General features: G+C 40.5%; 3 protein-coding genes across 5 annotated transcripts; 2 read left to right on the top strand and 1 right to left on the bottom strand.

Annotated features, from left to right (window-relative positions):
* The first annotated feature begins 13,559 nt into the window (after positions 1-13,559).
* On the top strand, positions 13,560-42,032 carry LOC134502192 (broad substrate specificity ATP-binding cassette transporter ABCG2-like). Of its 2 annotated transcripts, none has more exons than XM_063310401.1 (16): positions 13,560-13,732; positions 18,048-18,265; positions 21,927-21,986; positions 24,003-24,117; positions 24,347-24,499; positions 25,696-25,853; positions 26,333-26,484; positions 27,931-28,035; positions 29,899-30,128; positions 33,899-33,981; positions 37,399-37,488; positions 38,800-38,924; positions 39,107-39,261; positions 39,769-39,858; positions 40,264-40,364; positions 41,507-42,032. In XM_063310401.1, exons 2-16 carry the CDS (start codon positions 18,069-18,071, stop codon positions 41,652-41,654), a joined length of 1,962 nt encoding a protein of 653 aa, XP_063166471.1. In that variant the 5' UTR covers positions 13,560-13,732; positions 18,048-18,068; the 3' UTR covers positions 41,655-42,032. The 2 variants fall into 2 exon arrangements, with proteins under 2 accessions (XP_063166471.1, XP_063166472.1); XM_063310402.1 differs by lacking the exon at positions 13,560-13,732 and adding an exon at positions 15,100-15,118.
* Positions 42,033-51,060: 9,028 nt separating this feature from the next.
* On the top strand, positions 51,061-78,863 carry LOC134501791 (broad substrate specificity ATP-binding cassette transporter ABCG2-like). Its single transcript, XM_063309750.1, has 15 exons — positions 51,061-51,314; positions 54,308-54,367; positions 54,750-54,864; positions 55,358-55,510; positions 56,900-57,057; positions 58,980-59,131; positions 61,209-61,313; positions 62,656-62,897; positions 66,056-66,138; positions 67,019-67,108; positions 69,338-69,462; positions 71,566-71,720; positions 73,817-73,906; positions 77,360-77,454; positions 78,542-78,863. The coding sequence occupies exons 1-15, from the start codon at positions 51,199-51,201 to the stop codon at positions 78,687-78,689; spliced, it is 1,887 nt and encodes a 628-aa protein (XP_063165820.1). The 5' UTR covers positions 51,061-51,198; the 3' UTR covers positions 78,690-78,863.
* Positions 78,864-81,647: 2,784 nt separating this feature from the next.
* PKD2 (polycystin 2, transient receptor potential cation channel) lies at positions 81,648-108,155 on the bottom strand. Of its 2 annotated transcripts, none has more exons than XM_063309598.1 (15): positions 107,576-108,155; positions 102,657-102,767; positions 99,939-100,072; positions 99,421-99,671; positions 97,529-97,753; positions 96,107-96,335; positions 93,757-93,927; positions 91,078-91,259; positions 89,656-89,776; positions 88,171-88,269; positions 86,476-86,597; positions 85,264-85,381; positions 84,649-84,809; positions 84,167-84,314; positions 81,648-83,785 (listed from the first exon to the last, which is right to left on the bottom strand). In XM_063309598.1, exons 1-15 carry the CDS (start codon positions 108,087-108,089, stop codon positions 83,519-83,521), a joined length of 2,853 nt encoding a protein of 950 aa, XP_063165668.1. In that variant the 5' UTR covers positions 108,090-108,155; the 3' UTR covers positions 81,648-83,518. The 2 variants fall into 2 exon arrangements, with proteins under 2 accessions (XP_063165668.1, XP_063165666.1); XM_063309596.1 differs by having other exon boundaries at positions 84,649-84,812; positions 107,576-108,153.
* Positions 108,156-120,593: the final 12,438 nt, after the last annotated feature.

A 120,593-nucleotide genomic window follows, 5' to 3' on the forward strand; every position in this document is an offset into this window, starting at 1 on the left:
AGCTTCCAGATTTTTATGGTCAGTCCAGACTTCAAAAGGGTTTGAAGTGCCTTCCAATAGGTGTCGCCACGTCTCTAACGCTGTTTTTACAGCAAAAGCCTCCTTTTCCCAAACATGCCATCTTCTCTCTGTTTCCGTGAATTTGCGAGAGAGGTAGGCACAGGGTTTTAAAGCGCCAGATTGGTCAGCTTGTAATAGAATTGCTCCTATGGAAAAATCAGAAGCATCGACTTGTACCACGAAGGGTTTAGAGGGGTTTGGATGCTGTAAAATCGGTTCTGTGGTAAAGATTTGTTTCAGCGCTTCAAACGCTTGCTGACAGGCGGGAGTCCATTTAAGGAGCGCGCCTGGGTTCTTTGAACGTCGCGTATCCCCCTGTCCTTTAGTTTTTAACAGTTCAGTAAGGGGGAGGGCGATTTCCGCAAAATTTTGGGCGAATGTTCGATAGAAATTAGAGAATCCAAGGAAACTCTGTAATTGTCTCCTGGTACGGGGAGGTTCCCATGCCACGATGGCTTCTACTTTTGCAGGGTCCATTTCAATGCCCTGAGCTGAAATCCGGTACCCTAGGTAATCAATTTGCGACTGATGAAAGGCACATTTTGACAGTTTTGCATACAGCTGTGCTTTTTGCAATTTAGCTAGTACCTGACGCACCAGGTGGATATGTTCTGACATGGTTTCAGTATAAATCAATACATCATCCAAATATACCAGTACCCCTTTAAATAGGTGGTCATGCAAGACCTCATTGATTAGTTGCATAAAAACCCCAGGTGCCCCAGATAACCCGAATGGTAAGACTTTATATTGGAAAGCCCCAAGAGGACAGTTGAACGCTGTCTTCCACTCATCCCCTTCCCTTATGCGAATGCGAAAGTAGGCTTCTCTCAAATCCAGTTTTGAAAAGATTTTGCCTCTGGCCAGATGTGATAACATATCTTTGATCAGGGGCAAAGGATATTTATTTAATATTGAGACCGCATTGAGCCCGCGGAAATCGGTACAAAGCCTTAATGACCCATCCTTTTTTGGCCTGAATAGGACAGGCGCTCCTACCGGGGAATTTGCCGGCTCAATGAAACCTCTAGCTAGATTTTTGTCAATGAACTCCCTTAGCGTGGTAAGCTCTTTGGGAGACATGGGGTATATTTTTGGGTGAGGCAATTTTACATTTGGTAAAAACTCAATGGCACAGTCCGTTTTTCGGTGGGGTGGCAAGCGATCTGCTTCCTTTTCCCCAAATACTTCAGCAAAATCTTGGTACTGATTGGGTAGCCCCTCAAGAGGTTGAAGCGTTTGCACAGTGGTATACGCTACCCCACCACCCTCCATGTCCTCCAGTAGGTCCTTTTCGGGTACTTTGTAAAATCCATCTGCAAACGTCACAGTTCTATGCAGCCAGTTGATAAAAGGGTTTTGCTTCACAAACCAAGGCATCCCCAAGATTACCAGAGGACCCCCCACTGGAGCTACCACAAATGGCAGCTTTTCCTGATGGGAGCCCATCTGCAAGGCGACCAGTCCCGTGGAAAGATTGACTGCCTTCCCTCCCGCCATAGTTCCATCCAATTGGGTGAAAATCATGGGTCTTGGCAAAGGGAACGTGGGCAGTTCCAGAGCCGCTACGACATCAGGGTGCATCAGGGAACGGGAGCAACCCGAGTCTAGCATGGCCCACACTTCCACCGTTTTGGTTTTTGAGCTTAGTTTAACTTTAACAGTCAGTGTGGGGAAGTTTCCACTCACCGAATCATGGTTACGCCCGGTTTCTTCCACCTGCCCTAGGGCGCCCTTCAGGGCAGGTGGTAGGCTTTTCCCGCCGGCTGCTCGAATTGCAACTCTTCCTCCTCTTCACCGAAGGGAAGGTCTGGGGGGTCCAGTTCCACGAGGGCTGCCTTCAGTTTTCGCGGTGGAGCAGGAGCAGGCGTCTTTACCGTGGGTTTCGTCTGTCGTTCCTCTGGACGGCGTCTTGGGCACGAAGTGGCTCGATGTCCTTCTTTCCCACATCTGAGGCACTGACCCTTGGAGAACCGTTGCTCCCTCTCTTCTTCCCAGGTTTTTGGTTTGGGGCGGCTGGCAAGTCCAGATGTGCGCGCCCCTCTAGCGAGACGTGTTTGTCGAAGCTCCTTGGTATGGGCATAGGTTCGTAGGGCATTTTCTGCGCTTCCCGCCAACTGAATCCACCCATATAGCGTTTTGGGATCGTCTCTGCCTAGCGCCCATCGAAGGATTTCGGGTTCTAGCCCCTGCTTGAACAATTCGATGATTGTTGGCTCAGACCAGTCTTCCACTTTTCCTGCTAAAGCTTTAAACTCCAACGCATATTTAGCAACTGAGAGGGACCCTTGGTAGAGTTTGCGCAGGTCATTTTTGGCCGTTTCTTGAGCTAGGGGGTCTTCGAAATGCTCCTTGAGTGCCCACAAAAATTCATCAAAGTCCTCTAACTCAGTTGCCTCAGCTTGGCATAGTTGCACATACCAATCTGCTGCCCTTCCTCTCAGCTTGTTGGCAATGAAATTGACCTTGCCGTGTTCAGACTGAAAGTTCCGACCCCAATCTTCTATATAATGCTTGGCATTCGTAATAAAGAAGGAGAGCGTTGCGGGATCCCCATCAAACTTCACTCCAAATGGTGGGAAGGTTCTTGCCGGCTCAGCTGGCTGTGGCGGTGCCGCGAATGACAGCGTACGCCGAGCCCCCACAGGTAGTCGATCCCTAGGGGGTCTTGCCTCTCGCTCTCCCCTTTGATGGGCTGATCGAGTCTTACTTCTCCCCCGGGTCGACAGGGTGCTGTGCCTGGGGTACTGTGACGGCTCTTCCTCCCAATCCTCCGGGGTGGGCTCTGCCCCTCTGGGCTGATCCTCTCTGGGTAGATCCTTGAGGATCGTCACTATTAAATCCATTTTATCTTCCAATGCCCTCATACGGGCCGGAGTGACCGGCTCCTCCTGGGGTTGGTTGGTTATCACCACCTTTGGTGACAAGGGGACTTCGTGCTCCCAGGCCAATTGGGGAGACCCCCTCCCCGTGGTTCTTTCCATAACAGATCTCTGTTCACTCCTAAGACTCTCCTGTATGGATGTTAGCAGCTCGTCCAATTGGGTATCTCGCAACTCCCGACGTGCTGCTCTTTGCGCTCTCGAGGTTAGCGCTGGCCGGCTTTTGGCTACCTCCCGCTCTTCTTCGCCTCCCTCACTTACGCGAAATTGAGGTTCTGTCATCGCTGGCGTTCCCTCTTATCCAAGGATTGGATGGGGCCAGCGGAAAATGGAAAAAAAAAATGATTCTCAGCTTTATGTAATGATTGCCTAAACCCAAATACTCAGTCTCACAAGCTCGGGCTTAAAGATAACTGATTTATTAAAGGAATAGTATGCAAATACAGAGAAAGCTGAGAATGAGCAAAAGCGCGCCAAATACAAACTTAAAAGCCTTGCTTGTGAGCAGGTCCCGCCCCGTCGCCCGTCAGGACGCTCCCCCTCCCAGGTGCTGGAAGCCGTTAGACGCGCCTGGGAAAGTAACCTTGAACAGGAGCGCAAACCCAAACATGCATTCCAAGCCCTCAAAACAAGAGAGGGCGAAAGAATGGAAAAACCCCGGGTGAAAGAACACGGAACAGAGAATGACATGTGAAACGTTACAATGTTAACCATACATTAGAATGAGAACATGACAGGATATAGGTACCAGGCTCACAGTAAAAAAACTGATGGAAGTCAGGTCTGTTAACAGGATTTGGCTGTCAGAGCTGAATGTTTCTCCTCCCAACAACCCCATGACTATAGGCTGAAAAGGATGAAGGAAAGAGAAGAAAAGGATGACCAGCAGCAAGGTGGATGGACATGATTACAGCAGTGAAGGATGCACTGTTGGAAGTCCTGAAGAGCTAGGTTGGGAATAGATCATGAGGAAAGGCCTCAGTGTGGTGCTAAGAGCTGACACCCACTTGATGGCCCATCCTCAATCAATCAGAGCGATGTTTTCCAACTCCTTGCAGCCATTCTCTGTCTTTGACTTTGTACCTCATTCTACCTGATGCTGAGTGTTAAATCAATAGTTAGAGGTGGGGAATGAAGAAAGTCAAGTCAATAATCCTTTCCCTACTGCTGGGTTAACGTACTATCCACGCATGCCTGAGTTGGCAGAAAACTACATTGGCACGACACATGCTTTCCCATCCTTCTTTTATTACCCATGTCTTACAACACTGCAGGCTTCTGTGTCCCTCCAGGTCAATGACTGACAAAGCCAAACAGATTTTATATGCTTGGAGGCTGCCCTTGGAGGGTGTCAGAAGAAGGGTGTGACAGGGCTCATGGATTCAATCTGAAGAAGGAACACAACACTGAGAAGAAGTGTGTTTACTGCACAATCATTGGGTGCCTGTTTTCAAAAAAGAGGAACCCCGTACAACGGAACAGCAAAGATTTTTATAAAAGTTGAGGGCTACAAGGTGGGAAATCCTAGGGATCTGATTGGCCAGCCAGTTTGGGCAAGCTAGGCAGGTCCTAGGAGGGCAGCAGAACTGGGGAAGTCCATTGTGAAGGAGATGGAATGTTGAGGTCATCAGCTGATGGAGGGTGGAACCTTGGGGTTTCTATAGGCTGCAATTTCCTTGTAAAGGTTGCCTTGGGCTGTATTGTGTGCTGGTGGGGAGGCTTCTGTTCTTTGGCTTAGATGGGATGCAGGGGACTTTGTCTGGGGCCTCCAAGGTCAGTTTGGGTCTGACGGGATTAGGCAAGGAGATTGACTGGGTTTGACCGTGGTCATATCTAAAAGACGGGGTGGGAGGTGCAGTCTCCATTTTGTTTGTTAGGCTTATTTTCTCCACTACACAGGAATGGGCATGTTGTCTTGTGTGCAAGTCTACAGTGCTCATACGAAGCTTCCAGCCCAACAGCACTTGCCCTTTCTGGCCAACAGAAGATTGCAGAGATGTCTCAGCCACCATCTGCTGGTTAGCAAAGCGTGCTTCATCCTGCCCCCTCATTTTCCTGCTGAAGCACAAATGCCCTCCCCACTTTAAGAAAAGCCAGAAAAGGTCACAGGACTGGTGTTTCTGTGATGATCTTATTGGCAAGTTGCTAAGCTCTTTTGGCCATCATGCATTTAGGTCCCTTTCCCAGGTATGACATCTGGATAGATTCCAGGAGCTGTGAGACAGGATGAGCTCTTCAATGCAGAGCAAAATATTGATGTTTCAGCAGTACAAACACTGTTTAAAAGTGGGATTTCCTACAAAGCAAGAATTGGAGGAAGTTAGCACCAATTTGCTCTGATAAGCACCTTGCAATGGTGTCATATGATGGGGTGGGGGGGAGAATGAACTGAGTTGAGACTCTGATTTGCATTACTGTATGGAAGACTTCCATATGTTTTTTTAATAGCATGTTAAATAGTTCCACTTGTCTCTAATTTGCTTTATAAGCTCCTAGTCTCCTTGAAGGTAGACATTACTTTTTGTAAGAATTTTATTAAGTTTCAAGCAGAGATAAAAGCTACAGAAAAACAAAAAAACTACAAAGAAAAAAGGGAAAAACTAAAAAAGTGTAGAAACACAAGAGAAATTTTTTTTGAAGTTACAAAAAGAGGTGACTTCCGACTTCTAACACCAAGGATATACAACAATTTTCCATAATCAATCCCTTACTCTATATTAAACCAAAATCACATTATTTCTATAAATCATTCCATTGGCACATTATAAAAATCACTAAATACAGTTGCTCCCTCCCCTTATATTAAAAGAAAAAAATATATAAACCTCCTAATCAACTTCCCCTGCCAAAGATAACATTAATTTAATTATTTCCTTCCTACTACTATTCTATACATTCCTGTCTACTATAATAAAGATCAAACTAAAAAACATATAAATTGTCTGCCATTGTACCTGATAATACAACAATTTTAATAATCTTAATCATATTAAATCTGGAACCAGACATTTATTATTTTTTATTATACCTTAAGGATCTTAATCCAAATCGTTAAAGATAAATGAAATCATCCAAACCCTAAAAGCAATCCAGATAAATATTCTTAAACCCTTATCCCACTTCCAAATAAACCAGAGCATTTACATATCCCCACAATGTGCACAGAGCTTTTTTCTTTAAAAAATCGGACAGCCCAACTGTCCCCCCTCAAAAACTCTGACTTCTCTTCAGGAGACCTCCCATATATAATAGCCCCTTCTTTTCCATGGCATTCCACCAGAAGATTAATTTCACTTGTGGCTTGCAACTCGATCTCTCCCTTAAATTTCTCCAACTTGACTATCCGATCTTCATCCAGCATTTCAACAGAAATCCTGATCTCACTCTTAGAAGAGACATTTCTGTCGCTGTTAAATTCCTCAGTTTCATCCACAACATCCACAACCAGATGACACATTTGAGACCTCATATTTTCCACAACGTCCTTAATGCCTTGCATAAAAACTTGGTCAGAATCAGGAAGAATCTGTTTAAAATCTTGGTGGAAGTCAGAGAAAATCTGTTTAAAATACTCCATATCTCACACAGTAGATTATGGCGCCCCCTAGGAGCTTAACCAGCGAAAGTCAAAGATATGAAAGAATTCAGGAATGTGTTTACACAAGTGAAAGTGAGATATGCAGACAGTTCCCCAGGGAAAATGGAAGCAGAAAACTGAAAGTTCAAAACAGCCGATTCAACGTGTAGGAAAATGTTAAAATCTTCAAATTTAGTACAAAAATAATAACAGGGAGATGATTACATAGTCTCAATCCTCCATTCTACTTGGATGGAAAGCAAAATCCAAAGCTTACAAAGATTTTTTTAAAAAAATTGATCCCCAAAATAATGATAAGTACCAAGAGAACACACTTCTCCTTGCTTAGAAAGCCTCTCTTAGGGTACCCGTACTTAAAATAAATATAAATTGGGTAATTTAGAAATGGGGTGGCTGGTCTTGGCGTCCCTTTAATGCTACAGTGCGGCTTGGTAATGGTGACATCCCAGCCTCCTGGCTAGCTCTTACCAGTTGAATGCAAACGCTGTTTGTGATCTTCTGGCTGCAAGCAGTCATCTGGAAGACAGATGGGGTGATTCCAGGTGTTTTCCTTTTTCTGGAGAAACACTCCTGGGCTTCAGGAAAAACTTGCCTGAGCCTGAAAAAACTGCCACATTGTCAGTTCTGCCCACTGAGCCATGTCCCCACCTGAAGTCCCAAAGTAGACATTATTAAACAAAGTCTATAAAATTTGGGATCTAATGTGTTGATTTTGAGACTTTGTGCAACAGAATGAGGTGAGAATGTGTCACAGCTGTTGTCAGGGGGCAGGAAGAGGGGGCAAATAGGGACAGATGCCGTCATGCAAATTACATAAACTATATATTTGCATCAAACAGCATGATGCAAGCTATGCATGTTACTTGCTTGATGATGTCATGATGCAGATGCAGCAGAGTTTGTAACAGATATTTATGAATAAGGTTGCAGAATGCATTATGCCACTTTATAGTAGAAAGAAGAATCCTTAGGAACATACCATTATCTACCCCACAGGGGGCATATATAGCACTAATGGTAGATCTCTGTGATAGACAACAATGTCTGTTTCCAGGTAGAAACTACAGAAATATAAGAACTCCCTGCAATATCTCAGTTATGGTGATGAAATGAAAAAAAGCTTGGAGTCATCTGAACCACTGATTTTTATTTATTTTTTATTATATTTTCAAGATAAAAAGAAAAGGAATAAAACTGACATAAATATACATTTAAAAGAAAATAGAGAATATTGTAAGGAAGGAAAAAAGGGGAAAAAAAATAAGCAATAGAATACAGGTGCCAACAAATCATGAATGACCAGCAGATTAAAAATTTCATATGGCAAATATATTCTAATACACCATAACAGCAACAATGATTAACACAACTAAAAGCAGTAAGAAGAAAAAGAAAAGCTATAAGTAATGCAAATACATTTAAAAAATACTGTAAATGTGTAAACTATATGTCCAATTAAAATATAAACTCTAGAACCCAGATTTTGGGTGTGGCACAATTCCATGTATAGAATTATAATCCAGAAAAGATTTCCAAATAAGATTAAACTGTATGTCAGATTTACTTTTTAGATATGAAGTTATTCTAGACTTCAAAGCATATTCCTGCAATTAGCCACTCTTCCATAGAGGGGATTAGAGATCTTTTCCAATGAAAAATGTACTGTTCCAAAAACAGTTTCCTTGTAGCTGTTGTCACATACGACTGCTTTCAAGTCCTTCCATGGATTAATATCTTAGGTTTTTTTCCTCTCAAATAATACTTCAAATAAATATCTCATGTACTGTTAACTAGGCCGAACTCAAATAATTTTCTTATCTAAATCACATCTTGGAAAGGAGAGCTCTGTTAACATAATCTAAACGCCTTCAGATATCCTTGATGTAAAAGTTCCAATACTTTCATGCAATCTGCTATAAAGTTTTTATTGCCTATCTGTTTTTTAAGGCCATATGAATGGTTGTCACATACTCCTACCAGGAATATAATTATTTACTTACGAGAGTGAGTGTCCTTACTCAGCGCACAAACAGCCAAACCCAGTTTGCCACTTCTTACAAAATAGCAAATGATTCTCCATACCTCATAGCACCCAAGACTACCAAAGTTACTTTGAGAGAAAAATCCTACAAATATTTTGCCCTGTAACATAATTACAAGAAGTGAAATTATTAACCAATTGTTGCCATCCAAATCAACAGCTCAAGCTTGATGTGCCTCAGTCTGCCTGAAGGTAGAGCCGGCTCTGATGCTTTATTAATAAAATTACTCATTCTCCATGTGATTATAACCTGGGAAAGAAGTTGGCCAGGGCATCTAACAGTATAATTGTATGTTTTTTCATTCAAAACTAAATCCCATTGAGTTATTTACTTATTTATTAATCCATTCAATCATATCCGATCTTCAGCGACTGCCTGGACAGTTTTCTTGGCAAGGTTCTTCAGAAATGGTTTGCCATCACCTTCCTAGGGCTGAGAGAGAGTGACTGGCCCAAGGTCACCCAGCTGGCTTTGTGCGTAAGGTAGGACTAGAAGTCATGGTCTCCCATTTTCTAGCCTGATGCCTTAAGCACTACACCAAACTGGCTCATTGAGTTAAATAGTCTATACCGATTCGTGTATAGACTACAACCCTGCATACTTCAAGACTGATGGAAAAGCAGCCTTTTTAAAAAGAAGGATGGAACTGAATGTAATATAATAGGGACATTTTTACTCTGGAGAATATGCTCATTTATTTTGCTCAATCTTGGTTTTAGTTGAACAGGCTTGTACATTTCGGGTAGAGATGAGAATGACATGAGTATACAGTACAGAACAAGCAATCATGTCTTTAAGAGAGCAGTTTGTGCCAATCCCTCACACAATGAAACTGAAACTGGGGTGGATTAAATGCTGAACATACCTAACTTTTCTGTTTCAGTTGTATTCCCATTGGCCTTAGTTTTACCAGCTTGCAGCTATGTCAAGACCACAAACAGATGTACAGATGCATACATATAGGCCTCTATGTATATGGCTGAATGCAAGGAACTGAAACTGAAGAAAGGTTGATGATTTCAGCAAGAAAGCAATCCAAGCATACTTTCAAATCAACCATGAAGTACTTGTGAATGATAAGTTTTCGAAGGGCCTTCAGAGTCCTCAGACATGAATCCTACTGAAAATGTCGGTTGAGGAGATCTCAGACATTCCACATATGCAAAGAAACCTTAGAATATTACTGAGCTAGAAGGGTTCTTCAAGGAAGAGTAGGGAAAAACTCCAAAAGCAAGAATAGAAATACCATTTCCGGCTACAGGAAATGTTTGTAAGCTGTTATTTCTGCAAAGTACTAACTGAAAGATGGCCCCCAAATTTCTACCCTTGGCATATTCCCTATTTCCTTAATTTGAATCTGTGAACAGTTGCATATAAACAGTAAGTACACATCCACATCTGTAGAAAGGTGTGTGTTTAAATTTGTGCCATGCAGAGATGGTGTCAGCTTTTGCTTAGGTATAGATTCACTGAAACGTAAAAATTGACCAGGGATGTCTAAACTTTTGCATACAACTGTTCTAGCAGGGGAGCACAGCTATTGTATACCCTTGAAGATTGGTACACTTCTTCTATATGGGATGGTCATCTCCTTCCGACCGAGTACGGAGCTTCCAGATTGGCACAGTGAGGGAGGGACGCATGGTGAGGGAGAAAGGGGACACTCATCTCACCAGCCAGATCAACCAAATCAACCCTGGTGATCAATTGTCGCAGCCAGTTCACCCTCCGGTGTCTTCACATGTCTATGGACATGCAGTAGTATGAGAGCTGAACTACACAGACATTCTTTCTTGTTTGAGGGACTTCAAGTGAAGCTTACTAAACCATGAGCTGCTTTTAAGACTCTGTGAATCTCACTGAGCATATTTACATGATACTCTTACTATGTCAGGGATTTGTGAGTCGCCTTTACTTTGTTGCTTTCCCCTTGCATGAATCATCCCACATACTCCAATCACTCTCCTAAAATCATGGAGTGGTCTGGTGCTGAAGTGAGTTTTGACATATGGTGACAGTTGCCCTTGTCTGTGGCAAATATTTTGTATGGGCCCTTTCAAAGGAGCCTGACTATCTCCTTACGGACATATACTTAGAACAATAAAATATATCTTAACATACAACTTAACACTGGTTTAGCATATTCCAGAACAGTACTAAATCTGTATGTAAAAACAGCTTAAAACAACAGCTGACAGGAATAGGAAGGGTTGTGCTGTGAAACAGCAGAGAAAACACCAATTTCCTCTCCTGCTTCACCATCCTGTCCTCCCTGTTGCTACCGCTAATCAGCTGCTGTTCACACTGAACCATGTCTCTTAGTCTGGAATCAGCCCGGAGACCTGGCAGATATACAGTAGTTTGAAAGAAATGGACTGTCCCATTGTGCAAAGCAGAATGGCCCTGGAAGTAGGCAGGGACTGGAAGAGAGAGGGCATGTCTTCAGCATCTTAAAATAGGTAAAAGGTACTGAGTTGATCCTGTCCCCTTAGGGTCACCTGACCAAAAGTTCAGTGAAATTCATCAGACTGTGCCCACTGCAAAATGCATTGTCTCCTTAAAGGGAAAACACTACTTTAGCACTGGAACAATTTCGGGCAATTTTAAGCTGCCTCAAGTATGGGTTGGGGACATTATGAAGACAATGTTTGAGACACCGTAGAAAAGAAAGGATGTTAAGGAATCTTCATACCACCATTAGGTGAAATAAGGAAAAGCTCTAATACTGACAATGGGTGTGTGTGTATGTGCAGAATGTGGCCTCTCTCCTAATGCCTGGATTTGGGGGATTAGATAACATGCTGGAGTTACACTGACCCAGGTAGTATAGTAAATGATTAAACAGATATCTCAAGGTCCAGGTTATACACTGTGGAACTGCTGTCCTGTGAGAAAATAGCAGCCATGTACTAACCTGTCAATTGCTACCAAGCTTTTTTTTTTTGGTAGACCTTATTATCAAAGACTCTCCAGATTATCAGGTAGAAATCTTCCCTAATCTTGTTTCAGTTCAATACCTTTCAGAACATACCCAAAGCAAAGCAACCATCTATCTATCTATCTATCTATCTATCTATCTATCTATCTATCTATCTATCTATCTATTGTCCCGCGTTTATTATTTTTACAAATAACTCAAGACGGGGAACATACCTAGTACTCCGTGCTCCTATTTTCCCCACAGCAATAACCCTGTGAGGTGAGTTGGGCTGAGGGTGACTGGCCCAAAGTCTTTAATGCACTATCCATGCAGTACAGCAAAAATGACTTAAGAGTTGGTGGTAGTGATGAGGTCACCACCCTTTCCACACAGTTGGTAGTCACCATGTCTCCTTTCCAGCCCTGTTTGCCCTAACAATAGGACAGAGAGATCCCAAAGCTATTAAACTTGAATTGATCAAGACTGTTATACTTTCGCCTTCCCATACCACGGTCTAGGTTACATTTCATGTCCTTCTTCACTGCCACCACTTCTCACAGTTTAGATAGGTAAATGATGGTAATTGCTTGGCTTTTTTTTTCCATGGAGAGTTAACAGATTCTAACCCAATTTAGTGATTGCAACAGCAGAAACACAAGGGATAGCAGAGAAGAATATTCTATATTTGATCTATACAGTTGCCTTATATTGCATCAGACTATGGGTTGATTTATCAAACTCTGGTGCATTCTGAATGTTCCTGTTTTTTTAGGAATTTAAGCATATGCTTCCTACTCAAGATCCTTTAAGTGGAAATACTGGGTATTAAAACTGGGGTCTTATGGATGCCAGACTTTGCCCTAATGCTGAGCTACAGCCCTCCCAGAAATTTGGAATATGGCTTGGGCCAGTGCCTAAACTTTGCTTCTCAGGGATCAATACAAATATGCAACAGAGGCCCCCCTCCCTGCATAATCCTTAGTCTCATTTGGAAAATTGATAATAAATATCCCATGTGTTTGAAAAAAAGACGACTGATATTCTTTAGTTTATTTAATTCCCTCTGTTTAAGCTGGTTAGTTTCTAGCAGCTTGATTGCAGCCGTACATGTAAGTATGTATGTAATTATGACAAATGCCCCTTAGATCCTGCTTTATTTCTAATGTAGCCTTTTGTAATCTAGCTATAGCAGCCAAGAGTTGGAGCCCCATACATTGGGAGGGCATAACGTTGGAAAAACTGCTCCAGTGACTAAGTACTGCTCTTCAATACGCTATACAATTTAGAAGCCTGTCTCTTTTACATCCCTATGTTCTTAGCTCAGTATATCCTACTGGCAGCAGAGGTTCCTCTGATCATAATGTCCCTGGTTATTCTGTATTTGTCTCTCTTTCCTTCTACAATTTATTGCATAGGGATTCCTACCTGTGTAATAAGAACTGAGGACTTGCCATTCTTGAAAGAGCAGGTTATAAAGGGAGGTGTTCTGCTTCCCAGACAAGCTCTACATGTTTGTTGTTCTTTTCCCAGAAATAAATCCCATTCCTTTTCAGCCTGGACTGGCAGCCCTCCCTTCAGGATGTGTGCCCTGCTCCGTTCTGCTTCTTTTGTGCTACGGTATAGACATATGGGTGAGGACTGGACCTACTCCGTGTTCACTCCCTTTACAGGAGAATTCCTAATGTCTGAACGGAGCTGGAGACGGTGGGAAAATTCATTTGCCTAAGCTTTATCCTTAATTTTTCTCACATGGTCGCGAACTTGTGGGCAGCCTGGATGACTCTGGAGCTTTTCTCTTAACATGTTTAGAGTGGGAATCTGGGTGTATTGTCAAATGTCACTGAGTTTCTGCACTCCTTCTGCATTGTTCTTGAAGCATTATCAGCCACCGAAATAAACTCAAGCAAAAGTGTTCTTCTGTACTAGTCTTTCCCTAACACAGACCTTTCACCCCTCCCGTCGTTGCAGCTGGAAGGGGGAGGGATAAACTGTGATATTTATAGAGCTGTGCAAAAGGAATTACTTCAATTGGAAGAGAGAAGAAACTAACTGGTCCTCTTTGTTGTACAAAGTGGTGTCTTGGATGCCCCAGCAAGGCCCCAGATGGTGCTTTTTTGCAAGCCATACAAAGGTCTAGAAGTGACACTCCATAATTCAGCCCCAGATGTGCTCTGAACATGTTATTGTATTTTGCTGCTGCTGTTTCTGTTGCCTCTTACATTCATTGAAGGTAAGTCCAAAATGGACATTGGGAATCTTTTTCTTTCTTTTGTGGTAGATGATTTTTATTTTGGTTCCAACCTCTCATCTCAGTTGCTTGCATGAGTGAAGAAAGAAATGAAAGATCAGAAAGAAATGGTCCTTGTTAGCAACAGCATTCTTTACAGTTGCCAGTTCCTTGTTTGTGTGATTGAAGCTTTCTGCTTTTTTACAAATACCAACTATTCTAACTAGAATAAGAATGTTCATAGTAGATTCATAGAGCAAAGGAGCAAATGTACTAAAGATTTGCAACAGCTAGCCTCAAAAGACATGACAGGAGGAACCTGTCATATAACTGAAAATTACAGCAATGTATAAAAGACAGAGAGTGGAATAAAAATGAGCAAGAGGCAGAATCTATAACTGCTCAGAGTCACTGGGAGTTGGGCAGCAAGAAGAATCATCATCTAACCAAAACCAATCTTACTGAATAGTATCCCTGACTGATTTTTCAATACATTAAATATTAAAATAATCAAGCTGAGTTTTTCTTTTTTCAGGACTAATTCTGATTCCTTTAAAATTGGAAGGAATTCAACAACTTCCTTAGGATCTGATTAAGACTTAGCTTTAAAAAAATAAAGAATGGGAGGACAGTTAACTAGAATAAAAACATGGGTTTTTCCCCCAGAATATTTTGAAAAGCCTCCCACCGTTACAGCTGCTAACACAGTAAGCTTGGCATATTGTGGATTGTGAATATTAAAGGGTAACATTTTAACCAGTTATCACAAAGGCCAGTTTAACAGACCCGCTTCCCCACATGTCAATAACTCAGATCTATTCCTGCTGATTTATAAACAAGATCATCTGTGTTCACTAGACTTGCAAGAAGATATTTATAGTGTAGCCTAAAAGCTGTCCCTAACATAACTTGTACAAGCTCTGTACTGATCCTGAGAACACGAGAATCATAACCAGAATATGTACTCACCCTATCTGGAAAGGTATAGAAATCACTTTTAGTCCATTTAAAATAAATTTAGGGCATTTTAGGGCATTGAACATGAAATATGTTCAAATCTCATGCGCAGTGTGCTTTTAAAAATTCAAAAGCAATGAAAGACGCACACTGGGCTGTTCAGACGTACAGTTTAGGCTCATACGGTATCAGCCATTTCCAGAAAGGCAGCTTGATTCATCTCTGGCATCAAAAACACCCAAAGAGTCTTATAGCACTTTAAAGACTCAGGCAGCCTTTACAGCAGAAGCTTTCATGGACCTACATCTGGTGCAAGGGATTTAGTCCATGCTGGTTATGGCAGGCAGAAATCATTTATTTGCTTAAAACCAAAGGTCATTACGGAGCAGGTAACGCCATCCAAGAAATCAAACCAGATGAATTCCAGAACAGGTAAGTATATGGTTCTGTCTAATGTGCAGTGCAGTTCTTTGTGTATTCTTTTTTTTTTTTTGGCTTCTCCTGTGTGTGCATCTGGGCTCAGATATTGACTCCTTATGTTGAGAATCAAAGGCTTTTGTTGGCGGCATCCTGTCTGTACAATTCTATGCTCGGAAGGGCTAATGGGGGCAGCTCAGCACATTTGCTTGGAACGCCGGCTCAACCTTTCCAAACAGAAAAATAGCTGTTTGAGAACACAGTTTTGTGTATCAGCCTAGAAATAAGTACTGCTGATGCACAAGTGATCTGCATTGGTTCTCTGGGAATGATGTCACGATTTGCTTTTGTTTTAGTTTCCACCTCTGCTGTTAATGTTTTATTTGTTATGTTTTACCTTGTGGTCTGGCAAGATTACATTTTTAGGATAAAAGATAATTCAGCTTTTGGAAGCAAAAGGGAAACCGAACCATGTTCATCCACACACAATTCTCATATTTCTTTGCCTTATGGTCTTGCCAACTCTCTTTTCTTCAGTACTGTTATTCTGCCTCTTCCTATTTTCCCAAGATTTACTTTTGGTATATGGCATGTTGGTCATACTTTAATTTAATTCAATTTGGTTTTCCCAGCAAGGTGTTTCCAGATGAACACTTTGTCCTAGGAATTCTGGGTGATCCCAGCATATCTGGAAGGAATCAAATGAGAGAAGACTCTACTTCGCAATAAGAAACTTTAGAAATCAATACAAGGACAAAAATTATACATATATGTTTTTCTCATACATGTGTATATGGCTATTTTTTTTAACAAAATTTCTTTACTCCCCCTTTTCCCTTTTCTTTTTTCCTTTTTGATATTGCCCTCCCCCCAATTTGTTTTGTGTTATTAAATAAGTAAAAGCAAAAGAACAGTGAGGGATATTAGAAATGAAAATTCTGGGGGAAATGGAAATATCTTCAGTCCTTAACTATTAAAGCTAGTTCTAGTCCCGCCTTAGGCACGAAAGCCTGCTGGGCGACCTTGGGCCAGTCGCTCTCTCTCAGCCCAACCCACCTCACAGGGTAGTTGTTCTGGGGAAAATGGGAGGAGGAAGGAGTATCAGGTATGTTTGCTGCCTTGAGTTATTTATAAAGAATAATAAAGGCGGGATAAAAATTAAATAAATAAATAAATAAAACTAAAGTTGTTTACATCATACTGGCTCAGAAATAAGTAAAATTGACTTTCATTACAATTACAATTACAATTACAATTACAATTACAATTACAATTACAATTACAATTACAATTACAATTACAATTACAATTGAGAGACTCATGTTTTCAGGCTTGCAACTGTAAAAGAAAGGTTCCTATTTGAATTACAGTAATGATAGTAAATCATTTATGAAATGCTTTTTTCTTAATGTCCATGCTTCCTTGCCAATACAAGAAAGAGGCAGAGAAAGAGATTTCCCTGAATATCTCAAAATTTTCATCTCAAGCTTTCAGGTCAACACCATTCTCTGCTCTTTCACACCTCTCTTTATTTTGCTGCCTGTCTTCTATTCACTAAGCCTAAGATTTATCTTTTTTATCTTTCATTCCTGCCTTTCATATTCTCTTACTTAATCCCTGTAGTATATCCTAGCTACCAACTGACCAACATCTCTATCTGCTTCTAAATTTATACAGCAAATTAGGACTTCCATTTTTTTTGCTGGCAATGTGAGAAGAATAAATGCCAAGAGGACTTTAAGCCATTGTCATATCAGCCAGGAGGTTACCAATAAAAAGTCTCATCCTGACCAGCCACCTGCCATGTGCTGAGGCACCTGGAGCAGAGTGTCTGTTGATTATGTCAAGCCATAAGTACGAATGTATGGCAGAGGGCATTTTTCAGATACTGTGGTCACAATCCAACTCACATAGCTAACATCTGCTGGACTGTGCTCAAGTACATAGAGTTGTTTGTTAGTGCCAAGAATCATTAACTTTTACCAAATCATGAAACTATTGTCTCTTGCTGTGAAAAGGGACAACAAATTTAAAGCTGGAATGTAGAAGGTAGTTCCCCAGTTCCTTCCTTCCTTCCTCCCTCCCTCCCTTCCAAAATACAACCAACTACAGTACCACCATATCTCTAACTCTCTATCTATACACATGCACGTACACAAAGAATAGCAGTTATACAATTTAAAAACTACATATATTATATAGTGATCAAAATAAACTGAACATAACAGAAAGAAAAAACAATAATTAAAATCCATATAAAATCCATTTAGCATTGATATGGGATTAATTAAATCCTTAATCTTGATGTTAAATCTAGACCTATGGAAACATATTGCTTCTTCTTCTCATTTTTAGCATATAAAAACTTTTAAAAAATAGATAACAGAGTCCAGTACCCCGTTTCTGATGAGCTCTTTTTAAGATGGTTGGCTTGGAGATATGCTTGAAAAGCAAAGTTCCAGCATATAATGATTATTTTTTTCCCATAAAGTTTAGATTCATTATTATTGTTGCATTCTGTTGATCCTACTCTGAGTCAATCAATGAATGTTAAGGTGCATATGGATGTATCCTTGTTATTTGGGAGATATCAGGATACAAAGAATTATGGGTTTGGGGGCCACTGGATTTTTTACATCATGGAAAGCAGAAATCTACAACTGATTTGCAGTATTGGATTGTTCATAATTGTACATTGTTAACATTTGAATTAGCCTTTTTCAAGAAAGGAGTAAGGACTTTTGAACAATATGGTCCACATTTTTAGACTTGTTCAGTTTATAAAATAATTTTCAGGGCTGATTAATTTTCAGCTTGTGTGTTGATTGTTTAATACTGTTTTATGCATTTATACATTTTTTAATTTGCATGATAAAATAAAACATTAAATAAAAAAGGAAAGATGGTGTGTGTCTGAAAAATATTACATGTCTGTATTTCCTAGGAGCAAATATAATCCAGAAAGATGTCTCAGAACCCAGAAGTCATTGTCCCAATGGCAGATTGCAATACAAATGGTGTCCAGAATCAGAAGTCGCTGTCTTGGGGCTCAACAAAAGCCAGTACTGTCACCTTTCGCAATATCTGCTACAGAGTGAAGACAAAGAGTGGATTTATAGGTTTTCGAAAAATAGCTGAAAAAGAAATTTTGAGAGATATCAGGTAGGTATATCTAATCCATTTGTGTACTCAGTTTATTTTCTTAGTGGTTATCCTTAGCATTTGCACAGGGTTTTTAGAATTGGTCACTTACAATATCTTGGAAACTTTTTGGACAAGATGGTGTCACTGTGGATGATAGCCCTGGAATCTGGAGGTTGTCTATTTGTTGAGGTTGCATTCCCTTGAAGCATCAGGTGTATAATTTGGACTTTCTGTGTGTGTGTGTGTGTGTGTGTGTGTGTGTGTGTGTGTGTGTATGGGGTGCTTTCAAGTCAGCTTTGTGGCTCCTGGCGACTGCCTGGACTAGTCCCTGCAGTTTTCTTGGCAAGATTTTGGAAGTGGTTTGCCATTGCCTCCTTCCCAGGGCTGAGAGAGAGTGATTGGCTGAAGGTCACCCAGCTGGCTTTGTGTGTCAGGTGGGACGAGTACCCACACTCTCCCAGTTTATAGTCTGCTGCCTTAACCACTACACCAAACTGGTGCTCATAATTTGGACTTGCTTAGAGTCATTATCAGCTTAAGCACCAGTGGCTTCCATGGTAAGGAGTGCCTTTCTCAGCCTCAGCTGGTCCACTAGTTGAGTCCATTCCTGAACATTCAGTATTTGAACTCTGTCTTTACATGCATGTGATATTTTTTTCACATCATTAGAAAGTCCCAATCAAGCAGGGTTCACAATCATGAGAAAGAATATATTGTGACTTTTTTCTCTCAAGATGAACTTTTGACTATGACAAGGCAAGGCCAGCTGATGTTCTAGGACATAGCTAATCAAATGTTTATTGACTGGGGGCATGTGTAATGGCTGCCTATTCTAAAACACCATCAGACTCATGAGCAGGAATTCAAAGATATCTGATTTATTAAAGAATAGTATGCAGGATCACAGAGAAAGCTGAGAATGATGAAAGCGTGCCAAATTCAAACTAAAAACCCTTGGTGCAAATGAAATCCCTCCCCCTATAGAATCTTCTCATGTCCACAATCCCAGGTGCTCCTAATGGTTCCTGATGGTCTGCGGGAAAAGTCCTTGAACAGATAACATAACCCAAACACACTCCATTGTCCTGATTTCACATACAGAGTTTGGTACAAGGTCCCACAGCAGCTCCCTCCCAAACAGAAACGTGCGTCAGCGCCATGGCATGTGAAACGTTACGATGTATGAACTACATTGAATCAGTGAACATGACAGCATGTATGGGTCACCTGAAATCTTATAATGAGTTCCATCCCACAAAGATATTGTTTGATATAGAATTCCTTGCAGTACAGACGTGACTAATCCTTCTATTACAAATAATTAATATGGTGGCCATTTGTAAAATTCTATCGATTGAATCCAGTGGCACCTATGCAGCAATAAAAAAAATGCTATCCTGGCATGAAATGAGATGCACACTTTCTACTATAGTCTTCCATGTCATATCCTATACTTTTCAAAAAAGCCATCTTTTTCTCAGAATCAGCTGGAGGAGAACAGAACGGGAGATGAATCTACAGAATCCTGTGGGTATAAAGTGTAACCACTAGATAACAAATGAATAGACATGAGAAAGAAGGCATTGCCTAGATCTAAGAGAGGGATTCTTTTGAACAGTTTGGAGAGGTAGAAAAGAAACATAGAGCATAGTAAGCCAAGTTCAGACATTAGGATCAGCTCTCTCCTGCCCTTGCGTGTTTCTTCTTTGGGTCTCCCTCTTAAATGCTTACTTTCCACAATGTTTTGGCCTATGAAGACTCAGAAGTTCAGTGTGGCATGGCACCAGTGTGTTATGCTATAAATAATTAACTGAATTATGTTACTCTCTGTGTGAAAAGTAAAAGGGTTACTCAGCAAAATACACTTAGATAGCTAGAAACAGTGTTTCATGAAAGCAGAAGTTATCAAACTTAATTACACCATAAAAAGGCCAACGTTTCAGAGAATATCTCTGAGTTCATGGCTGTATTTTTAAGTTCATATTATTATTTTTCACGCAAAACCTCCTGAAGATAGATATAAACCTCTGCATATTTAGATCAACGAATTTCAATTTATTACTATCTAGAAGCACTTTCAATTAATTTTCTTATACGGTTTTTAAAGTGTGTTTGAAGAGATGCACAAGAACAACAATGAAAAGGCTGGAGCCAATTTTTACAAGGAAAGTGTCATGTTCGCCGTTTCAATGTCTTTGATTCATCGTAACGTTTCGCATGTCATTAGCTGGATGCGTGTTTCATCTTTCATGGGAGGATGAGAGGGGTTTATCTCTTGGCTGTGCTTTTGGAATGTATTTGGGTTATCTCTTGTGTTCAAGATTACTTTCCCAGGCTAGCAGTTCTGACGGTTGCCAGCACCTGGGACGGGCGGGGCTGCTGGTAGGGAGGCGGGGTACGTTTGCACCGAGGGGTTTAAGTTTGTATTTGGCGCGCTTTTGTTCATTCTCAGCTTTCTCTGTATTTGTCCTAAGTTCCCTAATAAATCAGATTTCATTTAGCAACCTCTTGTGAGTCTGAGTATTTGGGCTGGGCAATCATTACAGAAAGGCTCCAACATTTAGTCTTCTTTTTTAGAATAGCAAGATAAAAAGCAACTAAGGCAGAGGACACCATAGATATTTTAAAAATCAAAGATTGTATGGGAAGTGTGGGGAAGATTTTCTCTTCACGTAATACAAAATATAGAGTCTTGAAATTAAGTGATTCACAAAGGAAGTATTTGCCAAAGAAGCATTAGTGGCAACACTGGCTATTCTTTCTCTGTGTTTGTGTGCCTTCAAGTTTGTAATGATGCATGGCAACTTCCTGGATTAGTCCACACAGTTTTCTTGGCAACCTTTTTTGGGGGAAATGGTATGCCACTGCCTTCTTTCTAAGGCTGAGAGAGGCCACTGGCTTAGGCACCTTAAAAAAATAAAATCTCAGTCAAGTTGGGCTCAGATCTTGATGACTGTGTGGTCATCAAGACTTATCCATATAGTTTCTTGGCAGCAATACAGAAATAGTTTGCCACTGACTTCTTTGAAGAAGTTTTTTTTTTTTTTTTTCAATTTCCTAGTCTAGTTTTGGATTTCCTGGCACTTTCCCATTCAATTGTTATCCAGCTCTGGGCAGGCTTAGCTTCCAAGTCAGATAAGGTGAGCTAAATGCTGTCATCTGCCATGAACAACTTACAAACTTCAAATTCATGGAAGATCAGATAATTAGTAACTACTGGTCACATTATATAAATTTTTGTTCCAAGGTGATATGGGCTATTAATGGGAAGGGGGTGGTGAATGGAGAGGTGGGTTTGTTTTCTTTAAGCACTACCTGTCTGTACTCAAAGGAACCTGCTGATGTTCTAGGACATTGTACTGGCCATTCTGGAAAAAGGAGGTGGACTAGATGGATCTTTGAACTAATGCACAGAGCATTTCTTCTGCACTGGGGACCCTTGGGATTTTTTGGGAAAGTTCTCTCAAGAAGTTCAGCAATGGCAGACAAGCTTCCTTGAATGACAGCTTGCCTTTAGTGTGCAGCTGTTGGGCTGTGTTGAAAGTATCCCATAACAGTGCTTTCCAAGACACATTTCAGACCCAAGATGCTTCTTTCTGTTGGCATACAAAGTGATGAATTTTGATTAAAGCACAGTTGATTAAGGAGCTCAGCAGAACCTTGTTGGTTTGTTTTTCAGTGGAATAATGACACCAGGACTGAATGCAATTCTGGGGCCAACAGGCAGTGGCAAATCTTCGTAAGTTTTGCAGCAGTGGACAAAAGTGGTCTTCTGTAATCATTCACTAAACAGAAATTAATTCTGATGAGAATCATAATTTCATAGCTTCTCTGTCCACTCCTCAACTATTGTGTTGGAATATTTGCTTGGATCCTGGTAGGTATAATGCTATGGTCACATACCCAGCTGTGCTGTCCTATGTGGCTAAAAAACAGCTGGATGCCGATTATGCATGGTTCCCAAGGTGCTCAGCATTAAGATGCTGATGTAGCAGAGTAAGAGAGGTCTTTGCTCGTTTCTTTGTTTAGACAGTCCAGCCATAGTCTATGGGTCAAACTGTATATTTATGCCAAATGCATAGTTTGATGATACATACTTCCTTTGAAATCTATAAATACCTCCATGGAATCAGATCATAACTGTGGAGAGGATGATGTAATCCTAGCATCCTCCTAGATGCTAATCCTGATATCCCTTCTACCCCAGCACCCTTACCCTAACCCCAGGATCTTGCAGAGGAGTCAGTATTAGACATGGGACTCTCAGTTTTTCATCATCACCACCTGGAATATTATGGGAAGCTCACAAACAGGACATGAAGGCAACTGTACTTTCTTATGGATGTTCTGCTGCCTTTAATCCTGGAAGTGATATAGAGTCATAACTAGCTGGCTATTGAAAGCCTCCTTCTTCATAAATGTGTTTAGCGTTTCTTTAGATATTTAGATAATATTGCCAGATAGGGGTCCCTTCTTGTATCAAACAGCATCTTGGGGAAAGTGGGGAAAGCTTTTCTCCATATACCATGGTCCTGATCCTGTTTGCACTCTTGCACTGCTGCTTTTTAAAACACACATACATAGCCAAGCTGTATGCTAAATGTAACATGTAGCTTGGCCCTATCAGAAGTACCAGCATGCTGGTTTTCCAGGTGATTTCTTGTCCAATTGCAAAAAGGGTTGGATTCCTTTCAGAGGTGACTGGTTCTTCCTGGTTGCCTGATTCTCTAGCTAAAGTAGTTCTGTGCACAAATATATCCATTTTTTTTGGATTAAAAGACACAAACACACTGTTTCTTTGTCTTGGTAGTGCACTAAGTAAAAAACTATTACCAGGTTTCCGGTCTGAGTCTTGAGCTGTTCAGTATGATTCTTTTTTACACACTGTACACTATGTAGCGTGTATATACCTTTTGATCCGACTGCCTAAAAGCACTCTGGGAGATTTATGTAAGAGTGTTTATTTTTCCACATAAAAGCCATCTCTGACTCAGCAGGGGGAGAAAAAATCCAGAATCCATATTCATACCTTTATTAGGCCTAACTAAAAATATATGAAACATTATGCAATCTTTTGAATTCTGCAGCACTCTTTATCAGACAAGATTTTTGTTTTTGGTTCTTTGTTAAAAAGGATATGTGAGAAGCCAAAAAAAAAACAAACCCTAAAAATTAGGCCAAAATTAAACCATGAGTCTACAGCCCCGATTCACTTATGAGATGGGGATTATAAACTGATTTGATTTATTAATGCTAAGGATTATTGGTGTCAGATTTCATCTGACACTCTGAGCAAAATAAATGGTGGGTTCTCCCCCCACCCACTCCGGCCCAACCCTTAGCCATACTACATGTTCCTACCCAATGATGATCTGTTAAGACTTTTAGCTTGATGTAGAATAAAAGCAAATAAACATGAACATCATTACAGTATATCAGCAAAGCTTGAGAGTAATTTGGGATGTTCTACAGTTACGTATGTTTGAAAACTTTGAGACCAAAGTAGAAATCATATTGTGCACATGCTTCAATAGTGACTGCTGTGAAGTTAGACTGTGGCAGGTGGGATACGTGGGCTTGGATTATCTCTGCCAAACTCTCTGTCTGAAGGAATTGCCATTTCACTGATGCTCTGAGGCTTTCCCTTGGCTGCAGGTTTCAGAACCAAAGCCCTGCAAATGTGTTAATTGCATTAATGCATTTTTCAGTCTAGCAAAATGTGGCAAATGTGATGTCATCCTGAGTTCTCTTTTAGATTACTGGATATTTTAGCGGCACGGAAAGATCCTCGCGGCTTAACTGGAGATGTTTTCATCAACGGTGCCCCCCAGCCTGCCAATTTTAAATGCATCTCTGGATATGTAGTACAGGTAATTGATTGTCTCTGGTTTTTCCACCTTTCCTTACATGTAAGTTTCTTCTATCCAAAAGAAATCTGGTTATGCGTGGCGTGGATTATTCCATGTTTCTCTTTTTTCGGCACTACAAGAATCTGGAGCAAAAGTTCCATGTGTGCCTTGAAATCTGATGTGTGCACCATTATCTTTGGTTTCAGGCAAATAAATAGAAATGGCTTAAAAGTTTCCTCTGAATTTGCAGGATGATGTTGTGATGGGGACATTGACTGTGAGGGAAAACTTCCAGTTCTCAGCTGCACTCAGACTGCCAAAGACAGTGAAGACTCATGAAAAGGAGGAGAGAATCAATCAGATCCTCAAGGAGCTGGGATTGACAGATGTGGCAGATTCAAAGGTAATGACATTGAATCTCCTGAGCTAGAATTGGACTTCTCCAGTCTTCACTTACCTGATAATGGTAAGTGATGCTGTTGCTAGAGTTTCAGGAGCTGATAATACCCAGGTGAGTTCCCGAATAATAACATTGAGATGAAAATGTTCAGAACAGATCCATTAGATAGAACAGCCTTGACCAACCTCATGCCCTCTAGCTGTATAGAACTATAATTCCACCATGCCAACCAGTATGATGTAATTAAAAAAAGCCTCTGGAGGGCACCAAGTCTTGGAAAGATACTATAGTTTCAACTGAAATGTATTTTCACTGGGTGGCCTATTGTTCAAGAATATGAACAATATATCTTGATTCTCCAGGTACCCCACACTGAGGACTTCGTCTGCAGCATAAACTAATAAACATGACATACCTAGATATAGTATGTTGCTTTCTTGTGTACAAGATAGGAGCTACATATGTGCAGAAGATCTGCCTTCAAGTGTCTAGATCTGGATCTGATTCTTTCTCTGTATCTCCACCTATACTTATTCCTAAACCTATACCTTTACCTGTATCCTTATCCTCCAGGAATTAATTTCTACTCTCATTTTTTGAAGTCAACTGCAGTTTGCCTGTGCTCTTTCTGGCATTAATGGGGAGACCTAAGTTCAGTAACACTTAGGCATAGCTTGAGAACAATAACAACAACACAGTGTCAATTTTTGGGAGAAGTGAAGAACAGGGGGGCACATCTGGGGCATACCAGAATTTTTTAAAGTGTTTAAAAGAGATAAAGAAGAAGAATATAAAATTCTGGCTACCAAACTGTGAGATCAAGAGAAATTGGTCTTAATGAGATGACAGTAGCTGCTTAGTGTAGATTAGCTTTCTGATTAATAATACAAAAGTTAATGTAGATCAAGTTAAAAGTTTAGACAACATAAACTGAGGTGAAGTACAGGGTGAATACTTAAACCAGATATATGCTATGGCTTGTTCTTATCAACACTGAACTAGGGTTCAGCAGAATGGTGCCCAAAGGTGACCGTGTATTAGAATTGTATCAGTGCTGAAGTACCAGCGATGATGAATATACCTTGCAACTTCTTTATCAAATTCAATAGTGAGTCTTCTATTGTTGGGTGTCAAATAATCTCTGTCTGAAAATCTGTTTTCAAGAAGGCAATATCATAGATATTCTCATTTTCCATTAGGTTGGAACACAGTTCATTCGTGGTGTATCAGGAGGAGAGAGGAAAAGGACCAATATTGGAATGGAGCTCATTACTGACCCGGCCATCTTGTTCTTAGATGAGCCAACCACTGGCCTTGACGCCAGCACAGCCAATGCCGTATTGCTACTCTTGAAAAGGTAACTGCTGGATGAGGTGCTCCGTGCAGAAACCACACATAGAATTAAAGGAAGTGGCACCACAGACTTTATTCCGTGCACAAAGACCATGCACAGAATAAAAGGATCCCACTTTCTGCAACATTATCCCCCAGTCAGGGGATCGGGATATAATACAGAACCAATTTTGGTAACAACCCACCTCCCCCCCCCCGTAAAGAAAAAAAAAAGAATGAATGAATGAATAGAAAAGAAAAGAAAAGTAAAAGAGAGAAGAAAAATACCACAGTTACAGTATTGACATTTTGCACAGCCGAACACGATGATACATGACAGACAGACAGACAGACAGACATTTTAATTCAACTTTTTTCAAAAACAAAATAAAAACCAAACTCAGGATTTGAGTGGGTCAATATTAATTTGCAGGGTCTTTTACCGTAAAGATTTAGCTTTAGTTGTTTAACATATTTCTGATGAGCTTCCTACTTTCTATGCAGGATGTCTAAGCAAGGGAAAACAATTATCTTTTCCATCCACCAACCACGCTACTCCATCTTCAGATTGTTTGATAAGCTGACCTTGCTGGCTGCAGGAAGTCTTTTGTATCATGGACTTGCTCAGAATGCATTAGAATACTTCAAGACCCTTGGTAAGTGTTCAGAAGGCTATTTATTGAATATCTCAATATCACATTTTCTCCTTCAGAAAACAGATCTGGGGTCTGATTTAATTTGGAACCATAATGTTGATGGAGAAAGTATTTATCTCTGAGATTAATCTGCCAAAGATCCAACATGACCCTTAAGTCAAAGATCACCAGATAAAGGGCAAGATTGCTCATGGAGTATCAGTATGAATAAAATTATAATTGCCTTACTTAATTTATGCCTATGTATTAAAGCTGTGTAGTGTATTTGGAGAGGCATTGCATAAAGCAACCAAAGTGGTCTTGTTCCTCAGAGGCTCATCATACTTTGAGGCCCTCCCAAGCTGCCATAATGAGTCTTGTGGAAACATGTCCTTGGGAAGCAACTGTCCAAATGCTTTGCACAGTTCTACTACATAGTAAATATAGATGTACCAATGCTTATATGAAGTCATGTACTTGTATTTTGAAAACTTAACAATGTGCATGTGTACACCTCTGTATGTAAACACTAGTGCCAGGCAGAGAAATTCTCCTATATTTTCCTATCAATTCTAATTCAATGTTATAAAACGATTTTGGGGAAACTCTCAAGTAGCCATGGGAGATATGTATGGAAATGTCCTGTCCTTCTGTGAACAATCATCCCTCCAGTGGCTTGTGACTTCCCTGGCTTCCTTCACCAGCATTAAATTTATTATATTATATTATATTATATTATATTATATTATATTATATTATATTATATTATATTATATTATATGTATGTATTTATTTAATTTTTATCCCACCTTTATTATTTTTATAAATAACTCAAGGCGGTGAACATGCTTAATACTCCTTCCTCCTCCTATTTTCCCCACAACAGCAACCCTGTGAGGTGAGTTGGGCTAAGAGAGAGTGACTGGCCCAAGGTCACCCAGCCGGCTTTCATGCCTAAGGCGGGACTAGAACTCTCCTACCACGCCTGATTGGCTCTTGGGCTGAGAGAGAGGGACTGGCCCAAGGTCACCCAGCCAGCTTTCATGCCTAAAGTGGGACTAGAACTCTCCTACCACGCCTGATTGGCTCTTGGGCTGAGAGAGAGGGACTGGCCCAAGGTCACCCAGCCGGCTTTCATGCCTAAGGCTGGACTAGAACTCACAGACTCCTGGTTTCTAGCCCAGTACCTTAATCACATCAGTGATGGTGCTATTCTCTCTGCTAGGGGGAGTCTTGCATTTTTGAAATTGTTGGGTAATTTTTGCTTCTCCTGGAGAAATTCAGAGAAAATGTCCACCCAATTTCTTTGCCATCAATTTTACTGGAGAATCTAGAAAGCCTGTTTGGGCCTAACTCTAGCAAAGCTATAGTGTAAATATTTATTGTATTTTCAGAAGAGCTTTGCTGTGTATTTTCACCAACAGTTGAAATGATGCAGGAGCATTTTGTTTCTTTTTCTTTTTTGAGGTTATGAGTGTGAACCATACAATAACCCTGCTGACTTTTTCCTGGATATCATTAATGGAGACTCAACAGCTGTGGCTTCTCATAAGCCTGATGAAACTGAAATAGGTATGGTATGTAAAAAATAGCTCCTTGTTCAGAATCACTACCTGGTGTGCTATATGAAGAGGCAATCTGCTTTTTGCACTGTCAGCTCTGTTGTAGAGCTCACTCAGGATTTAAATACAGGTGGTCCTTGACTTACATCCACAATTGGGACTGGAACTTCTGGCACTAAGTGAGGCGGTCATTAAGTGAGTCATGCCTGATTTTATGACCTTTTTTGCCATAATTAAGTGAATCACTGAAGTCGTTAAGTGAATCACTTGGTTGTTAAGCAAATCTGGCTTCCCCCATTGACTTTGTTTGTTGGAAGCTGGCTGGGAAGGTCGCAAATGGCGATCATGTGACGCTGGGATGCTGCAACTGTTGTAAATATATGCCAGTTGCCAAGTGCCTAAATTGTGATCATGTGACTACAGGGACGCTGCGACGGTTGTAAGTGCTCGGACTGGTCACGAGTCACTTTTTTCAGCACTGTCGCAACTTTGAACAGTCACTAAACAAATGGTCGTAAGTTGAGAACTACCTATAGTGCAAATGGCACAGCAAGAAACATACCCAAGTGCAGTGTATTCTCTTGCACATCACTATGCCCAAGTGCTGCATAACTTCCACTTGTCATGAAGCAGTGGAGCCACAGAAAGTAGGGAAAGCTGCATCCATCTTTAAAGGTAAAGGTAAAGGTAAAGGTTTCCCTTGACGTAAAGTCCAGTCGTGTCCGACTCTAGGGGGCGGTGCTCATCTCCGTTTCAAAGCCGGCGTTTGTCTGTAGACACTTCCGTGGTCATGTGGCCAGCATGACTACACGGAACGCCATTACCTGCCCACCGAAGCGGTACCTATTAATCCACTCACATTTGCATGTTTTCGAACTGCTAGGTTGGCAGGAGCTGGGACTAGCAACGGGAGCTCACCCCATCACGCGGATTTGAACCGCCGACCTTCCGATCGGCAAGCTCAGCAGCTCAGCGGTTTAACCCGCAGCGCCACTGCATCCCCGCATCCATCTTTACATGGAATATATTTTAATACTGGCTGTGACAAATTGATGCCAGAAAAATTGCCCAGGAATTACTACTGCTAATTCTATTTTATTCCCCAGTGTTAACTGGACTGCCTTAACCGTAGCTATATCAAAGCTTTGGCCATACTGTGCATCTGAGGAAGTGAGCTACAGCCCACAAATCTTGTCTGTTTTAATAAAAGTTGTTAGCCAGAAAAGGCGCTACCAGAATCTGATTTTTTGCCATCATAGGCTAACATAGATCCCTTCTACAATTTCTGTCTTCCTACCAACCTTGTAATGTTGGTCTTGTGCTATTTTTATTTCTTTTAATTATTGTTATTATTTCATCTTAAATTTCAGTATGCACCACATCAAGCCACATTTAGATGTAAAAGTGTGGTAAAAGTATCAAAATAAATAAAGGGATATATACATTCCCACAGACTTGTGACAGACAAGAAAGGTGTTGAACCATGACCAGGGAGATGTAGCTCTTGGTCTGCCCTCAGCTACATGGAAATTCACTGGGTGATTTTTGAGTCAGTCACTTTGTTTCAGCTCAATTTATCTCCCAGGGTGGCTGTGGGGAAAATTAAAGGAAAGGGATATATGCACACTACCTTAAGTTGCTAAAGGAAAAGCAGATATAAATCAATCAAACAAACAAACAAGCAGTTCTGAATTGGCTTTGCATATCTCTGAAGAGATTTATAGGCCTTTACTGTTTTCTATCACGATCATTAGCATAAGTATTTTAGCAATGGGCATGTTACATTCTCACACTGGTCAAGCCAAACTGCTGTCCTATCTAGAGAATGAAAACCTTATTCAATGGAACCAATTTTCCTCTTATCTCTTTAAAGATAGTATTCATGATCAGACACTGGCAGAGAAATTGGCAGAGATATATTCCAGTTCTTCTTACAATCAAGAAACCAAAGCAGAATTGGAAAAGCTGTCTTCAGGGGGCCAAACCAAAGAGAACACTTTCCAAAAAATCACCTATTCCACTTCCTTCTTTCACCAGCTGAAGTGGGTCTCCAAACGGATGTTCAAAAATTTAATAGGTAATCCTCAAGCCTCCATAGCACAGGTAATTCTAAATACTAGTCTTACACTTACTAAAGCTGGTGAAGTATTGTTTGGGACTTAGGGTAGTATTTAATGCTACCTTATTTTCAGGTGCTTGAGAATTTCTTTCACATTTCTCTTAGGGAGATCTTTGATGTTTTTATTCTTGTTCGGCAGAGGGTTATTGCTGTTTTCTGTTAACATGCCTTTCCATCACTCCAAAGCATCTCTCACTGCTTACACCTCCCAAATTGAATAATCTCAGCTGGGAGTTCCCTCCTGAGAGTCCCTTGAGTGTGGAAGGGGTCACAGATAAGATCATCTGGAGAAAAACCTGATCTTCTCTGAGGCCTTTCCCATACTCAAAGGTAGCACAAGTTTGAGTGCTTCCCCTCTATGACTCTACAATGTTGTGGGGATTGTGTAGAGCCTGGGAAACTATCTAATCTGATTATCTATCCCAGTGTTTCTCAACCTTGGGAATTTTAAGAAGTGTGGACTTCAACTCCCAGAATTCCTCAGCCAGCATGATCTACCCCTCATCTCCTGATCCAAAGGATATAATTTCCTATGGCGCTGTAAGTCAGGCAGTTTCCTGTTAGAGGGAACTTCTGCCTCTTGGCACCTTCTAGAATTTCTTCCCTCTACAGGTATCCTGCCACCAAAATATTTCACTACCTTCCTGCAGCCAAGACACCATGTTGCCTTGCTTTCCTGCTCTTCCCACACAGTAGCTTCCTGGTACTCCCCATTTTTTCTCTTCTGATTGCAAAAACCAAACATGAAAAGGGAAGAATGAGGGTTAGCCAGCTTTAGGAGCTCAGCAGTGATGGTCACTAGATTGGCTGCTTGGAACTGCTGTGGAAGATTTGATAGGTGAGTCCAGTGGCTGAGTGGAAGTACTCTGGGCCTCAATAAACATGTACTGTATCTGGGTCCCTGATTGTTCAAAAGTTATGTCTGAGAGGGAAATCCCAGGGAGAAATAGCAGGCAGATATAATCTGCTCCCTTTTACCCTAATTTCTTAGAGGTTTGGTAGCGTTGTGAAACTAGTTGGCTTTTAGAAGAGGGGCTTATTAAAAATGATTAGATCCATTTGATTTCTTGTTAAGCCTTTGCTCTCCACGGGGCAATAATCGCCTCATCACAACAGCCTTTGATATTGTATTTTGATGTTACGAAAATCCCTTTTAATTGCATTGTAAAAGCTTGACCTTGTGACAAGAATTATGCCCTTTAAGAGCCTTACAATCTCCCTAGGGCTAAGAGTTCTAACTTCCTGCCCCTCTCAATTGTTTTGATCTTCCAAACCTCATTGGGAATGGTTTTGAAATGAAATCTGTAAATGCTCCAAGGTATTCCTTTAAACCTTTGTGTTAATCTTCTCAAACTGGTCTTGCTATGATCCTTGCTCTCTAATACAATTGGCTTAGTGGCATTATTTTTGACATTAACTCTTTTTGGCAGGTTTTTAGCACTCCAGCATGGAATCTCTTCAATTTAAGATTTAACTCTCAATGGCCTGATACCATTGCCTTGGCTGCAATTTTAATCAATGTCTGTTGGGTTCTTGAGGCTCAACTAGTCACAATACTGGCCCGAGATGTTTTGCTCCCTATGTAAAGTCTAAATGCCCCTCCTTCTGGCTTGGGCCAGTACTATTGCTCTCCACAAGTGTGGATTTCAGCTTCCAGAATTCTTGAGCTAATGTAGCCATTACTGACCCTTCTAAGAGACAAGGCCACATCTGGAGGACGGATGCTTTAAAGAGGCTTCTCAACACTGAGAAACTCATGCCATATCTGCCCTCTCCCATGGTGATGCAGCATCACTGAAGGTTTGAGATAGTTGCTTCTCTGCATTTAACTCTGATTGCTTTTAACTCTGATATCCTGTTAGAAGTTTAAAAAGTGCCCATAAAGTAGGCCAAAAATTCATTTCCCTACGCACACAACTTTTAAACCTCCCTCTTCTGCCTTTCACGATCCTTTTAATCGTGTACAAACACCTTTCCCTCAGGTATTCTTCTAGAAGGGTACCTTAAAGATTGATAGTTACAGTGTAAGTTTCTATTTCATCTTCTACAACATATCTAGACTTTGCATCCCTCTCAAATATAAGCTTCTAAATCAAACAAACAATATGTACGTATGCTACTCCATGAATCTGATGGACTGTAACAGTTGAAAGCTGGTAGAACAATAAGTGTTAGTGCACAAACCTCTTTTTTTGTTTTCCTTAAAATACATTGAACATACAGTATCCCACAATTAAAATATGGTTAAATGTTAAAATATTGCATTGGGAAGGATTCCCTGATCAGCCTTCAAGACTGTCCCAGTATGATTGATGGTCCTTTTATGGCTGGGTGTGTGTCTAACTTTAAGCTTTTAAGCCCCTGAGGCTTTCTGTTAGAGTTATATACAGGTCTAGTCACAGCAATTAGAGAAAAAACAAAACTATTTACAGCAGAGTGTCCAAACATCCCAATCTAACTTTCTCTCCCTCTCTCCCAGAACTATTTGCTAGCAACCACCCACTCAGTTGTGCAGCTACCAGCTTCCCCTGAATCTCTTTCTCCTCAACTTTTCACTAAGACAGACAGAGAAAGAGAGAGAGAGATAAGAAGGGTATTGGCTGAATTATGTTGGTGTACTCTTAAAGCCTGCCTGCCTGCCTTCCTTCCTTCCCCTCATTAGCCATCCTTCTGTGTTGACTGTAAAGCACTCCAGGCCCTTGTAAAATGTCACACTGCCCCCCTGTGGTCATGTGACCACATTTCAGGCGCTTGGGAACTGACTTACATTTACGACCAGTTGCAGCATCCTGTGGTCATGTGATTGCAATTTGCCCACAAAAAAAGTCCATTGGGGAAGCTGGATTTGCTTAATGACCACATGATTCACTTTACGACCACTGTAAAAATGGTAGTAAAATTGGGTCCAGTCATGTGGTGACTCTACTTATGACCACAGTGACTTATGATGGAAATTCCGGTCCAAATTGTGGTCGTAAGTCGAGGACTACCTGTACTTCAAGTCTTAGGAGAGCATTTGGTACTGAATATGTTTGCCTAGTATGCTGAAAACTGAATCTAGCCTATAAGCATGGATTTATACATCCAGCAGATCACACTAGAACAAGTGTTTCTCCAATATTTTTACATTAGTGTGCAGACCAGACTAATTGTTCTAATTTGTGAAACATCAGTTGTCTTAACCAGCACAATTCCAAACTTCTCCTGAAACTAACAATTATTGCTAAAACTAACCATTAGTAGGGACGCGGTGGCGCTGCGGGTTAAACCGCTGAGCTGTCGATCGGAAGGTCGGCGGTTCGAAACCGCGCGGCGGGGTGAGCTCCCGTTGCTCGTCCCAGCTTCTGCACACCAAGCAGTTCGAAAACATGCAAATGTGAGTAGATTAATTGGTACCGCTTCGGCGGGAAGGTAACGGCGTTCCGTGAGTCATGCTGGCCACATGACCCGGAAGTGTCCTATGGACAACACCGGCTCCAAGGCTTTGAAACGGAGATGAGCACCGCCCCCTGGAGTCGGACACGACTGGACTTTACGTCAAGGGAAACCTTTACCTTTACCTAACCATTAGTAGTGATGACTGGTAAATTTGTTGTTATAGCATGATGGCTTCAATTTTCAAAAGAACGATTGAAGGCCATTCTGGGGAGGAAAAAGAAGCAAAATTTGTCTTTGGACTTGATGATACTGATTTGTGTACCATGACTGTGCCTAAAATTACAACTGAACATAATACGTTATTTTTATATTTCAGTTATTGGTTACGGTTTTCCTGGGATTAGTCATAGGGGCCATATTCTTTGGTTTAACAGATGATGGTAAAGGTTTGCAGAATAGGTGAGTCCTTTGGAGATAAAGGGATGATCAAATGAATGATGTTTGTTTTGAGTGCAAATTCCAACAGTGCTAACTTGAAATAAAGAGAAACCTTATTTTAACAGACTAATGGGAGTGAGGAAGTGTCCATTATACATAAATGTATGGTGAGTTGGAGAGTAGGACATTACAAGAGATATACACTATTTTAATGATTTATTGTTATGTAGGTGTTTTGCACAATGGCATCATTACAAGTAGTCCTTGCTTTACAACCATTCATTTAGTGATGGTTCGGACTTACGACGGTGCTGAAAAAACCCGCTTACAATCAGTCCTCACACTTACAACCATCACAGCATCCCCACGGTCATGTGATCACAATTTGGGAACTCGGCAACCAGTTCGCATTTATGACCGTCGCAGTATCCTGTGGTTACGTGATCGCCATTTTTGACCTTCCCGGCTGGTTTCTGGCAAGCAAAACAATGGGGAACTGTGTGATTCACTTAATGACCACATGGTTGGCATAATGCCCACAGTGATTCACTTAACAACAGCAGCCTTTTTTGGTCATAAAATTGGGTCAGATTTGCTTAATCACCGCTTCACTTAGCAACTGAAATTCCTGTTCCAATTGTGGTCATTAAGCGAGGACTACTTGTACACAAATGTTATAAATTGAAGCAACACAGTTATTACAAAAATGACTCAAATTGCAATGGAGGTTTGGTCTGCTGCAGGCAAAATTGTTTGCATCAAGGTTTAGTAAGTTGAGACTTCAGTGCACAGCTTTGTAATTTGCAAAGTCTTTGAAAATATTGGCTAGTCTGTTTGGACTTTTGATACTCTTGTTAATTCTTAAGCACTATTTTGGAGATAGCACTTCAATTCAGCTATGGAAAAGACTTGAAATACCTGAAATATGGTGGTGCTTTTAGTAGGAGAGATGGTAACATCATGACTTCTGCCATCTTCACCGTTTAAAAGCAAGTGCTGTTGCTTGTAAAGCCAAAAAACACTATCCACACAAAATCCACATAAAATCCCAAGGTTTTCCAGAAGTAGAAAGAAAGAAACCATAAAATTTCCATTTTATAGTTTCTTTTCCTTTAGAAAGAAACTATAAAATGAACGAACTTCCATGGAACATGCTCATTGACCACAGAAAGTGGGCTGGGACAGGAATGGAAAAGAGGTGGAAGCAGGAATAGAAAGAAGTTGGCATGGAAACTTTTCAAAAAGTCCAGTAAAGAATGAGCATGCTCTATGGCCTTTGAATTATGGATGTTGGTGGTGGAAAGAAATGGAAAATCAGTGTGTATGTGGGTGATGTAATCTAGAAGACCACTATCAAACTAGCAGGAACTTTGGACAGGAAACCTGGACACTGCAACATTTCAATGCAGGTTTCACTTTATAAAAGATTTTTAGTTTTGCTTGAAGCACCAGTGATAGAAGGGGTCAGCCTTCAGAGCAGTTTCCTATACATAATTTTTATTAAGAATTTTGATTATAATAGTAAAATCTAATACAAACTAAACTTAAAATGCTGATGGTAGGGAGAGTGGAAGGCAAAAGGAAGAGGGGCCGACCAAGGGCAAGATGGATGGATGATATTCTAGAGGTGACGGACTCGTCCCTGGGGGAGCTGGGGGTGTTGACGACCGACAGGAAGCTCTGGTGTGGGCTGGTCCATGAAGTCACGAAGAGTCGGAAGCGACTAAACGAATAAACAACAACAACAAAAAAAAGTGCAAGAAAAAAAGAAAAAAGGGAAGAGTAAGAACAAAGAAAGAGAAAAGAAATATAGAAAAGAAATAACTTCCAACCTTCATCACAACAAATATAAACACATTTAGTGACTGTTCACCCCCTGTGAGGTTACAAGTTTTTTCTCTTCATCTCATCTCTTTTCTATAAACAAATCCATAAAACATAGTATTTTCAGTCCTGGTGTCAGCAAAAAGTCCATGAAGGGTTGCCAGAAGTAACAACATATCTTGTTTTAACCTTGATTAAATAAAACAACTTTATATTCCTTCCTTTTACTTCTAACAGTCTTAATCTTTAGTTCATTCAAATCCTGTCATAGGATTTGATTTCTCTTCATTCCTTCTTTGTCCCATTGTCTTCAAGGCTTTAACAAGCCTCTTTTGTAAATCCAAGAAGAAAAAATTATCCAGGACCCTCTCTTGGTTTGTCATTTGTATTTTCCTTTTACATTTTAAAACCTCAGCCAATTCCTTTTGTAGATTCAGTGAAACAATCTTTTCTAAGTCATTCTTTTGGCCTGCCAGTTGTAAATCCACTTTCAATACCATCTCTGTCTCGTCAGATAACATTTGTTCTACATCTGTGATTTCTTCAATAACATATTTTGGATATAGTCCATCCACAGAAGCAGACATCATTACTGACATTGTTGATATTGTGGCTACTATTTTGATTCCATTCTTCAAAGGTCTCCTTCAATATTTTCACTGTTAATAACATTTTGCAACATTTTACAGGCTTGTAAATCTTTCCTCTACCTAAAAACTTTAGTCCCCTGTAATGTCCAGTTTTTGAAATCATGAAATTGCTTATCTTGTTGTGTCTTGAAAAAACCAAAACAGAATCTATTTCTCTTGAGAAGCTGTTTGTTCTTTATAATTACTTCCAAAATCTTATTGTAAAAGTTTCAATATTCCAATTTTATCTGGACCTTAGTCCATTTATAACTTTTTTATAAGTTATAAGATCAAAATCTTATTTAGCTTTTTGTTATTTATTTCAGTTCTTAAGCTTATGATTAATATTTTCTTTCATTCAGGATTGAAGGCAGGCTCATCCAGCATTTTCAAACTTGTCATTCCAAAGGTCTCTAATAGTTTGGAAGTCGTTAATGAGCAATTTCTGGGAGAGATTAGAAAATGAGGTTTGCAAACTTAGTGTCCTTTAAAAGGCTCCGCCATGGTTGCAAGCAAGATGGCTAACCCTGTTGTCTCCTGGAGCTCAAACCTGTGGCAAACCGCTGCCCTGCAATCTCCTTGTGATGAGCAGCTGTCCAGAGCACAGGTGGGCAATTTCCCATCCTCTCATTTGGAGAGGTTCCAAAGGACTGGTCTACTCACGGGTACCTTGGTCTTTGCTGCTGTCATTGGATCCATTTTCACAGAGCTGTCTTCAGTTCGCCTATACCTCCCCCAGAAGTCTCAGCCTTCAGAGCAGGTTCTAAGTAGCTGCCCCACCCTTCCAAAGATTGCAGCAGTTTAACACTTGGAGAAGTTTTGTAGACCTACTATGCAGCTTCTGGTACACAAGTGACAGAACATTTATTGCTAAGGTAATAAAACCCAGGAGCGCTGGGCTGAGCTATTTTTAAAAAGCCATTTGAAAAATCCTTGTATTTTCAGAAAGCTAGTTTCTTACAATGACAACCTATGTTTTCCCTAGAATTGGTGCCATGTTCTTTATGACCACTAACCAGTGTTTCAGCAGCATCTCAGCAATTGAACTCTTTGTGGTGGAGAAGAAAATATTTATGTAAGTAAGCATTGCTGGACAAAATGTGCTAGCAGTTGATGAGCATCTAAAAGCATGCTTTATTTGATGATAAATCATGGTTTTCTTTTAATCTAATAACTCTTCACTGCAGTGTGGTCTCCTTGGAGCTGAGAAGGCTATTCTAGGAGGCACCATTAGGCATCAATGGGTGTGCAAGTTTGAACTGGTTGATTGTGTGTGTGTGTCTGTAGGGCAGTCCAAAAAGTCAAGAAGGTACTTTCTTGACTTTTTGGACTCTCACCCCACATATGCCAGTGTGAAGGGAATAGGGGCAAAAGTGAAATGGCTTAAATTGAAAGGAATCACATTTATTGCTAAACATGAGTTCTGTAAGGATGGGAGTTTTATTTATTTATTTATTTATCATATTTTTTATCACTGCCCATCTCCCTCACATGGGGGACCCTGGGCGGTTGTTACTAGGATAAATATTGTTTTTAGGATATATCAAAATGTCATTTGTACTTTGGTCACCCTCTCTATACTACAGATATTACGGGTTCTTCCTCCAGATCACAGGTACTGTAATTTACAGTAGTAGAATTCTGAGAACCTTATATTAAATCATCTTATCCCTTTTTTCCTCAAACTACAGCTTCCCATACTCTGTACCAGTTTTGTGGTATGGAAATTTATTTCTTAGGCTTAATCTTTTAAAAAATAACTTCACAGCATTCTTATAAACAACATACACATTGCACTGAGACATCATGTGGTTGGCTTGGTTTAGGTTATGATTTGTGAACACAGCCATAGTAGCTTGTAATGTTGACCCAGGTTTTATGGCTAGCATGTGGTCTGAACTCTACAGCTTGTGATTCCGCAAACAGTAGTTAAAATCATGATTGAGTATAATTTGTAAACCAATTGTAAGAAGTCAAACTAAGAGCTGTAGATCTCTTGCAAATGCAATTATTTCAGTCAAGGTAATGTCAAAGGAATGGTCATTTTGTTGCAATTCATACATGACACGAAAGCCAGTTTGGTCTAGTGTTTAAGGCATCAGGCTAGAAACCAGGAGATTGTGCGTTCTAGCCCTGCCTTAGGCACAAAGCCAGCTGGGTGACCTTGGGCCAGTCACTTTCTCTCAGCCCTAGGAAGAAGGCAATGGCAAACCACTTCTGAAAAACCTGCCCAGAAAACTGCAGGGACTAGTCCAGGCAGTCTCTGAGATTCAGACACGATTGAACGGATTAAAAAAACAAATCATGACACATCAGCATTTTTAATGAGTGAAAATTAATTGATTATCTGATTTTCCATAATGTTGTTTTGGCTGTTTTATTATAGACATGAATATATCAGTGGTTACTACCGAATTTCTGCATACTTCTTCTCAAAACTAATGACTGATTTAATACCTATGAGGACTTTACCAAGCATCATTTTCACCTGCATAGTTTATTTCATGCTAGGTAAGCTTACCATCCTTTTGTCTATCTGCAAAAAAAATGTTCCATGCATAGATGGTATAAAATCTAAAATACATCTTTATGCAAATTAGAATGAGTTATGGTAACAAAATGTACGTCTCAATGTAATATGTTTGACAATATATTAGGATTGACATTCCAATCCTGCTTTTCTTGTTCTCAAGGTCTGAAACCAACCGTAGAGGCTTTCTTTATAATGATGTTTACTCTGATGATGGTGTCATATACTGCAACCTCCATGGCACTTGCTATTGCCACAGGACACAGTGTGGTTGCTGTTGCCAATCTTCTCATGACTATCAGCTTTGTTTTTATGATTGTGAGTATCTTGAATTGATGCCTCATTAAGGCAACTTTTTCCAACGTCAGAGGTATCCATGGGATCAAAAAAGTTAAGATCTCAATCACAGCCATGCAATCAAAGCCCTTCCCTTTCTTATAGTTGTCACAACACACATAAAAAAGTGGGTTTTAACTGCATGATTGTGACTGCCCTATTGACTAACCCAACCGTATTGACTTGTTTGTTCCCCTCCCTCCTGACATCCCTGCCCAACATAATGCTCTTCAGGTATGTTGCGCATCAGCATCCAGCCAGCATGCCCAAATATGGGCATTTCTCTTGCTAACAGGCCAGTCTGATGGTAAATAATCTGAAAAGCCAACATGGAATGCAGAAGATACTACATGCAGAAGAAAGCGAATGGATGTAGTTGAGAATATAGAGCAGCCTTTAACATTCCAGGAAAAGTTTTGCCATTTATTCATCATAGTTTTAAAAATTACATCCCTTTTTTGAATTTTACAACTTTGATTTTATCTGCAGATTTTCTCTGGATTATTGGTAAATCTCACCAGTATTCTGTCCTGGCTTTCTTGGCTCCAATACTTCAGCATCCCTCGATATGGCATGACAGTAAGTGCTACATCGTCTTGAAAAGAAGAATTGGCTAACATCTATCTTTCTGTCCATCCATCCATCCATACACATTCTCTCTCTACCCCATAATAGTGTGTTGCTGAAGAGCAAACAAATCAAATCCTCCCAAGACCTCAGAATCTCTCTTCTATGATTTAATGCAACTAATAATACAGGGAGAGAATATCTACTGATTTACAGGATCTTTTACAGGTTATGATCCCAGTGCAGCTAAAAATATAACTAAAGGGGCAATTCTACACAGTGTCAGGTGTAAGTCTAATGAACATAATCATAATATGTAATACTTCTGAGTGTATATGCATATTGTTGCACCATATAGGGCTTGTTTTGTGTATGCTTTCAAAAACACTATTTTACTGTGTCTCTTCACCTTCAAAGGCACTGCAGATTAATGAACTTACTGGTCTTGAGTTCTGCAATTTTAATACAAATAGAAACTGGACCAGCTCCAATTGTACGGTGGTTAACACAATTCAGCCGTAAGTATGACCTTTGCTTTACTCAGCTCTGCCCTAGTAGGTTAGAGACGATCTTGGTAGGATGACTGGTTGTATTCATTTATCTTCAGAGTCTGCTGAAGAAAAAAGGCATCATAAGTGAAAGAAATAATATATTATTCTTGTAATATTATTATTAATGAATGAGGTCCTGAATCCTTTAAAGTAGGAATCGGGGGGAAATAGCACCTGAATCTTGCTCTAAGCACTTAAAGCACCACCTAATATCTGGTCCCTCAGGATATATTTTCCTATGTTAAGGCCCTACCCTGGTAATGCTACAGTACTTAGCCTTGTAATGAAATGTCTGCAAGAAAATAACCAAGCTCAGAGATCACCAAGAACCCAACTATTTCTCCCCTAGGCTACTGTTAGTTAAGTGGATCTCTGTGTTTAAGAGACAAAAGAGCATTCCTGTCCTACGTATTTTTTAATCTAACTTCAAATGTAATGAATGTTTGCTAACTTTCTTTGATAACTGGGCTAAACCCATATGCTGTATTCAAGAGAATTGTATTTTATTCTTTTGAATGCGACCCATTGCTACTTAATCACTTGGTCTTCTTTGAAAATTCTGCATTATGTTAGGAACACATCCTCTAACAAGGGGTCCTGTTGAATTCAAATATCAACAGATACTCAATAGCAGTAGCTATTACTCAACAGAAACTCAATAGCAGTAGCTATTGAGCAGTAGCTCCCTAGGTATTCAGACAGAAGTTTATTCCAGCCCTATCTGGAGTTATTTGTACTATTCTGCAGATAAAGCATGTTACTTGAGATGCAGTTCTTCCATTCAAGGAATCCATCCTTCCTTTGCTAAACCGCAATGTTACTGAGCACCACCTAGTGACCTTTGTCCCAGGACTGCAGTTCCAAATCTCCTTTCTGGGGCCTTTAGAGCCCCTCTAACGATCATGGCTGAAAACTGGCCATATAGTTCCCATCAGCTGGGGAACTATGTAAGGCCTGAAATAGCAGATCAGAGTTAAAAAACCAAGGACCCATTCAAATTTCCCCTCAAACCAAGCCATATCCATGTTGCAGTCCTTGGCCCCCATAAGATAGTTACCCTGTTGTGGAGCTTCTGATAATCAAAAATCTCTGCTTGTATTTCTTTTTAGGTGCACTGGAGAACAGTATCTAGAAAGCCAAGGGATTGATGCAACAACATGGGGGTTATGGCAGAACCATGTGGCACTGGCTTGCATGACCGTCATTTTCCTTACTATTTCTTACTTGAAGCTACAGTTCATGAAAAAGTTCTCTTAAGTCAATGAAGTTGTCAAGTGTCCAATCAAGTTAGTCTGATCCAGAATAACATAAACAGGAGAATGAGAAAAATAGACTATTGTTCTGCTAATTCTATTCTTCCCATCTTTTCTTCTTGATTGAACATCTCACAAACAAGAAAAGCCGCTGCCAAGATATTTGTCTTTATAGTACTCTTAGGTATTATTTGGTTGTGTATCAGTGTATCAAAAAGTCTGAAAAGCTCTGTCAATTATTTCCTGCTTACCAGTATGGAGACTTCCTTAGCATTTAGATAGCATTTATTTTATTTATCTTTTAAATTTGTATCTGCATACTCCTGGCATACTCAGCCCATGGTGATTCACAGCATTAAACAACAATAAAATTATATTTAAGTGAATAGACCCATCAATAAATAAGAATAAAGCCAAGCATATCACAAATAAAATTAGCCTTTGGTACAGACATAAATGAACTTCAGGAAGGGAATGCTATCTTGTGAAGATAGGTTTTAAGGTTAATTTTTAAACGATCATGTTTGTGTGTGATTCTCCCCAGATACTGAAGGATTATAAAATGCTTAATTCCAGATTAATCATATTTCTCAACATACAGGATAGCAGGGGATTAATGGTTTGAAGTGTAATCATGAAGTGTAACCAAGCCCTTTGAGGTAAACCAGGTCAGGTAACAGGCACCACAAGAAATACTAGAACTCTACTTTATTGATATAGTTTATAACATTGAAAGCCTGACAGCAATTCTCCTTCCCTCCCTCTTATATCAAAGATACTCCAGGTGAGGCAATCTTGAGTTTCTTTCTCACCCCTTCCTGTTTTCCTGGGCTGAGTTCATGTTTTCCTAATGATTGCCATATATTTTCTTCAAGGCTACCTCCATACTGCTGTACAGTTGTATAAAAGTAACTTAAATACCACATCAAATTCATTCAAATTCTTTATTATAGGTCAGTGACCCAGATTAAATAAGACTTACTAAATAAAACCTACAGAATACAACCTGCAAAATAGAACATGTAAATAAAATAAGGCATTTGTTGTTCATTCAGTCTCTTCTGACTCTTCGTGGCTTCATGGACCAGCCCACGCCAGAGCTTCCTGTCGGTCGTCAACACCCCCAGCTCCCCCAGGGACGAGTCCGTCACCTCTAGAATATCATCTATCCACCTTGCCCTTGGTCGGCCCCTCTTCCTTTTGCCCTCCACTCTCCCTAGAATCAGCATCTTCTCCAGGCTGTCCTGTCTTCTCATTATGTGGCCAAAGTATTTCAGTTTTGCCTTTAATATCATTCCCTCAAGTGAGCAGTCTGGCTTTATTTCCTGGAGGATGGACTGGTTTGATCTTCTTGCAGTCCAAGGCACTCTCAGAATTTTCCTCCAACACCACAGTTCCAAAGCATCGATCTTCCTTCGCTCAGCCTTCCTCATGGTCCAGCTCTCGCAGCCATATGTTAATACTGGGAAAACCATTGCTTTAACAATGCGGACCTTTGTTGTCAGTGTGATGTCTCTGCTCTTAACTATTTTATTGAGATTTGTCATTGCTCTTCTCCCAAGGATTATGTGTCTTCTGATTTCCTGACTGCAGTCAGCATCTGCAGTAATCTTTGCACCTAGAAATACAAAGTCTTTCACTGCCTCTACGTTTTCTCCCTCTATCTGCCAGTTATCAATCAAGCTGGTTGCCATAATCTTGGTTTTTTTGAGGTTTAGCTGCAAGCCAGCTTTTGCACTTTCTTCTTTCACCTTCATCATAAGGCTCCTCAGTTCCTCTTCACTTTCAGCCATCAAAGTGGTATCATCTGCATAGTTCTTCCAGCGATTTTAACTCCAGCCTTGGATTCCTCAAGCCCAGTATGTCGCATGATGTGTTCTGCATACAAGTTGAATAGGTAGGGTGAGAGTATACAACCCTGCTGTACTCCTTTCCCAATCTTAAACCAGTCCGTTGTTCCGTGGTCTGTTCTTACTGTTGCTACTTGGTCGTTATACAGATTCTTCAGGAGGCATACAAGATGACTTGGTATCCCCATACCACTAAGAACTTGCCACAATTTGTTATGGTCCACACAGTCAAAGGCTTTAGAATAGTCAATAAAACAGAAATAGATGTTTTTCTGAAACTCCCTGGCTTTTTCCATTATCCAGTGGATATTGGCAATTTGGTCCCTAGTTCCTCTGCCTTTTCCTAACCCAGCTTGTACATCTGGCAATTCTCGCTCCATGAATTGCTGAAATCTACCTTGCAGGATCTTGAGCATTACCTTACTGGCATGTGAAATGAGTGCCACTGTTCGATAGTTTGAACATTCTTTAGTGTTTCTCTTTTTTGGTATGGGGATATAAGTTGATTTTTTCCAGTCAGATGGCCATTCTTGTGTTTTCCAAATTTGCTGGCATATAGCATGCATTACCTTGACAGCATCATCTTGCAAGATTTTGAACAGTTCAGCTGGGATGCCGTCGTCTCCTGCTGCCTTGTTATTAGCAATGCTTCTTAAGGCCCATTCAACCTCACTCTTCAGGATGTCTGGCTCTAGCTCACTGACCACACCATCAAAGCTATCCCCAATATTGTTATCCTTTCTATACAGGTCTTCCGTATATTCTTGCCACCTTTTCTTGATCTCTTCTTCTGTTAGGTCCTTGCCATCTTTGTTTTTGATCATACCCATTTTTGCCTGGAATTTACCTCCAATGTTTCTAATTTTCTGGAAGAGGTCTCTTGTCCTTCCTATTCTATTGTCTTCTTTCACTTCCACGCATTGCTTAAAAATAATTCCTTATCTCTTCTGGCTAACCTCTGGAATTTTGCATTTAATTGGGCATATCTCCCCCTATCACTGTTGCCTTTTGCTTTCCTTCTTTCTTTGGCTACTTCTAGTGTCTCAGCAGACAGCCATTTTGCCTTCTTGGTTTTCTCTTTCTTTGGGATGTATTTTGTTGCCGCCTCCTGAACAATGTTGTGAACTTCTGTCCATAGTTCTTCCGGGACCCTATCTACTAAGTCCAGTCCCTTAAATCTATTCTTCACCTCCACTGCATATTCCTTAGGAATATTAGTGAGCTCATATCTAGCTGATCTGTGGGTCTTCCCTAATCTCTTTAGTCTGATCCAAAATTGTGCAATAAGAAGTTCGTGATCGGAACTACAGTCAGCTGCAGGTCTTGTTTTTACCGACTGTATAGATGTCCACCACCTGTGGCTACAAAGGATGTAGTCAATCTGATTTCAGTGTTGTCCATCTGGTGAAGTCTGTGTATAAAGCCATCTCTTAGGTTGTTGGAAGAGAGTGTTTGTTACGCAGAGTGAGTTGTCTTGGCAAAATTCTATCAGCCTGTGTCCTGCTTCATTTTGTTCTCCCAGGCCATGCTTACCTGTAATTCCAGGTGTCATTTGACTGCCCACCTTAGCATTCCAGTCTCCCGTGATGAAAATAGGCGTGGTGTCCAGTAGGTGCTGCAGATCCTCATAGAACTGCTCTACTTCAGCTTCTTCAGCATCTGTGGTTGGGGCATATATTTGGATCACTGTGATGTTAGATGGCTTGCCGTGAATTCGAATTGAGATCATTGTATTGTTTTTTGGATTGTATCCAAGCACTGCTTTCGCCACTTTGCTATTAATTATGAAGGCTACTCCATTTCTTCTGTGGTCCTCTTGTCCACAGTAGTAGATCTGGTGGTCATTTGATGTGAAGTGGCCCATTCCAGTCCATTTCAGTTCACTGACACCCAAAATGTCTATCTTTAATCCTGATATCTCACCAATAACCACATCCAATTTGCCCTGGCTCATAGATCTTACATTCCAGGTTCCAACGGTGTGTTGATCCTTAGAACATCGGATTCACCATTCACCACCAGCACCATCGGCCGCTAGCCGTCCTTTCGGCTTTGAGCTAGCTGCGTCATCACGTCTGGGGCTAGTTGAACTCATCCTCTGTTCCTCCCCAGTAGCATTTTGACCATCTTCCAACCAGGGAGTCTCATTTTCCAATGGTACCCCGACATATCTCTAGTTGTATTGATCCATTTAGTTTTCACGGCAAGAATACTGGGGTGGGTTGCCATTACCTTCCCCAGGGATCGTATTTATTTATCTAATTTATCCCCACCCATCTCCTCCCGTCGGAGGCCTTCTCTGTCATGACCTTCATGCTTGCATTATTTTGCTGTCAACAATATACAGGTTTTATTGACCGCCACGTATAGAAACATGGCATTTTTGGTTTGTTATTTACAGGCTATAGAACATTTCTGCTACAATCATTATTATGGATAGTACTTTGTGTGCAGTGCTTAGAATGAGAATTAGATGTCATGAGTACTGATGACGAGCAGGAGGGGGCCCCTATCCAGGAGGGAAAACGCATGCATAGTACTGAGGAATTAAGCAGCCATTCAAAGAGACACAGATCAGACCCGCCTTAACTTTTGGGGTTTATCTGTCTGGGTTTTTCCCATGCTTCTTCAGTTTGTTAGGATTCTGTTTTATGTAGCAGTAATAAACACTAGAGACCTATTCCTCGTCTCAGCGTGATTTCTGACTGTTAGGACATTAGCCCTCTATAACCTATGTATTCTGTGAATATACTGGAGAGCATTGATATAAAAATATGCATATTATGTTGGAACAAGAATCTGGTGGTTTCCAATTCAAATAAACATATTATCCACAAACACAGCATGAAAGGTTTATTCCACTGCACTACTGCATTTAAGCAATAAGCTATTTCATGTAGTATTTACTCCCATACCCTTTTGAAAGCCAGTCACTGAATTAGCATACCTTAAATTTAGAACTGCTGAGAGTTAGGGCCTCAGATGTATGGAAAAGCTCTGCATGTAAATTATAACCAAAAAGTTATGGAATACCTGCTTTATTTCAAAATATATTAAGGATGTCCGATCTGACATTATTGACTGCCCTGGCAGATGCCCCTGTCTCACATCAACATTGATATAAAAAGATGATTAAAAATGACTTCATGGGTAGGTAAAGATAAATGTAAAAAAATGAACGTTGCTTTAAGTCTGAGATATGCACTGAAATGGACTCCTATATTAATACCTTTAATGATTTTTACCATTTGGGAAAGACAAATCTCCTAATTGTCTTTCTCCAGTTGATGAGCTTTATATGATGATGGGAGTTTTAACTTCCCCAGTCTTCAGTTTTATGAATGAGCATGTATTTTGCCTTCTGTTTCTTTCTGGAATTTAAAAGTGAGGAAATTAAAATTATGTGACTATGTTAACCCTTTCATACCTTGGCAGGGTGTTGGTTCTTTCTTTTGGTCAAAATACAGTTGTATTTACAACACTGAAGGCTGCAAGGCATATAAAGAAGTATGATATTAATACTGTACTTTAGTTCAACTTATTGCCAATGAAGCAAAAAGAATTTGGATTGTCTACAACTGCAGAAAGGCAATATATTTAATTAAAACTTATTTTGATTTCACAGTTTGTCTGGACTTGTTGGCAGCACTAAAATCCTTGAATTATTATAATTTTTGGAAAATATTTTTCGTAATTTCAAATCTGTAGTACTTTTAGACAATTAATGTAATGTATTGGTTATTTGTAAAAACTTTGCAATGAAGAATTGGAATATCCTATATTAATAATCCATGGTTAAGAGTCTTAAAATATTAACCATGTTTCTTATGATCATGATTTTTTTTTCATGTTATTGGAAACATCAGAAAAGGTTCAGAAAAAGTTGGCTATTAGCTCCATTTTGCTGGAAGTACGAACTTCCAGTTCCATAAAAGGATGTCCAGATGCTGTCCTGCTTTGGTTTAATGTTCTTAAATTTGTAACAAGGCATTGGAAAGAGTAATAAGATTTTAAAATATTAATGTGATGTGACTTTTCATACCAAACATTTGGAACTTATCAACAGATGAAGAGCACTGGGTTCACTGAACATTCATTGAACGACACTGAACACTGGCCTCATTGAACAAAAAGGTTACAGTATCTTATTATAATGAAAAGACATCACCACTCCCAATTTACAGTCCTGGACTGACGGTTGCATTCACTCTTTGCCTCCAAACTGTTTTTGCTTGACATAATGGAAAGATTGACTGATACTCCATGTGCTCAAGGTTTAATGTTGTGGTTTTTATATGTATTATAATATGCTTTTGTTTTGTTTTCTCTTTTTTGGTATCTTTTTTTTTCCTTTTTGTATATTAAAATAATAAAAGAAAAAAAAGTCTGGTCATACTTCTGGAAGGGCAATCCAGTAATTTTCCATGCAGATACAAAGCCCCTTTCCTTTGCTTGCCTTTTTGGAGTGCAGGATATGGTGGTAAAACATCATTAGATGAAGATAGGCTCCACAGTCTTTACTGGGAATCACCTGAATTAATCTTGTTCTGATAGGGAAGCATGTTGACCTCCATACTTAAGTGTCAAGGTCTTTAGGTTGGTGATGCTTATCCCCCAAGTTGCCCAAACAACCGGTTACTCACATGTAGGTGATGTTACCTATTAGTAGGGGTGCTTCTAAAAAAAAAAAGTCCAACACTCATGTGAAATCCCATCTCCAAAAATAGTGCAGTCACAGTCCTGGAGGAGCAGAATGGGATGAAGGAGGAGGGAACTCTCTCAGCACTTCTGCTTGATGCAGCACCTCTTCTTTGTCCATGACCTCAATCCAACTACTACTGAACATGAATCTAGCGCTTTTTCAAAACAGCATTACAGGTAGTCCTCACTTAACAACCACAATTGGGGTCAGAATTTTGGGTACTAAGTGAAACAGTCATTAAGTGAATCCAACCCAATTTTATGCCCTTTTTTTGCAATGACCATGTGGTTTGTTAAGCGAACCACATGGTCATTAAGTGAATCACATGGTTCCCCATTGATTTTGCTTGCCAAATCTGTCTTTTCCTTCCTCCGTCCCTCCTCTTGCTTTTTGCACTTTCTCTTTTTTATTACTTTTTGCTTTAGATTTGTCTTTTACTTACGGGGAAAAAAATCTTAATAAAATTATATACTTGACACTGCAATCAACTAGGACAGCTCCTCTTTGTCCACTCATTTGCACAGCACACTCTTCCTGTAGCTATTCTGGAAATAAATGCTAAAATCCTCAAGGGCGGTGAACCATCTATAAACACCCGCAGGCGGGTTGAACCCTCCTCCCCCCAGCCGAACAGCCACCCGCAAACGCCGCCAGGCGACCCTTACCCGGGCATCCCAGCCGCGTTAACGCTCGGGGCGCTGCACCCCCCCAAGCAGCCTTCCTGCTGCAGACCCTCCGCGGACAGTTGGCGCTGCCGCGTCGCTGCTCTTCGCGGCGCCCGGCTTCGCCCAGCGTTCGGACGACCCCTGGGGCGCCCACCCTGCGCGGAGGGAGGGGCCGCTGCTGGAACGCGGCCCACCGGGCAACCGTTACTCAGGGCGATGGGGCGAGGCGGAGCCAAGCTAGGGCCACGCAGCTGCATCTCCCGCCTGCACCGGCAACGCTCGCCTGGGCTCGGTTCCGCGGTCCGCCGGCCTGGTTGCCAACGCGCGCGTCGCCGCCCGCTCGGAGCACCTCTCCGCCTCCCGCAGCCGCCTCCTAATGTCCCGGTAAAGCGTGAGGGAGGGCGGCGGGCGGCCAGGAGCACAGTCGTAGGAGGCGAAGGGGAAGGAGTCGGTTCCAGCTGATCTGGATCGCTGCCAAACGCCTGCTTCTTGTATATAAGCCCAGCCTTCTGCAATCTGGTGTTCGGCCAGTATTCCATCATCCGGACGACCAATAGATGACACTGACGAGTTGCGGAAAAGCTCTCCCTGTATGCAGATCATCTTTCCCAAGTTAGAGTTTTCGTGCTGGCCGGGGGATTCTGGGAGTTGAAGTCCATACAGCTTAAAGTTGCGAAGATTGAGAAACCCTGCTAGTGGCCACATGGACGATTGGAGCCCAGTTATCATTGCTGTATTTTAAAGGTTCATTTGAGGCACCTCTTTGATCTTTAAGGGCATGTTCAAGCAACATGCTTAAAGACCTAGCTGCCGCATTTGTACAAGATGCAAAGCTTCATTAGTAGTTTTAGGCTTGTTTGTTTGTTTTTAATCTGGAGGGTTGGGTGAACTCAGTTACTTTATAATTCATTATTTACTGGGAATCAAGAAGATGGGTAAACTCAGTCAGCAGGTTAAGTCTATTATCTTCATAGACTCAGACCACTGGCCCATCTGGATTCAGGTAGTTTTTCCTCTGCCTGAAATCTCTGCATGCACTGAGTGACAGCCTTTTTCAATGTTAATATGAGTTATCAACAGTACTGCTAATATGAAGTAGGAATTTAGTCAACGAATAGCAAAGATTACCTGGCCTTTGCTTGATGAGTTCCCCCAGTCCCTGACATCTTCTGACCTAATCTGTTCAGGCAATAGTAAAACCCGAATGCTTCCTTATCTTCTCATTCCCTTGTCAAACAAGGAGCATTCCAATAGAAGAGAATCTCTGTAGCTCAGGGGTGAATTGTGGAGTCCTTGGTGCTCTCTGAGCTTGGTTGTTTGCTCCCAGACATTTCATTACCCCACTAGGTAACATCGTCAGTGCAAGTGACTGTGGGGTTTGCTCCCTGTTTATATACAGTAGCTTGCCCTGCCAGTGTTGGTGGGGGGGTGTGGTTTTCTCCTTGGTCGTTCCTTGATTAGGGTATTGCTTTCTGCTTGATTGTTTGCCTGGTGTTAATCCCACAAGGTTTCCTGTAGCTTTCAGCTCATGATGGCATCATTTTTGCTTTGGAAAAAAATCTGATCATCACCCTTTATCGTGTTTCCCCTCCCCTGTACTGCTGAGAATTATCGAGAATTATTTTAATATTTTGGGTTTCCCACACTCTCTTTACTTATTAAAGAGGTGTACAGAGGCCTCCTGAACAATTGAAAACTCTTGTCGTGCCTGGTTCTCAATCATCCATTTCCCCTGGCCGCCCCCATGACATGCCTGCAGAAGGTGAGGGGCTACAGAATTATAAAAGAAGTATCCAAGTACTTGTAAACATAAGGATGTCATTCAGATAGTTTTTTGCAAGAACTGAACTAAACCATAAATATTTGGTTTGGGCTTAACGTGCTGTGTTTTATGGCAAGGATGGGCTGTTAGCCACATACAGCCTCTCACTACGTAGCACTTTTACTATATTTTCTTTTAAAAAGAAGATGCAAAATATTGCATTAAGGCATTCGTTGGAGGCCATTTTTCAAAGGAGAGTATGTTCCCTGGATGCAAAAAAGGCTATTAAATCTTTTTGGAATATGATGGCATACTCAGTAAGCCATGGTTCATTCAAACCTATTTTAGCACAAGATATGTATTATTACATAAGGTAGGTCTCATAGCCACTTGTTACTTCCACTAGCTTGTTCTTTTCAGATCGGCCATGACGTTTCCAATCATTCTTTCTGTTTTTTCCAAGTGCTTCCATACTCCCCGAAATAAAAACGCCTGGAAAAAAAAAAGAGGAAAGATCCTGACAAAAATATAGTTGAGATACCAAAGAGAACGTTGCTTTCCCAAGCAGCATGAATGTAGAAGGGAATACCATGACCTTTTACAATGTTTGCTATTTTGTGAAATTCAAGACGGGTTACCTTGGCTTTCGAAAAGAAGTTAAGAAAAATATTTTGTACAATGTCAGGTAAGTTTTAACTGAAGAGGGGGCTTAATGGGCAGCAGTGGATTAAACTTGTTTGGACTTGGAAACTAAGCAGGGTTAAGCCTGGTTAGTACTTAGATGGGAGATCACTGGGAAATCTCAAAATGGTGGCTGTTTTATAGGGGTGGAGCTTCCATCACACCATTGTGGCTGCCATCGTGACGTTTTAGTAGTTGAAAAACATCCCAGAAGTAGACAATGGCAAGCCACTTCTGTAACACAGCCAAAAAAAATTCATGAACATATCCATATAGCCCCCCCAAAATCAGGTTTGATTTGGGTTTATTTTTTCCTTTGAAAACATACTATTTGAGTCAGGCCTTTTAATGTTGTTACTGAAGTTTTGGAAAGTTTGTTTATTATTTGTCCAACCTTTTTAATAGAAAGGACAGCTACGTCACCCACACAAAAGAGCTGTTGATTTCTTGCCATATAACTCACTTTTAATCAAAGTTGAAACTATAGAATTCAAATGAAGGTTAAAAAGAAGACGAGCCAAAATGCAGCCCTGGTTTACTCCTTTCTGGATGTGAATTTTGACAGATGACAATCATTGCCAAATACAAATTGGTTGGATATATTTTCATACAGCTTTTTAAGTAGGAATAATATTCTCTGGTCTATGGGAGAGTGTCAGTTTGCACCATAGTCTATCCCTAGGTATAGAGTCAAATGCTGATTTTAGATTACTAAAAGTGACTCAGAAAGTACCTCTGAATTGGAGGATGGGGAGACATATTTTTTAAATTAAGATCTATAAAATAGCAGATGGAGTGTTACTTTCCTCTGTAAATTCTGCTTGTTTGTCTGCCAGCATTTTTCATGCTGCAGATAAATCTTACTGTATTTCTCTGTCATTGTTTATTTATTTAATTTTTATCCCACCTTTATTATTTTTATAAATAACCCAAGGCAGTGAACATACTTAATACCCTTTCCTCCTCCTATTTTCCCCACAACAACCCTGTGAGGTGAGTTGGGCTGAGAGACACTGGCCCAAGGTCACCCTGCTGGTTTTCATGCCTAAGGCAGGACTAGAACTCACAACCTCCTGGTTTCTAGCCCAGCACCTTAACCACTAGACCAAACTGGCTCCTTATGTTTACCCAGTGCCAGATCCTAGGGTAATTACCTTCCAAGGAACAGTGTGATCAGGTTGCAGTATATTTTGCATTTTGAAATCACTGCACACTGGGTTGAACTCCACATTTTTAAAAGGATCACAGCTGGAAGCATCCAGCAGGGCTCTGCAGGGCTTTAGAGATGATCCCCAAAAGGTGCTTCAGAGCACACTCCTGCATGAATGTAGCCCCTCTGTGATTCTTTAAAGCACCCATGTCTTTTTTCAGGATCATGCAGTTACCGTTCATGGAAGGCAGCTACGTGATCCCAGGAAAAGACAGAACTGCTTCTTAAAAAGTTGCAGACAATTGCTACATTTGTGCTCTTGCATGGTCTGAAGAACTTTTTCCACATTATTTCTGAAGCACTGCACAGTCCTAGCAACTAGGGTACCATCTAATCCTACTGTTATTAAGTTTTGCATGTGGGCAAGGCCGTTCAATGTGTCTCTAGGATGCTTGCCCAACTGCTTAAAAACCTTCAAGAGAAGGGTTGATTTCAGAATTAATACATGCTTTTTTGAGACTCAAAACATTCATGATTAGGCCTCTCCTGAAAAAAGTCAAGCCTAAATATACTGATCTATTACTGATCTATTTTATGATTTAGTTCAGTTCTATTTGTATTAACCATACTGTGACTTTTTTTTCTTTGCATATCTTGTAAACTGCTGAGATTTGTGAGATTGTGGTGGGATATACATTCAATAAATAAAGTATTGTCTTGCATCTAATGTTCAATTTTTGGGCAAATTTCTAAAACTGGTGGTAGCCTCTCAATCTAGCAGGAGGTTGATTGTTTGGATTCATCCCAATCCAGGTTCAGGTGGCTTTTGTGACCAAAATACCCTTGGTTCCTCCGATTGCTGGCTTAGGCCAAGGAATTCGTAGAAGGAGTATATACTCACAGTAGCTCCATTAGTCCTCCTAAATCTCTCAGTATCTTTCAGTTCCACAGCAATCTCATGGCACTTTTTTGGTTCATCTGGCTGGGCTGGGTTTCAAGGACACTTATTTGTGGTTGTTCTTTTTCACCTGATGATCTGCTACTAGTGCTGCAGAGCATGGCCTTCACCGGTGAGAGACTGTGCAACCTGGTTTTGTGTCACGACAGTGAGGCGCTCCATGAAGCAATGAAAAATCCTCTTTGTCATTTCTGATACATGCAAAATCTTCAACAGGTTTGAGTGAAAAATCCCCTTGAAGTTGCTTCAGCAAGCAACATGGCCCCTTGTAGTAAAGTGAAGTACCCAAGTTACTTCATTTCTCCTCCCTGAAGCTTCCAACACCTTGTGCTCTGTGACTTGCAATGACAGGTGCTGTGCATGTACAGAAGTATCTTCTGATACTTCTTGTCAGCTTCACTTTCCTCTTAGAAATGAGGGGAGGGGCTGTATTATACTGTAAAAAGCTTCAGTGGGTTGCTTTGCTTAAGCCTGTGAAGGCTGTGAAGCAGTGCACAATTCCATCTTTACTGCAAACCCAAACTGCTGATAAGGCTTTTAACATCTACATGAAACTACTAAGTGTCTATGTACTAACTATCAAATAGTTGCCTGAACATTAGGGCTCAGTGTCCTCTCCATACAAGTATGATGTGCAATTGTGCCTTTGATTATCTTCAGTGAATCTTAGTGATCCTGAAGAACCACTGAATAGGTACTTAGAAGCAGCTTTGCAATTGATGAAGGCAACCAACTCAAGCTATGAGAAATTAGTAGATAATAATTGCATAATTTCATCTGCCTGGTATCTATAATATCTCCTAAAAGATGAAAAAGCAAAATGTGTAGCGAGTAAAATATATATATACAGTAAACATCTCATGAGTAACAAATTGATTTTATTTTACAGTGGTATGATGAAACCTGGTCTTAATGCAATTTTAGGACCCACTGGCTCTGGCAAATCTTCGTAAGTGTTAAAATAATGAAACAAAGACCTATCTTATGATCCAATTACATGTAGATTTCAGTTTAGTACGTTCACAGTCAATGACTGAGTTCCCACAATGACTGAGGACATATTTATTAATGAGGAGGAAATGGCACATTTCTAAAAGAGTTTCAATCCAAGCTAGAAATTTACAAGACCTTTGAACAACTGAATTCTTGAACAGTTAAAGCAATAGCATTTTTCCCAGGCTTATGTAGCTGTTTTGAAAGTTCCTGTCTCTCTGTGTGTGCATGCACAGTGAAATGCTTCTTTCAAAGGATTTGCACAGCTGTTAATTGGTGTGTTCTTGAGATGTATGTCTCAGTAATTTTAATGGAGATGGGTTTTATTTTTCTTTTAGGCTATTGGATATTTTAGCTACAAGGAAAGATCCCGAAGGGCTGTCTGGTGATATTTTGTTAGATGGCATGATCCTGCCATCACATTTTAAATGTATGTCTGGATATGTAGTACAGGTAAGCTTTTTGTTATTATGTATAATCCACATATTCTATTTCCCAGCAGGGTGTAGTACAGAACCCTTTTCATTTCTGAATCACTGCTGTTTATTTATTGAACTGGCCAAATAGAATGGTTGCTTCAGGAATATATTCCGATATCCACTATGCTTATATTGCATAATCTAATGTAAAAGATTGTAGGTTTTTTTTTAAAGACCTGTTGAGCATCTAAACAGGAAGAGGAGTTAAATCTAAAGGAACGTTCTGGGGTTGTAAGACTTGAATTGAATACACCAAGAGGAGGGATGGAAGTCATGTAAAACCCCATACATGGGGGCATGTCATAATATCTGTATCTCTGCTTTGAGAGCTTTTTTAAAGGAAGGTAGACTGTACTGTTCTGAGAATGTCCTGTACACTCTGAGTGCCCAATAATGAGTGTACAATAGCAGTATAAGCAAGTATAATGTTCAAATGAAAATGTCCAGTTGTTTTTTTAATCTTTAAGGATGACATAGTGATGGGGACCTTGACAATCAGAGAAAATTTAATGTTTTCAGCAGCCCTTCGTCTACCTTTATCTATGAGCAAATATGAAAAGAAGCAGAGAGTTGAGCAGGTTCTCAAGGAATTGGATTTGGCTAAAGTTGCAGATTCTAAGGTATCTATATATGTATCAGCACAGTTTTCAATAGTATGAGAAACCAACATTTAGTGTTGTAAATACTTATGCTTACAAATAACAGCACAAAACCACCATCTACAAAGGGTGGTTTTATTTCTGGAATCCACAAAAATATGTCTGGGGCTGTGTGTAAGCTGCAGCTTGCCCATCTAATCCTGAAATGAAAGAAATTTTAGTCCATTAGTATTGCTCTGTTTTGCAGGAACAATGATGCCTGAGTGTTTTAGGAACTGCAGTTGGGGCTGTGCTGATCTGTAGAAAGGGTCCAGTCTGCAGTGCCTGTATTACTCTTAGCTTAACAGAAGGAAGCTGAAGGGCCTGCAAAAAGGGGGAAATTGTGGATCATCTCATCCACATTGCTTCCCTTCTTGGATCCACATGGAGATAGCACAGACTGTGTTTGGTGGTAAAACCAGATTTAACTAGTTGAAACCAAATAGATGGGTTAAGTGAGAATGCAATAGGGCATGAGATTATGGGATTGGGATAGAATGCAAATAAACCCTTTGTCAGAGAGATCTTTGGTGATTGAGGATGCAGGGAGGGAAAAGAATATGAAGGAAAATGAGGGAGAGCAAGAGATTGAGTGCAAGCATAGCAGCAGAAATGGGGTTGCAGAGAGACAGGCCTGCTGATCTGTGCTGGAGAGAAGGGGGGGAGGGAGGGAGGGAAAGGAAGAGAGAGAGAGAGAAGAAAGGCAGGAAATGACCACCTGGCTGGAAAATAGGTGGTAGGTGAGCACCTGGGGGAAGAGAGAGAAGCATCTTTACCAGTCCCTCTTTTGGTAAAAAGGTATTTTGAGACTAGACACACTCACAGTAGATACCAATTTGTGAATGAAGATTTGCCCAAGGCAGCCATTTTGTGAGTGCATCAATGACATGCATGTTTTCAAAGTTCCACATGTACCCACTGGTCCAAAAAGGTTGCCTATCTTTGTGCGAAGGCTTAGGCTGCAGGGTTCTTATGGATCTTTCTGGCAACAAAGGGTCAAGTGAGCTCCATATCCATGGGCCCTGGCACAAGGTTACTTGAGATGACCATCTGAGACCCCTTAATGTATGCCACCCATCCAGAGACGGGTGGAAAGATGCTTCTCTCTCTTCCCCCAGATGCTCACCTACCACCTGTTTTCCAGCCAGGTAGTCATTCCCTGCGTTTCTTCTCCCTGGAAGAATGGCATACATTAAGGGGTCTCAGATGGTCATATTCTTTCAGTGACATCCCAGTTGATAAGCTCAGTCGTTAGCAGGAGAGGGCATGATTAAAGTATTTTACGCTAACTGAAGTATTTTTTCCCCCATACTTCTAATGAAATGTTACAGCTCCAAGAAGTTTATTTTGTCATTTCCTTTGCTTCACTAGGTTGGCACCTATTTTACTCGTGGAGTTTCTGGGGGGGAGAGGAAAAGGACCAGCATTGGATTAGAACTCCTTACTAACCCCAGAGTGTTGTTCTTAGATGAACCAACAACGGGATTGGATGCTAGCACAGCCAATGCTGTCCTGCTGCTCTTAAAAAGGTAATCTGTGCTATTGGGGGGTGCAGAACTGTCTTTTGGAAGATGTACTCCCTGTATAGTTTATTTACATAATGGAGTTCTTACTGTTCTGAAAAACCCTGGGGTTTTTTTTGGATTCTCCTTTATAATCTTAGCATGTCTATTTTTGCACAATAAGCACAGCTACTTTTCAGTTCTTGCCATAGGATCTGGATAACTTCTTTCCAAGTATCACTTCTATTTATGGGGGTTATTGCCTTTTTTCCCTCTCCAGGCACTCAAAGTATGTTGTTTTATACCTGATGAAATGCAGCCTTTCTTAGATAAAGTAATCATTTTAATTATCTGTTAGGATACGGTCACTTAATTTTCTTGGGTGTTTTTGCTGTGAATACTCTCATGGCTTAGTTTTCCACTTTTGTCTTTTCTTCAGTTTTGGCAGGTAGTTCACACACGTGTTGATTGCTGATCTATTTAATTCTGTTCAGAAAGGGAGGAAATAGGAATGCAGGTCTTCTCTTCTGTCTGTTTCCTTCTGAAGCTCTTCACACTGGGATCATACAGGGTAATTGGCAGTCCTAAAAAATAAAGTTGAAACAATAGTGGCAGCATAGAATGACTAAAATGAAGTATGGGTGTTAAAAGTCTCAAAGGGGGAAAAAAAACACCCAGTGCTCTAAAAATATTGTCAAAATGAGGTAATACTCTTCCAAAATCTACCCTCTTCCCCAGAACAGAGGGATATTTTTCTTTTTACCTCATTCTCAGGGTGGTTTAGAATTATTATGGGAGAGCTTTGGAACTTATTGTTACGGAAAAGGGTGTTATTTCCTTTCTCCTATTATATATTTCTCTGTCACCCTGCAGTCTTCCTGGCAACTTTGCTTCCTTGCCTGAAAAGCCCCAGTTGGAGGAATTCGTCCTTGATGGGATTTATTTGAAGCTGGGAAGTTCCAGAAACAGAAATTATAACACCCCTGCTCACTCTAAACCCCATCTTATGCCTGCAACTTATCCATGAGAAAGTTACCTAAACATTCTTTACCTCTGGATGGAAAAAATTCAAGGCAATTAATTTTCTCTCCAATGGAATGAGAATAACTCAATTATTAACATGAGTTCAAGAGCTTGAAGTTCCCAGGGAGAAGTAATGGATCTTGGTCTCAGTCCTTTTATATATATATAATATATATAATATTATATCTATATCTATATCTATCTATCTATATATATATGTATATGTATATGTATATGTATATAAAAGAAAGATTAAAAACTAACAGAAACTAATATAGAAGAAAGAGAAGAAAGAAAAAAAAAGAAAAAAAAAGACAAAGCCAAAAGTGCAGAAAAAAGGAAAGAAAGAAAATATAAAGAAGTAGCTTCCAATTTTCTTTACAGCCATTATAAGTATAAATTTACCCTGTGGTTATAACATGACTCTCATTTTTTCTATAATCTATTTTTTTCTAATCATCAAAACCATAACTCATAAATTCATCTTTTTCTGTTTCACGCAAAAAGTCCATAAGGGGTTTCCAGTCAGCAGTAAACTTAGATAATGTCTTTTCTCTGATCGAAGAAGTCAATTTGGCCATCATCTCAGCAAGTTCCATCATCGACCCTGGTCTCAATCCTGGCCAAGTCCTTGGTGGCACATTCTTGGTACTCATGTCATTTCTAGTGGCCATGAGAGTCTTCTTCATTATATGTCATTATTTCATATGTCTTTTGAGAAAGAACTGGGCTAAAGCTGGGTGGTTTTAGGTGGGGAGGGCTAGGGCCACAGGACCATCAGGAAGAAAAGTTTCTGACTGTTAAAGCATCGTTCAAGATTCTGACCCATTTTCTCATTTCAAGTTGTATGTATTGTACTTCGATGCAGAGCATTGAAAGCGAAGAGTTCTTACAGGAGGTAATGGTCTTCCCTGTGTTGCACCCAGGATGTCACTGCAAGGAAGGACAATCATTTTTTCAATCCATCAGCCCCGGTACTCTATTTTCAAGTTGTTTGACAGCCTGACGTTACTTGCTGCTGGAAAGCTTTTATATCAAGGGCCAGCTGACAATGCTCTTACCTATTTCAGAAATCTTGGTGAGTTTTCATGCGGGGTGTGCTCATCCTTATCAAATTTGATTAGCACGCCGCCTTCCTATTCAGGGAACTAACAATACAAATAAAAATGAAAAAGGTATCGTTTCAATAAAGACAGTTACTGCACTAAATCCACTTGAAAAGGCCTGGCTGAAAAGGAAGAACTTAAACTTTCCTAAAAACAGAGAAAGTGGGGGCTGAATACAAGGCAGTGGATTCCGTCACTTGGGAGCTGCTGCAGGTAGAAATTATGGATGTGCCTGTGAATATTCTGGACAGCAGGAATATGACTTGAGCAATGATTAGTGAAGTGGGTTGTATAAGCATCACAGAAAGGAGAGTTGTTGAAGAAAATACATTGTAGAGATAAGCAAAGCCTAGCACCTAGTTAGCTACAGGTAGTCCTTGCTTAACAACCACAACTGAGACCATAATTTTGGTTGCTAAGTGAAGTGGTCATTAAGCAAATCTGACCCAGTTTTACGACCTTTTTGTGGCAGTCATTAAGTGAATCACTGTGGTTGTTAAGCGAACCATGTGATCGTTAAGCAAATCACACGGTTCCCCATTGATTTTACTTGCCAGAAGCTGGCCAGGAAGGTTGAAAATGGTGATCATGTGACCATGGGATGCTGTAATGGTCATAAATGCTAACCGGTTGCCAAGCGCCAAATCTTGATCACTTGACTGTGGGGACACTGGTGGTTGTAAGTGTGAGTGCCAGTTGTAAGTAGGTTTTTTCAGCACCATCAAGTCTGAACCATCACTAAATGAATGGTCATTAAGTGAGGACTACCTCATCCAATCTGGAGGAAAGTCCAAGAAAATGTAGCTGTGCCTCCCTTCTGTAACAGCATTCCCCTGAAGTCTTCACAGCCCTGGTCCTGTTATGCTTTTGTGAAGCCTTGAAGATCTGGCTTTTTCAGTAGACCTGGGGTGGTGGGTATGTGTGTGTGGAGAATGGGGGAGGTTGGCTTAATGTAGCTCCTTGATATTCTATATTGCTTTTGTAACAGGTTGTGTTGTTCCCCACAGAGTAGATATTTGGCAATGTTATTGTCACTTTTATTTTTTTATAACGTTTTGATTGCTGGTTTTAATCCTAATCATTCTACTTTGTAAACAGCCTAGAGTTGCAATAGAAATTGAGATGGCTCATACATATGATGAAATAAATTGCAATAAAGTATAAAATAAAAGGTGGTCCATGTGTTAGTGCACATTTATAATTTTTTCCCCCATTCAAGTTCATGGACCCCTTGAAATCTGGTTAAGAACCCCTGCCAGTAGGCTGAGTGGCAAACCAGTAGGACCAGTAGGCTGAGTGGCAAAGAGGGAACACAAAATAAGTCCTTAACTCCTCTGCCTCCTTGTGGTCAGTGGGACTAAATCACACTTCCCACAAGAGGAATGTCTTACCTGCCCGAAAAAGGACTTCAGAAAGCAAGGGCAACTTTCAAAGGGCCTCCACTGTGAACTCAGTGTTGAACAGGTTCATATGGAATAGAACAGCTTTTCTCAACCTTTTGACCCTGGAGGAACCCTTGAAATATTTTTCAGGCCTTGGGGAAGCCCTGCACATTCAGGCTCAGATATAGGCCAGAGGTTACAAAATTATTATATTCGTTTCAGTGTAAGCCTCAATATATGCATTCACGGTGTTCTTAAACTAAAAAAGAATGAAACATACCTCTTTAATGTGGAGTTGCCCAAATTTGAAATAATTTTTAAAATAAATGTGATCTCCCAGGGAACCCCTAGTGACCTCTCGCAGAACCCTAGGGTGCCACAGAACCCTGGGTGAGAAACCCTGGAATAGAAAAACTACTGGGCCCTAGAAAAGAATTGGCAGCTGGCATGGCCTTTTAGCATGGGTTTCATATGTTCCAGATACTGGGCACCAGTTAGCAATTTGGCTGCTGCTTTTTGTCAGCACGCTTTCTGGACCACCCTCATAAAGCATGTTGAAGTAGCCAAATTGGGTGTAACTAAAAAAACCTACCCCAAACCATAATTGTTTTATGAGCTTTCATTAAGACTGCTGTGGTAACAAAGAATTAAAAAAAAATCCTTGCAGGTTTTGTGTGCGAACCATACAACAACCCTGCTGACTTCTTTCTGGATATCATCAATGGGGATTCATCGGCAGTTGCAATGAGTAAAATGACAGTTCACAATTCAGGTATAAATGACCAATCTTTTCGGGTATCTTGCTGAAGAAACCGAGCTTATGTGCGTTGGCCCTGGACCACACACATGTGGGTGGTTGTTTCAGAAAAAGGCATTGTCTCATTGTCTCTCAGGTGGGGGTGGGAGATTCCGCTCCAAGGCGCCTTCTCTCTTTCCGTTCTTGAGCTCCAGTATAAGAAGAAAAGTGTGTGGGCAGAACAGCCAAAATAACTCAAGTGAGGTGATAAAAGCCAAGGAAGGGATCAGGATAGTCTCCTGGATGTGCTAGGGTTTTTAAGATAAAATGTACTTATAAAATTCATTTGTAAGGATACATGCCCTCATTCATTCATTCATTCATTCATTTCTGGTTATCACCCAATTCTTGTTTAAATTATTTCCCATTCCCTTCTATCATTTATTTCAGTGTTTTTCAAAATCGGTGACTTTAAGGTGTGTGGGCTTAATGCTGGCTGGGGAATTCTAGGAGTTAAGTCCATATGTCTTAAAGTTGCCGAGTTTGAAAAACACTGATTTCTTTCAGTGAAAAATTAAATGCGCACACACACACATGAATTCCCTTCTTACCCCTATGGGTGGTGTGTGTCTTCCTCAACCTCAGGTCCTCTACCAGAGGCCTGGGAGTTTGAGAGTTCTGTGCAGTATCTGAGCTATTCTAGGACTGCATTCATGGACAGAGAGCTCCGATGTTGTTCCTGGGATCTGTTTGAGCCACTCTCCCAGCTTGGGAGTCATGGCCCTGAGTGCTCCCACCACCACTGGGACCACTTTGGCCTTCACTTTCCACATCCTCTCTAGTTCCTCCTTCAGGCCCTGTACTTCTCCAGCTTCTCATCCTCCTTTCTCCTGATGTTGCTGTCACTTGGCACCAGTACATCTATCACCACTGCTGTCTTCTGGTCCTTGTCTACTACCATGATGTCTGGTTGATTGTATGTGCGTGTATGTGCATGTGCATGTGTGCACACACACACTTGTAATTCCAGTCTGAGTAGAGACTGACTTGGACACCGAAGAAAAGGGGTCTGAGAAGCCCTCAAAACAATATGCAGGGCATGTCTTGAACCAGCATCAGCCATACTTTTGCTGCCTTCCCTCATAGGCTGTTTATAAGGTTTTCTTTTCCCAAAAGGGCTATTTGAAGCACAATGAAAAACTGCAAAATCACATTAATCTGAAATCATGATGGAGCTCACCAGCCGCTCACCAGCTGAAAAGCTGATGTTTGCAAAGTGCAGATATGACCTAGAACACAAGCTGTGAATCAACTGTACTGTGTGTCTGTTATTTTATTTGAATGCATTAATTTGGCTTTTCATTGTCACTCAAAACAGTTATTGAGGCAACAGAGAGAGAACAGGAGACCATTGCTGTAACGTTAGCAGTACAATTTTCCAAATGCAATTACTACAAAAAAATGATAGAGGAGCTTGGGGCACTGTCTGTGGAGCAGAAAAAACAGGGAGCGATGTTTAAAGGAATTCCATATTCCACTCCTTTTTTTCATCAACTCAAGTGGCTGTCCAGACGCACATTTAAAAATTTGATAGGCAATCCACAAAATTCCACAGCCCAGGTAATCATAACAAACCATTCTTCTTCTTTTTTTTTTAGAAAACATTAAACATGATAAAGTCAGTTCCGCCAATTCTGTTGGCAGAGAAATTGAATTTAACAGCAGAGGCTTAAGAGAATACTAACTGTGTTTGATATATCATGAAATGAACTGCATGTATCATTTATGTCCTTTTTGAAATAGCTAATTTGTGGCAGATCTAGAATTGCTGCATTTAAGCCTACTTGGATACATAAATGCTGTGGAGTCCTTGGTGCTCTCTGAGCTTAGTTGTTTGCTTGCAGACATTTCATTACCCGACTAGGTAACGTTGTCAGTGCCATACGTATATAAATGCCAAAGAAGGTTGGGAATGAAGTTGCAAAACAAAATCAAACCATGGCTTCCTTCCCTAGTCATTTGCTGTCTAATGAAACTGCCATCCAGCATTAGTGTATCATCTTAAGCTCAGCTAAATGAGCCTGCTTGCCAGAAAGGCCAGCAGCTCTGCTTAATGATATGTTGGATAGTCTGTGTGATAAATCCTCTGACCAGTCGTTGACAGTCCACAACTGTTTCCCAAATGTACTGGAGGGAAGCTTTAATGGTTGTAACAGGTGTCCACAGGCATGGATCCAAAAAGTCAGATGGTGGCTGTGACTGAGTTCAGAACAACACCATCCCACACACACCAAAAAGGAGCAGGGCTTTGATAGCATGCCTGTGGCTGCCACCTTGATTTTTTTGACAGCTCCTGGGTTGTAACTAGTTTCAAACTGAAGTATCTTTTGTGGCTTTGATGCAACCTTAAAAGTTTGAGGACAAGACTAGATAAATCCAGGCTAAGAGATCATTTAACTGATTCTTTGTTGTTCAGTGGTTGGTTATGATTCACCATCCTCATCCTCTTCATCCTCATCATCCACTTACTAGTTGTACATGTAATCTGTTCTCTAATAGCTCACGATAGCCTACAAAGAGCTGTGTAATACTTCAGATTTGATTCCAGAAAGGTGGTTTGGAATTTGTGGAGCATATGCCTACAACTCTTTAAAGACGTTGGGTCTCTTTTGGACCATGCAAAGATAATGGCTCAGTTAAAGAGTTGCAGAGCAGTGCTACATCCAGCTCCAAAGTACTATTTTGGAATTAAATATATAGCACTGTATAGCACTAATGCATAATGCTCCTTCCAGTTTTCTCATACCATAGCTCTATGAAAAAGTGTTGGCTCAGATGTAATAACTGTTCCATATACAGCATACCCATTAATCTTCTATAGCTGACTCTGGACTTCAGCTTGGATTTCTTTAGTCCTAGTCTAACACCCTAACACTGAGAGCCAGTTTGGTCTAGTGGTCAAGGCAACGAGCTAGAAACTAGGAGTCTGTGAGTTCTAGTCCCGCCTTAGGCATGAAAGCCGGCTGGGTGACCTTGGGCCAGTCGCTTTCTCTCAGCCCAACTCGGTGCAATGTAGACTAGCCTCCTCGTGGTGCACCTTGGGCAATGTGACTTGTCATGGCTAAATAGTCTACACATCTGGCTGCTGGACCTCACAAGGATTTCCCAGCAAGAAAAATCAGCATGAACACCGAATTGCTATGCCATATGATTAAAAACAAAAAACAAAAAACCCTAACACTGAACAGGCCAATGTGGGTCTTTAAACATACGTTTAAATTAAAAATGGGACATGGGTCTTGAAAGACAGAAAAACTTTGGGGCTCAAAGGATGTCTTTCAGGACTTCTGTCTGAAAGTCTTTGGATGTTTTCCTTTATGTAACATCTCTGCCTCTCTTAGTGTGATCTTTGGTTCCAGCTAATGTTAAAATTGTCCAGTGGTTTAAAAAAGTACATAGTGATTGTTAAATTTCCTGTGCAGAGAGGCCATGAAGTTAAAAGTCTTGTTATCTGTATGCTGGTATTATGTGGATCTTATTAATTACTTTGTAAAAGTTTGACCTTGTGACAGGAATTATGATTTTAGGAGCTTATAATATTTCTGCAGCTAAGAGCCCTGACTTTTTTCTCACAATCATTTCTATCTCCCTAACCTCATTATAGATGGATTTTGAAGGCATTCTTCAAAAAGCCCTTACATTTCATGGAATTAATCCCTTTTGTTAATCCTCTTAAATGGGGCTAGCTATGATCCTTGTTTCCCATTCCAATTGTTTAATAGCAGAATGAGTCCTGGCATTTGGATCTTTCAGCAGATCTCTTGAGCCCCAGTACCACATTTAAGAACTTCTTGTCATGTTGATTGAGGCAATCCTTCCTGTTTAACACTTCAGAGCAGCCTGTTACCATCACCTTCACTAACATTTTAATAGTGTGTGCTAATTCTTCAGAAAACCTAATACATTAGAAGTCTGTCAGTTTGATTATGATAATTGGTGCCACAATCCTGTGCATATTTATGTAAGAGTAATCCCCTTTAACCAAATGCTAATTCTGAGTAGACATTAGAATTACTTGGTTAGCACAAACATGCAGTTTCATCCTTTATTTTTAATGCCATCCACCCCAAACTGTTGCTGTACAGTGATGTTGGATGTCCAAAATAGAGTTCCCAGCCAAGAATTCTCAGCTAATGTCCATACTGACTAGAAATCATGGAAGCTAAAGGCTCCAGATCAGATGATTTGTTGGTCAAAAAAAAAAAAAAATCCCACTTAGTATGTTTTCAAAACTCGGATACTTAGCACTGTAGTGATTGGATTTACACATAAGCCAAAATATGGTTTGGCTGTGGATTGTGGAAGAGTTTGTTATATGAATCCAACCAACTGTATTTTATTCAATAGACTATGGCTAAAAGAAACCATTGCTTAGCACAGTGTAGGATACCTACCTCCCCAACCAAGATTACCAGATCTGTGCTACAAAAAGTGGGAGTTTTCTATAATTTTTTGATTCCATTCAGTGGTTGACCCGATTTTTGCAGCTTGGACCTGGTTGCCCTATTGTTATCACCCTCCCAGTTGTAAAAGCAGGGGGCTTTCTATCCCTATTCTTCCTATTCTTCCCCTGGCCATTAGAATGGAGTATTTGTCCCAGCATTTGACTTTATAGTTACAGGGTACAGGTATATTTTTCATAAGAACATTAATTTGTGAAAAGATTTCTTCCCTGCCTCATTCTCACATTGGTAATTTGAAATACCCTTTCTTCCTAGATAGCTATTACCACTGTTCTGGGAATAATTACTGGAGCTGTTTTTGCTGGAGTTAAAAACGATGCCACTGGCATTCAGAATAGGTTAGTGAATGTAAGAAACAAACTTCTAAACCAAATGTGGTTTTTTCCATTAATGTTTTAACGTTTTGGATTGGCAAGTGGTAGAACAACTGAGTTAAAAAATAATGTTAGTATCACAATCTCCAACATTCTGTTATTTGTACATTGCTTTGCCTGTAGAATGGGAAAGGATAATTTCCCAGGAAATTGGATAAATCACTTAGCATCATTCTAATTACTTGAGGTTGTTGTGTCTGTGTTTTTTTTTCTTTTTAGAAAAAAATGGGCAATTTCCATTGGGAGGTCCCGGGGTGGGGGTGGGGGGCAGTCAACAGCATCAAAATAGCAGCCATGACTGGGCAATAGAAACCCTGCTCTTTTTGACATGCCACATATAGTATATTGCATGCTCATAACAAGGGGCAGAGCTTCAATCACCCAAGTTGTGCCTTCTATTTTGATGCCCAGGATGCTTCTGGTTTCCATTTTAGTTAAAAGTTCATCTATTTCTGGTTAGCAAAAGTCACTCAGTTCAGAGCATCTCTATCTCCCCACCATCTGAAGTTCAGCAGGAGAGAGAGGACTTCCTGGTTGCTGTGTTGTATCATGCAGTGACTGGCCACTCTCTCTGAGTTCCAGATGAACACTAGACAGAAGCAAAGTATTAAGCTTTCTATATTTTTTTGCTACTATCTAGCGGTCATCCTCAATATTACAGCTTATATACATATAGATCCCATGTAAAATTCTGCGAATCAAGCATGGTGATAAAACCCTCATTTGGAAGCACTCTTGATTTCTTTATATTGTGATTCCATCATGTTCTGTTTCATTGGCGCTTCACATTTGTGTGCCTTGTTTTCCCCCCCTCTAATTTGAAAATTCTTGGGTTTTCTTGTAGAATTGGCGCTTTGTTCTTCTTGGCAACTAATCAGGTTTTGAACAGTATTACAACAGTTGAACTTTTTATCACGGAAAAAAGGATATTTATGTAGGTAAATCTGCATATAATGGAAAATCAAGTTTCTTGTTATAGTTAATAATTGTATTTGTTTACTCTTTGGTTAATCATTTGTTGGTTTCATTCATAGTGCCCATGCAGTATTTTTGGCCTGTCATTTGCACCAAACGGTAGTCAAAGTCCCTCTGTTTTTTTGTACCCAGTGGGAAAGCTGTTCCTACTCTCTCAAGACAGCATGCTCTCATCTCATTTGGGCACCAGTATTAAGTCAGGTTTTAGGGACAAAAGTAAGTTTAAAAGCATCAGTTTAAACCTTAATGAAGGTGTGAAGAATAAGCTTAACAAACCTCCCAGGGAATTCTTGCTTAACACTGAATGTTCACGAACTCATTGGCAATCATTTGCCAGTAAAATCTTAACTCATGAGGACTGAAAGATTATATTTCAAAGGTCCATTGATTGTTACCTTCACTCCAAAACAATAATGATGAATCTTACCTCAAGTACACGAAAGATGGAATGTCCATCTGTGTCACAGGTGTGGTGGTTTGAGTCTTCAGAGTCTAATTCAAAAAAGTAACTCCACCCAGTGATGGATTTTTTCCACCTCTTTTTTTTGTAGAGTTGACAATAGCACCCATCACCCATTTGGTGGGGTGGGATGAAATAGTGTATGAATGTCTTCATTCTGTCCTTTCAAAGAGTTGATTAGGTATTTGCCTTTAGTATAGTTATGGTTATAAATAAGGCTTCCATTGCTGGATATATTCTTTTTTTATAAGAACTGTATTAAATTTCAAAATACATAGTTAAAATACAAAATAGAAAACATGGAAGAGTGAGAAGATAGGACTAAAGAAAAAAAGAAAAAAATATAGAAGTGAAATAGATAGGAAACAGAAACAAAAGGTGGCTTCCGACTTCTCAAATACAGATACAGGTACAGTTAAAAGTATGATCTCTTACCATTAATTAAACCATATTAACATTATTTCTATCAAAACAAACGATTTAATCACTAAAACCCACAATTAAAGCTTCATTCTTTTTTCCAACACAAGCAAGTAGTTACTGCTGGATATATTCTTTTAAGTTTCAAATTCTTTTCCTTCTCTATTTTTAAAAAATAGATATTGATTGATGTTACCCTCTCATTATCCTCTTTTTTCAGTGTTTTCAATTACTTCAATTTCAGGCCATTTACTATGAAACAGAATAAGAGCTAATCAATGGTCAAATGCATATGTATTGTTTATGCAAGTGTGTGCATACTTAAGGTATCTAGCAGCCCAAAGGGAGCTCTCAGCAATGGTCAGGCAAAAAAAATGTAAAGATTAACCACCTAACCACTTATCAGGGATGTTGTTGCTAAGAATTCCCTGGATTGGTAGGGGGTAGGACTATATTGATTTACTTATTTGCCTACTTACTACAATTTATATGCTGCTGTAATCCAAACAAGACTCCTAAGTGGCCTACAAAATAATAAAAACATTAGAATAAAAACAACAATAAAGGCAAATTGCAAGACAAACAGCAATGCCTTGAGGAACAACTAAGGCACCCAAACCCATAGCGGGACACCCCGCATCACAAATTTACTTCCAAGGCTCTCCGGAACAGCCAGGTTTTAATGGCTTTCCAAAAACGTATAGAATGAGAACCACTCTAATAAGGGGAGGAATCCTGTTTCAGAGAAGAGGGGCTACCATCAAAAAGGCTTCTCCCCATGGATCCTCTTGATGACATGCTAGAAGAGACCTTAGAGAGAGCCCACCTTTCTCAATCTCAATGCGTGGGCAGAAGCCACTGGGAGGAGACAGTCCCATAGATATTCATTCCCTGAGCCACATAGGGCTTTAAAGCTGGCAAACAGCACCTTGCGTTGCACTGTTGAATGGCCTTGAAGTGTCTTCAGCTAGTGATTAATGATTCTTCTCCCTGAAATTCCAAAAGCCATTCTGAGGAGGAAATACTTTTCATAGGGTGGAAAAAAATCAGTCCTATAGTTCCAGGTTTTCCTATGGACACTATTTATACAGGTAGATAGAGATGCTGGATGGATGGATGGATGGATGTTAATAGTATGAAATGTAGCTAAAAAGACTATTTCATACTCAAATGAATATTTAAGATAATTGAAGAGAATCCAATAAATAGGCCCCAGTCTGAAATCTGCTATTTGTAAATGCATTTCTTTGATTATTCAGGTCTTGAGTATGCATGTACTGTTATGTGTATATTATATTTTTCTTGCAGACATGAATATATAAGTGGCTACTACAGAGTGTCTGCATATTTCTTCTCAAAAATAATAGCTGATATGATGCCCATGAGGACTTTGCCAGGCATCATCCTCACCAGCTTGAATTATTTCACAATAGGCAAGTAAACTGAGGACTGCGCCCTTTTTGTGGTATATAGATATAAGACTTATTGTTTGCCTTTTGTTTTGTTACTCAGTTCTCTTTTTAGATGTAAATCAACCTTCCCCAGCCTGGTGCCTCATAGATGTATTAGGATGAAAACTCCCAAAATTCCCCGGTCAGCATGGTCTTTCTCATCCAGAACATCTGGAGGGCACCCCGCAGGGGAAACTTGAAATAAAGCGTATAGTAGTTTAATCCTAAACAAGTAGGTAACTAATTTTCCCACCACATTGTATATATGTGGTGCTACTTACAATGTTTACCTACTCTTTGAAGAATTAGATGTTGTGCTAAAGCATAGTATGTAGTGCTTGAGTGTGTGTGTGTGTGTGTGTGATGACAGATTACAGGATCCAACCTTACCAACATTTTTGACATGCTCCTTCACTAATTTTTTTTAGAAAAGTAATAGAGACATCTGATTACAACTGGGGGGTAAAACCAAAGGCTGAACCTTGCTGATTTTAAAAAGCACCCCCCCCAAATCTTTCCGCTGGCAGGTATAAGAGGATTATAATTCATAGATAGGCTTCATTCACTTTGCTTTCCACATTTGCAAGAATGAAATGAATGGGCAAGCTGTTCAAATGGATGATCTCTGCTGTATGCAAAGAACTGACTGATTGGATGATTTATCCCCTCAGGATAAGCATAAGCAGCAGGCTGAAGTTGGTTCAGAACTTTGCACTGAGACCCAGTTTGGTGTAGTGGTGAAGGCGCTGGCCAGAAACCAGGAGACTGTGAATTCTAGGCCTCCTTTAGGCATGAAAGCTGGCTGGGTGACTTTGGGCCAGTCCCTCTCTCTCAGCCCAAGAGCCAATCAGGCGTGGTAGGAGAGTTCTAGTCCCGCCTTAGGCATGAAAGCCGGCTGGGTGACTTTGGGCCAGTCACTCTCTCTCAGCCCAACCCACCTCACAGGGTTGTTGTTGTAGGGAAAATAGGAGGAGGAAGGAGTGTTAGGTATGTTTGCCACCTTGAGTAATATTATAAAAAGGGTGGGATAAAAATAGAAGAAGGAGAAGAATAAATGGAAGAAACATTAGGATATAGTTTGGCATTTTATCATCCTCTCGAACAGTTAACTCAGTTAACAGTTAACTTGGAACAGTGCTCAAGCATGGCCAAGGAATTCAAAAAGTTAAAAAAACCCTTCCTCCCCCAAAACTAACTGTGATTGTCAAGCAAGTTCAGTAATTTTGGGAGCTACAGAAACTGTCCATTGTAAAAGAAAAATGGAAAGCCATATAAAAGAGTTTATTCTGTTCCTTACAGCTCATGCCATCTGAAGAAAAGGGCATGACTGTACGGAAGCTCTCCTGCAAGGGCCTAGCAATACACAAAAGAAACTGGAGAAATGTCGCACTTGTTCATTCCACTTGCAAAATGCTTTAATATGATAAATGAGGTACAGGGATTGCTAAGCCGTTGACTTTTCTTTTAATCCGTTCAGTTGTGTTCAATTCTCAGAGACGGTCTGGACAAGTCCCTGCAGTTTTCTTGGCAAGCTTTCCGGAACTGGTCTGCCACTTCTTAGTCCTTCCTAGGACTGAGATTCCTGGGTGACTGGCCCAAGGTCACCCAGCTGGCTTTGTGCCTGAGGTGGGACTAGAACTCAGACTCCTGGTTTCCAGCCTGAGGCCTTAACCACTACACCAAACTGGCTCTCAAGCCATTGACTTAAGGGGCAGATAAAAACTTAGGCTATTATATCTGGATTGCAAAAATCCACCCACTTGGGGCATCAGCGGGATGTAGAAAATTCTAACTCCTGCTGTCCTCTTAGGGTTGTCTGAATTTTTTGCAGCCCAGATACGGAAGACTTAATAAAATTATTTTCAACTGACTTGTCAACACAAAATAAAGGTAACAGTCATAGCAAATGAAAGCAACATGGGAGGAAACCCTGATCAAATTTAGTGGCACTTCCTTCTGAGTAGACACGCAGAAGGCTGACTGCATGGCCAAAGTATACAACTCTGCTAAGGTTGATGTTAAGTATGTCTGTACATTTGTATATACACACACACACATCTGTATGTATATATTAATTTCTTGTAGGTTTCAAGCCATCTGTGGAGTCCTTCTTTATCATGATGATTACTATTATATTCATTGCATATGCAGCTAGTTCTCTTGCTCTGGCAATTGCAACGGGACAAAATGTTACATCAGTTGCAAATCTCCTCATAAATATTTGCTTTGTTTTTATGATTGTGAGTGTTTCCTCTGAATATTTACTTGTTGCATGTAGCTAGCCTGTCTTTAAAAAGCTAGGTTTCAATATTTTGTTCATTTACCTAATTGCTGGCAAACTTTGCTGTGTCAAGAAATGGAACCAGAACTCGAACAATGCATTCCAACGCATGTTTGATTTGTCAAGGTGGTGGGTACCAGTGCTGGGGCAACCAGTGGTATAGTGGTATAGTCCAGACAGGAATTTAGAAAAGGAATGCTGACACCCTTTCAGCAGGAGATACGCAGTCGTGATTTCACTGCCAAAGGAGATCTGGTGCAAATTTGTGCAGTGATATCATCATTGGTCCCATTGGTCCCTCTCTGGATACCGCAGAGCAGTGTTTCTCAACCTTGGCAACTTTAAGGGGTGTGGACTTCAACTCCCAGAATTCCCCAGCCAGCAAAGTTGCCAAGGTTGAGAAACGCTGCCCCAGAGGGTCCCTGAGCACAGCAGGCCTGGTGTTCCACAAGTACTTCAAAATAATGCATATTTCTGTTTAAAGAGGGAGCCTGAAAAAAATCACTAAGTTTGGTGACTAGAATTATATCAGTTGCTTCACCTGCTCCAAGAGTGATCCCAGCTAAACTGCTTTGCTTTCTCTAAAAAGGATGACTGACCTTCACATGCTAGAGAAAATGCAGCATCGACACTTGAAGCTCTTTTGGTGAGCTATTCCACACATTGGCTTCTCCCTCATTAGGTTTGGCATTTAGAAAAAGCGATGTATCATCTCTAAGATATATTACTTAGGTACTACATGATGTATTATCATGTATACCTGTATGGCTAGATTGGCACTCATCTGACACACTGGCCATGCTGAAGGGAAATTAGGGAAATGGCAGTCCCAATGCATTTTGAAGGCACCAGTTTGGGAAAGGTGATGTAGAGCAGAGTAGTAAACCTTCAGGGCATACCCCTTGGCTTTACACATATAAACATCCAGTCCCCTGCCCCCCCCCCCCAAAAGCTCCCAAACTGCAGCTCCATCACTCACAGAATGTGTATAGGATAGTATTATCAGGAATGTAAAAAGTTCCTCTGATTGCACTGTTAACGTAGGAGCCGATTGAGAAAGAAAAATTACTGGCAGTCTTGGAGCATTTTAGATGAAACAAGCTAATTATGACCTAAACTAAGTGTTCTTCAAATATGTGGACTTCAGCTCCTAGAACTCTCTAACCAACTGTGTCCTTGTCCAGGTTGGGGAAGACTAGCCCAAGGAAAGCTAGCCCATAAGATATGGACTAAGGTCCATATCCTTAGTCCATAGCCTAAGGAAAGCAGGCTATATCAGATGCATGAGATAGTATCCTGAGTAACTTGCATGGGATATGTATACCTGTAACACAGGATAAGTTCATGAATCTGATTAGCTTAACTGTAGACTAAGTTAACCATAGTCATAAAAGCTTCATTCTTAAAAATATAATAAGACACTTCAGTGCTTTTTCTATTGCAAACTAACAGGGACAAATATGTCCTGACAATCCCTTTTCTGCTATATCCCCATGACATTAGCTTTGTCCCATCTCCTGCCCTTGAGTAAGACAGGCAAAAGCCATTTTCAGCTGTTAGCTCTTCTGTTTAATCATGACACCATCCAAGGGCATCTTCAGGGTATTCAGAATCTCTTAGGCTCTGTCACCCAGTAGTTTGGAGACAAATCAAGGGATCAGGTGTGATTGGGACCAGAGGCAGTAAAGGCAGGGTCAGGGTTGGCGGATTTCATGCTGGGTTGTTTTCTCACAGCTCAGGGATGGGTGACTAGCACTATGACTTGCTGGTGCAGAAAAGCTTTCTTTCAATTTCCTGGCAAGAGGAAGCTTGTGAATTTCCAAAGAAAATATTGAAAATGGCCTAAAAATATGAATCATACGACAATGAATTCCAGGAACTTTGCTTCTTGGTAAATATGAAAGTCACAAATCCACCTGTGTACTGTATACTATATATGTAATGACAATTATTGATGAAGAATAAATCCCGGACATAAATCTGAAATACATTAGGGAACTCTGGACAAAAGGCTCTGTAACAGCCCTCTTCCCCCCACCTTTTTTTTTCTTGCAGGTTTTTTCTGGTGTGCTGGTAAATCTCACAACCATTTCACCTTGGTTATTGTGGCTGGAGTACTTCAGTATCCCTCGCTATGGCCTGAATGTATGTATGTATGTATGTATGTATGTATGTATGTATTTACTACTACTACTACTACTACTACTATTAAACTATTTGTGAAAGAACTCATCACCCAGTATTCTCAAGTTTGTAGAATTGACTGGAGAATGGTCTTCTCTTCCTTGGCACAGCTTCATGTGGCCTCTCAGGGCTAAATTGGACATGAGCCTGTTTAGGAATATATTGCCTTATTCTGTGTTAGGCGGTTAGGGTTGTGTGTGTGTGTTTTCCTACAGTCTTCCCTTGTTGTCAGCCATCTTTCAGCTTTGCTCTGTTTCTTGGAAGGAAACAGCAGAATGTTGCCAACCTGAGAAAGAGTTTAAGATCTGTTTATTTACCCCAGGGATGTGATTGCATTTATAACTGAAAACTGCCCTAAAGAGAACCTACTTGGTTCCGAGGCTATTCACGGTGAGGAATGAAGAGGAACATTCCATATGGTAACATTAGCCCTGGGATATTGCTCTTTAAACATTCCCATTAGTCACTGATACGACGGCCTCCAACATTCCTGGCTATTCCAACCCCAATTTCCCTCCTGCCCTCCACGAGGTACAACCCCCAGGCATTCTTAGTCTTTTTCTTTCAGCCTTTTTCTCACTCCCTTCCTCCCCCCTTCCCTTCCTACCTTGCTAGGCAAATTCTAGTGCTTTTTCTTTCTTTAATTTTTAAAAGATTTTCAATACGTTGCCCTGAGAAGATGCAAGATCTGTGGGAAGCTGAATCAAGGCTGCTGGATTCTGGACCTTTGTCTCATAGTCCAATTGCACTCCACCCCCACCGCCTCCATGCACACACACAGTGCTTTCCAGATATTTTGGACTTCAATTTCAACTTCCATATTTTTTCATGGGCAAAACCAAAAGATGGCATCTGTTTGTGGAAGCATTGTTTTAAACAATGAGAAATGGAATGGGGTAGCTAGGATGGAGATAGTTTCAGATTCTGTAAGATAGAAGGTGGTATGTGTTTGAGTCTGTAGCCTATGTAATATTGATTTGGTACATATTTCCCTTCTATTTCCAATTAATCTATTATTGTCAAGATCCCCAGAAAGCTGAGTTAAGGAATTTCAGTGCTAGTGACAGTTCAAGCAATGCTGTTGCTTGAAGCAAAGCCCCACTTCTAGAAGCAGTGGTTGCAGAAGTCTGAGAGGACCATTCAGGCACCTTTTCTGTTGTACAGTAATTATTGCTTGTCCTCTGCCCTAGGGCCACCATTCCCCACAATCTATCCTTTTGCACAAGAGAGCCTCTTGGGAGAAAACATTGTTAATCTGTCTGCCAAGGAATTCTAGCACACCTGCTATAGAACCTTTCAGGGGATTCTGGGATATGTTCTCCACTGCACATTTTGCCCAGGGCTGGCCTTTAGTATATCACTCTTGTTTCCTGTGAGCCACCTGTGTATTCGAGCAACCTAATCTGTATAGTGAAATGAAGGATTCGTAGTCTGGAGCAAACTACTTCCATGGAAGCTCATTAGCAAATGTGCTTCTTCTGAGCCACATCCAAGAAATTGCAATCTTTTGAAGTTATAACCTGAAAAATCTAATAGTTCCTAATCTGATATTGACATCTAGTGGATTATTTTGAGAACTTCATGTGATACCTCTTAAAAGAAACACTTCTATCCTATATAGTTCTACATAGTGGCAAAAAATAGGAGTCTGGGGTTTTGACATATTACAAATGTTAATTGATAAGACACTTGAAATCTGACGCATGGGTAGGCTGACCATATTTCCTTGAGACAAAAACGGGACATTGGGGTGGCAAAACGGGGCAGGGGTGGGTGACAGGCTGGATCGGCAGGCAGGAACTTCTCCAGTTTTCTTGGGCTGGGAATCTTCGGATTCCTTCATTTGGGAGAGGCAAGGCTGGGCTGGAGAGTCTAGTGAATGTTTGTCCCCAACAAGCTGTTCCTCCTCTGGCTGTGCTTCTACGTTCTTTTCTTCCCGCCGTTTCAAGGCAGGAGCCAATTGGCTTGCCCTTTGATCACCGCCTATCAGCTGATCCTGTTTTTTTCTTTTTAGGTTTCCTGCCGCGTTGAGCTCTGCGGCTTTTTTCCTGCTGTTTCTGCTGAGCTCCCCCTCCTTCCGCTCAAAGTCAGACTGCATTCTGACAGGTTTGCGGGAACTTTCACATTTTTAAGTAAGGTTTTTAAGAAAACGGGACAACATGGACATTTATGTTAAAATGATGGGATGGTCAGGAAATGTTAAAAAAACGGGACTGTCCCATTCAAAACGGGACATATGGTCAGCCTACTCATGGGTAACCTGCATCTGCATAACCAACCTGTCTTCCCCTCCCTCCCCACCTTACCCCAGTTTAAAACCCACATCAGTCTAGCCACTTTATGCATCTGATGAAGTGAGCTGTAGCTCACAAACACTCATGTCTTTCAATAGTCCTACATGGTGCTACTGATTTTGTGATAGGCCAAGAAGCCTCAAAGGATCCCTTCCAACTCTGTAACTTTTGAATTAACAGTGTGACTAGAGCTAAATATGCAAATGGATCCACTGGTTTTGATGCCCCATTGCAGTGCCTCTTTGGAGGTTTAGAAAAAGGCATGGATCACAGTGTCATGATTCACACAGCACACTAAGCCACCTGGCTTTATTTGGTGTGGCTTTGGTTAGGTTAGTTGTCTGAACCGCTGTGGCTTGTAAACCATAGTTTATGGCCTAGTGTGTTATTTATTTATTTATTTTTTATCCCGCCTTTATTTTTTTTATAAGTAACTCAAGGCAGTGAACATACCTAATACTCTATTTTCCCCACAACAGCAACCCTGTGAGGTGAGTTGTGCTGAGAGAGGGTGACTGGCCCAAGGTCACCCAGCCAGCTTTCATGTCTAAGGTGGGACTAGAACTCACAGACTCCTGGTTTCTAGCGCACCACCTTAACCACTAGACCAAACTGGCTATATGTGTACTCAGCATTTCTATTTTCAGTGGGAACTAGAATAGGCATTGATGAGTGAAGATTTCCACTGCTAGAGTAAAGGTAAGTGAAGCATAATAGGAGGTCAATTTATGCTAGTACTGGAGAAAGGATTACCAGGTGCTACCTTTGGGCTGTGCAGGAAATCCTGTGCTACTATAAATTCCCATAGAAACTTGAAGGCAAACCAGAATCTGTTGAAGTGCTAAAGCTGTCAGTCCTTGTCTTATTTTCCACATGTGGTTTCTAAAGCTCCTCCAGAAATTGCTGTCAATTTGTAAATTTGGACTGGATACTACATGGGAGAGCACAATAACCTAATTAGGACATCAACGTATTAGGACATCAATATATCTCTACCTATTAAGAATCAAAAATTCTGATACTGCTTTAACTTTAGCAAAGCACCGTCATTCCTGTCATTTTGTGCCTTTTAGGGTTTTGTACCTTTTAAGTAATTCCATTATTTGTCTATTTTTCAAAGGCTTTGCAAATCAATGAATTCACTGGACTCCGCTTTTGCACTGAACACCCAGCAGGGGTCAACGTAACATGCGTTTCTACTTCCTCATTTACAATGTAAGCATCTCTCACACTGGAAACTTTAGATTGCACCATCTAGCAAACTAAAACAAACAAAAATTCCTGAGCTTGTATAATAGTTATTCATGGCTTTGTTCTTTTTGGGAGGAGGTATGTTTACATTAAAAAAATATTCAGGGCTTACTAGTGAATAAGACATGGAACTGTTGCCAACTTGACTGGGCAAAGCATTTGGAAGGGTGGCTTACAAAACATATTGAGCAAAGCATTGTTCCTTGAAGCATTCAAGTTGCTGCATCCTTGGGGAGGCTGATGCTTTCAGCAGTTGACTCTGAAATTTGTATATGCACTGCACTTCTACTGGGGCTTCCAGCAAAGCAAAGAGCATACATATGAAAAAATACTGTGAAGCATTCTTATCATATTTCAGTGTTGTTCACCAAAAATTAAAATGTTTATTTTGGAAAACCTGAATAAAAGTGCATTTGTTCAGCAAATGCAAAACATTCCCCATTTTGGTATTTTGGGTGGAAGTGTTGTGTTTGCACTTAAATATGTTTGCCTTTTGGTGCATACTGCTGCAAACACACATTTTCCATTGGATACAATTTTGCAACAGTGTTTCCTAACATAATACATTGTGGGACATTCTTTTCATGAATATACTCCTTTTTGTATAGCTTCTCCCTAATATATACTTTAATTGTTGAACTGCATTGTAAAATGCTGAGCATTTGCAGTTTTCTTTTCTTTAAAAACATATTTTTATTGTTAAAATATTGTTCAGGAAAGAAATTGGTCTATATGACTGAGGTTTCTGCAGATCATTCCCTACGGTATAGATCAGAGCTATAGATGCTTCTTCTCATGTTTTTCATATCCTTTGTTATCTCTTTGATTTCATACCACTTCAGGTTTTCCATTATAACTAACTTTTCATTTATGATGCTACAAAATTAGAGAAGGTTACACTGAAATGTGAACATATGAACTAAATGACTTCCCCAGTTACTTTTTTTCAGTTGTAAAGAATAATTGAATATGAATTTACAGCAAAAAAAGGAAAAAAGGTAAATTCAGAGTTGTATTGTTCTAATACAAAATTTTTAACCCATGTTTTTAGATGCACTGGAGAAGAGTATCTGAAAATGCAAGGCATTGGCACAACTTCTTGGGACATGTGGCAGAATCACGTTGCACTTTTATGTATGACATTTATTTTCCTCACAATTGCATACCTGAAATTGAAATTTCTAAAGAAGTATACTTAGTCAAGAGACTACCCCTATTTAACACTGCATTGTACTTTTATAATAAACATGTAATACTTATAAGACATACAGCTCATTAAATACCTTGCTGATTCATCCCTATTCACTTTTAGTAATAATTATGGAATTACAATTGCTGTACAGCTATTTTCTTCCAACGGTGGGCCAGTTTAAGCATACTATTTTGTGTTAAAAATAAAATATAACATTAACCCCCTCAATATTTCATCTGATGTGTCTATTCTGCACAAGCCTGGTGTCTGATCTCTTTCAGTCCAAGAAAAAACGGACATAGGGGGGAACCCCCAGCAACTGGATGGGTAGATGGCTTCCCCATAGCAGACTTAAGTGGCCAGGAGTTGCTGGGTAGATTCTGGCCCCCGACTGTACCGTTGGCATCATTAATGAGGCACTGCAGAGTCCCCCTTTTTGGGTGGAGATGGGCGGTAATAGAAATCTGAATAATAAATAAATAAAATAAATCCATGTGTCAAGATTTTTATTGGGAAAGGAAAACCTGCTTAACAGTGGGACAACTGAAGATAATTAGACTGTCTCAACAACAGGAATGCCATAAGGATATGTGTCCCTTAAAATCAGGTATCAAGGCATTTTTTTTTATAATCCATTCAGTTGTGTCTGATTCTTGGAGACTGCCTGGACAAGTCCCTGCACTTTTCTTGGCAAGGTTTTTCAGAAGAGGTTTGCCATTGCCGCCTTCTTCCTAGGATTGAGAGTGAGTGACTGGCCCAAGGTCACCCAGCTGGCTTTGTCCCCAAGGTGGGACTAGAACTCCCAGTCTCCTGGTTTCTAGCCTGATGCCTTAACCACTACACCAAATACCTGGCTCATCAAGGTATTATTTCATGGTAAATGGAATGTGAGGATAAGTCCTATGATAGTACTGACTTGTTTCATTGATTGCATTAGGGATGTGCAAAATATTCTATTCTTTGAGTATTCTGAGCTTGAAACAAAACCTGTTTCAACTTTTGTTCTGGGCTCTGACCTTGAAAGAAAACCTATTTGTTTTGAGGAAACATTTTGCATTCCTTTGTATTCTGCTAATAGTGAGTTTCAGGATGCATTTTAAAATGCAAAGCCTCTTTGTTGTGTTGATTTGGGTTAATTCAGCTTTTTGTGTGCAAGCTCTGGTGTGCTTCTTTGAGTGCATTTTAAAATATGAAGACTGAAAACTCTCTTTTGCTTTGAAATCCTCAATGAGTAGATTTTGCTTTTTTTTTTTTCCTTGTGCAGCGCTAGGTTTTTGTTTAATCTGTTAATTCAGCTTTGTCAGTGATTCCCTCCTCTGATGTATGAGCTCTAGAATGTATTTTGCTTCCTGGGGGTGGAACCAGGCCTGGGGCAATGCTATACATCTTTTGTGTTGCTGTACCATAAAGTTCTGTTTATTAATGCACAACTTGTAAGGAGCACAGCTACAGTGCAAACTGTTAACAACTTGCTGAAAAATAGTAAAACTAGTAAAAAATGCTGAGCAAAGAGTTCAGTTCATCTGGCTGGCCTGCTTCTTCTACCTGTAATTTCCCGGTAGTAGAAATCCTGTTAAGTTCTAACCTGTTAAGTGCTAATTGAAAGAGTGTTGATGAAAGAGATTAATGCTTAGGCTGACCATACGTCCCATTTTGAATGGGACAGTCCCGTTTTTTTTAATGTTTCCAGACCGTCCTGTCATTTTAATATAAATGTCCATGTTGTCCTGTTTTCTTAAAAACCTTACTTAAAAATGTGAAAGTCCCCGCGAACCTGTCAGAATGCAGTCTGACTTTGAGTGGAAGGAGGGGGAGCTCAGCAGAAATGGCGGGAAAAAAGCCGCAGAGCTCAACATGGTGGGAAACCTAAAAAGAAAAAAACAGGATCAGCTGATAGGCGGTGATCAAAGGGCGAGCTGTTTGGCTCCTGCCTTGAAATGGCAGGAAGAAAAGAACGTAGAAGCACAGCCAGAGGAGGAACAGCTTGTCGGGGACAACTGTTCACTAGACTCTCCAGCCCAGCCTTGCCTCTTGCAAATGAAGAAATCTGAAGACTCCCAGCCTGAGAAAACTGGAGAAGTTCCTGCCTGCCAATCCAGCCTGTCACCCAGCCCTGCCTCATTTTGCCACCCCAATGTTCCATTTTTGCCTCAAGGAAATATGGTAAGCCTATTAATATTAATATTTTGGGAAACATATAAACAGTTTATTTAATGAACTAAAAGATTATCTTGATAACCTTGGGTGGAATTTAAATTTCTGTTTTCATTCTATCCTGGCGGGGTGTGGTGGGGGGTTGACCACTTTTTCTAAAGGTGGGTATCTAATAGCAGCCAGGATGGAATGTAACCCACCTACTCTCGTGCTGGGCTAAAAATTTAGGGAACAAGGATTTTGTCTCCAGTTCCTATTGTTCTATTTGGCTGGAACAGTCAAAACGTTTAAGTTTTATTTCATTGGAATAAGGAATACTCAAGCCATTTTTTTTTTGTGGGGTGGTGGTGGTGTTTCCATGTTGAAACACAGGTCACCTAAAACTCTGATGGAATATTTCAGGTAGAGTTGTTTTGTTCCCAGCTTGAAATGGAAGATGTTTTCCATTTCATGTAGACAGCTAGATCCTATATTCAGTAATATTTTTTAAAAATATTAAATTGATACAACAGAATTAGAAAAGGAATTTTCTGATTTTTAGCCCATGTGATCAAGGAAGCAGGGGAAACAAAATAACATTTAATCTGCTGATCAGGTTACATATGATCAGGTATGTTGTCTACAAGCTTTCAGCCAACTTCAGTGTCTTTTCATATGTTACAGGATCTAAAAGAGAAAGAACTAGTAACATTTGCTTTTATTTAATGTTTCTGTATAACTTCCAGAAAGAACCACAGAAGGAAAGTTATCCTTTTGATTTAGATTGTAAACAGTGAAATGCAAAGGCCCATTATTAAAGCAAATAAAAATATAAGATTATAAATCTTTTATTTTATTTCACAATTAGTTGGATGGCCCTTAAGAACAGAGTAAAAAAAAATTCCATTCCCTTGAAATGGAAACAAAGCCCACTTCCACCCCCTTCCAAACCACATGCAAACTACTTCAAAACACAAAAAACCTTTATTAGGTAGGAAGTTGTTCATTGGTACGTTTTTATCATTTTGTGAAACATTTAAAATTAACATTTATACTCTTCGCTAAGGCAACATTATCCTAGAAATACACTGGCACTTTGTAGGCATATATTTACAGTGTGCAAAATAACAGATAGTCAAGCATCTTTGCTGTCATACTTTAAATGTATGTGTACATTGTCAATATGCATGGCTATCCCATGAAATCTTAATGCACTTCAAAATGAAGTTTGTTATTAAGTAACAACATGTTACAGAAATATAAGCTAATATATTTATGAATGCAAACGTTTGGTTTTCATGTTATTTCTGTACATGAAACACTATTGTTATGATGGTTGTTAAAAAGAATAGGAAGATGTAACTTAAAAACAAGCATAATAAGCCATGTGGACAGTTTCCCACTCTACCTCAACACAAAAAGTATGGACATTTCAAGAGGTAAAGTGTTTTATGGAGCTATGCTTGGCACTACTTTGCCAAGTACTGCTCTCTTCCTTCCTGCCATGAACATCAGAAGCAACATAAGATGAAGTATCTATAGAACATAGCTGGTCCTTGCTGTCAGAGCCAACTCTGTCCCCAGAAGTCATATCTGTACTTGTAACTTTTTGGAATATATTACATGCAATTCTTCCAGATCTCAGAAATCTGGCCTGCAGTTCTACTACAACATCCACCAACCTCTCTGGTTTTGACTTCATGTTTAATATAAGTGACAAAATACAAGAACACAGTATAAGCCTTGCAGAAACTCTCCACTAAACCCTGTTCTTTTTGCTGTCCAGTTTCACTGTTAAAACAGCTAATTTAATTTAGTGCTTTTATTTTTTTTACTGAAATTATTTTCAGTAAAATGCTTTCAAAATATACTTAATCATATCCCTGCTTTATGGTCTTATGAAGATTGTACTCCTGATAACACTTTTTCCAATACACAATTTCACAAGAACAATTGTTAAGCGGCATGTTCAGAACAATATGCTATTATGGGAAAATTTCCTATAATCATGCATTTCCATCCAAGAGATGATTAACATTGCTAAATTGTGTCCTACATTTTTTCTCAAAGGAGCTTTGAGAATAATGAAGGTTATCCCCCCAACAACCATGTGAAATAGGCTTTGTCAAAATAGGAATTCCTTTTTGGTAAGCTGATTAAAAGACAAATCTATCATACAGTGTTTAAATGATGATAAGCTAATTCCATTCAGCCAAACACTGATATTACTATAGTATGTATCATTTTGCAGAGAATGGATTACAGACTCCTTTTTTTTTTTAAAAAAGGGAATTGTACAGGGAGAAGAAAACCATATATACTTGAATTGCATTAGTACACATGAAACAGCTACTTAAGGTGCATTCTATGCACATTTATTTATAAGTATATCCCAGGGCCCAATATGTCTTACTGTCAGGTAAATGTGCAAAGCACTGCTGCCTTAAGTTCTACAGCTGAAAAATAAATTTATTAGCTTACCTATTTTCTTCTAGCAGTAGAGAAACAGGCACCCTTCTAGTCAAAGCAGTTGGAACAGAAACCAAGTACATTTAAAAAAGAAACTCTGGTTATTAAAAGCCAGGTAGGAACAGGACAGTTTCCTGTATCTCATTCTATAAAACCATAGCCATGTCCCAAGGCATCTTGTCATTTAGTTAATTCATTACTCGTAGAAAATATTTTGAGCAAATAAAAATGCTACTAGACATGGATGTTGCTCCCCCTATTATTTCCTCCTCCTCCTCCTCCTCCTCCTCCTCCTCCTCCTCCATCAATGCCTTCTGTGGACTGTGAGGAAGAAGGGCGGGAATTCTTGGCCCGGCTGTGGCTGTTGAATCCCACTGGGGTTCCCAGTCGATGGCTTACTTGGGATGAAGCATCATCAGATTCCCAGTGCTCCAGTTCTTCTCGTACAAGTCTCTCCATCTGATCTCTGTGCACTTCATTGTCACAACCCAACCTTTCATCCTAAGCAGAAATACCACAATGTTTGATCATGCTGAAATGGCTAAACTCCCTTTTAATGCAATAGAAATTAATAGATATTTTAAATTATTCTTATTATTTCAAATAATCAGAATGGTCTAATTCTGATAGAATAATCTGCTATGAATTATTAAACATTATTGTGATAGCTATGGACTCATTTACAGTGGTAATGGGTGCACCACTGGAAGACCTGAAAGTCCAGGTTAGGGAAGATTGTCGTGAGGAAAATCTGTCTATGTGCTCGCTAAGAGTTGACGATGACTTGAAGCATCCCTTCATCTGAAGAAATTAAATATAAAATAGCAACTTTGCAAGATAAATACTGAACAATTTGCCTTTTTCCAGCATAAGTAAATTTACCTCTGCAACTCCATCAAGCAGCCTGCCCAACACCTCTTTCCTCTTTAGTTTAACTCTCTCCATGGCTTCCAGCTTGACAATGACAGCATCAATCTTAGAAACAATGCTGCCTATGGAATGTTCCATGCGATCCACTCGGCGCACCAAACTGAAATCGAAATTCATTTTGATACAATTATGGTTTCAAGAACAGTATGAACAACACATTCTCTCTTAATTGATTCTACCCCAAAGAATCAGTTCAAGTAACCTTTCATCTACTACTTGTGTTAGGGACATCCACATCTACAAGTTGAGTGGAATCTTGGATAAGAAATTCTGAAGTAACCTGAGGTCCACTCTGGAGAGCTGCTCTCAGCCAGGGTAATTGGAAAGCAGATTTGTATGGAGGAAGAATTAGTATAGCACGAGTTGCTGACATAATTCTATATTTTAGAATTAATAAAGTGGGATTTGACAGAAAAAAAAATTGTGACACGAACACTTGAAACTCTTCATATGAAACACCACTTGAACTGCTGCCTCTTCTTCTGGAGCTGTGTCCACTGTCGTCGTCATCATCTTCTTCTGAATCATCGAGGCTTCTTGGAAAGCTACGGCCACTGAGTGGACGGTTTAAAGAACTTCTGTCTAGCTCTAAGTCCTCCTTAGTGAAAACAAACAAAACTGTTAGAATTTGACTCTTTCTTACTCCTACAATCAGTATGTCATATTTGCAGTCAATGGAATCCTGCAAGACTAATTGAGAATATTTTTTACCTTTCAAGGTAAATAGTAGCTTGCCCAAACCAACCTACTACAATTCAGGATGAGCAAAGAATTTCCTATCCAAACCAAATATGCTGTTCTGTTGCCTCAGCACTGGCCAGAGACCTTCACTAGCAATAGAATTAGATTGTACAAACTTAGTAGACAGAACTAGGTAAAAATGCTTCTCTGAAACCAAAAAGCAATTTCTGAAGTAATGAAATTCCAGGATTCTGTAATGCATTCATAGCCATAAAGATTTCTTTCTGATATAATACCAGTGCAGATTAACAAATAACGTTTTTTTCCCTTTTCAAGACTGTAACCATGCCATCCAATGTAAAGCTCACCCTCTCTTTCTCTAAATCATCTCTCATTTGCTGATGCTCCAACTCAGTCAATTCTTGATCTCCATCTTGGTCATACTTTGTAAAGATGGCTTCAATCTCAGCATCAGTACGTCCCTTTCTGGAAGTAAATGCTAGGATTTTTTTAACACAACTGCTTTAAATGTTTAAGTAAAAAATTATTGTCTGGTGCTAGGAATAAATAAGGTGGGTTTTTTTGTTTTGGTTAAGCACATGGAGTCATTCCATATTGGGCAACATAATTATATTACTGTTTTGTAGAACTGTTATAGAATTATCAGTGTCACTAAACGCAACCAGAAGCGCTACTCTGTATAAAACTATGCCTTGAAAAAGAACAGTAGTGAAGTAGACATGCCTTTTCTTTAAACAAATAAATATACGAAGGACAAAGAAACTTTATAGTAACAGTTGATTGAGATAAGAGAGGTCTATGATGGAAGTAAAGCATGCATGAACATAAATGGAATACTTAAGATAATAGTTCAAGGATGTACAATGAACCTTTGGTTGTTTAATGTTTTAAGAACACATACAAGGAATGCTTGTGATAAGGAGAATGGACAGACACCTTCATGTGCAGATGATACAAAGAAGTTAACTGAGGTGGTCTGGTTATATGGAGAGAATAGTGTAAATGAGGATCCAATCACAAATATATAAAGGGAGGTGAATATACTGAGAGGAAGGGAAAGACCAAGAAAATCATGATTGGACAGAATTGATGAGAACCTGAAAATGAGATGTGAGAAATTGTGGAGTCCATGGTGCTCTCTGAGCCTTGTTGTTTTCTTGCAGACGTTTCACTGCCAGACTAGGCAACATCTTCAGTGCAAGAAGGGAATGGGCCTTGCTATCAGTTTATATACTGTGGCTTGCTCTGCTTGTGTTGGTAGGGGTGTGAGAAATTAAAAGGACAAAAGGCAGTGTATGGATATGGTAGAAAGAAGGATGGTTTGCAAGGACAGAAACAGAGAGACAGCAAATGGAAGAGGAACAGCAAATGGTGGTGCTGTAAACCCGATTTAATTGCATCTCCTTTCTTTTTTCTTATCTCATTCCTTTACATTTTTTGGCTTACTGTTTCTGACTCCATTTTTGTGCTGCGCAAAACAGTGCTTCCTCTGACAGGAACTGTGTGATTATTTATCTGACGTTTCAATCTTTGGATGAACGAACTTTGTTCAAACTTACCCCTTTAAGTTTTGCCGCAGTTCATCAAAATTTAATTTGCCTCCACAATGACGCAGACTCTCTGAAATGTCATCGACTGGTGTTTTTTTCAATTTTAATTTCACCATGGCTTTAGTGTATCCCTGAAAGAGGAAAGCAATATGTTCTTTAGGTGGATACAGCTGTGAAGCAAGCAATGCAGTGCAGTGCCTTGGGGTTCCCAAGAGAAGCTAAAGGCCGCCAGCTGCAGACTTGCATGGTGGAAATGAGGTGAGAATTTTGTATCCCTCTGCCCATATATGTGGCTTCTGCTTTGAAAATCAAGGCAACTTGTTGCTGGGGTAAGCCACCCAGAATCACTTGCTGAGATGGGCGGCTATAGAAATTGAATAAACAAACAAACAAATAAATAAAACTCTCCCTTTCAAACAACATCTTTCAGCATAGTTATCCTGATTCAGATGGTGTGAGACATTTACATAGAAGTGTGAGGCCATAAATATCTGTATCAGCTGCCTGGATACATTAATATAGCTTTTGTTGATTTAGAAGCATTTGTCTTAATAAGTGACTTACCTATCCTTAAAACTTTTAATCAGTGTTTTTCAAACTTGGAAATTTTAAGATTTGTGGATTTCAACACCCAGAATTCCCCAGCGAGCACACATCTTAAGGTTGCCAAGTTTGAAAAACACTGTTCTAAATCATTTCCAGAGTCTATTATATACAGGTATGATAGCTGTATATAATACAAGTATAGTAAAGGTAAAGGTTTCCCTTGACATTAAGTCCAGTCGTGTCCGACTCTAGGGGGTGGTGTTCATCTCCATTTCAAAGCCGAAGATCCGGCGTTTGTCCATAGACACTTCCGTGGTCATGTGGCCGGCATGACTAAACGGAACGCTGTTACCTGCCCGCTGAAGTGGTGCCTATTAATCTACTCACATTTGCATGTTTTCGAACTGCTAGGTTGGCAGGAGCTGGGACTAGCAATGGGAGCTCACCCCGTCACGTGGATTCGAACTGCCAACCTTCTGATTGGCAAGCTCAGCAGCTCAGCGGTTTAACCCGCATATAACTATAAATACATATAAATATGCTGGGAAAGACTGAAGGCAAAAATATGCTGGGAAAGACTGAAGGCAACGGGAGAAGGGGACGGCAGAGGATGAGATGGTTAGATAGCAACACCGATGCAATGAACATGAATCTGAGTAAACTCCAGGAGACAGTGGAGGACAGGAAGGCCTGGCATGCTATGGTCCATGGGGTCACGAAGGGTCGGACACGACTTAATGACTGAACAACAACAACAAAAGATAGCTGATTGTAGATGAGGTTCTGGTAGCAACAGACTGTGCTAGGAAGAGATTCTAGTCTCTTTCATTTTAAAATATTTGAATAATGTGATAAATATTCCCTTCCCACCCCCCAATCCCCAGGTGGAAACAACTCACATGTCATCTTATTCTGCCATTCACATTTCTTAGACCCATTGTCCTGAGGATATTAGGTCACTTAGTCAAAAATGGAATTATGAACAGTTTGTTACAACAGAACAAAGCAACTGAATAAATTGTCCTGTGATGGACACCTAGCATCACAAGCTCTGACTTTTAACTGAGTCAACAGTCTAAACACTGATTATGGAGGCAGCTAGGTAATACGCCGTTAAGCCAAGGCAATCCAAGTTGATGTTCACAAGTAAGGGATTACCTTTTTTATAAGATCTGACAGTTCCATCTCCGACTTCTGCTGTATCATATCCGTTTTGACTTCTGAATATGTGTCATTGATTATGGCCAAAAACATGTTCTGTTTAAGAAAATCACTTCAGAAATAATTTTTAAGAACAAAAATGCTGACTTCCTGTTTTTAAGGATCCTGGTACAAAAAGATTAATTTTCAGTATCTCTAGCAACTAAGATGGATAACTGCAAGCATGAAACATTTTTCTCATTCTTTTAAGCTGATTTAATGTATCTTACCAGAGTGGTCATTAAAAAAAAACACTTATGCAACATATGGACAATGCAGAAGGAAATATAGCAGGACACACCCTTAAGTTTTGATTCATTCATTCATGCAAAGTGGACGTTACATTGCCACTTGTACAGGATCCTACTCTGAAATATCAGTTGCTGAACTGATTTTGGTTCTGGATTTATTTAAAGCAACCTTCCTTGCAAGTGCACTGGGACCCCAACTCTCAGAATTTCCAGCCAGTTTTTAGCACATTAACTGCAAATTCTGGGAAGTTTAGTCCTAACAAAACTGGAGATTACCTGGTTGGGGAAGGATGGTTTAGATACATCAAGCTGAACTTGAAAAAGACAGAAATTGTTAATAATAATGGATTGTCATATTTGATAAATGAATTTTACCCTTTAGTAATAAATGTAGTAACGCTTATTCACACATTCAGATAATGAAGCAGCTCCATCAAAGGCTAGAGCAGGACACTGTAAGACTCCAGGCCAGCGTTCTATGTATGCATGCCCAATATGAACCATATTAGTCTTGATTTTGAAAGGCACTGAGCAGGTTATCAGACAGAGAGGCAGAGGAATCTATACCTTCTGGTCTGATGTTTGTGAAACTTGCCCACTTTTCACTACAATAATGCAGCAGTGAGATTCTCCTACTACCAGTTAGCAAATAGGAAGGATTTGGAAGGTGCATGTTTCTGGTGAGCTTGAATCATCTTTAGTTCTTCTGGTATGCAGATAGGTAAAGGTAAAGGTTTCCCTTGACATTAAGTCCAGTCGTGTCCGACTCTAGGGGGCGGTGCTCATCTCCGTTTCAAAGCCGAAGAGCCGGCGTTTGTCCATAGACACTTCCGTGGTCATGTGGCTGGCATGACTAAATGGAATGCTGTTACCTGCCCGCCGAAGCGGTACCTATTAATCTACTCACATTTGCATGTTTTCGAACTGCTAGGTTGGCAGGAGCTGGGACTAGCAACGGGAGCTCACCCTGTCACGCGGATTCGAACTGCCTACCTTCCGATCAGCAAGCTCAGCAGCTCAGCGGTTTAACCCGCAGCGCCACCGCGTCCCTGGTATGCAGATACATAGCATAAAACTGGTATTAGCTGTACTGAAGCCTTGGCATAGGGAAGAAAGCGATAGCTGAAAATAAACTTCCATTTGAAAATATGATCAGCAACAAAAACGTCAAGGGAAAAAAAAAGTTACATACCAAAAGAATGAAGAACATAAAGAACACAAATGAAGTGAAATAAACCGGTCCTAAAATTCTGTTAGCTTCTTCAACCTCGGTAAAGTCAAAATCTCCCAGCAGGATGCGGAACTGGGTAAAGCTTTAAAGAGAATAACACATATTTAGCCAACAGTTAAGGCATTGCTTGGAACTGGAATTTTCTTTGGCAATTAACTTTAATCTTTCAGGATATTATCTAGTGCAAAGTCAGGTGTTTGAATGTATTCCGTAGCTGAGAGGCTGAAGTAAGCTGAATACAGTGGAAAGGAGGTATTGAAGAAGTATGTGTGACAAAGCAAAAAATACAGGTTCAAGAATGAATGGGTGAACATGGATTGAATACAGAAGTGATTGACCAGGATGAAGGAAGTTCATTGAGATTTTGTCTGGTCACAGAAAATGAATGAGGACCACGCTGCAAAATGAATACATGAAGGAACAGTGAATGGTTTGAGAGGATAGGAAGCTCAAGAAAGAAAGCTGTTGTTGGATGGATTTCATTAAGATACTGATGAAGAGAAGGAGACGTTTAAAGAACAAAGGCAATGTCTGAAATAATGTATGGGTGTAGTGAAAACAAGGATGATCTGCAGATATAAAGTTCTGTTTACTTCATTTTCATATCTCATGTCTTCAATTTCTCTGGTTCCTATTTCTTAGTCCCTTTTTGCACTTGCAATATGATGTTTACCTTGAAAGGAAACAGTGTGATTGGGATGCATGTATGTAGGAAATACCAGATTAATATCAAGCTAATCAGACTTCACTGAATCAGACAAAACGTTAACAATCTATAAGACATTTACTAATTCACTGATAGCTTTTGAATCACAGTAACCCATACTTTAGTCTCTTCAGTGAGGAATATTGCAATGTACTCTACACGTGGCTGACCTTGAAGATCTCTCAAAAGCTACAGTTGGTCCAGAATGCAGCAGTATAAGCAGTTGTGGGCATGCCTCAGGGTGCCCAGGGAACTGCTACATGAGCTGGCCTGGTTACCAGCAAGCTTAGGGGTGCAGATCAGGGTGCTGGTTGTCACCTACGAAGCCCTTCATGGCATAGGACTGGTTATTTGAGGGACCTCTTTTCTCCCATCACTTCTGCCTATCTCATAACCCTATCTCATAACATCTGACAGAGTGGGCATGCTTTATGTCCCATCTACTAAGCAATGCCTCCTAATGGGGCCAAGGAAGCCTGACTTCTCTGTCACAGTGCCTGCCTTCCGAGGCAGCATACAGTATGTTATGTCCCTCTTTTATCTTGTCCAGTTTAATTAACTATGATTGTGTTTTGAATTTATTCATCAGCCAAAATGGTTGAGTTGGACAGGCTTAGAAATCTAAATTATAACAAACAAACAAACAAACAAACAAACAAATGGTTCATTCTACTTACACACTATCCTGGAGGGTACTGAAATCATTAACTTGTGTACCAAACACAAGGTAAGCTAGCTGAGCATAGGCTAAGAAGATGATGAAAAACATAATTGCAAAGCCAAGAACATCTTTGGCACATCGTGACATGGTTGTTGATAACTGGTTCATGGTTCGGTTGAAGCTGATAAATTTAAACAGCTAATAAAGAAGAGAAAATGGTTTAAGCAAGGAGCCAACAGTAGCTGAAACATTTGGGCTACTGAGTAGAGAGAATTGCAAGGAACAAATTCAATGCCAAAGAGTTAAATAGGGTATGTTAATCCCATGTATATATTCACCAAGCCATGGTTTGTGATGCAGAAATGAAGGAAAAACCACAGTTTATAGGGAAATGACACCTTAAATATTAAGAAGCTTTATGGCAGGGACTAGTCCAAAGACTGCCTTTGTGGACAGTTCAATACACTACGAAGAAAATCTAATAAAGGTTTAAATTGTGGTCTTATTTTCACATTTGATGGTCACTTGCCTACCTTGGTTGCTTGGGTGTTTTCAGCTCAAAACACTGAACGTACTAACTCAGTTGTACATTATTAGAAAAGATGAAAAAAAAAAGGAAGTCATTCATGGGGATAGAATATACTGCACATATCAATTATATCAAAAATATGTAAAGAAGAAATAGACTATACTTTCATATTCTCATATTAAGTTGCACAAAGCATGTAAAAAGGGGGTGGGACTTAGATCATATGATGTAATGTGCTGTGAGAATAACCATGAGGTAGAGGAGGAAGATTCACAGCCTAGGCAATGGTCAGATAAGAGAAATCTCAGCCTAAAGTAGGAGTGGAATTTGAGAAAGCGTCTCAGACTTGACCCTCCCTAGTTCTTTTTAGAATAAAGGCAGAGTTCCAAGATTGGTGGCAGCCCTTTGAGGTAGACCAGAGTTGAACATCGAAGTCATAAATACTGAAACTAGGGCTACAGTAACAGAATCTTGCAACTCTGAATGTGCCTCTCCCCTCCCAGCCTTTATCCTAAAGAGAACTAGGGAGGGTCAAGTCTGAGATGCTTTCCCAAATTCCATTCCTGCTCTGGACTCAGATTTCTCTTATCTGACTGTTGCCTTGGCTGTAGCTCTTCCTCGTCTTCCTCAAGGTTTTTCTCACAGCCCATTACATAAGGTCACACTACCATCTTGACTTTTTTGACCCTCCTCCTTGCACTATGTGCTGGACCTCCTGGACTGGGGACAGCACGTAGTTCATCCCTTTCATGGCTCTTCTCCCCCCCTCCCCAATGACTTGGACAAAACAATTTTGTCTCTCTTTTTGTTTTGATTCAGGAAGGGAAAATTAAGGGGCAAAATGGTTGCCTTAAGCCTTGGAGAGGCTGAAAATGTCTATTTCATTTCTTAAACACTCCGCTAAACTGTATCCTGGCCTGGTCACCTTTGGAGTGTGACCTCTGTCCATGGGGGCAAAGTCATATGTGGCTCTTGATGATGGAAGTTTTGCATTACTATACATGTGATCTGCATGGCTGCAAGAGAGAGAAATGCTTTAGATCTAAGTATTCCTCCCGCCCCTATTATTCTTCTGCAATGTTAGGAGAAGTCCTTCAACACCCTTTAATGTTGCTTTTACTGAAACTTGAATAAAAACTGTGAATGTGGTTTATAGCATTCTGTGGTCTGTCTCAAAGCAGACCAATTCTAAGCCATGGATCTTCAATGAAATTTTATTATTAAAGTTCTTTCTGCTGTGTAAGATGAAAAGTGTTACTGCAGGGCTTGTTGTTGTTGTTATTATTATTATTATTAATAATAATAATAAATTTTGCCACCACCCATCTCCCCCCAAAGGGGGGACTCTGGGCGGTTTACAATGAAGATAAAAACATTAAAATACCATAAACATAAATAAATATCAGATACAAATATAATGTAAGCATACAGTATAAAATCCAGATGACAATGATAGTTGGAATATCACTCATGTGTATCTAAAGGGGCCATTTTAGGGTGCTAACCATCTCCAGGAGTGATTACTTCCCTTCCCACCCCAAGTGAGGTGGCAGAACCAGGTTTTTAGTTGATTTCGGCAGGCCACAAGAGCTGGAATCTGTCTTATCTCTGGGGGAAGGATGTAATGGTGGGCTTTTTTCCTCACTAACCATGATTTATCACAGCATGTGAACTGAGCCACGGCTTTAAATAGAAATATTTTTAGGAACTAGTTTTTAATTCCCTATGCAACCATATAATATTAATTTCATAGCATGAATTGTCATACATGTAATTATTACATTGTATTATTAATCCTACAGTTATGGCAAAAACTAGATTGGATCGGGCAACATGGAACTTTCTGCTTCTTTTTAGAAAAAGTTATTTTTAGTCAACCACAGGCCTTAAAATAATTTTTTATTTGCCATGTTAGAAAGGAGTAAAAAAATAAAAGCTTAATTGCAAGGATTTTATTTATTGGAAAACATTTGGGGCTTCTGAAATGTTCTCTGTTCCTGACTTTTAGGGTAGATACACATTTAAAAGAGCAAAAGAGAGACAGACCATTAATGGAAATTGGTTTTCCCACCCCCAAATTATAAATATGCAGTTCTTCAAAAGAAAAGGAATGTTCTTATAAAATGCCCTGATTTACTTGAATTATCTCAATAAAGCTTGAATTACCTTTATCCAGACGAAAAACATGGTAACAGCTGCAATGTTGTTGAACTGGGTTTGCCAGTATGCTAAAGGTTCGAAATTTGGGAAGCTATTTTGATCTTCCAGCAGCTCCTTCAGTAGCCTATCCACAGTAGATATTTGATAGATATTCAATCCAATAGCTGCCAATGATAGCTGAGAATAGAAGAACAGAACATTAGTAATACCATACACAAAATCAAGTGGACTAATTTCAACTTTCCTGTGTAATACTGTAATCCTGTCAATACAGACTTAATTGTTCTTTTAACTTCTAGTTGACACATGGTACCACCAGAAGAAAGCACTTTGGGCATCTTTTGTGCCATTAAGTAGGTATCTGGAGTATTGAAACAACAGTATTGAAAAGAGATTCAAAAAGATTGTCCACAAAGCTTGATACCACTCTGTAATTAGTGGCTAATTTCCTCTTTGAGGGAGTAGTTCTGCCATCTCTAAAGGAGGTGGTGGTTTGCTCCCTCTTCAAGGGGCTATTGCTAGACCCCACCATTCTGGACAATTTTCATCCAGTTTCCAACCTTCCCTTTCTAGGGAAGGTTGTAGAGAAGGTGGTTACATTGCAGCTTCAGAAGACTCTGGAAGAAGTGGATTATCTGGATTCTTTTCAGTCAGGGTTCAGGCCTGGGTATGGGACTGAGATGGCATTTATCACACTCTTGGATGACCTCTGGCAGAAGAGGGATGGGGTGGTTTGTCCATCCTTGCTGTTCTTGACCTCTCAGCAGCTTTCTATACCATCAAACATGGCATCCTTCTGGACTGGCTCCAGGAGTTGGGGGTAGGCAGCATAGTGTTGTGCTGGTTCTCTTGCTTCCTCTGGGGTCAGTTCCAGTCAGTGTTGACAGGGGGAGAAATCCAGCCAGTGACCCCTCCTTTGTGGGGTGCCTCAGGGCTAAGTACTCTCTTCCCTCCTGTTAACATCTACAGGTACATGAAGCCCTTGGGTGAGGTCATCTGACAGTTTGGGGTGAGGTATCATCAGTATGCTTTATATCTCCACCCCAGGCCATCTGAGTGATGCTGAGGAGGTTCTATCTCAGTGCCTGGAGGCTGTGGGGGCCTGGATGGGCATCAGCTCAACCCAAGCAAGACTGAGTGGCTGAGTTTTTGGACCTCCTGGTTCTGGGGACCTTCCATCTTTGGTTCTGGCACTGCTCCAGACAGACCTGGTGTGCAATTTGGGGGTCCTCCTGGACTCATGGCTCCTGATCGAAGAGCAGGTGGCAGCTGTGGCTAGGAGGGCCTTTGCACAGCTTAGGGCTGTGCATCAGTTGTGCCTATTCCTGGACTGGGGGGCTCTGCTCACAGTCACTCATGCCCTTGTGACCTCCAGATTGGATTATTGCAATGTGCTTTATGTGGGGCTGCCCTTGAAGAGTATTCAGAAGCTTCAACTGGTGCAAAATGCAATGGCACAGGCACTTACTAGTGCCAGTTACTTCGCACACGTGGCACCACTGCTCCGCGAGCTTCATTGGCTTCCAGCGTGCTTCTGGGTGCAATTCAAGGTGCTAGTTGTCCCCTTAAACCCTTCATAGCTTAGGACTGGATGACTTAAGGGACCATATCTCTCCAATTGTTTCTACCTGTCCTGTCTGATCTGGCACGAAGGGCATGTGCTGGGTACCGTCAGCTAGGATGTATTGCCTGGTGTGGCCCAGAAGGAGAGCCTTTTCTGCCATGGTACCCCATCCTTTGGAACATCATTCCCCCTGAGATTAGATTAGCTCTGTGCCTGTTGGCCTTTCTAAGGCCTTGAAAACCTGGCTTTGTGCCTGAACCTGGGGCCCTGGCCATGGGTTAGTCTCCTGGTTGTATGGATGATGGATTAGATCGTGCCTGGCTATGTTTTTTAAAATTCTGTATTCTGTATTTTGTGTTTTTGCTTTATTGTAAGCCACCTAGAGTCATGTAAAAGTGAGATGAGTAGCTATATCAATCAATCAATCAATCAAATAAATACATAAATACATAAATACATAAATACATAAAGAAAGAAAGAAAGAAAGAAAGAAAATACTGCTTTATACCACAGGCATCTGGTTCCCTGTTCCACTGGTATAGCTCCCCTTATCAGGTACATTGATTCGTCAAGCATGGGAAGGCTGCTTTTTATTTCAAATTATTTTTTTTCTAGAAGCAGCAGGAAGGAAGGCAACTCTAGCAGTCTTGGTATAGAAGGGACAAACAAGGAGGCACTTCTTTGTGCATCAGAAACTTACCAGATCGACCCCTTTATCCCAAAGTATTAAAAGCTCCCTGCAGAGTTTCAGGAATATTTCAAATTTTTCAGTACTAAAAGGGCTTAACTTACTGTGATAATGAGAACATCAAGACAATTCCAAAGACTCCTAAAATAGAACAGCCTGTGAATGTGAATTTCCAGGATTTCTTCCACTACGTAATAAATAATAAAGAGGCAAAACACAATTTCGCAGGCAGCCAAGAAGAAGTCGAAAGTGGAAATGTAGTGGATCAACTTCACTGGCTGGAATTGCCAGGATGTCAGGAGACCGCCGGTGGGTGGGAATTCCACCAATAACCTGCATTTAAAAATAAAGTAATCTTGCCATAGATTATTCTTTGGTTGCTCAGTTGCTATTAAAGATCTTTTTTAACCTAAGGGTGGACAATTAAGTTTAATATGTCAAAGTTGTAAGTAAAAATGCCTATGGAAATCCTACGCTTTAATTATTTTGTTCAAATTAATTCTTTTAATTAAAATTATTTTTAACTTTCCACAAAATATTGTTTTTATAATATGCAAGTATTAGATTATTTTACATATACGCCTATTAACACATGTTTGAAATAAATGCACAGTGTATTTACAGCACGACCCTCAGTTTGGTGTAGTAGTTAAGGCATCAGGCTAGAAACCGGGAGACCGGGAGTTCTAGCCAGCTGGGTGACTTTGGGCCAGTCACTCTCCCTCAGCTCTAGGAAGGAGGTTATGGCAAACTACTTCCAAAAAATGTTCCCAAGAAGACTTGTTCATATAGTTGCTAGGAATCAAGACTGACTTGAAGGAACTCCGCCCCCCTCAGAATAAAAAGAAATATATGCAATATCAAAATAAACAAACAAAAACATTATATAATCAGTATATAATTGAGGCTGGCAATAACAACATACACTCTCATCACAGAATGGGCTGATCTACCATCCCAGACCAGCTGGGGGGTGGAGGGGGGAGCCAGGTCTTCAAGGCTCAAAGGAAGGCCAATAGGGTTGGGGCCATCTGAACCTTTGGGGGGTGGCAACTCATTTCAAGGGGCAGGCACAGCAACAGAGAATTTTGTGTGTTATTTTCTAGACCGCAGATATCTACTGAATTTTTCTCTAAAATATAATTCTTCTGCATTACAGTATATTTATATAAATATCACGTCAGTTTGTATAAAACTGTAATCTGCACTAACCTCTTCCCTTCCCTAAGACATATCCATAAGCATGCTTCCCGCAGGAAGCTAAATTGGTTTGGGCCACCTTAAGAGTTGAGCTTAAGATTTCCTAGGTCTGTAATTAACCTTTTACCTACATGCTATTATTGTTATTAGAAATACCCCAATCCACAATGTTAACTTTAGCCTGATAGTGGGGAAACCGCATATGTGGGTAGGGTGGCCTTACTACTGAATACAGTGGAGATGACATCCACATGCATCAGGTTGGCGTGTAGGCTTCACATATCCACAGTCAATGCTGAGTTAATATTCAAACATTCCAGGCCCACCTGACAATGCAGAAGAGATTGATATTTGCATTGTAGACTGAAAAGTCAATAAATACCGCCCTTGTGCCTCTGTCAAGCCACAAGTTATTCTTAAGGACAGCAATCAGGACAGAGGTGTCTTCTTTGCTTTTTGAAAGGTCCTGGTAATAGCCAGCTCCACTGTATGTGGCAATCAACCCCCAGTGGCTGCTCCCATTCAAGTCCTTTTCACTGGTATATGTCCAACTGAAAAAACATTAGAATCATGAGAACTATTACAACAGTAACTTCATTGCTGCCATCTTGAACAGTTACGAAATGAATTATCTCTGTGCTTTTTTTCATCAGAAATAAGATGTGATGGCAAATATTTGAATATCCTTTGAATCTGGAGTGCCAGTACATTGAATATCTTTCCTAGTAGGTGGGGTGACAGCAACAGGAGAGTAACTTTCAGGGTAGCCTCCAGAATAGTTTATTAGCTCTCCTAGTAGCATAGAAAAGCATGAGCATGCTTGGGGTAAAATTGGGCATTGGTTGCACATGTAGTATACTGTACTGGTCAAAATTCGACAAAAACAGAGAAGTACTGTCCTTACTGTTGGCAGAGCATACAGTCAATGTAGTATGGGTAACCTATGGGCTGGTAATATACTCCATACCTTCTCTATCTTACTAAAAAAGCATTATGTAAGCCTTGATTGATAAAACTTTGATGGGTGGTTCATCTGGTAAGCATATGGATACTCATAATGATGGGTATATATACATGTGGATGCAGACAATGGCATTTTTTGTCTGAGAATCACAAAGATCTGTAGCAAACGTTAGATTATATGATAGCTATTGATCTGAAAATGAAAGGATCAAAGATCAAGATAGCTGTGTTTGACCAGGATAACAGAATAAACAATGTTAAGTTATATATAAATGGCATAAATCTAGAGAAATAGATGAATGTGTGAACTTAGTAATAAATATGTATACTTAGTACTTTAGTAACAATGGGAAAATGAATGTATGAATTTTCATTCAAATGCTGCAAATGATGGCAGACAGGTAGTACAGTATGTTATTTGTTGCAAGGAATAAATTTCCGTCAAAAAAGTGAAAATGGCTATATATAAGAGCATGCTTCTGCCCACTTGGTTACATGGGACTGTTGGCTCTGTCATAAAGTAGGCTGAATGCAGTAGGAGTAGGATACTTAAGACTTGTTTGTGGCTAAACAAGAAGAGATGGATTCAAGAATGAATAGGTGCTCAATGAATATGGACTGCATGCAAAAGGGAGTGGCCAGGATGAAAGAAGTACACAGAGGTGGCTTGGCCAAATAGCAGAACACATGAGTATCCCATTGCAAAATTAATATATGCAGGAAGAGTGAATGGATCAAAGGGAAGAATTTTGAGAAATGGTTAGATGAAATTCCAGAAATCTTTGAAAATAGAGAGATGAAAACTTAGTGAAAATAGGAAACGGGTGAAGTGATATCTGGACATGATGAAAGCATCCATAATTTACAATGATAGCATGGTATAGAGAGGTATAGTGAACACTGTTGGTACAAACTAGTGTATGTCTTTTCCTATCTCACACTTCTGATTTCTTTGGCTTACTTTTCTTACTCCTTTTCTGAGCTCTGCATAAAGTTACTTACCACAAAGGGAAAAGGGTGCTGCGTATGTATGTACATATCCATATTTTTTTTTTCAGTTATAGCAGGTGTTTTTGCTTTAACAGAAATAATACATTTGCAGTTGAAACATGTCAAATATAACAGAATTATTTTACACAGACATCTAAACATGTTGTGATTTTCAGTCTGAGAAGCATTGGGTTTAAGTCTTGTCTAAATATCTGTGAGATTAAGGAAAGACATCTGTCTATATGTACATGCAAAAGATACATACGCTGTCCCATTCTGGAGCCCAAATGGAGCAGTGTCCTCATTAGCCACAGAGTAAACATCGTAACAGTCTTTTATTTCATCTTTCAAATCTTCAGGTATTGAGCAAGAGGCATTCCTCACTTTCAGCTGCCGGATACGAGGCACTCCTAAAAGTAGATTCTCATGGTAGATGAAACTTCTGTTCTCTGCTACTGTTTTATTGTTGTACCACAACTCCCAGTACAGTCCATCCAGCAAAGGACCCTCAGTGAACTGAAAGATTAAGTGAAATGTTTTAGATTGAGGATCAGCAATGCAATGCTTCTGGTATTACTTGATGGCCTCTACTGAATTCCAGCCTTTAAAAAAAATTTTTTTTTAAAAATTCATATTAAAGTTCATAAGTTGCTTTGAGGAGATTTCATGCCATTTTGGTCATTTAAAGATTAAAGCTGCCTCAGACTATTTTTTGATAATACGTTAAATCTGTGTGATGTGCATATAACTTAAACATATCAAGAATCACATTTCAATTTGTACCTTCCAGAAGTCTTCCATGGTGGCCAAAGATCTGAAATTGGTCTTCTCCATCTTTGATACTGGTGTGTCTAGAAAGAGCTGGGACATTACTCTTGTGTAGTAGTAAACATTAGAATTCACCATTCCGTAAGATACTGTAAACATGAATTTGGAAATAATAAGTGTTTCAGATAGACTTTTAATCATCATCATCTCCATCCATAACTTATAGGCATAAAGTAATATTTTCTTATCTTCTCCATTATCAACAAGAGTGATCTCTCATGGAGCACTTTAGGAAGAACCTAGATGCTAGAGATTGTCCAAGCTTGATGTTAAATACAGGAGAAGTAGCTGCTCCCCCATATATTATGTATGAACTTTCCCAATGTCAGGCTGAAAAATTTAACTCTGAAAAACAGTTCTTCTGTACTCTTTCCATCAGATCCTTCACATCTTTTCACAAATACTTGGGTTCAAACGAACCCAGGAGAATGGGGAACCTATAGTCCTCTAAAACTATAGACCCAAGATCTGTAGCCATTATAATCACCAATGCAGGAAAAATTGATCTCTCGAAGGTCTAGAATTTCTCATTCTTGACCCAAGACATTGATTTGATGTGAATATAAATGTATTCATAAAGTTGCTTTTCTGCTTTTCAGACACGCTTTTTATTTCAACCATCAACAGGGACACAACTGGTGATACTTTTGCCCATTTTTCTTCTTCCAGTGTTCTTTACTCTCATGTGGCATGCAAGAGGTAGAATTGATTATATACAGTATGTTATTTTACATTGTAGGGTTTATACACTATTGCACCAAAACTTATTTCTCCCCTTCTAGCAGCAATTCCTAGTCAGTCAGGTATCTTCTACATTGACTTCCTGCTGGCTGATAAGGTTTTTCATGCAACATACAGTGTTGCAAAGTTTTGTTACTTAGCATCAAGATTCTGGCAGGGGATCAAGAGTGGAGAATAAGACCGATTTCTGTGTATGTGTATTTTTTGTTTATTTACCTTTTTCTTTTTTTTCTCTTTCTTTTGTTTCATTTGCTGGCTAAAAGTCATAATAAAATTGAATTGAAATTGAAATTATCCAGACTCAGTTTCTGAAGAAAATGTACACCAAGACAAAGATGGGAACCCTGCTTATCCAATCATTAGGACATGGACTCGTTTCAAGTACTGTACCTATTTGCTTATATTAGATATTTTAAAAAGCAATCAAAGCAACAAAAAAGGGACATGCATTTCCAATTTATTTATTTGGTGTACAGAACAAGTGACGAGGAGAGCAACTGCAGTGAAGTTGCTTTAATTAGTGAAGCGCTTAATAGTAGCTACATTCAGTTAATCAGCTGCCCAATTATAATCTCTAGCAGTAATAAACTCTGCAGGAGACTGCACTGCAGACAAAAAGACAGAGAGCTCTTTCAATATTTTATGCTTCCCTAGACATGTTCTAAGTGCTAGTTTTGAGTACCGGTTAAAGTCACCAGGCAAGACACCGGAAGCCCTGCCCTAGGCACAAAGCCAGCTGGGTGACCTTGGAGCAGTGATTCCCTCTCGGCCCTAGGAAGAAGGAAATGGCAAACCAATTTAAAAACATTGCCAAGGACTTGTCCATGTAGCCAGGAGTCAAGACTGACTCGAAGGGACAAAAAAAAAAAGTTCCAAAATGAAAGGAATAGCTCTTCCCCTATGCATGCACCCCATCATGTCGAGTTTGTAATGACAAGAAGGCCACAATCCTCCTTTGCTGTTAATAAAGGTTGCATTTATAATATTGAATACTATTTTATATTTATACATTTAGAAGATATTGATCCCTGAATTATTATTTTTAAAAATAATAATAGAGTAGAGATGTGTGTGTGTGTGTGTGTGTGTGTGCATGTGTGTGTGTCTATAATTGTTTTATATAATATAAATATATAATACTTTTATATATATAATTCAAGGCAGCAAACAAAGCTAATATTCCTGCCTCCTATTTTCCCCACCACACCAACCTTGTGAGGTGGGTTGGGCTGAGAGAAAGTGACTGGCCCAAAGTCACCCAGCTGGCTTTATATGCCTAAGGTATATATAAATTGAATATAGTATGTGTAGAGGACTATGGAGAAACTGTGCAGCGACTGTTGGACAAACATGAACCTCGCTCAGGAAAGCAAGAATGCATGAGAAAGAAACTCAAGATTACCCCAATCTGAGTCTCCTTGGTATAAACCAAGATTTCTCAGCCAGGGTTTTGTGGCACCCTAGGGTTTCGTGAGAGGTCACTAGGGGCTCCCTGGGAGATCACAATTTATTTAAAAAAAATATTTCAAATTCAGGCAACTTCACATTAAAGAGGTAAGTTTCATTATTTTTAGTTTAGGAACACTGTTAATGCATACAGGCCTAACCATGAAAGAAATATAATGATTTTATAACTTCTGGCCTATATTTGAGCCTGAATGTGCAGGGGTTCCCAGGCCTGAAAAATATTTCAAGGGTTCTTCCAGGGTCAAAAGGTTGAGAAAGGCTGATCTATACTATAGCCATATGAATTAAAGAGCAGTTTTTGGTAGTCATTATATCTCAATTAGCTGTTTTCTGAACAATGTCAAATCTGACTGGAAAAGCAATAATCATGGCCTTGAATGAGGAAATCCTCTAGAAACCCTCTACACCATGACATATTAAGTATTAGTTTACTACCACATTAAAATATCAGCAAAGACTACTTACAGATAGACAGGACCACAAGAAAAATCAAATACGTTATTAGCTCACGTAAAACACTTTTCAAGTATTTCTCTCGAGTTGTAGTTTCTTCCATGAGTCGAGTACCCCACAAACCTTAAAAAGAAGAACCAGGAATCCATAAGAAATGTGATGTATTGCCGTATGAACGGCATCTGTACAAACCAGTAAACATTTGCTGTTGCTTAGCCTGATATATAAGCCGGGACATTTATTTCGGCCCTACAAGATTAATGAAAGGTTTACTTTATATTGTTTTAATAAGTTATACCTAACTAACCAGAAAAAACAAGGAAAAGAACTAGTCAGGGAGGAAAGATTTCCACCTACCGTGCAGTGACTGATTACATCATTTGCATCAATATTACGTCATTGGAGTCCTAAGTACTACCAAGATAGTTCAAGCAGAAGATCAGTAAATGCTGGTAAGAGTAACCAAGTTAGAATGGAAAACCCTGGCCAGCAAAATGCTCCTTGTGCAATCAATAAGGATTTATTGGAAGACTTAGAAATAGCTTTTGTAGGGAAAAAAAACTGAAAAATACATATACAAATTTAACGGGACAGCACATGGCTCTAGCAAAGGAAATAAGTTTATTTCTGTCTTATCAGGAATTAAGAGCTTTGCTTTCTAGATCAACACAGTAACAATTAAGCCAATGGCAACAGCATATAAACACATTACAATGCTGGTGCAACACTTACAAACTTTATTAAACTGATGTTTAAAAAAGCACTATCCCACTAAGAAAGAACCTTTATTGCACAGTGTAATGGTTGCCTAATCCCAAATACTCAGTCTCACAAGCTTGGGCTTAAAGATAACTGATTTATTAAAGGAATAGTATGCAAATACAGAGAAAGCTGAGAATGAGCAAAAGCGCGCCAAATACAAACTTAAAAGCCTTGCCTTCAATCCAGTCCCGCCCCAAGCACCCGTCAGCACGCACCCCCTCCCAGGTGCTAGCAACCGTTACATGCGCCTGGGAAAGTAACCTTGAGTAGGATTGCAAACCCAAACATACATTCCAAAGTCCCAAAACAAAGAAGAGAGCACGCATGGAAAATACCAGCAATGAGCAAGCCGAGTATACACGGAAAAAGGGTTTGACATGTGAAACGTTACGATGTTAACAGAACATTGAAACGGGGAACATGACACACAGGTTCTTCCACAACCTGCTCTATGAGAATTCATAAAAAATGTTTTAAAGAGTTTAAACCCCCCAGGTAGGCCAGAAGGGTTACCTAGTAGTCTCTTCTCCTGGAAGCCAGCCAGACCAGAAGTCTCAAAATGTATGAAACAGCCAGCAAAGTGACAAACAGAAGTATAAAGTTCTACATCACTGAAAGTCCATAGGAACTAGGCTGTTCACCATCATCTCCTTAAGCTTTCTAGAAAGTTGATTAAAATGCACAATCCTCTTTCATTGATACCAGGATGAAGAAAGCAAGAAACTGTAATCTCATACATATACGTATAATTATGTGAGAATTTGGAGTATTTGCATGATGCTGTGAGATAAAAGATAAATTGACAGATGGGTTTGTAGAAGTGTGTGTATTACTTGGAACCAATTACCACCTGCTTGAACAGCGCAAAATAAATTAGCACAGTGAAGATATTTTGGCCCTCAACTTGTAACAGTTTTGGCTAATGGTGAGGGATTGTAATCCAAAATTCTTGAAGGACATCAGATTGCCAGCCTCTGCCCTTAAGAACCAGGGATCTCTCTTAGTGTCTGAACAGATGTGTCCAGCTGCTACCTAAATACTGCAAATAAAACTGTTCTAAACATTTTGCACTTTTAAAAAAATGAAGCTATATTACACCATATCAGTTTGGAGTTGTATGTCATACCAACAATGAAGATCAATCCCTGCCCTATAAAAGTGGACCAGTGTAATGGTTGCCTAATTCCAAATACTCAGTCTCACAAGCTCGGGCTTAAAGATAACTGATTTATTAAAGGAATAGTATGCAAATACAGAGAAAGCTGAGAATGAGCAAAAGCGCGCCAAATACAAACTTAAAAGCTTTGCCTGTGAGCCAGTCCCGCCCCAATCACCCATCAGTGCGCACCCCCTCCCAGGTGCTAGGAACCGTTACACGCGCCTGGGAAAGTAACCTTGAACAGGAATGCAAACCCAAACACACATTCCAAGGCTCCAAAACAACGGAGGGCGGAGGAATGGAAAAAGCCTGAAGGGGCAAATGAACACGGGAAAGAAGTTGACATGTGAAACGTTACAATGTTAACAGAACATTGAAATGGGAAACATGACACCAGGAAGTAAGAACTGAATGATAGGTGCTTCCAAAAATAGTGCATCAAATCAGTTTGTATATCAAAACAGTAGTTATACAAAATGTGCTCATTTCATCATGTGAAAGGCATGTTACTAAAAATAACTGTCTTAGCTATTCACAGAAGGAATTGCAATGCAAGAAAAAAGGATATACCATGCACCCTTAAGTAAGCTTGCAAATGTAGCTTAGCTTTCTTTAGCTGTTAACATTTGTCTCAATTCCCTATCCCTTTTTTTAAAAAATCTACTTTTAAACTACAGTATAAACTACTTGCAGCAGGACTGTCTTCCACTCTTTGAATCATCCTGTATATAAATAAAGCACAAGAAAACAATATTATGTGAAAAGAAGTGAGTGCGATACCAAACTAACTGCTTACAAAGCTGAAAGCAGCCGCAGATCTATTTATCTTTTTTACCTCTACGGATTAAGATGGCTACTCTTCTGGAATTCGTAGCTAGATCATTATCCTGAAGCAGAACAAATGAGCAAATACTGGTTGGCTGGGCAACAGACAGTTTGAAATGCACTCTGAATGGATTGGAGTTTGCAACACTTGGGAAAGAATATTTTATTTTTGTAAAAAAAGAGGGATAGCTCTTAGACAGGCGTAAGAAATAGCCTATGAATTCTGTTTGGTGTCCAAAGTAAAAACTTCATATATTTCCAGGACAGTCACAAAGACTAGTTTTACTGAAGGCTTAAAGCTTTTCCTTAAGACCTTTAACTTCTTCAACATTTTCTTCAATGCAGTCTTTTCAGTTGAAATGGTTATGATATGACAACTGTTCTGAAATGCTCTTTTCTTGCCTTCCTAAGCTACTATCAACAGAATGGGTCACTTGTTCTAATATAATAGAAATGGAATCAGTAACATGGCACTAGCAAGCACCAGGACATCTTTTGCCCATTAGACTGGAACTCACAAATTCCAAAAATTAAATAATATTGAAAAAAAGGCTCAAATCTTTTGAGATCGCCAAATTTTCAGTAATCTCATTTGGGAATGAGAATCTGTTGCAGTTCTTGCATGAAATATCAGAGTGATATCTTGTAAGGTTTAAGGTTCCACACGAGTGCCATGGATCATGACAAAAGATCTCATGAAGGTTTCTGAGACCTAAGAAATAATGGCTGTCTCTTGGAATTAGGACATGTCTCCAAAGTTGCCATCTAATGGACTTTTCCCCATGCTGAGTTGAAGAGCTGTCAAGATGGAAAAAAATGATACTGTATCCATGTAAAATTGGCTGGCATTGTCCCCATTGCTAATCCCAATTCTGCTCTCTTGCTTCTGTCCCGTTATGGCCAGTCGCCTGATTTCCCTTCACGTTAACGAGTGACAAAACCTAAGAGATTTTATGCACTTTAAGGTTGACCTTGAGTAGTGTCAGAAGTGAGGAGATACTACCTGAAATACCAGTGCAGCTGAAGACCACCTCAACCTGTCTTGCTCATAGGCTGGAGAAAAGATGATGGCAGTGTCAGAGAGATAAGCAGAAAAAAGATGTTGCCAGGATATATTTGTACTATGCTTAGGGGCAAATGGGGAAAGGCCTCAAAGCATGAGGATAAGTTGCAGTGAAGTTGGCAAATTATGTAATATTGTCTGAATCGCTGCATTTGTAGCTCAGTTTAAAAACTATGAATTCAAAGACAAATTATGTGACTTCAGAAGAAAATTCAAGCTTTCAAACACACACACACACTTTGAAGTGGTTACAGAGGATTGCCCTTAAAATACATATGTCCAGTTCCAGATTATGATTGAACAGACTTGCATAATCTACTTTATTTTTATGAAAACTGTTAGGTTCCACCAATGTGTTTTAAATTTAGATAGCAAGTGTTATTGCTATCTAAAACATTCAGGAATATTTTAACTGTTATAATTAAATTAATTTTTGTCATGAGGTCATTTGTCTGGATATACTTAGGTCCAAAATGAGAGCATCTAGGCATATTATCTTTGGGGCTTTAAAGAAAGAGGACTTTTTATTCACAGCCATTCTTTCTCCTATAAATGCGCAATTTAAAACGGCAGACTGTAATTTAAAGTCAAAATCCAACCCATCTGGAGGACATCAGTTTGGGAAAGGCTGAGCCACCCATCAATGGAATAAAATTCGGGTAGCAATTATTAAACTGCAAGTTAATAAATGAAAAAAAAAAGTAAAGTTAATGGAACTACCAAAAATACACTGTATTCCCTCCCTCTTGATAGCTAAAATTCAGTGCCTTTTGAGTCAAACTTGCCAATTCAGTTGTTTTGGCAGTGTTATAAAAATTAATGGCTATTGTCTTCTGGATTTTTTTTTTTTTGAGTTCTCAGTCTAATTAACCTACAAGCCTAGTGGTCTCCCATCCCACTTAGGGTTTTTGGAGCTCTGCCACGCTCAGCGGAGCACTGCCCCGTTCAGCGACCGGTCCTCCTGGCAACAACAGGGAGCTGCTTTTCCGCCCCAGTCAAGGGCCGCCCTTCGAGGGACCGGCCGCGTTCCAGGAGCGGACGGTCCAACACAGACGGAGGGCGGGTGGGCGACTCGCGGGGCGGGGAGGCAGGCGAGGGTGCGCTAGGCGGGCGCTCACTCACCTCGCAGGCGGCTCGCCAGCCCCTTGGCCCAGGCGACGCGGTGCGGCGGGGGCTCCGCGGTCTCGCCGTGGCCCTCCTCGGGAGCGAAACGCGAGGGCAGGGCGTCTCCCCCGCCTCTGCCCGCGGGGAAGGGATGCCCCCGCTGCCCTCCGTCCTCCTCCTCGTCCTCGCCCCGCCGCCTGCGCCGCCGCTGTCTGCCCTGCTCGGCGTCTCCGCTTCGAGCGCTGGGCCCGCCGGAGGTCGGCGAGGCCGCCTCGCCCCGGCCCCACTCCACGTCCATCTTCAGCACCGGCCCCGCCACCGCCGTCGCCACCCGGGCCGCGTCTTCCTCTTCGGGCTCGAAGACCGGGTTGTCCCGGCTCCAGGCCTGCCTCGAGCAAGAGGAAAGCGGCGGCGAGGGCGAGCAGGAAGAGCCGCCGCCGCCCGCCGGCTCCCCGAGCTGCCCCAGCTCCAGTTGCTCGAGGCCGCCCGGGGGGCAAAGTCCTGCGCGGCCGCCGCCCCCCGCGCCCGCCATTGTCCCGCTGCAAGCCCCGCCGCCCCAGAAGCTTCCCTCAGCCCCGCCGAGTAACGGGGCGGGCGAAGAGCGCCGTCGCCCCCTTCGCTCTCCCTCCCCGCCCACAGCGCCTCGGCAGCCAGTCCGGCGGGCGGGCGGCGGGGCGAGCAGCAGCCTCGGACGGGCTGCGGGGGTGCCGCGCGAAGAGAAGCTCCGGGGCTCAGCGGGCTTCTCTGGGATTGCAGCGGCGCCGCCGGGAACTCCGAGCCTGAACTTCAGCCGATATTCCCAGGAGTAAAATCTCCCCGAGGTTCATTGGAGTAATGTCCAAGGATGGAGGCAGAGCCGGCCGCACGTCGTGGAGGAATTCAGCGCGAAGGCGGGCGGAGGCTGGATTGGAGGGAGCTAAACCCTCCGTCGGGGTGTGGGTATAGACAGACGGAAAGATCCGGCTGATCGTCAGGGAGAATCGGCAGCAGTAAGCAAGCAATTTCGTGGATTGTCGCTGCAGCAGCAGCATCTTATTTCTGAAAACAGTTATAGCTAGAGGCAGCTCATCAGACCGCGTACAATAAGAGGTGCTTATTGTTGTTTGCCTAAGAATACATTACTGTACTCTTTTCTGTCGCAAAGCATCTAAACTGATCTTGGCTAATCTCCAAAAGCTAAGCGGTGTTGCCCTGATTAGAACTTGGATTAGGCTAGACTGGGAAATTGAAAAAACAGCCAGTACAATAGCAACTGCTTCCATATTGTTGCCAAAAATTGACATAAATAAGTTCATAGAATCAGAAGTTGAATTTAAGTGGTGCTTGTTCCTAAGAATTACCATTAAAGAAACATTCACATTTAACAGGAAAGATAAGAGAGTGCTTTCCAGATGTTACAGGATTACCACTTTCTAATCCCTCAATGTTGACCATGCTGCCTAGAGTTTCAGGATGCTGTCCTCTAAAATCTATACAGGGCATCAGATTGCCTGCTGTTACAATACTTGGCTTACTGGGAAGAGGCTCCATTCAATTCAGCTGTTCTCTCATCATATTAAGCCATAAACTGATTAATTGGGTGTTGGTTCAACATGTTGTGAGAATCTAACTGTTCTGGTTTGTAAACTCTGATTGATTGATTACGTGCCAGCAAGTTGTCACTGGCTCTTAAAGATCACATAGATTTTCTCCATGAAGATCTGTCCTTAACCTGGTCCTTCAGTTCTTCCAATGGCACCCCCATCAGTGTAACTGACTCTACCTCTCTTGCTGCTGGTCATCCTCTTCTCTTTCCTTCCACCTTTCCCAGCATCAGAGCCTTCTCCAGAGAGTTGGGTCTTGTCATAATGCATCCAAAGTAGGTTAATTTGAACCTGGTCATTTGTGCCTCAAATGAGAACTCTGGGTTGGTTGGTTTGATGATCCATTGGTTCGTTTTCTTGGCTGTCCATGGTATTCTCAGGAATCTTCTCAAACACCAAAGCTTGGAAGTGACAATACTCCTCCTATCTTGCTTTTTCAAAGTCCAACTCACTTCCGTAGAGTGTCACAGGGAATACCATGGTTTGCACATTTCTGATTTTTGCAGGTATAGACACATCATGGCATCTGAATATCTTTATTCAAGGCCCTTATGGCTGCTCTACCAAGCACTAGCCTGTGGAGTCCTTGGTGCTCAGTTCAAAAGAGACAACAAAAAAGCTAAAAAGGAAACAAAAATACCAGAATACTTCCTTGCCAGCAATCAACACCCAGAGAACCAGGATTAACACCAGACAGTCAAATGGTAAAAATACCCCAGTCAAGGAACTACCAACATAGACAAACAATCAAGCAGCAAACAACAGCCTAATCAAATACCTACCAAGGAGAAAAGAATGCGGTCAACACTGTCAGGGCAAGCTGCTGTATATAAACAGAGAGCAAACCCCACTCCCTTCCAGCACTGAAGATGTTGCCTAGACAGGCAACGAAACATCTTTTCACCTATTACCTGCGAGGCAAAGTTGGCTATGGAGTGTTTGGTGGAGGTGGGAATAATTGAACAATCCCATGTTAACAGTATTCTGAAATGCTGAAGGTAAAGAGGGATCTTGATCTTTAGATGCAGCATCCTTGTTCTTGCTTACTGCTATGTCTCCAAAATACTGAGGAAGGTCTAGCTGGCCTTTGTTGCTCATTTACCAAATTCCCTGGATTTGTCAATTTCAGTTGCTTCCTTTCCTCCCTCCATGAAGTAAGAGAGGTAGTTGACCAGCATCTAGTCAGTTTCATTTATCCTTCTGTAGCCAGCCAATCATGGAAAAGTCTCCCTCCCTCTTCTCCCAGAATAGTTCTGCCCTGATGCCTCCCATTTTGTTGTTGTTGTTTATTCGTTTAGTCGCTTCCGACTCTTCGTGACTTCATGGACCAGCCCACGCCAGAGCTTCCTGTCAGTCGTCAACACCCCCAGCTCCCCCAGGGACGAGTCCATCACCTCTAGAATATCATCCATCCATCTTGCCCTTGGTCGGCCCCTCTTCCTTTTGCCTTCCACTCTCCCTAGCATCAGCATCTTCTCCAGGGTGTCCTGTCTTCTCATTACATGGCCAAAGTATTTCAGTTTTGCCTTTAATATCATTCCCTCAAGTGAGCAGTCTGGCTTTATTTCCTGGAGGATGGACTGGTTGGATCTTCTTGCAGTCCAAGGCACTCTCAGAATTTTCCTCCAACACCACAGTTCAAAAGCATCGATCTTCCTTCGCTCAGCCTTCCTTATGGTCCAGCTCTCGCAGCCATATGTTACTACAGGGAACACCATTGCTTTAACTATGCGGGCCTTTGTTGTCAGTGTGATGTCTCTGCTCTTAACTATTTTATCGAGATTTGTCATTGCTCTTCTTCCAAGGATTAAGCGTCTTCTGATTTCCTGACTGCAGTCAGCATCTGCAGTAATCTTTGCGCCTAGGAATACAAAGTCTTTCACTGCTTCTACATTTTCTCCCTCTATGTGCCAGTTATCAATCAAGCTGGTTGCCATAATCTTGGTTTTTTTGAGGTTTAGCTGCAAACCAGCTTTTGCACTTTCTTCTTTCACCTTCATTATAAGGCTCCTCAGTTCCTCTTCACTTTCAGCCATCAAAGTGGTATCATCTGCATATCTGAGATTGTTAATGTTTCTTCCAGAGATTTTAACTCCAGCCTTGGATTCCTCAAGGCCAGCATGTCGCATGATGTGTTCTGCATACAAGTTGAATAGGTAGGGTGAGAGTATACAGCCCTGCCATACTCCTTTCCCAATCTTAAACCAGTCTGTTGTTCCGTGGTCTGTTCTTACTGTTGCTACTTGGTCGTTATACAGATTCTTCAGGAGGCATACAAGATGACTTGGTATCCCCATACCACTAAGAACTTGCCACAATTTGTTATGGTCCACACAGTCAAAGGCTTTAGAATAGTCAATAAAACAGAAATAGATGTTTTTCTGAAACTCCCTGGCTTTTTCCATTATCCAGCGGATATTGGCAATTTGGTCTCTAGTTCCTCTGCCTTTTCTAAACCCAGCTTGTACATCTGGCAATTCTCGCTCCATGAACTGCTGAAGCCTACCTTGCAGGATCTTGAGCATTACCTTACTGGCATGTGAAATGAGTGCCACTGTTCGATAGTTTGAACATTCTTTCGTGTTTCCCTTTTTTGGTATGGGGATATAAGTTGATTTTTTCCAGTCTGATGGCCATTCTTGTGTTTTCCAAATTTGCTGGCATATAGCATGCATTACCTTGACAGCATCATCTTGCAAGATTTTGAACAGTTCAGCTGGGATGCCGTCGTCTCCTGTTGCCTTGTTATTAGCAATGCTTCTTAAGGCCCACTCAACCTCACTCTTCAGGATGTCTGGCTCTAGCTCACCGACCACACTGTCAAAGCTATCCCCGATATTGTTATCCTTCCTATACAGGTTTTCTGTATATTCTTGCCACCTTTTCTTGATCTCTTCTTCTTCCGTTAGGTCCTTGCCATCTTTGTTTTTGATCATACCCATTTTTGCCTGGAATTTACCTCCAATGTTTCTAATTTTCTGGAAGAGGTCTCTTGTCCTTCCTATTCTATTGTCTTCTTCCACTTCCGCGCATTGCTTGTTTAAAAATAATTCCTTATCTCTTCTGGCTAACCTCTGGAATTTTGCATTTAATTGGGCATATCTCCCCCTATCACTGTTGCCTTTTGCTTTCCTTCTTTCTTGGGCTACTTCTAGTGTCTCAGCAGACAGCCATTTTGCCTTCTTGGTTTTCTCTTTCTTTGGGATGTATTTTGTTGCCGCCTCCTGAACAATGCTGCCAACTTCTGTCCAGAGTTCTTCTGGGACCCTATCTACTAAGTCCAGTCCCTTAAATCTATTCTTCACCTCCACTGCATATTCCTTAGGAATATTAGTGAGCTCATATCTAGCTGATCTGTGGGTCTTCCCTAATCTCTTTAGTCTGATCCTAAATTGTGCAAGAAGAAGTTCGTGATCTGAACTACAGTCAGCTCCAGGCCTTGTTTTTACCGACTGTACAGATGTCCGCTACCTTTGGCTGCAAAGGATGTAATCAATCTGATTTCGGTGTTGTCCATCTGGTGAAGTCCATGTATAAAGCCGTCTCTTAGGTTGTTGGAAGAGAGTGTTTGTTATGCAGAGTGAATTGTCTTGGCAAAATTCTATCAGCCTGTGTCCTGCTTCGTTTTGTTCTCCCAGGCCATACTTACCTGTAATTCGAGGTGTCATTTGACTGCCCACCTTAGCATTCCAGTCTCCTGTGATGAAAATAACATCTCTTTTAGGCGTGTTGTCCAGTAGGTGCTGCAGATCCTCATAGAACTGCTCTACTTCAGCTTCTTCAGCATTTGTGGTTGGGGCGTATATTTGGATCACTGTGATGTTAGATGGCTTGCCCTGAATTCGAATTGAGATCATTCTGTCGTTTTTTGGGTTGTATCCAAGCACTGCTTTAGCCACTTTACTATTAATTATGAAGGCTACTCCATTTCTTCTGTGGTCCTCTTGTCCGCAGTAGTAGATCTGGTGGTCATTTGATGTGAAGTGGCCCATTCCAGTCCATTTCAGTTCACTGACGCCCAGAATGTCTATCTTTAATCTTGACATCTCACCAATAACCACATCCAATTTGCCCTGGCTCATAGATCTTACATTCCAGGTTCCGATGGTGTGTTGATCCTTAGAACATCGGATTCGCCGTTCACCACCAGCACCGTCGGCCGCTAGCCGTCCTTTCGGCTTTGAGCTAGCTGCGTCATCACGTCTGGGGCTAGTTGAGCTCATCCTCTGTTCCTCCCCAGTAGCATTTTGACCATCTTCCGACCTGGGGGTCTCATCTTCCGATGGTATACCGACATATCTCTGGTTGTACTGATCCTTTTAGTTTTCACGGCAAGAATACTGAGGTGGGTTGCCATTACCTTCCCCAGGGATCGCATTTAGTCTGACCTCTCTGTCATGACCTTCCCGTCTTGGGTGGCCCTTCACGGTTTAGCTCATGGCATCATTGAGGTGCTCAAGCTCCAGCACCACGACAAGGTAACGATCCTTTGCTGAAGGATGCCTCCCATATGTTTCTTAATTTCACATAACATTAATTTAACCTGGGAAGTGCCTAAATGAGGTGTGGAATGGAATGCAAAAGAAGCAACCTAGAGAAGCCAGACAGAACTCTGTAGACAGACCTTTCCCAGTCTTGTGACAATATGGGTAGATATTTTCCTTGCAGGCTGAAAGGGACTGGCTGCAGAGCATACTCACCCACCAGGAGACTGTTAATCAGTGACTCAGAATAGATGAAGGCTAGAAGAAGACATCCTGAAGAGTGAGGTTGAGTGGGCCTTAAGAAGCATTGCTAATAACAAGGCAACAGGAGACGACGGCATCCCAGCTGAACTGTTCAAAACCTTGCAAGATGATGCTGTCAAGGTAATGCATGCTATATGCCAGCAAATTTGGAAAACACAAGAATGGCCATCAGACTGGAAAAAATCAACTTATATCCCCATACCAAAAAAGGGAAACACTAAAGAATGTTCAAACTATCGAACAGTGGCACTCATTTCACATGCCAGTAAGGTAATGCTCAAGATCCTGCAAGGTAGACTTCAGCAGTTCATGGAGCGAGAATTGCCAGATGTACAAGCTGGCTTTAGAAAAGGCAGAGGAACTAGAGACCAAATTGCCAATATCCGCTGGATAATGGAAAAAGCCAGGGAGTTTCAGAAAAACATCTATTTCTGTTTTATTGACTATTCTAAAGCCTTTGACTGTGTGGACCATAACAAATTGTGGCAAGTTCTTAGTGGTATGGGGATACCAAGTCATCTTGTATGCCTCCTGAAGAATCTGTATAACGACCAAGTAGCAACAGTAAGAACAGACCATGGAACAACGGACTGGTTTAAGATTGGGAAAGGAGTATGGCAGGGCTGTATACTCTCACCCTACCTATTCAACTTGTACGCAGAACACATCATGCGACATGCTGGGCTTGAGGAATCCAAGGCTGGAGTTAAAATCGCTGGAGGAAACATTAACAATCTCAGATATGCAGATGATACCACTTTGATGGCTGAAAGCGAAGAGGAACTGAGGAGCCTTATGATGAAGGTGAAAGAAGAAAGTGCAAAAGCTGGCTTGCAGCTAAACCTCAAAAAAACCAAGATTATGGCAACCAGCTTGATTGATAACTGGCAAATAGAGGGAGAAAATGTAGAAGCAGTGAAAGACTTTGTATTCCTAGGTGCAAAGATTACTGCAGATGCTGACTGCAGTCAGGAAATCAGAAGACGCTTAATCCTTGGAAGAAGAGCAATGACAAATCTCGATAAAATAGTTAAGAGCAGAGATATCACACTGACAACAAAGGCCCGCATAGTTAAAGCAATGGTGTTCCCTGTAGTAACATATGGCTGCGAGAGCTGGACCATAAGGAAGGCTGAGCGAAGGAAGATCGATGCTTTTGAACTGTGGTGTTGGAGGAAAATTCTGAGAGTGCCTTGGACTGCAAGAAGATCCAACCAGTCCATCCTCCAAGAAATAAAGCCAGACTGCTCGCTTGAGGGAATGATATTAAAGGCCAAACTGAAATACTTTGGCCACATAATGAGAAGACAGGACACCCTGGAGAAGATGCTGATGCTAGGGAGAGTGGAAGGCAAAAGGAAGAGGGGCCGACCAAGGGCAAGATGGATGGATGATATTCTAGAGGTGACGGACTCGTCCCTGGGGGAGCTGGGGGTGCTGACGACTGACAGGAAGCTCTGGCGTGGGCTGGTCCATGAAGTCACGAAGAGTCGGAAGCGACTAAATGAATAACAACAACAAGAAGAAGGCTAGGGATTGAGAATGGGGATAGCAAACTTTGCTTTGTTTTGATTCAAGGTGGATGGGGAAAGGCCTGCTGTTTAACATTTGCCAGGCATATTAACAGCTGCTGTAAACTGTCCTAATGAATAGTTGAAGCTGTACTTAGAGTGGCATTGTGCAACCCTAATTTATAATGTCTTTCTATACAGGATGCTAAGGATTTCATTTAGGGACAGTGTCAAGAGTTTGTTGGATCAGACAGCCACCACTGCCTGGTGTCTGGTGGAGGACATATCTCAAAATCAAGATGATGGACCTTTCTTGCTTCTAATGCCAAGAAAAGCATATAGTGAGGGGGAAAGGAAATCGATTTCAAGAGCCACATTCTGCTTCTCTTCTGCTGCTTCTCTTCTGGATGACCTTCCCAGGGTGGAAGAGGGCTATTACTCTGATATATCTCTTGTGAGTTTCTCATCGGCCTTTACTGGCTAATAAGATGCTGGAATTTATAGGCCTTTGCTCTCATCCAGCAGGGTTCTTCTTATGCCTTGAAATGACTATTGATGGGAGAGAAAGAAAGGGAGAATGGCATTTTGTTTTGGTCTTTTTCTCTCTGAAATTAGCAAGCCCCACACTGGAAAGGTCTTTTTTCTCACACATACAGCTTTCTTGCAATGGCATGAACATGCCCCACCTGATGTTTGCTGGGGACCACAGAGGCTCTATTCATCAGCTGACTGCTGAAGCCGGCTGTAGAAATTCCACCATGGAAGTAGGCTTCTCCCTACTACTGCAAAATAAGACCTTCCATGGAAATAATTTAAGTCACATGGAGAAGGGAAAACTGCTGGACTCCAGCTGGCCCACTGCAGATCTGCCCCCTCCTGTCTGCCTGTTGGCTGCTGGACCTCTGAGGCCAATTTACCTGTGGGTGCTAAAGTACTGGACATGCTTGTGTAGGCTATTTTTTCTTTTCCCCTTGTTTTCTGAAATGGGAATATCACCCTCATATAAGATTCCACACAGGTCTCTTAGGAGGTTGATAGACAAAAATAAGTCTGGTGGTCCTTCCTCACCTGAGATCCAAATTTGTCTCCTGCATCCTCAGGATTGGTAACAAGCAGCTCCAAAATGCATGTAGTGATGGCCTAGCTCAGTGGGCTGGCTAGAGGGGCTCAAGAGAGGGTGAGAGGGTGGCTCCTCCACACAGGCAGTATGGCAGTCTACCTTGGCTGACAATGTAAGGTTCCAGGCTGCTGGTTGGGGGTGCAACATGGGAAGAGCTGGTAGTTGGCCAGTGGTTGACTCTCCTGTTTGCTCCCTTCTGTTTTTGCAGGGTCTGGAGTAGGAAGGTGTTATATTCAGCAGTGACACTGCCATCTTCTACTTTGATTTGAGGATTGGACTAGATCAAGGGTCTCCACAGGCTACATAGGCAGGGCTGGAGTAGCCCTTGCCAGACAAGGGAACTATCTTTGTTGCCACCACCATAGGCTACCCTGTCTCTAAAGCACAGACCACCAGAAGTATGATTATGCCAGATCAAGACCAACTTCTCCTTTGGAACCTGGTTAGCCAGGGTCCTCTGGTTCTCTTCTTCTCTGGATCCTGATTTGATCATTCTCAACATTGCCTAAACCCTGGCTCAGAAGTTCTCCACTCCACTTTCTGGTTCCTCCAGCCATCTTGCTTTTTCCCAACTCTAGATAAAACAATTTCTACCTGTGTTACTTTATTTGAAGGCAGCAATATTACCCACTTCATTGCTGAGACAGGGAAAAGGTGAGCAGTGTATGCTTTTTTTATCAAGGAAAGGACATCACTGCAGACATGGTGGCTTTAGATCAGTCCTTTCCAGAGTCCACTCTGGTTGGGAATTCTGAGAGTTTAAGTCTCTGAACAGCTAGAATGGGGAAGGCTGTGTTAGATTATGAGCCATGCAGGGAGTAAAATCTCCTTTAAATCAAGTGTAACTCTTGCAAACTTCATGGATGCATCCACATCATTTTGTTAACAACAATATATATTACCTAAAAACTAAAGTACAGTATGCTTCACAAGAAGCTTTAATTCACTGATAACTCATCTAAAACTTGTGCAATGTACTAACAAGGTAGTTTTTTCAGATTCATTATATTCCAAGTTATATTCAGTAGGGTTTGAATATACTACAAACTAGTCCAAATTATATTCAATAGGGTTTGTTCACAGGTAGGATTTGTTGCTTCAAGCAAAAGTCCTGAGTTTTCTTTTTCTTTTTTGCTTCTCAACTTCTATTAAGTTATCTTTGCTTTTCATTAACCACGAGCTGTTATCCTAAGAAGATGGAACAAATCAAATACAGGAATATGAAGAACATGATATAGGGGTTGCTTCAGCTTTTTAAAAATTGTAGTCTAAAGAGCTTCATTGCACCACTAATGAAGAGGCCTCCAGTGATGTTGAGGAAGTTATTCATTATGCTGAAGCTAATTCTCAAAAGAAAGCAAGAGAGGTCAATTAGAAAAGAGATCAGATTTAATACTGAAGTTCACTTGAACAATGCTGCCGATTTACGGTGGGTCGGTTGGATTTTTAACAGTTACTTCATTTGTTTTATTAAATCTAGAAGCCGCTCAACTCCAACCAACTCGGGGCAGCTTACTCATTAAAAAGAAAGAACAACAAAGAAGAAAAAGATCATGCATCTCCAGAAGAAAGAAAGACTGTATAATACACCAAAGAAAATTGACGGGGGTTGAATACCTGTCCTACCCACAGGCATGTTTGTATTAACCTGAAGTCTTGCAGAATGTATGTATTTTATGAGTAACACATAACAGGGCATTGCTAACTGACATCTTTTATTTCCAGTATTAAAATCATTAAACTATGTTATTGTAAAATATTAGTGCTCCATGAATAGCAGGGATAATTCAATCTTTCTTTTTCCTCCTCCCTCAATAAAATAAAGTGAAACAGTACAGGAAGTTGTAAAAAAAGAGAAGCATTTCATTAAAAAAATAAGATTGTAAATGCTATAGTTTGCTTGTTAAGAAACCTGCTCTCTTTGATCTTTATGATCTGAAAGCAAAGTCGTTACTGCAATCTGTTGAAAATAAGTATTGATGTGACATTATCCTATTTCCCTCATTCAGAACAATGACACAATTAATTTATGCCCCAATTTAAATTTTATTAGGAAGTTTGGAGTCATTCTGACAATCACTGATGGAACGCAGTAACACAGGTTCCCTAATCTTTGCTTGCTTGAGGTTTAGTTTCTTGATCTGAGTCATTAAAGATAGTCTCCAGCACTTCGTCTGAAAATGTAATTGTATGTGAGTCCTGGAAAAAAAGAGACATTGTCAATAGGCTTTCTAGGCCCACTATAGATTCATCTTAAAATTGAGGATTTATTTTAATTTTAGTAAAGGTAAAGGTTTCCCTTGACATTAAGTCCAATTGTGTCCGACTCTAGGGGGCAGTGCTCATCTCCGTTTCAAAGCCGAAGAGCCGACGTTTGTCCGTAGACACTTCCGTGGTCATGTGGCTGGCATGACTAAGCGGAACACCGTTACCTGCCCGCCGAAGCGGTACCTATTAATCTACTCACATTGGCATGTTTTCGAACTGCTAGGTTGGCAGGAGCGGGGACTAGCAACGGGAGTTCACCCCGTCACACGGATTCAAACCGCCAACCTTCCGATCGGCAAGCTCAGCAGTTCAGCAGTTTAACCCGCAACTTTGTTGTAAATTTTATTTCCAATTTGTAGCATGTGAGAATGAAAATACAGGTTTTTTGACTATGAAAATTCTTGGTACCAGTTCCAAAATATACAAGACAGTAACAAAATCGAGTTAAGCTTCTGAAATGCATTAGTCTTAATATATTGTCATTTCTTCCTGTTGCTTCATTAAATGTTGGCATAATTTATCATAAAAATGGGGGGGGGGGAAATTAAAATAACTTATGCTTAGAAGTAATATATGTTGAGTTCTTTGAATCATAGTGTTACATCATTGGCTTTAGACCCTTTATTTAAACTATTATTTATTATTGCTTAGTTATTATTTATCTGGCAAGATTGGGATGGGGAAGATGTATCATATATCTGAGCTACCATGATCTGGACATTTCCATATTTTCCTATTTAAAGTAGCACAGAAGTATCTCACAAAGTTGCTTTCCATTTTGCCAGAAGCAAAATCAATGTTTTTCTTACCCTTTCTCCACTTTTGCTGCTTTTAAATTCCTGGTCTACTCTTAATTCCAACATTAGTAACTAAGTTATTACAATACAAAAATACACGGATTCAGAGTGCATGGCAGGTCAATCAACATCACTGAGATGTTGCCCCTAGGAAAAAGCATGCACACTTTGGAAAACAGCCTTAGTTCGTGTGGACGTAATGCTGGCTGCCTCATATCATGGTCTGTATAATAGAATTCATATTCAATAATTTTTATTTCATCTCTCCCAGAGACATCTGCAGAAGAGGTCAAAAAAGTCAAGATGGTGCCCTCATTTAAGATGGTGCCATGCAGTTAAAGTCTTGCTCCTGAAAAGGGGTGAAGCTTTCATCATGTGATAGCAGCTGCCATTTGGACTTCTTTGACATTCCCCACCTCCCATGATGCATGTTACTTTAGGAGCTAATCTGCCTTCCTTTTTTGTCAGAATTATGGAGATTTTGGGACTCTGTGTACATAGAGTTAATCAGTGTTAACTAGTTCCCACTATAAACATAATTTGCAGACAACTTCAGTTAAATTCTGGATAATAAGAACTGAATAGAGTTAATTGTGTTTAATAGTGGTAAATGGGAACTGAAAACCATTAACAAGGACAGAGTAGAAAACTTTGCTTTGTAGAGGAAGAAGGAAAGAAAAGGAAGTGTAAGTTCATAAAACTGCTTCTAATTTGCAAACTAGAATTTATACAGTTTTATTTCTGTTCCAGATCAGTGATTCACTAGGTCACCAAAAGTTTTGTCATAACTAATTAAGTGAATTTCTGGTGGGCTATATGTAAAATAACACATTGACTGTTTTAATTTCTTCAGAAAGATTTACTTGTGAATTATTCTCATCCAAAACTTGTACATTCTGGAAAAGCAAAATAGGTAGTACTGTCAGAAGCAATATCTATAATGAGGTCAACAGCTGATGGAAAAGCAGAAATATTTTGAAAGGCACAGTGCTTACCTCTTGATCATTGG

This window comes from Candoia aspera, chromosome 8, assembly GCF_035149785.1.
Source record: "Candoia aspera isolate rCanAsp1 chromosome 8, rCanAsp1.hap2, whole genome shotgun sequence".
NCBI lineage: Eukaryota > Metazoa > Chordata > Lepidosauria > Squamata > Boidae > Candoia > Candoia aspera.

Coding starts and splice junctions, on each gene's coding strand:
- LOC134502192 (XM_063310401.1), top strand. CDS start 18,069: ATGTCTCAGAACCCAGAAGTCATTGTCCCAATGGCAGATTGCAATACA. Junction 28,036..29,898: donor GCCTGATGAAACTGAAATAG/GTATGGTATGTA, acceptor ATCTCTTTAAAG/ATAGTATTCATGATCAGACA. Junction 38,925..39,106: donor CATAGTTTATTTCATGCTAG/GTAAGCTTACCA, acceptor CTTGTTCTCAAG/GTCTGAAACCAACCGTAGAG.
- LOC134501791 (XM_063309750.1), top strand. CDS start 51,199: ATGAATGTAGAAGGGAATACCATGACCTTTTACAATGTTTGCTATTTT. Junction 54,368..54,749: donor ACTGGCTCTGGCAAATCTTC/GTAAGTGTTAAA, acceptor TTTTTCTTTTAG/GCTATTGGATATTTTAGCTA. Junction 57,058..58,979: donor GTCCTGCTGCTCTTAAAAAG/GTAATCTGTGCT, acceptor TGTTGCACCCAG/GATGTCACTGCAAGGAAGGA.
- PKD2 (XM_063309596.1), bottom strand. CDS start 108,089: ATGGCGGGCGCGGGGGGCGGCGGCCGCGCAGGACTTTGCCCCCCGGGC. Junction 99,672..99,938: donor CCATGGAAGACTTCTGGAAG/GTACAAATTGAA, acceptor TTAATCTTTCAG/TTCACTGAGGGTCCTTTGCT. Junction 93,928..96,106: donor TTGATGTTCTCATTATCACA/GTAAGTTAAGCC, acceptor TTCTATTCTCAG/CTATCATTGGCAGCTATTGG.